A 144179-nucleotide genomic window follows, 5' to 3' on the forward strand; every position below is an offset into this window, starting at 1 on the left:
TTCAAGGTCCTTCTTGGCACAGATGTGCATGGTGAAAGTCCATCTTGAAGTCTACAATCTCTTTGTATTGTTCAAATAAAACTGGTGACAACATTGGCTTCTGGCTGATCACAGTGCACAAATCCATTTCAAACAAGACCTAGAAAATTTTGTTCTTTGTAACATGGGTTGAATCCTTAGAAGCCCACACCGAGGCATACCTCGCAATCTCACAGATGTTAGGTATCTCAAATTTTGGTCTTGCAACCTCACGCTATCCTTCTAATTAAGGGATATTAATGTTGCATGGATCCTCCTCGCCCTCTTTTGCGGTAATATTATAACATTCTATTGCATGCTGCAATTGCGCGTTCTAATCAGGATGTACCCAAGTTGTTGTCTCATTTATTGTCCAGAAAATTCCTGCTCTGATTTCCTTAAGGGCATCATCAATACACTGAAAACCATGTTTAAAGCTAAAGGTCAATATGAAGCTTTCCTTTAGAATGTACTAGTCATCGATGCCATGGCATAACTCCGTTTCAAGATACCAATTCATTGGTATCAAATCCAAAGTGTGGAAAAATATGTGTGCCCATTATGGTTGAGCTTCTTTGCCCCATGCCCTAGTCTAACAAGACAAATGTTCTCAGGGATCATCCTTACCATTATACTTCTCTGCGAGCCTTGTGTTTGCATGACCGAACTTGAGCCTCATCAATCGACGATACTCCTTCCAATCTCCTATATTGTCTTTATGCATGCCCCACCATCACGTAGGTGTAGACCTCAAAGCTATATCCAAGGCCTGGAATCACTGTTCTTCTGGTACATCCCTTTCAAACTCATCAAGAAATAAGTTGACATCACCTATCCCATCATAGTAAGGTAAATTATGTACCTCTGTTGAGATGCAATGAAGAGATTTTGTAAGTCTATTACAACACAAAGTAGAAACTTCGTGCAACCAGTTTTGCCAGTTCTCCAATTCCTCATCAGAGTCTGAGACACATGAACTATCCTTTTCCTAGCTTATCCTCCCATCTGTGGTGGGGTTGATCCAATCCTCGTCCCACACAGTTAACTTATAGATATGGTCAATATCTTCATCACCATATTCATCGTGGATAGGTTCTGTATACTGTGCTCCTTCAGAGGGGTCCAAAGGAACAACGACCCTAGTACCATTCTTCTCAAATACCATACTTCTTCTTTTCAGATTGATTATGTTATCCATATCAAAATCCCAATAGATTCCAAGTAAAGCTGGACACAGATTTCTGTCATCCACAATCTCAATGACTTCAAAATCTGCCACCACGTTTACTCCTTCAATGTCCACAACAATGCCATGCAATTGACCCATTGAGATGATTTTATGCTGATTCACCATGCACAGTTTAACTGGTGACCATTGTAGCTTTTTTTGCCCCATTCACTGTTGGAAATACTAAGAGGGGGGGTGAATCAGTATTCCTCAGCAATTATCACTTTTAAATCTTTTCAGAGCATTAGTTAATCTTAAATTATTATTAATGTTTATGCATTAATAACAGTAAATAAAAGAACACAGTAGGAATAATAATTTTAGGTTGAAGACCCCCTTCAGGTTAAAAACCACCAAATGCTTTTCTAATAAATTCTTTAATCTTCAGCCCCAATTGAAATGAAAGAAACAACTTCCTAGAATTCTAGAAAAGCATTCTTCTCCAACTTCCACTGGAAGGATGCCCTAATGCCTTGGTTTCTTCAGTAATCAACTGAATGGATGCCCCAACACCCTAGCAAGCCACAACTTGCCCTAACACCACCCTACCACCCTGAAGTGTTCATAGGCCCCAACCTGTAGGCGACTTCATACACCTACCTAGCACCTCCCTGCCACCCTATAAAGACAAAAATTAAATACAAAAGTGTGGACTCTCGTACCAGGGACAATGATCCACGATAAGATATGATTTACAATGATTTTGATCGAAAACCCAATCACACTATGATCTGCAACCCAACAATGGCATCATCCCAAGAGAGACTCCCATACCTCCCAATAATGCCTTTTTGACTCTAGGCAGATTGACTCTTTTACAATAATGACTCTTCCAATGATGACACTTTTACAACTTTACAATGATGACTCTTGGCCTTGACACGTCTTCACAATATATGGATGGCTGTCATGTCTTCAAAGGGTGTCTCGCTGCAATGCTTCCTTTGATTTGATACTTCTGCTCCTCAATTCTTGCTTGAAGTTGTACTTGTATCTTCTTCTACCTGCATGCAAAATTTTCCCAGTGAAACCAATCCCAAAACAAAACAAAATACCCTTCAACTTACCTTTGCCTACAAAAAAAATGTAAGTGCATAATAATGAATAAATACAAATTAAAAATTACAATGTGTACCTGAAGTGTGCTTGTCACTTTTGTTGTTGACTTGCTGCAGCAGTAGACAAAGACTCCCACTCTTGATATAGGCCTGGACTCTATGCAAGACTATATCCAAAAATGACCTAAAGATATATACAATAAAAACTGATGACAAACCCTAGACTTGTGATGGACAAAGTTCTAAGTACAACAACAGATACCTTTCTATCAATTATGACAAGACAAGTAAAATGAACTTACAACATCATATAGATTTAGAAAACTTGGTGTAGCATAAAATGTGTAGTATCAAGAATAGGACATCCAGAAAACTAATTGTGACATATAGAGACATAGAGATATAACTGAGACACTGTATATACTTACATTTTCTGACAAAAAAATATGTCAGAGATGATACTAAAAATTCAAATGTAAACATTAATCATACATACCTTTCTGTAGGAGACTTACCCTTGACTGTTGATGCGTGGTCCTTATTGCAGTGATCCTTGAATGCATGATTTTTCTTGTTTTCTAGGATCTCGATATTGAATCTATCATATCTATATAATTTCAGATCTCCAGGGTCTGAAATATCTTCTTGTGATAGCCCTATAAGTCCTCTTTGTAACCCCACAGGTCTGATGAAGATTGGATTCTTCAAGAAAGAGTTATGCCCAATCTCCCATGATGACCTGATTATAGACTGGTTCAGTAGAGCGAACTTGTACGAAGTTCCATGTGTGACTGTTTCGAACTTCGGCCCTGAAAATTCTACTCAACAAACTTCAGCCTATCCTATTTCTATGAATATTTACGAAATTTGAATCCAATGCTCAGAGAGAACATTATGATGATTTTCCCAACATCACCCATTTGACATGGAATTCGGGAGCCTACAAAAACCCTACCTTCCCCATATATTATATCCTAAAATATGGCAAACCAAGAATGAAATTCTGTCACACGGTTAATCAAGATTTAGTATCAAATGGGTTTTAATTTCAGCTTCTAAATCTTTGCATATAACAAGTTATAGCGAAAATTCCAAGATGACTTGTTTGAAGCCACAAAATCCCTACTAGAGGAGGATATGATGGTCATTATTTATATGAATGTATTGAGTTGAGAGGGTCCTCAACAAGTGAACGTTGGAGGGATTTTACGAGGAAAAAAAAAACATTATTAATTATTGACTATTCAATGATCAAAACCAATTATGAGTGCCATCCCACAACCCCATAGGGTTTTAGCCCACTAATTGGATTTACTAACTTCAAACATAAATATCTCTCAAATCATGAAGAATTAATTTGCATGTCATATATCGATGGAAACATCTCGACGATTAGAATCTATATAGAAGATCCTTGACTCAAAATAGAGTAAGTTTTCAAGTAAAAATGGACATGCAAGATCAGGGTAGCCCCTGGTGCTTCTTGGGTTGACATCAATGATAATCACTGATCAACATTCGATCCCAGGTCTGCTTCAGTAATACATTCGCATCCGATCCCAAGTAAATAATTACTTGATCCATTTTGAATTCATCGATATACATAGTTAATCGCATCTCTCGGCTAGTTCTTTTCTTATTTTGCATACTTTGTTTACTGCATGTTGTTCAGGCTATAGCTTCTCTTTACTAGCTCAGTTGTCAATAAGTTCTTATAATCCTTCCACTACTTTTTGATCCCTTAACAACTTCATACATGTCTGTAGAAAGGACTTCCGAATGGTCGGGTCAAGGTTCTCTGTCGCAATAACCACTTTAGGATTATTATTTCGTGGTACTAGTTGCATCTTTGTCTTCGATGTTGAAGCTCCAGGGTCCATGAAACTCTTCTTCGCTTCCATGAAGGCTTCTTTCTCCCTTTGCATATTAAACTTGATACTCTTTTCTCTAGCCTTCCTGACCCATGTATCTGCCATAGGTTGTTTTCCCTCTGTTTTATCTCCTCCAGTAGTTACGCCACTTCATGTCACTATGTTAACACTTGAATCATCTCCGTGTGGTTCAGTCCTCATCATTTTCAAATTCTGCGTAGGCTTTTGATTCTTCTTTTCCTGCATTTTAGCCATCAAAACAAGGAAATCCTCTATTACATGGTTGAACTATCTACAATACTTATCGGAACAGTTAGCGGGGTTCTGAAAATCCCACCCAAAATGACTAGCTTTGCCGCAATTATAACATATAATCTGACCCCGATCTCATCCAGCAACCCCCTCGTAGACTATGTCCTTGGCCCTAAAATACCTTGAAAGCTGCAGGTGAACCATGATCTTCTCGTCGGTGGCCTTTAGCTTTCATTCTATGCACCACAATTTTCTCTATCATCAAATCATAGATGTGACAATTTCTTTCGTCATGTCCTACTAACCAAAAAAAGTTACAAAATAACTGCTTTGGTGATTGCACATACTTCTGTAACAAATAACAGTGGTCACTCAGAAAATACTACATGAGACACTCGTTCTGGTACTTGGTCCAACAATGGGTTCCAGTTTTAGAGGATTAGGACCTCAACTAGCCAAATAATCAGGATAGATAGGACACTATTCCTTATAGTGACCTTCCACTTTACACTTTATGCACCAAACTTCTGAGCACATATCAGGTTGAACTTCTTTTCCCTTCTTCAAATCTTGTAGCTCCATATGTAAGCTTCCTAACTAGGTTTTTATCTGCTGAAATCCTATATGAGTATCTTGTATCGGTGATGCTTATAGCTTCATCGTAATTTCGAATGCCTCAACTTGTGATGCAACCTTTTGCTATGATAGCGGTAACCTGAGATGTGATAATAATGCAACTATATACCACTCTTTGTGCTGATCATCAAATATCTAAAAGTTGACTTGTCCAAACAAACATTTTAATCTCTAATCTAATTCCTAGGCAGTCTCGTTCACTTTCTTAATCTCTTTTATATCCGTAATGCACTATGACTGTGACTTTGGTTTCTTGAAATCTACGTTCCATGATTTCTTTCTCTCAGCTAGCGAAGCGGCTGGGTTTTTTGTACTGTACTTAACATATGATGAAAACACTCTATCCTATAGTGCCGTGACTATTGGGATGGGGTCCCTGGGGTCATTTTGGTCAAAGTTTTGGTAAATTTTGTAATATATTTTTGTAGTGAGTGTAAAGTCTTCGCGAAATGTGGGAGCAGAGCACAAAGCTAGTAAAAGTCAAAGGGGCTTTAGTCTCTTAGGTGGGTAGGTGATAGAAATTTTTGGAGACTCACCCATGGTCTGCAGACCATGGTATTGTAAAGTAAATTCTATATATAGATGAGTCATAGCGAGTCTTAAAAAGCATCTGATAGAGAAGAATCACTATAAGGGCAAGGTGCTAAGGCAGGAAAGATCTGTTTCCTGTAATTAGGTGAAAGGGGAAGGCTCCTACAACTGAGTGTGCGGAGATCTTTGTAAGTCCATAGGCTGAGTGCTCAGATCCCTGCAGCTGAGTGTGCAGGGAAAAGAAGTCTGTAATTGAATGACTATACTTAATAAACACTAATTTGAGCTGAATCTGGTGCATCTATGTCTTATTATTTACTTCTGCAAAGTTCATGTATCTTCACTGTATGTTATGATTTGTATGAATTAATCTTATTTACTACGTGAAACTAGTGTATCTGTAATATTTATGCATGATAAGTATAATTAGGAACCTTTGAAAAGATCTAGAAGCTGTTTAGATAGATATGTAGTAGTTATCTGTTCAGAAGGGTTAAAGGTGTGCGAAGGTAGATCTAAGCCATAAGGACTTCAAGGACACATCACACAAGCCTCTGGATGCAGAAACCTGGTTCTAGCATCCCTCCAATACTGCTACGGGTGAGACTGCAACCTGCACTACATGGGTTATTGCTGAAAGTGCCAGCAGTTAGGGTTTTTGTTAGTTGGCGTAGATATCTCTGAACCTGGGTTAGGCCCCATCAAGCCAACAGTGAAAAGCTAAGATTTCTTCATATCTTCATCATTTTTTGTTGCGCTTTCCATACAACTTCTGCGCAAACCAAAATTACTTGGGATCCTCTAATCCCTGAACCTTAAAAACAAGCATCTTTACTGTGTTAGCCATATTAAATGGGGGAAGTGGAGGTGGAGGTGGAGGTGGAGTGGTGATTGGGGAATCCAAGAAGTGCCTTGATTATTTGACTGCGATGCGCCTCTAGGTGTGCTAGGGTTTCTCCTTTCTTCTTCAATTTCTGATTCACCCAATAACAGACTGTAAATAGCTTCAACGGAATTATTGTAGTCTATTCTGAATCTCTCTTTGCTCCACGTAGATCCAATATTTCTTCCTTTAAACATCAATTTTATTTCATGCATAGTACGCCCTTCTCACATAACAACATCTTAATCCAGAGCTTTAATTAATTCAAATAATTACCTCGTGGACCTTTGAAAAATTGGTGCTCAGCTTCATTGTAGGATACTGACATGTCAATCCCAAATTTAGTAATAAAGCCTTTGAGAACACTATCAATCCAGTAATCAACAACTCTTATGATCTTATTTCTAGTCCCCTTGAGTTGTTTAGTCAACTCTGGGGTCCATGCAGTAGGCTTGTCACGCTTCCAACAAGTCTTGCTTCTAGCTAGTTTTGATAGCCACTTGTGCAACTCGTTAGCGAACGATGCAAAAAATATCTCATGCTATTATGTATAGATATAATTTTGCAACCACCTTTCTATTGACAGGCATGGATTTCAATTTGTTGTAAATTCACGCAACTTTAGATCAACCCAATCTTGAATCTCTTTTCTGGTCGAATGCCACATCACATATCCCTCAGATAGATGACAATGGAACCATTTGTTGGCTTGAGGGGCTCAAACCCAAGTTTAGAGTTAGTTGAGCTAACAAAAAAAACCCTTTATCATTGGCCCTTTCGACAACAATCTGCTCGAATAGACTGTAGTCTCACCCGAGGCCATATTGGTGGATGCTGGAAGCAGGTTTCCCATCCAAAGGGATTTGGAGTGTGGATCTTGACTTAGTCTAACTCATCTATGGATCTATACTGAACTACATGATCTTACTTATTCATACAAAAAGACTCCTTCACAGATCTAAAAATCTATCTATTGTGCATAAATCAATGGATCTTACTGTAATTAACTATAACAACATTCACATAATAATTCTGATCTTGCGTAGCACAAAAGTAAACAATAATTGCATAAAGTAAAGTAAAAAATGTAAGTACACATATTTTCCTTCAAAATCTTCTTTATTATCTTTATATCTTCACAATTAACATCCTTCTTACCCTGTGCACATAGCTGCAGGGGTCTGTGCACAAAGTTGTAGACTTACCAAGGTCTCCATGCACATAGCTGCAGGAGCCTTTCCCTTCGCCCTAACATAGAAAGGCATGACAATTACAGACCCAAAATCATATATCCATTGATTACATACCTTTGACTTACTAAGACAACCCTTTATATATATATTTTCCCTTACAGTACCATGGTCCACAAACCATGGGCGGAACTCAAAACATATAAATTAATCCTATCCTTTTAGAAAATAAGGAGCTTTGACCCACCCTAAAGCCCCATGACTACTAAAATTCTGCGCGAAGTGCATTCCGCTCCTCAAAATGTGGGTTGTTTATAAATTTTTTGACAAAAATTTGACCTTAGGGGAACCTACCCAACAACATACCTGCTGGCCCCCAGTGTTACTAGGAGGAAGCCCCATATCTAGATCACCTGTGAAGTCCACTCCATGATACAGGCACTCAAGAATCATCTGAGGGTTGGACGTGAACGAACCCTCCACCTGGTTGTTCCAATAATGACCTACAACGTTACCACCAACCTGTCGCATCAATGGTGCCCACCATCACTTCTGCGGGTCGCTCGTACGACATAGTGGCACTGCTATAAAAGGTCGGAGCATCACAACCTACGCATACATAATGATGCATAAAATATTGACATAGTAGAAGATCCTTGCCTCACTCTGTCGTACCTCTTTTAGCTGGGATACCATCCCTCGATATATAAAACTGGCCCAGTAAAAAAGTGGCTTGTCTGTAGTCTCTACAGAACAATAATCTATTGCCCCGAAACCCAGTGCGGAGATGCTGACCCTGCAAGCCACATAATCATCGCTAGCGCCACTTACTCAACAATATATCTAATCAAGGCAATGTAGATACACCCCTTATCATAAGGGTTAGGCTCACAATATCCCTTTGCCTCCACCCAAATGTGAATATCCACATGCCCAAGTGACAAGGGATGCGACAATGCCTCCCCACGAGGCACCAATCTAGCTACAAAATAGATATCTACCATAACAATAATCAATAGATCAGTCTATCTGGTGATGCACATCCCACCATCGAATCATGAAGTGCAGGAACATATCCTGCGAGCTCAAAATAGGGTTCTGAAGGAACTTCAATAACCTCCAACGTGAAAATGTCCTACTCACATCAACACTCGCTACCATAGTTGCATGTAGAGCCTCCTAATCCCTCTCTCACTACAACATAACCATCCTATCATCAAGGATGTTAAAATTAAAAAATATAGCCTCATAGGTTTCCAAAATCAATTGTAACTCAACCACTCATTTTTTTCCCCATAAATAGGCGTGTAAGGCGCACATTTGTTATTCAAGTAGATGCGTGGTGTGTGCATCTGTGATGCCAAAAACTGCAGCGATTCCATATCTGGGGCTAAACGTCTTATCTCTGAGTAGATGCATTGTCACGCACCTATCGTTGATAGAGGCAGACGAACATTGTGGCATTGGGAGGTCGAGCTGCATCGTCACCAAAACAATGACGATGTTGATTTTGGCCTTCCAAGTTCGAGGTAGTACCTTAAGTGCTTTCCCCATTTTAGGGACATCATGGGGTGGCACAATGGGAATCATTATTTTGCATTGATATCATCAGTCCTCCTGACATTCAAAACTGACATAAGCTCTCATGTCAAGGTGATATTGTGCTTCGTGACTGTTGTAACTCTCTCACTTAGTCGAAGACCCACGCATCACTTAGCACCTCATTCAACAATGCTTACATATTGATGCGTGGGAGGTACCCACAGTTGAATACCCATGCATTCATAAGCACCTCACTCCAACAGTGCTTCACTTTTCTTGATACATGGGGCACTTGACTTCATCCATGTGTTAGAAGCACCCTTGAGGGCGCTAATAGTTATCATCATCAACTATCAGCATGTCAGCTATCCAAATGCTGACTTGACAAGAATATTTCCTGTATGATTGTAATAACTTGTCACTAGCCATCATAACAAGCATGGGACATTATCTTTTATCCTCAGTTAAGGTTGTTTCTTTGCTCACCTTTGAAACAAGTTATTCTCTCTATACAAAAGTTTATTAGACTCTCATTCATAAAAGAAAAGATGATGTATTTAAGCTATACTCTTGCTCCTAACCTCACACATTAGGGGCCCACTTTTAACACCATAAAATCGTACACATATTTGTACAATCTGAAGGACGCTCAAAATCATGCAGCGGAATGAAAAAGTGAAGATTTTCTAGTTGAAGACATTATAAAGATCAAAACATTTAATTTCTCTTAAGGTCCAAAGTGTATGGAATTTAAAAATTGATGTCAGCGCGAATTTTTCTTTGATAGTTTTGCTACGTGCAATATTTTCTTTAAAAGTCGCGCGGTCAAAGGAATGGCAGACTCAACAATTTGGGACCACTTCCCACAGTTGGAAAACGATTCCTTGATAGGATGTTAATCTAGGAAAGCCGAATTTGAGTTTCCCTAAAGATGTGTAGTCCTTAATGGAATCATCTTGTCCTACTCATAAGTCATTATCATTCATGAACCAAGAGAGGGAAGATGGATTCAAAAAATTCTATATAAACAGGCCATGGGAGAACCAAAACATGAGACAATGTTATGCTGGCCAAATTTCTATCAGATAAAAGCTTCATTTAATTGTTGAAGCAGAAGAAGTAGAGAAATATTGTATTTGAATTTTTTTTCTTAGAAATCCATCACTTTAGTGTAGACAAGATTTACCATTGAGAGAGTCTTGATACTTCTTGGATATATGGGAGAAGATTGCAAAGGGAGTGAAGAAAAGAAACTCCTTGCTGAGGATTTTTGAGCGCTATTTCTCAAATAATTCTATTCAAGTGTTTAGTATTCTACTATTTGTATTCATTTTCTACCACCAACAGTCAATAGAGGGAGCCATTTTCCATAATTATGTTAACTTATTTTCTTCATAAAGCATTATTTATGTGTTCATCTCTTTGTTTTGTTTTATGTTTGTGTATGTATTGTCTCCACCATTTGAAATACTTTGTTTCTTCATGCTTGTCCATAGACAACAACCAAACTTCTTTTTTTCTTTTTGGGGAACAACCTACTGCTAAGAAGGTGTCTTTTGGTACACCATTGCTATAAAAACACTACAGCAAAGATGGAGGGCTCCTCGGGTTGAGGGATCTATAGAAAATAGGGTCGTAGATGTTTCTCCCCTATCTTTCACACATAGGGTGTGTGTGATCCTTATCTATTTTGACAAGTCAGGTATCTCCCCTTATCTTGGTCTATGCAGAGTATACCCCAATCGGCATCATACCCACAAGATGGGATTTTTGGGATTGCCCCTCCCTTTCTAGCCAACAGGTTGAGGAGGCTTGGTGGTGTGTGATCCTTACCTTTAGTAAGTTGGGTATCTCACCCAAGCTTGTATTATGATGCAGGTGTTTGACCACATTACTCTTGAGGGTCATTGTGTTGGGCGCAACCCAACTTGGCCAGAGTTTGGGCAAGAAATCCAAGTTTTGTGGAGCATGCAATAGATAAGATGCCACAGAGTACAAAGTGGATTGTGTAGTAGAGCATCAGAGCACAACAAAGACTACACAACATAAGGTATTCATGACAAAGCCCCTCCCTTTTTGTAAAAAGCATAAAATATTGTAAAATTTGATGGTTTTGGACCATATTCCCTTGTATTTTGGAAACCATGGTATCGAGTCCATGGTCATGTAGCGAAGTAATCCGTCATGTAATAGTATATATAGGTATGAATAGTAAATAAGGAAGACATCAAATCTATCGAATTGATCCAGTTCTATGTTTATGATGATATTTTGTGATCTGTACCCTGGAGAAAGGGTGAGGCTCCGCAGTTGAGTGCACAGAGGCCTGGGTTTGCAACATAGTGCATAGACCATCTGCAACTTAGTGTGCAGACAACCTACAATTGTGTGAGAAAGAAATAACTATTTATTGTACCAATTATTTATTATAAGCAATAGTTCTTGTGGATGTAGTCCCACTTTGGGATGAACCATGGTAAAATCTCTGTCTCATGTGTTGATTGCCTATTATCTGCAATCTATTTCAGTATTGCGAAGTTTATGGATGTTTATGTTATGTTGAAATGAAGAATGTAATTTTGCAAAGTAATATATAAGTGCGAAGTAGTTGATGTATGCGAAGTAAATTATAAGCTTTAAAGAATAAATAAAATACAAAAGGGCCACATCATAGCATCCCTTAGGCTATAGAAACCTAGTTCTACAACCACCCATAGTCACTTCGGGTGAGATTGCGACCTTCTTACAGGTTGTTTCTAAAAGGTCCAATGATTGAGGGTTTTTTTGGTGTGCAGTAAAGTTCAAACCTGGGTCAGACCAACCTAAGCCAACATATGGTTCCATTTTTGGGATCGAGATCTATTTGAGGAATGTTTATTTGGCATCCATTGAAGAAAGAAATTCAAGATTCGGTAGATCGGAAGGAATGAGAATTTGTAGAACAAGAAAACATAAGCCCTCATTTGTCAACTAGGGGGTGGTTGGGGAAGTATATTTTTAAAGATCAATATGAAATATTCTTTAGCTTGTTCCATGTGGATCTATACGAGTGGATATCAAGATTGACTGAGAGAAAATATTGTTTTAAAGGAGGCAAACCTAAGGAGTGGACTTCTGAATTAATACAACGACTCAAGAACACTGACAACAGGATCTCAAGAGCCATTGACTTATGGATTGACATCATCTTGGGAGGATTCATTTATAAGTTTGTGGTAGACTCGATTGTGTCCTATAACGAAGCATAACGAAATATTTTCAAAGGACCACATGGTAAGTTCTTGAAATCTCTAAAACTTTGGATTAATATAATTTTGTGTGAAAAGGGAATTTTATGACTGTAGTCATATTATTGGTTACTTATGTTTGGGAGAAGATATGAAGAAGAAAATAGAACAAAGTGAAGTGAAAAAAGATATATAATAGAAACTAGGAAGAGATATCGTAGAAAAGATCCAAATATTTTTTATAGAAATTGACTATAGCCCCTATTAAGTGAGTCTGAAAGTGAAGAAAATCACCCTAAGAACCTTGAAGGAACTTCGCAGTATTCACTGTTCCAGCTTGAAATTTCACCGAAGCCAGAGTCAAGTAGTAATCAGGGTAATTTTTGCTTGCCCCATCCCCCTACCCCCTACCCCCTATCCCCCTCCCATTATGAATCCCTATCCCCCGCCCCCTCCACCCCCCCTCCAAGAAGAACTATGGCCAATGATATTAAGCTACCTATCTTTAAAGGGACTGGATCAGAGGATCCATATTAATTCTAGCTTTTATGTGAAGAAGTATGGACATTGATGCAGGTCCATGATAAAACTATAAAGAAAGCGCATCTTGTCACAACATTTCTAGATAGAGCGCTAACATGGTACATGAAGTATTCGAGCAATCAGATCAGATTATTTGCAGACATCAAAACAACACTGGTAAAATAATTTAAGAAGCTGAAGTCCAAGTCACAGTGCATCACAGAGCTAAAAGAAATCAAACAAAATCCTACTAAGTTTGTGTGGGAATTTGACCAAAGATTAAAGATATTACTGGATTAGGTGAGCTTTGAAATAGCTCCGCATAAACATAAAGAATGGTTTATGGCTACGCTGCTTCCACATATAAGATTACCTTTGTCACAACGACAAATAAAAAACTCAAGCTCAAGCTTTATAATTTGCAACGAAATTAGAAGCTTCACCAATATGGGATACCAATGCAGGTACGCAGTAGATCTAGAGTCAGCTAGAAAATTTAACTTTGTAGATACAAGATATGAAGAAAAGTAAGGAAGTTTGCGAGGAAGTGTCATGTACAAAGTGAAAATCAGAAGGCCACTCTAAGGAACAATGTTCTCTCTTCAGAAATTACATGGCTAGTTGGTGGCCTGGGTGCAGGCGATGTGGACAAACGGCTGAAACCTGAAATAATTTCTTCTAATTCTGGTTGAAAACCTTCTTCTTCTCTCACTGGAGTATTAGTCATCTATTTCTACATTGACTGTTATAACAATAACCATTCTTCCCTCTTTAATCACCCCAACCCTTGTTATCGGGCAGAAATCATACTATAGGCATGTTTTTCTTCCTTTCGGACTATAATTCCAGAGGAATTATAAAAATACACTATCGTTGCTTTCAAATGAGGAAACTTCATTTTAAACACAAAATACATAGACAACAGGCTTTTTGTTCCAAAGGAACGTAACAACACTATCGACACTTTAAAACCACCATAGTGTTAATTCTCAGGAATTACATTATCGGCGCAAGATTCTAAAGAAATGTGTTACACCCAAATAACACTATCGGCGGTTACTATCAGCCTTCCAACGTTCCTTTCTCTGATGCGATAACACATAGTTTTATCAGAGATTGCAATCGTGACTCCAATGCTCCCAATGCTAGGCTACTTTTGCTCTGATCTAGCGATGTGATTAGCTTTGCGGACCCGACACCTTATACACCCTGCTCTATAGCGTTTCGGTTTCGAGGTATCGGGGTTTCGAACTTCGGTGGCTCAAAATTCCCTTCCACTCCACTTGTGGTTTTGCAATGTGATAATGGTTTAGACATGATACGGGTATGAACTAGATTTAATAAAATGATAGGTCCGGAACTTCGTTCAGCTAAGTAATTTCACGAATTTCCTGTGTAAAACAGAGTTTCCGCTTGCGGAACTCAACAAAGCTTACCAGGAAAACAGACATGCCGATATAAGGAAAAACACATTTGCAAGCTTATATCAAGTATTAATAGGGAAAAAATGCCGAATCACCATTAACAAGGTTCAAAAGAAAAGAATCGCCACCAAACACACATGCAAATACCAGTTAACAGAGAATTGTCCATTCAAATGCACAGAGAGAGTTCTTCGAAAGTCACAATGCATCCAGGATCAACTTCTTCAGAGCGTCCCGTTATTTCCTTTTAAAACATAATAGATAAATCTTACTTAGTTTTTATCTCTAACAAAAGCATGCCAATTATAGTAAAGCTATTAAAGCAATTATCCATAAGGCTTATTATCGCTTATCCATAAGCGATTATTACAACATGATTTTATTCTTAATTCTATCCTTATCTTAAACTAGAAAAGCATGGAAATTGATGGCTAAGGGACCCCACTCCTTTGCTTGTAGAATTTTTTGGATTTTTGGAATAAGTTTGAAGATTTTTCCTCCAAGTTGCATGCTCTTGCATCAAATTCCTGAGGACAAAAGTCTTCATGGGCTCCTGTCCATGAGCTCATCTACAGAACTGCCTAGTTTCTATAGCATGTGTTCTGTAACCCAAGTAGCTTCAGTGGTTGGCAGATCCTTCCATTTTACCAAATACTTGAAGTACTCTTGTCCCCTTGTTTTCTTAAACCCATTTTTGTCCAGAATTCTTTCTGGCTGTAAATTCTTTGCTGTGGGTAACTATTTTACCCAGTCAATCTCTTGTGTCTCTTGATCTTGTGCTGTATCATCTGTAGTTTCACCTTCATACTTGTATAGGTTTGTAACATTAAAAATTGGTGATATTCCAACATCAGGGGGTAACTCAATCTCATAGGCATTTGCAAAAAACTTTCTTAATACTCTACGTGGTCCAATTTTCTTGAACTTCAATTTGTTATACTCGCTTTTTAGAAACCTTTCCTTTCTGAGGTGTGCTAAAACCAGATCTCCAACTTCAAAGTTCACCTCTCTTCTTCTCATGTATGCTCTGGTTTTGTACTTGATGTTACTACCCTGCAACTACTGTTTCACTTGTTCATGTATTGCTTGCATATCTGAAGCAAAATCTTCACCTTCTACACTTCTCATCTCTTTTTTTCCCAATTTTCTCAATTCAGATATTCCTCTTGGATGTATTCCATAAACAATATGGAATGGACTCTGTCTTGTACTCCTATTAGGTGAGTCATTATATGCATATTTAGCTTGTGCCAACACTTGATCCCATTTCTTTGGATGTTCTGCAGTAAGACTCCTTAAAAGATTTCCCAAACTCCTGTTCACAACTTCAGTCTGTCCATTAGTTTGTGGATGATAGGCAGAGCTGAAACTTAGTTTAGTTCCTAGCTTCTTCCATAATGTCCTCCAGAAATGTCCAACAAATTTGGAATCCCTATCTGAGACAATACTCTTAGGCAACCCATGCAATCTTACAACCTCCTTAAAAAACAAATTAGCAATGTGAGAAGCATCACTAATTTTATAACATGGAATAAAGTGTGCCATTTTTGAAAATATATCCACTACAACAAAAATTGAATCATTACCTCTTTGAGTCTTTGGTAAGCCCAAAACAAAATCCATACTTACCATATCCCAAGGCCTATCTGGAATTGGTAATGGAACATATAAACTTGTGTTTTGGCTTCTCCCCTTTGCATATTGACAGATTTTACAAGTTCTCACATACTTTTCCACATCAGATCTCATTTTTGGCCACAAACAAAATTTGTTCAACTGTTCAAAAGTCTTCTCTATGCCAAAATGTCTTGAAAGTCCTCCACTATGTTTTTCTTTGATTAAATTCTCCCTCATTGAACAGTTTAGTATGCACAGTGTTAGTTCTAGTCTTTGCAGCCTGTCACCAGGGATCAACATGAGCTCTTACTATGTCTGGTTTTGTTAGATGTTTTAAACATGATTTTTAGCACAAAACGTGTCACAAGTGTGTCCATCAGAAGAAGCTCAATTTTTTTTTTCCAACGATATATCACACTCCCATAATCAGCTTCCGGATTAGAATATATGATTGAAATGAATGAGTGATTATTGGTTATGCATGTTTTGAGGTCAGTTGCTGCACACAATGACAAGTTTAGTACAAAATCAGTTTCTGAAATAATGGTAAGGAATTTTTCAAAAGTGAAAGAGTTTTTTGTTCATCATATACCAGATAACAAAAACCTCCTTCAGTCTATGCACAGGTTCTACTATGTGGGAGATATACAGTGATATTTGGAGCTTACATTAAAAAAAAGTAAATTTTTCATATTTTTTATTGTTTTAGTCATTTTAGCGCGGGGCCATTTTACAACATATGGAAAGTAATTTTGCAAAACCCAAGGAGGTTTTTGTTAACCATGGGCATATAAAAAAAGCCTCTTTCATTTTATTCACAGGTGTCACAACTTGGGATATGTGACTAGATCTTTACAACTCATTTTCACAGATTTAAATTTTTAATTATTTTTTGTTTTAGAGATGATGTTATGGAACAGATTGCGAGCAACTGGAAACGAATTTCCAAAATTTGAGAGAGTTTTTTCTCCAACATGAACTTATCTAAAAATAATTCTTTCAGTTTTGTAACAGGTGCTATGGTTTAGGAGATATGAGTTCATCTTCAACACATATTTTCAGAAATTCGGCCCAAGTTTAATGTAACTGATTCTATTTTGAAGAAAATGGTTGAGCTCAATTCCCTTAGTACAAGGATGAGAAAATGTATATATTTTATGAATTTCATAGTGTAGGGGTTGGATTTTGGCAGAAGGTTGGACTTTTGGGAAAGTCTAGAGCTTCATTGTATACTCATTTCAGCAGTTTGGCTAAGGAATAGACCAGTGGTTTGCAGCACTTTGTGGGATTCATGTGGCATTTTGCTTTGGTTTTGTGTTTTCTTCTTTAATTGTAATTCTACATGTGTTTTATGTATGCCATTATCTCTATTTATTTCATCTTAACTAAATCAAACAAGGATAAAGGTAGAATACATTGAAAGTGCAGTGCTCTACCTAGGGTTTTCTTAGTTATATATGTTTTCAGCTGATTGAAAAGGATCCTTGAGCTCTTCATGTCCTTTTCAACTCCTTATCTGTGTAAACCTTTCCATCTCACTCAATTTGAAGAACCAAATCACTTTCCTACCTTGCCCCATAGAGATCTCTGCAAAACTGAGCCTCATTCCCCAGGCCCAAATCCGCATTTCACATTTGAGCCAACAAAACATCATTAAATTCAATCAAACACCTCTGTACACATACCTAGCCTAAAATCAGTCATTGCATCAGTCATCTCAAGCTTTCATTGGCCATATTTTTTGAGATTGACAAGGAGAGAGCCCTCTCCCGACCTGGTAGGGCTAGCTACTATGTTAAGCATGGTTTGATGTTACCCTAGATCCTACCTTTCTCGACCTAAGGTAGATTTAGGCCCTAACATAGTGGCGACCATACTGGGGAAGAAAAGTTTATTTGTTCGTTAGTGTTCTTTGTTTTATAAACTACAAACAGAGCTTGAAGTTATGCCAGGAAGCCTTCGAACTGCACATTGCTTTGCGAGTGCATAAGTAGATAAACGCTTCTTCAGTCAATCTTCGGTCTAGTCTTATAAACTGAACATCTGACTTGAAAATTGCCCCAGTACATGTACCAATTAGATCTGATTGTTGATGGTGGACAGCAGTCAGACACATATGAAGGCTGAAACATTCACCTGGCGACTCCAACTCAATCCAGAGATTGTAGTGCTCACTGATTCATTCATGCACTAAAATAAAATGGTAGGGTATGTGGAAAACCCTATGTTTTGTGAAGTTTTAAAATAAGTTAGAGATTAGTTAGTGGATATTGAAATTGATGAAGTATTTTTCATTGCTGTGCTTCAATTTTTGAGATCTCCAAAGTTTCCTCCTAAAGCTAAAACTGGTTTCTTTGAGTTAGTTGTTGAAAAATTTGAGAAGGAGATTCAGTATTTAAATGATCAAATCCAATCATATGAATTCTGAGATCCCAAAAAGTTCTTGGAAACTTTCCCTCCTTCAAAACAAGAAACAATAGAGCTGCCCGTGGAAGTTTGCATTGACGATTTGCAGTTGAAGGTCAGTATTGAGGGGTTTGGGCAGAAAACAGAGTCTGGTTTTTTTGATCATATTGCAACATACATGGAAATCTCTCTTAGTTTGAATGATATATCAAATTGTCTTTTACATAACCAGACTCGTTATGTGCATGTATGGCTGTCAGCATTTACATTTGTGTCCTGGTTGAAGCACTTTCAAGCAGCATCCTTGTCACAGTTACTTGATTGGTTGATATGGCATTACAAAAATACTTGATCTATCAATTTTGCAGCAAAGTGGGTTAGATTTGTACATAAATACGCTGCTCAAGGCAACATTTCAGTTTTTGGTATTTGTTTATGTACAAGTTGCAGTATGTATATGTTTTTGGATTGGTATGAGTTGTTTTAGGTTTGTAGTTGTTTGAGCATCCATGCCCAATGGATGAGGCACTTGGTCTATTGTTTGACCATCCATGCCCAATGGATGAGGAAATTGGTCTATGGTGTTCTTGACATCTCCAAGGAGCTGCCATCCCCAATGGAGTCGATGTTAGTTCCAGTCTTCACAGCCTATCACCAGGGATCAACATGAGCTCTTACTATGTCTGGTTTTGTTAGATGTTTTGCACATGATGTTCAACACAAAACATGTCACAAGTGTGTCCATCAGAAGAATCTCAGAAAAATATTTCCAATGGTATATCACACTCCTATCACTGGCTTCCGGATTAAAAGATATGATCGAAATGAATGAGTGATTATTGGTTATGCATGTTTTGAGGTTAGTTGCTGCACATAATGACAAGTTTAGTACAAAATCAGTTTCTGAAATAATGGTAAGGAATTTTTCAAAAGTGAAAGAGGTTTTTGTTCATCACATACCAAATAACAAAATCCTCCTTCAGTCTATGCACAGGTGCTACTATGTGGGAGATATATAGTGATATTTGGAGCTTACGTTAAAACAAAGTAAATTTTTCATATTTTTTATTGTTTTAGTCATTTTAGTGCGAGGCCATTTTGTTGTGGGGAAAAATGCCTATGCAGGACGATCCTATCCACCTAAGGTGTGACAGTGCCTTAGCAACAAACAGAAACAGCTATTCTAGTATTCTTCCTTTATGAATTAAGAATAAAGAGAGATAGATGGACTAACCGGTGTCTTCCGTTTGTCCCTCGATCCAGTCTCTCTTCTCTTTGAGGGTTCCCAGCTACTTGCCTTCTCGCTCGCCCAGCTTCAAGAGGTTTTTGCAAGATCACAAGAAGAGAACACTACACAAGACATGGATTCATATTCATAACTAGTTCAGGATTAGAAATAAACTAAACATACTAATGCAATCATACATCAAAGATACATCAGTATATAGGAGAAACCAAGATAGATTTATTGATGAATAACAAGGTTCAGGAAGAGATACAACCCATAGGGCTCCAATCCAGCATCTCCTTCCCAGAAAATGAAATTCCTATCTTCACCTTCCCTCAAAGCATTAAGCACCCAATAATTCCAGTCTCAAACCAACAACAATTCTTTGCAATAACAAAATTCCAGCCTCCGGATCTCATGGAGGAGAGATCCATATATAGATGTTTGGAGAGAGGATGAGTCAGCTTGAGATCTGACTAGTGTCCTCTCCCTCTGTCAGTTCTTGATTCCACTTGGAGGTTCTTGCTTCCACTTGGAGATTGGGAACCTCTTACTTATCACTAGTCGAATTCACTGAGGCAAGTGTCATTGAGGAAGATTCTGGAAGCTTCCTGGGTCTTGACACCTCTTGGAATGAACTTGCCATTTGTCAACTCTCGCTCAGCGCATCCTGGTAGTGCTTCTACCTGCGTTGCAGTGCAGGTAGGCAGTGTTGACTTTGACATTCAGCGCAGACAGCTAGTGGAGCCACTGAATTGATCCTGAATTGACTTGTTTTTGAGCAGTTTCTGGTGGAGAACTTCTGTGAATTGTTGTGGTTTGTTAGCCTTGTTCTTCTAGGGGTAGGAACAACATGTTTAGGGACTTTGGATCCCTTAGATTATGGACATTTCATGCTCAATGCTGTAAGGCACAAAAATGTCTATAACAGTTGCCCCCTAAAGTATGAGGCCGTTTATCGGGTGAAATGCTTTATCAGGAGGATCCGAAGTTCATCCAATGCTGGGAGGAGACCTGTATTACAATACAATACAATACATTATTTTTCATACTGCTTTCATGATCTAGCTGAGGCGGGCATTCCCATGCTCAGCTTTATAAATTCATTTTTCTGTACATAGAACAGACAATCGTCTGATGGTAGACTGATAATTTTGATGAAATTATCATCCTTTGGGTAGGATGATTATCTGCTGCAATGATGTACATGTCCATGTCTTTATATTTTCTGAATATATATCGCAGCCCGGATGGATGAAACTAGATCTGGGGTCTTCAAACTCGTTCGATCTTCACTCTAAGTACAAGTCGATCCATGTGAGAAATGTTCTGAAGTCGAACATGGAAAGACATCGCTTGATTACCGGTCAATGAGGTAAACCGTTAACAAGCGTGAGAGGAATCACCGATAATGATAATGACCCTCAAGGTACTGTAGTACAATTCACGTGGTGTGAATAAAGGACTTGGCGTCGAACACCATGCAAAATCTTTCGGTCGAAGGTCATTGATGTATACCTGTCGCCGGAAGTGAGAAACTTGCCATTGAGGCATGCAAGCTTCAAAGTACTGAAGGGGGTGTTCCTAGATCAACTTCTTGGATAATGAGCTGATGTCGGCAAGAAGCGATCCGTCAAAGGAGGGCCTTAATGAATCCCACATCAATGACGCGGAACGGAGCTAATGATTTTGATGGAGGTGAAAACGATCTGTGACATATGATTCAGGGTGGCGGTCATGAAAGGATGAAGGATAATGTACGACAGTGGATGGGACACGGTTGACTTTTCTGAATGACTTCTCTTGAACATATGGCGACACTGATGCGATGGATCGGTAGCATTACCCCAAATATGGATGGTATGGCGAGACCATGGTGATGTGACCGGTGAATGAAACAACCCAACCCGATTGTGGTACAGAGGAAAAGTGTCATGTTCAAGAGCGACCTGCTACCATCAAAGTTTTCTTGAGTTTCTCCCAATTTTTCCCCAGTCATTGCTGACCAGTACCTCTTTATTTTTGTCAAGCTTGAGGAGGATAACATATGCTTGTTCTATAACTTGCCCTTCGGGCAAGCCCATCGCTATGTTTTAACGAGCCTAGCGATAGTGAAACTCGTTCTCGTCTAAAGACAAGTTTGTCGCTATTTAATGATTTTAACGAGTCTAACGACAAAGATAACTCAGTCCTTTTCATTTTTAGAGAGTCTGAAAAGGTACATAAAGTTAACTCCAAAAGTCCTTTTTCGTCATCTAATCCCTTAGGTCCGAAAAAGTATAAAACAATACAGAAGGGATGAGTTTTCGATAGTTTTAATGAGCCGAATAAAACAAGCGCTCGATCTTTTTGTGCAATAATCCCTCAGGTCCAAAAAGATTAAAATCTAGAGGAGGGATAGCGCTTCCTGTCCCTTTAACGAGCTGGAAGGCCAAGGACTCGACAATCTTTTCATATTTTACGAGTCAGATGAAAAGAGCTTAAAGAAGACTCGTCTTTTGAGGAACGAGTGATAAAACGGGTTAGCAGCTGATTCCAGGTACAGGTTGGAATTTTCCAATCACGGCAGTGTCACAAGGATGGCTAGTGAAATCACTCTTCGCAGCTGTTCCTCAAAATGGGTAAACAAACATATGGAGGTGAACGATCGGCCAATGGAAAAGTGGAGGTGACGGTGCAAACACGACCAAGGCTTTAATGGCTGATAATATTACATTCACTGTGGTTATTTACCGGGATAGTTCATTTTTTAACGAGCTTAAACGCGGGTGGAAACATTTGCTCGATTTTATGTTTATTTTTTAACGAGCATGAACTATACGATAAAACTGCTCGGATCTTGCGTTTATTTTTTAACGAGCATGAACTGTGTGCTAAAACTGCTCGATTACCCAGTCATATGATAAGAATGTCTCATTAAGATTCTATTTTTTATGGAGCTTCATCTTACAAAGCTTTGCTCCGGATCCTTTCGTTATGCAAGTTTGGAAACGACTAATCCTACGAGTTTAAAGGGTTAGACCTACAGGTTTAAAGGGAGGACCTAAAAATTTAAAAAAATAAATAGCCGCCCCTTTCTTGCACTCCAAAAGGTTTGCATGCCCCCAGGCATAAAGTACGATTTCAAGGTTACCCCTTCTTTAGTCTAATAAAACATTTGTTTTACTGGGAGAGGCCTACCTCTTTCAGGTTACCCAAAGATTGCTCCATTCGCGGCCACCAATAAAACACTTCCTCGGCGATGTCTATCGAAATAGACAAAGGTGAGAGACGATGCCCGCCAACTCACATAACTTTGACAAAAGAATCTTATTCTAGAACAACCCCTCTTCCACTCACGGACGGGGTACGGACTAGTCATATTCTCCTGCGGAAACCTACCCTATACCCAAAGTTTTCCTGCTGAAGCAGACCAGGACGCATGCCCCCTGGGTTCCAGTCATATTCTCCCAGATTACTCGCGCTCATCAGGAGGACAGACCGTGGGTTGAGACATTTCTTGCGTGAAGAGACCATTTAGGGATGGCATATGACTATTTGCGATGCGTGATCCGGGAAATGAAAGTTGGTCCACGAGCTTGACCACTCTTCCTTCATGCGGAAAACACATTACTCTAAAGAGTGATGAGACGATGGCTCCCATGCAATATATATAGTCTCGTCCAAGGAGTAGGTTATAATCCAAGGGTCCTTGAACGACCATCACGTTCATTTGAACGGTCTTCCCTTTCAATGTTATGGGCACATTGGGGAGGATCCCTAAAGGTCGACTGGTTCCTTTATCAAAGCCCGTCAGATTTCTCATTTCAGGCAAAAGCGCTGGCGAACCAAGCGCTTTCCAAGCAATAGAGGAAAGGATACTCACAGATTCCCCCTCATCAATGATGGTGCCAGCCATTACCATTCTGTATATTTGAACGATAATTCTGAATGGTATACTTGCTGGCAAACGGGGTCTGCCTAGTTGGTTCCAGTCGAACGAGACAACTAGGTTGCTTGGTGGTGGGACCGAATAGACAGCCGGGTATGACTCTGACGAAGTTCCTTCCTGCGATAAAGGAATGGGCAAATTGCCCCCTTGTTCGTCGGAGTCTGTGTTGATGAAGAGAATTTGGACGGTGTTGTCTTTATTCTCCTCTGTGATGGTATCATTCGAAGATAGAGCCTCTGAAGGCAAAACCGGGTCAACTGCCACCTCAACCTTTTGACTTTCGTCAGGTATGGATTCAGACGGTTCATCTTCAATGATAGGTGCTTCGGTTGACCACCTGAGCAGGCCAGCCGGGTTCTCAACTAAGAAGGGACAACGGTGGATGGCATGGTCGCCTTCACACAGTTTGCAGGGAAATCTAGCTTTCCCTCTCTGTCCTGTGACTTCACTTTCACTAGTTGACGGTGAGCTGTCAACATAGCTATCAGAGGTCGACACCACCGAATTGTGCAAACGGGGAGACCAGTCCCTTAGTATCCGAGGGATGCAGGGACAATCTCTGTGGAAGTGGTCTCCCTTGCATATGACACATGGCGATTTAGGCCTACTCAGTGCTGTGTGTGGATTTTTGTCAGACACCACTTGTTTGCCCCCAGTCACTTTTGGCTCCTTCGTCTTCTTCTCTTTCTTCTTCTTTTCCTTCTTCTCCTTAGGAACTTGGTTTTTTGTTTTACCAGTTCCGTCAAGCGAAGAGGAAGGAGGAGAGGAATAATTAGATGAAGTAGAAGGCTGGTGGGTAACTCTGGTCTGGTCTAACTGTTGATTCGACTGTTCGAGAATAGTGGTGTTTTGAACGACATTGGTCGAGAAGAGCCAGACCAGTAGGCCAATTGTCAGTCCTGGAAGCGACAATGTGGCCATGTGGGGCGCACCAACATCTCCCCAAGAGGAGAAGGGACTAGGATTTCCACCAAGGGGAATTCCTTGGTTGGTGTGCTCCATTTTCTCAACTTAAAGATCAACGTGGGAATAGGGGTGATTGTTCCATTTAAAATAAATTTTAACGACGCTTTAGACACAACTTGCTTTTTCAATTTTAAAGAGTCGAGAAAAAGCTAAAGATGACTCTAGTCTCCTTCGATGTTTTAACGAGCCCGAAGTGACAAATGCTTGGAAGGATTTTTTCCGTTATAGAGTCTGAAAAAGGCAAAAAGGAACTGCTCTGGAGTTCTAGGCTGAGGGTGTGCCAAACTTTTCGTAAAACCGCAGAATACTTTTTAGGGTACGGGGGGTCGATCTTCCTGAATGCTGTGTTCAGTGCATTGCGATCAGTAGGGTGGCCGACACGGCTTCCTAAGGATAAAGGTTTTATGCCTATTGGGGTCCCCCAATATATACGCGACGGTAAGTGGGAGCACAATCCGTACTGGCGCTATCGTCCCTCAGGAGGAATCACCCACCATCAACGAGATCGACAGTCACCAGGCTTTACGATGCCGGAACACGTCTCTAGCCTAGACCTCTATGTTGTGCGTTATGTTGCAAAGCGTTGTTAAGTTCATTCAATTTATTTTAGGATGATCTTTTTAGAAGTTTGCCTTTTGAGGTTCACCACGAGATGTATGGTACAATTCCTAAATGCAGTCTAAAGATGATAAGCAAGCTTTATATCTTTTCAACTTATGAAAATCCTAGCTACAAAGGGAAAATAAAGACACCATCTTTTCTCAAAGAGAAATCAGCACACTCTAATGCACTTTTCCTAAATCAAACATGCAAACTATCAAGATGCAAATGCACAATGCAGGTGTTTGTTTTCCGCTTTCTTAGTATTGATGCCTACAAAGAAAGCTTTTTGTACAACTTTGAATTTGCTTTTAAATGACAAATACGAACAAGTTTACTTTTTCGAAATCAGAGAGGGTAGAAGAGATTACAACACTTAACGATTTACGAAATGAATACTTGTTTCGACACTTAAAAGAGACAAACTCAAACCAAAAGCAAAATTAAATGTATAATCAACTGTAAACAGCCAATGAACTCTCTCCTAAGATCACAATCAACAGATCTGAATCAAGGGCTACAGGATGACTATTTCACTCTTGCAAAGGAAAACTGTAAATGACGCCACAAACACATAAAAACACTCACATTATTTTTGTACAAAAGGAGGCAGAATTTAAGCAGAGAAAAGGAGTTATCAGACTGGTACCTATGCTGGTTACAGGCTGCAAAAATCAGAGATCAAAACAAGGCAAAACAGAGCAGAGAACCCCAGCTGCACAAGGTTTAACTAGATCAGCGCAACCTCAACACAGGGATGTTGGGTCCCTATAATACTAGTGATTACCCCATTACTATTGTAGTTATACCCCTTATTTATACTGTTGTGCCCCTATTACCCCCATATTGTTACTATTGTGCCACATAGAAGCCCACTATTGTTATTGTTGTGCCCTACAATATTATTGTTATGTAGGCTTGGATTGTATTGGGACCACTTAGACTCCTATATATAGAAAGGAGGTATTTTCATTTGAATCATCCAAGAATTGTTCATTTATGTAATGTAAAGGAGGTTGCCCCCTCGAAGAGGCTGAATTTTAAGGCGTTGATCTTTCTTTTCTATCTTTTCTTGAGTTGGTTTCATAACATTTGGTATCAGAGCTTTGGATTCTAGGGTTTCGCTGCTCCAAACAGGTCATCGTGGAATTTTCGCTATAACTTTTTTTTTGTGACGTTTCAGAAGTCGCAAAAAAAACCCATTTGAGAAGAATTGGCGCTGAACCTTGCGTCCAAATTTCAGAGCTTTTCGCACGATATTTTCGGCGATATGATCTGAGGAAGTTGGCCTTTTTGCAGACTACTGAATTACATTCAAAACAGGTGACCTGGGGAAAATCTTCATAACTCTCTCTCTGAGGATCGGATTGAAATTTCGTAAAAAGGTACAGAAAGAGGATGGACTGTAGTTTCTTTTTTGTGTTTTTTAGATTCAAAGGTTGAAACAGTGACTCGTGGCACGTCGTACAAGTTCGCTCTACTGAACCAGTCTAAAAGAAAGTCACTGTGAGAGATTTCACATAACTATTCCTTGGAGAATCCAATTGGGCTCAGACTTGTGGCATTGGAAAGAGGACGCAGAAGGCTACTACAGGTTGCAACTTCAGAATTGGATGATCTGAAATTATAGAGATACATCAGATTCAATATCAGGCTTCTATAAAGTGAAAAAAGGTGTGTAGTTTTTTTTTAATTTTTGTGTAAGCTTGGTTTAACGGAATTCAAAGGGCATAGTAAAGCATTATTATCGGTAACTGATGCTCCGAGGAAAGAAAATGCAAACACCTAGTAAGGAACCTGAAAGCTCTAGCATGACTCATGAAGAAGAGGAAGAAATGCTACATGATATATCAAAATTACAAGAACAAGTGCAACATATGTCACGCTCACAAAAGCTAACAGAAGCTAAGATAAATGGTGTGGAATCTAAGATAAATGGCGTGGAATCTAAGATGAAGGGCATGGAAGCTAAGATGGATGATTTGAAGACAGATTTGAAGACAAACATGGCAGATTTGAAGACAGATTTGAAGACAGACATGGCAGATTTGAAGACAGATTTGACAAATTTTCTACAAGAAATACTTACTAATGGTGAAAAGGTAGTAAAGGAAACTCATGATGAGAACAAAAGAAATGTTAATCATGATTCCATAGACTCTAATGTTGGATCGAAGACTCACCATGTTCCAAAAATCGATATGAGGAAGTTTGATGGCAAGGATCCCGCCACATGGATATTACAGATGGAGCAATTCTTCGATCTCAATAATGTGCAAAACACACAAAAGGTACGTATGGCAACTTTATATTTGGAACCAAATCAGTTTGTATGGTATCAATGGCTTTGTTCTCGTAAACAATTTATCACTTGGGCAATTTTTACGGAAGAATTGATAGCACATTATGAGGATACAAAAAGCAACACTTTTTTTAGCCAATTGATAAGTCTCAAACAAAAGGGTTCAATAATGGAGCACATTGAGGAGTTCCAAAAATTGAACATAAGGGTAAAAGATATTCCAGAGGAGCATAGGATTGATGTGTTCATAGGGTCTTTAAAGGATAATATCCAACATGATGTGCGCCTTTGGGAACCTGATTCATTAGAGAAGGCATTCAGGTTAGCAAGAAAAATGGAAAGCAAAATTATGGCAAGTAGGAAGCATACCATTCACAACTATAAAGACGGAAGTGTTGCCCATAGTCCTCCACAACCTACAAGGTTGACACCACAACAATTGGAAGAAAAAAGAGCAAAAGGGCTTTGTTACAATTGTGATAGAAAATACACAAAAGGTCATAAGTGTGCTGAGAAGAAATTATTCTACATAGATTGTGAAGAGGAAGAAGAAAAGGAGCAAGAAAGGTCAAAAGAAGAGGATATATTCCAGGAACAAAGCCTAGATGAAGAACAAATAAATCCGACCATATCTTGTAATGCATTGGCGGGAATTACCACTCCTCAAACTATCAAGATAGAAGGACAAATCAAGAAGAAAAAGGTAATAGTGTTGATTGATTCAGGAAGCACCCACAATTTTATTCATTGTAGGGTAGCAAAAGAATTGAATTGCTTCCTATATCCAGCACCAGAGTGTCAAGTGATGATTGCAAATGGAGGAACAATAAATTGCTCTGGAAAGTGCCATAATATCAAGCTATCCATGGGAGAATATGTATTGACTAGCCCAATGCTTTCCATTCCAATGGGAGGTGCGGATGTTGTACTAGGAGTCCAATGGCTACAATCCTTGGGTACAATAGCATTTAATTTTCAAGAACTTTTCATCAAATTTTCTGCGGAAGGAAAGGAAGTTGAATTAAGGGGTATTGCAGGGAAACTAGGAAAGATAATCAGCTCTCATGGTATGACAAAGCTTCTAAAAAAGGAGCAAAGAGGTGTAATTGCACAATTATGCTCGCTAGATGTTTCCACATTGGAATCATCTATTTCTCCAGATCTCCAAAAAGTCTTGGACAATCATTCCAAGGTATTTGAGACTCCCAAGGGTCTCCCACCTATGCGTGATCATGATCATGCAATTCATCTGATTCCAGGAAGTGTTCCTCCAAACATCAGGCCGTACAGATATCCCTATGTCCAAAAAAGTGAAATTGAACGTATGGTTGCAGAAATGCTAGAGGCTGGTATAATTCAACCGAGTCAAAGTTCTTTCTCAGCTCCAGTAGTATTGGTGCACAAGAAGGATGGATCATGGCGCATGTGTCCAGATTATAGGGAGCTCAACAAGCTCACTATTAAAGATAAGTTCCCCATTCCTGTTATTGATGAATTACTAGATGAATTGCATGGATCAATTTACTTCACCAAGTTGGATCTTCGTTCGGGATATCATCAAATCAGAATGAAGATTGAAGACATTCCAAAAACGGCATTTAGAACTCATGAGGGTCATTATGAATTTTTGGTCATGCCTTTTGGCCTTACCAATGCACCTTCAACATTTCAAGGTTTGATGAATTCAATTTTCAAACCATTCCTTAGAAAATTTGTGTTAGTATTTTTTGATGATATACTAATCTACAGCAAGTCTTGGAAGGATCATGTTGAACATGTTGACAGGGTGCTACAACTATTGGAGGAGAAACAATTATATGCAAAAAGATCCAAATGTTTCTTTGGAGTCCAGGAGGTGGAATATTTGGGTCATATTGTATCTCATGAAGGAGTTAAGGTAGACCCTAGCAAAATTAAAGCCATTAAGGAATGGAAAATCCCCACATCCATAAAGCATCTGCGAGGATTTCTTGGGTTGACAGGGTATTATCGCAAGTTTGTTAAGAATTATGGGAGAATAGCAGCACCTCTAACAACATTATTGAAGAAAGATTCATTTTCATGGACTCCGGAAGCAACAAAGGCCTTTGAACATCTTAAAGAGGCAATGTGCCAAGCACCGGTCTTAGCTACACCGGACTTCACAAAAACCTTTATTGTGGAATGTGATGCTTCAGGAAATGGAATTGGTGCTGTTCTAATGCAAGATGAAAGACCCATTGCTTTTGAAAGTCGTCCAATCAAGGGAAAGTTTTTAAGCAAAGCTATTGATGAGAAGGAAATGTTGGCAATACTCCATGCACTTAAGAAATGGCGACCCTACCTAATGGGAAGACACTTCAAGGTAAAAACGGATCATGATAGCCTTAAATACTTTTTAGAACAAAGATTATCCTCTGAAGAGCAACAAAAGTGGGTCACAAAGATGTTGGGTTATGACTTTGAAATCATCTACAAAAAAGGGAAGCAAAATGTGGTGGCAGATGCACTCTCAAGAAAGGATGAGGATGTGGAAGCATGGTTGTGTGCCATTTCTATTATCCAACCAGATTGGATAAACGAAGCAAGGGAGGAATGGAAGAATGACGAAGAAGTGTGGGCACTTATTCGAAAGCTACAACAAGATTCCAGTACTTCTGATACATTTAGCTGGAAAAATGATTCGTTATGGTACAAAGATCGCTTATACCTCTGTAAGAATTCCCAGCTAAAACAAAAGATTCTTATGGAATTGCACACTTCTCCCTTAGGAGGGCACTCAGGATTTTTAAAAACTTACCACAGGGTTAAGAAGGAATTTTTTTGGGATGGCCTTAAATCAGATATTCAAAAGTTTGTGGCGGAATGTTTGGTTTGCCAGCAAAATAAAGTTGAAACAATTAAGACACCGGGTCTGTTACAACCTTTATTCATTCCAAGCCAACGTTGGGAGGAGGTTTCAATGGATTTTATCACAGGTTTACCCAAGTCTGAGGGAAAGAGTGTCATCATGGTGGTAGTTGACAGACTTACCAAGTATGAACACTTTTGTGCATTATCACATCCATTTAAAGCCAGTACAGTTTCTACTGCATTTATGGAAATAGTTCAAAAGCTACATGGAAACCCAAAGATTATTGTAAGTGACAGAGATCCCATTTTCACTGGAAATTTTTGGACAGAATTATTTTCTTCTCTTGGTACTCAGTTAGCTCATAGCTCATCTTATCATCCTCAATCTGATGGGCAAACTGAGATAGTAAACAAATGTTTGGAAGGATATCTTCGTTGCTTTGTATCTGATAAACAGACACAATGGGTCAAATGGTTGCCTCTGGCTGAATGGTGGTATAACACTTCCTTCCATACAACAACAAAAATGACCCCATTTATGGCACTTTATGGGTATCAACCACCATCCATCACATCATATTTAAGAGAAAATTCTAAGGTTCAGGCAGTGGAACATCACATCGAACATCAACAACAAGTCCTCCAACTCTTAAAGGATAACCTCGTGTTGGCACAAAATAGAATGAAACAACAGGCAGATCAACATCGCAGTGAAAGAAGTTTTGATGTAGGTGATTGGGTATTCCTACGGCTACAACCATATAAGCAAATGTCCCTAAAGCAAGCTAAGAAGGATAATAAATTGTCACCAAAGTATTATGGTCCGTACAAGGTGTTGCAAAAGATTGGTACTATGGCTTACAAATTGGAGCTTCCTGCAGCTTCTCGATTGCACCCAGTCTTCCATGTTTCATGTTTAAAGAAGGTTATAGGTGACAAGCTCCCAATTCAAACAAAATTGCCAGAACTTGATGAGGAAGGAAAAATTATATTGGAACCGGAAGCAGTCACAGAAACAAGAACTCGACAGCTACGAAATCGATCAATTTCAGAGTATCTTATCAAGTGGAAGAACTTATCCACTGAAGATTCCACATGGGAGGATGAGAATTTTATGCAGAAGTATCTAGAACTACTCAAGCGTTGAGGACAACACTTTTTTGAAGGAGAGGGGCATGTTGGGTCCCTATAATACTAGTGATTACCCCATTACTATTGTAGTTATACCCCTTATTTATACTGTTGTGCCCCTATTACCCCCATATTGTTACTATTGTGCCACATAGAAGCCCACTATTGTTATTGTTGTGCCCTACAATATTATTGTTATGTAGGCTTGGATTGTATTGGGACCACTTAGACTCCTATATATAGAAAGGAGGTATTTTCATTTGAATCATCCAAGAATTGTTCATTTATGTAATGTAAAGGAGGTTGCCCCCTTGAAGAGGCTGAATTTTAAGGCGTTGATCTTTCTTTTCTATCTTTTCTTGAGTTGGTTTCATAACAGGCTCCTTCGTCTTCTTCTCTTTCTTCTTCTTTTCCTTCTTCTCCTTAGGAACTTGGTTTTTTGTTTTACCAGTTCCGTCAAGCGAAGAGGAAGGAGGAGAGGAATAATTAGATGAAGTAGAAGGCTGGTGGGTAACTCTAGTCTGGTCTAACTGTTGATTCGACTGTTCGGGAATAGTGGTGTTTTGAACGACATTGGTCAAGAAGAGCCAGACCAGTAGGCCAATTGTCAGTCCTGGAAGCGACAATGTGGCCATGTGGGGCGCACCAACATCTCCCCAAGAGGAGAAAGGACTAGGATTTCCACCAAGGGGAATTCCTTGGTTGGTGTGCTACATTTTCTCAACTTAAAGATCAACGTGGGAATAGGGGTGATTGTTCCATTTAAAATAAATTTTAACGACGCTTTAGACACAACTTGCTTTTTCAATTTTAAAGAGTCGAGAAAAAGCTAAAGATGACTCTAGTCTCCTTCGATGTTTTAACGAGCCCGAAGTGACAAATGCTCGGATGGATTTTTTCCTTTATAGAGTCTGAAAAAGGCAAAAAGGAACTGCTCTGGAGTTCTAGGCTGAGGGTGTGCCAAACTTTTCGTAAAACCGCAGAATACTTTTTAGGGTACGGGCGGTCGATCTTCCTGAATGCTGTGTTCAGTGCATTGCGATCAGTAGGGCGGCCGACACGGCTTCCTAAGGATAAAGGTTTTATGCCTATAGGGGTCCCCCAATATATACACGACGGTAAGTAGGAGCACAATCCGTACTGGCGCTATCATCCCTCAGGAGGAATCACCCACCATCAACGAGATCGATAGTCACCAGGCTTTACGATGCCGGAACACGTCTCTAGCCTAGACCTCTATGTTGTGCGTTATGTTGCAAAGCGTTGTTAAGTTCATTCAATTTATTTTAGGATGATCTTTTTAGAAGTTTGCCTTTTGAGGTTCACCACGAGATGTATGGTACAATTCCTAAATGCAGTCTAAAGATGATAAGCAAGCTTTATATCTTTTCAACTTATGAAAATCCTAGCTACAAAGGGAAAATAAAGACACCATCTTTTCTCAAAGAGCAATCAGCACACTCTAATGCACTTTTCCTAAATCAAACATGCAAACTATCAAGATGCAAATGCACAATGCAGGTGTTTGTTTTCCACTTTCTTAGTATTGATGCCTACAAAGAAAGCTTTTTGTACAACTTTGAATTTGCTTTTAAATGACAAATACGAACAAGTTTACTTTTTCGAAATCAGAGAGGGTAGAAAAGATTACAACACTTAACGATTTACGAAATGAATACTTGTTTCGACACTTAAAAGAGACAAACTCAAACCAAAAGCAAAAGTAAATGTATAATCAACTGTAAACAGCCAATGAACTCTCTCCTAAGATCACAATCAACAGATCTGAATCAAGGGCTACAGGATGACTATTTCACTCTTGCAAAGGAAAACTGTAAATGACGCCACAAACACATAAAAACACTCACAATATTTTTGTACAAAAGGAGGCAGAATTTAAGCAGAGAAAAGGAGTTATCAGACTGGTACCTATGCTGGTTACAGGCTGCAAAAATAAGAGATCAAAACAAGGCAAAACAGAGCAGAGAACCCCAGCTGCACAAGGTTTAACTAGATCAGCGCAACCTCAACACAGGGGTTTTGACATTCAGCGCAGGTAGCCTTCATGGGACCTGCGTTGAAATGCAAAACCTCTTCACAGGGTCTGCGCTGAAGGAGAAACGAGAGTTTCTCACTGGGTTCTGGGTCACAGATTGCTGATTAATCTACAGTTTCAGGCCAAATCAAAGCAACAAGCAAGGTACAATCAAAGGGATTCTTTGAGGAAGGGCTAAGATCTATCACAAAGGATCATCAAATCATTTGTGAGTCCATTGTTCAGATCATAGACAAATCCAGTGATTGGATCAAAGCAGCAGCTGTCTACTTTGCATCTGAGAATAACAGAAGCAGTTCAATTGTTGTTGTTGAGTCTATGAAACAAACAATGATAGAGACACAAATAAAATGACTAAACAGATCTCCCCAGCGGAGTCGCCAATTTGTTGTGGGGAAAAATGCCTATGCAGGACGATCCTATCCACCTAAGGTGTGACAATGCCTTAGCAACAAACAGAAACAGCTATTCTAGTATACTTCCTTTATGAATTAAGAATAAAGAGAGATAGATGGACTAACCGGTGTCTTCCGTTTGTCCCTCGATCCGGTCTCTCTTCTCTTTGAGGGTTCCCAGCTACTTGCCTTCTCGCTCGCCCAGCTTCAAGAGGTTTCTGCAAGATCACAAGAAGAGAACACTACACAAGACATGGATTCATATTCATAACTAGTTCAGGATTAGAAATAAACTAAACATACTAATGCAATCATACATCAAAGATACATCAGTATATAGGAGAAACCAAGATAGATTTATTGATGAATAACAAGGTTCAGGAAGAGATACAACCTAGAGGGCTCCAATCCAGCATCTCCTTCCCAGCAAATGAAATTCCTATCTTCACCTTCCCTCAAAGCATTAAGCACCCAATAATTCCAGTCTCAAACCAACAACAATTCTTTGCAATAACAAAATTCCAGCCTCTGGATCTCATGGAGGAGAGATCCATATATAGATGTTTGGAGAGAGGATGAGTCAGCTTGAGATTTGACTAGTGTCCTCTCCCTCTGTCAGTTCTTGATTCCACTTGGAGGTTCTTACTTCCACTTGGAGATTGGGAACCTCTTACTCATCACTAGTCGAATTCACTGAGGCAAGTGTCATTGAGGAAGATTCTGGAAGCTTCCTGGGTCTTGACACCTCTTGGAATGAACTTGCCATTTGTCAACTCTCGCTCAGCGCACCCTGGTAGTGCTTCTACCTGCGTTGCAGTGCAGGTAGGCAGTGTTGGCTTTGACATTCAGCGCAGACAGCTAGTGGAGCCACTGAATTGATCCTGAATTGACTTGTTTTTGAGCAGTTTCTAGTGGAGAACTTCTGTGAATTGCTGTGGTTTGTTAGCCTTGTTCTTCTAGGGTTAGGAACAACATGTTTAGGGACTTTGGATCCCTTAGATTATGGACATCTCATGCTCAATGCTGTAAGGCACAAAATGTCTATAACACATTTTACAATAGATGGAAAGTAAATTTGCAAGACCCAAGGAGGTTTTTGTTAACCAAGAGCCATATAACAAAAATGTCTTTCAGTTTATTCATAGGTATCACGACTTGGGATATGTGACTAGATCTTTACAACTCATTTTCACAGATTTAAATTTTTAATTATTTTCTGTTTTAGAGATTATGTTGTGGAACAGATTGCGAGCAACTGGAAATGAATTTCCCAAATTTGAGAGAGGTTTTTGATCTGATAAAATAAGCTAGTCACTTCAAATTTCCTCACCATAAAACAAAGATGCAGTCATAATAATTGTTAAAAAAATTAAAAATAAGTTTATCAAACTGACGCAGCATGTGAAGAATTCAACCTACGCTGGTAGACTCGAGAAGGAGGCTAGGATCAGAATGTTTAACAATACGGTGTCACAATCGACATTTACTTTTGAACCTAGACTGCCATTTCAAAGTATTCGAATTGCACCAAGGCAGAGATAAATACCAATGTTATGCAATTATGCAACAATGATTCTATATGCGGAAAAAACTCAAAGAATCGTTAAAACTTAATGCCCAGAAATATAAATTACCTCCAGCCATTGGTGATGTTCTTGATGCAAACCACAGTCCACTTGTTTCTTTAATTCAGCACTCCAGCTTCAATCCAAGAAAAAAGAAAAGAATACAGAAAGTCTGAAGGCACTTTCAAGCTCTGCTCTCTCAACTTGATGGTGTAAAAACTGAAGGAATTGAGATACAAGCTTGGGGACCAAACAGATAGATTTATAGCCAAGCTTCCATCAAGCTTCTGATGGCTATGTGTCAGGTGTTCCACAGATCAAGGTAGAGAACTCCAGATGGAGTAATGGACCACTTCAGTAGCTCCCAACAATAAATTTATTAACTGCAGTTGATTTCCAGAAATTAAGGAAAGACTGTAGTTGGATTCCAGAATTGTAGGCAGCAGTTGTCAAAAAAATTAATGGAGCTTAACATTCTCCCACTTGGTCCATACTTCCAAACTTAATGTCTCAACTTAAAACCCATTGATAATCTGTATTAAGTAATAGATACATGAATCATGGCGATAAGTCCTCTAATGACGAGTATTATCTTCCATGTATTACTATGTATTTATTCTTATTATAATTTATGTGGCAACAATTTCTTAATGAATAAACCTTATGTTTATTCTTGGTCCTTCTTAAATGAATTTTCTCAAATCAACTTAAGGTGCACATAAATATGAGAAAAAACATCACAATAATTAAGAATTTCATTAAAATAACATTGTCCATACAATGAGAAACTACATAATGGAACCAAGTCCCATATTCATTACATGATCCTTGAATTTAAACGGTGGCATGCCCTTAGTCAAAGGATCAGCGATCATCAACTCAGTGCTGACGTGCTCAATGACCACTTTCTTTTCTTTAACACGTTCCCTTATAGCTAAATACTTAATGTCGATGTGTTTATTTCGACTCCCACTTTTGTTGTTTTTAGCCATAGAAACAACAACTGAATTATCACAATATATTCTCAATGGCTTAGAGATAGAATCCATAATTATAAGCCCAGAAATGAAACTCTTAAGCCATACACCATGTAAAGTAGCCTCAAAACAGGAGACGAACTCGGATTCCATAGTGGAAGTGGCAATCAAGGTCTGCTTGGCACTCCTCCATGATACAGCTCCACCGGCCATCATAAAAATGTAACATGATGTTGATTTACGTGAATCAACACATCTAGCAAAGTCAGAATCTGAGTAGCCAATTACTTCCAAGTTTTCCGTCCGTCTATACATAAGCATGTAGTCTTTGGTTCCTTGAAGGTACCTCATCACTTTCTTTGCAACTCTCTAGTGGTCTAAACCTGGATAACTCTGATATCATCCCAACATTCCCACAACAAATGCAATGTCAGGTCTTGTGCAGACTTGAGCATACATTAGGCTTCCGATAGCAGAAGCATATGGAATGTTTTGCATTTGTTCCCTTTCAAGGTCGTTCTTCGGGCATTGGTTCAAATTGAACCTATCACCCTTCACAATGGGAGCCACACTTGGTGAACAATCCTTCATCCGAAATCTCTCTAAAATTTTATTAATATAGGTTTCCTATGACAGACCCAAGATGCCTCGAAATCTGTCTCTATGGATCTTAATGCCAATGACATAAGATGCCTCACCCATATCCTTCATATCAAAATTTTTAGAGAGGAATTGTTTCACCTCATGTAGCAAACCCTTATCATTGGTTTGCAAGCTCAAGAAGTCATTATATGGTTTAAAACAAGCATCCCGCCAATGGTATTTGAAATTCCATAATGTAATTTCTTCTTTTGGTTTTGTAGAAAACATTATGGATCAATGTATATACCTGAAAGTTAGTGGGAGTAAAATTTTTTACCCTCTTTCAGTTTTGTAACAGGTGCTATTTTTTAGCAGATACGAGTTCATCTTCAACACCTATTTTCAGAAATTCGGCCCAAGTTTAATGTAACTGATTCTATTTTGAAGAAAATGGTTGAGCTCAATTCCCTTAGTACAAGGATGAGAAAATGTATATATTTTATGAATTTCATAGTTTAGGGGTTGGATTTTGGAAGAAGGTTGGAAGTTTGGGAAAGCTTGGAGCTTCATTGTATACTCATTTCAGCAGTTTGGCTAAGGAATAGACCAGTGGTTTGCAGCACTTTGTGGGATTCATGTGGCATTTTGATTTGGTATTGTGTTTTCTTCTGTAATTTTAAGTCTACATGTGTTTTATGTATGCCATTATCTCTACTTATTTCATCTTAACTAAATCAGACAAGGATAAAGGTAGAATACATTGAAAGTGCAGTGCTATACCTAGGTTTTGCTTAGTTATATATGTTTTCAGCTGATTGAAAAGGATCCCTCAGCTCTTCATGCCATTTTCAACTCCTCATCTGTCTAAACCTTTCCATCTCACTCAATTTGAAGTACCAAATCACTTTCCTACCTTGCCCCATAGAGATCTCTGCAAAACTGAGCCTCATTCCCCAGGCCCAAATCTGCCTTTCACATTTGAGGCAACAAAACATCATTAAATTCAGTCAACACCTCTATAAACATACCTAGCCTAAAATCAGTCATTGCATTAGTCATCTCAAGATTTCATTGGCCATCTTTTTGAGATTGACAAGGAGAGAGCCCTCTCCCAACCTGGTAGGGCTAGCTACCAGGTTAAGCGTGGTTTGATGTTACCCTAGATCCTACCTTTCTCAGCCTGAGGTAGATTTAGGCCCTAACACATAGCTGATTTCTTTTAAACAACAATCCATCTTGTAAGAAATAATCCAACCGTTTACTCCTATCTAACAAAACAAGATTCTTACAAGTTTCAAATGCCTCTTTAAAATCTGAATCTGTCTCATATAATTCTTTAAGAAAATCAAATCCTAACACTTGAATTTGACTCTTTTGCAGTAATGTATTTCTCCTACTTAAGGCATCTGAAACTTTATTTGATTGGCCATTTATATGTTTCAAAAAAAAATGGAAACCTTGAAGATACTCTACCCATTTATCATGTTTCTGGCTAAGCTTTGGCTGTTGCATAACATACTGTAGTGCATGGTTATCTGAATAAAGGATAAATTCCTTTGACATTAGATAATGCCTCCATTTCTTTAATGACTGCACAATTGCGTAGAACTCCTTATCATAAGAAGAATAATTTTTCTTTGAATCATTCAACTTTTCACTAAAATAAGCTATAGGTCTATCTTCCTGACTTAATACACCTCCACTAGCTTCTCTGCTGGCATCACACTTCACTTGGAAAGGTTTACTAAAATAAGTAGAACTAAAATAGGATTTTCAGTGATTTTCTTCTTTAATAGTTGAAAATTATTTTCTGCTTCAGCAGTCCATATAAATGGTTGTTTGTCCTTCTTTATGGTCTCAATAATAGGTGCATTGATCTTACTAAAATTCTTGATGAATTTTCTATAAAAGCTAGCAAGACCATGAAAAATTCTTACCTCAAAAACACTCTTGGGTGAAGGCCACTCCATGATTGCCTTGATCTTCTCTGGATCCATCTTTAGCCCTTCAGTAGAAATAACAAAACCCAATTATACTAGCTCTTCTTTCATGACTGAACACTTCTTCAAATTCAGCAATAATTTCTCTTGATGTAGCCTTTGTAAGACATAATTCAAATTGTCTTATGTGCTCCTCTTTAGATCTACTGTAAACTAATATATCGTCCAGATATACTATTACAAATTTACCGATAAAATCTTTAAGAACTTCATTCATGAGTCTCATAAACGTGCTTGGTGCATTTGACAACCCAAAAGGCATTACTCTCCACTCATGCAATCCCTCATTTGCCTTAAAGGCAGTTTTCCACTCATCCCCTTCTCTTATCCTTATCTGATGATATGCACTTTTAAGATCTAGTTTTGAAAAATGCTTTGCTCCACTCAAGCAATCCATTAAAGCTTGAATTCTAGGTAATAGAAATCTGTACTTGATTGTGATTTTATTGATGGCTCTTGAATCTGTACACATTCTCTAGCCTCCATCTTTCTTTGGACTTAGCACTGTTGGTACTGCACAAGGACTCAAACTTTCTCTGATCATCCCTTTGTCACGAAATTCTTGCACCTGCTTCCTAACCTCTTCATTTTATGTAGGAGTCATTCTATAAGCTTCTGTTTTAGGTACAATTGCTCCAGGAATCAAATCTATATGATGGATAATTCTTCTAATGGGTGGTAACTCATTAGGAAAATCATCAACAATAATATCACAATAGTTCTCCAACATTTTCTGAATTTCAATGGGTAAGTCAGAAACTGTAGTAGAAGTAATTATTACCTTGGGCTTGCAAATTACAACAAAATTTACCTCATTCTCTTCAATCTGCTTCAAATATTCCTTTCCTCCTAGTAACTGAGTTTTTGGATCAGTCTTCTTTCCTAATGCATCTTCCTCTTGCAGAGGCAACAACGTATGATTGACACCATCCTTTCTAGAATTGTAGGTGTTTCTTTTCCCATCATGCATAGCTCCTCTGTCATATTGCCAAGGTCTTCCAAGCAATATGTGACACACATCCATTGGCATCACATCACATACAATTTTATCTTTATACTTGCCCAACTGAAACTCCACTTTACACTGTTCATTCACTAACAGTTGATGTCCCTTTTGTAACCATGACACCTTGTAAGGTGTTGGATGTTTCATCGTCCTTAGCTTCAATTTCTCCACCAATACTGTAGAGACCAAATTATCAGTGCTACCACTATCAATGATCATCTGACAGCATTTCCCTTGAACCTTACACACTGTTCTGAACAAGGTCTTTCTTTGTGATGGTTCAGCTATCTCCTTTGCTGGTTTGAGCAAGACTTTATTAACTACCGAAGATTCTCCTCTCTTTGGTATATTTTCTTCTTCTGCCGCTACTACTACTAGTGCTTCTCCCTCAATTGGAGAAAAAATTGCATTCCTCTGGCTTGTTCCTGCATTCTCTAGGCACTTAAAAGCTCTGTATCCTAGCTTGTTACATCTGTAACATCTTATTTCTCTTCCTCTTCCTCTGCCTCCTCTTCCTCTAGAAAAACTCCCTCTACCTCTTGCATCACCTCCTGTGGGTGCATGCTGGGTTGAGCTACTGCTAGCTCCATCTTTAGGTGCTGTAGATCTTCCTCTACCACCTTGACTTCCCCTTCCTCGTGTTATCACTCAAGTTGTCCTTAAAGCTCCTTAAAGGATACGGCCGAGGTAACCACAAACCAATCTTTGGACTGCAGGTCCTAGCCTACCTGCAATCAGAGAGGGCTCTCTCTTTATAATTTAGCTTTGTTTTGGGTTGATTTTAGGCTAGTTATGATTTTCTTGGGTTTTGTTTTGATTTTGGTGGGATGGAGGATTCTTTCAAATAGAGTTGGGATGCATAGTGTGAGAAATTCAAACCATTGGGCATGGAGTCGTGGATGAGGCTTGCTGTTGCGTTTTCTTTGTCACAAGAGAAATACAGAGCAAGATAGCTACACATAAAACAATATCAAGCTGGAATAAGGATGGAATGAAGGTCAGTGAATGAAAGGCAACTAAGTAGCTCTCATTATGCTAACAGAGGGAAGGTGACTGAACATTTATATAGGAGCAGTCAAGGATTCCTAAACAACATTCATATATGAAGGAACTAGCGTAAATATGAGCAAATCAGTATTCATATTCAGGACTAATTCAGAGGAAAACATAGATAAATCACAGAAATTGAGAACAGAATACAACTAAGTGAGCTCTGAACTATTCTTTCTTTCTGCTATTTAGATAGTGAAACAATGATGGCATAAAACATATAAACTGTAAACAGAGATAAGAAACACTTATTGGGCTATGTAGAAGCGTTAGGATTCCATAGTCACTCTTCAGTCATTAAAACACAACAGTCAGTTCATCTCCCAAACATTCCAGCGATCTTTGATTATAGAGACTCTCAAAAAATACAATGCAAGTCAAGAGGAAGTTATCGACCAACCAACCCTTTTTTCATAACAGAGGGTGGTTTAAATAGAAAAAATATCTACAAACAACAGATCTGGGATAGATCTCCTCAAATAAATGCCTTTAACCTAATTTGTACAGAAGTAAATGGCAGAAATATCTATCTAACAGTTGCGCTGGGGAAACTGGCATCTCAAAATATCTATTACAGCAGATCTTAGGCAGATCTGAGGAAAATGAGTGCTTTAATCTATTTTATCTTGAAGTAAATGCTTAAAACATTTATCTAAGTGCTGCGCTGGGGCAGCTGCCTCAAAAATGGATCAACATCTGTCCTTATGGCTCTGTGCTGGATCTTTTAGCCATAAGTGTGCTTTAAATTCATTCATCTACGCCTGCAAGTGGTTCTGCTGCCTTAAGTGGCCAAAACTGTGAGTTGGTGAGCCTTTATGGCTCAGAGCTGCTTTATTGACTTTGCTGGGAGGCTCTTTAATGATTTCCTACTTCGGGTTAAAAGTTTCCATTGAACACCTTCACTGATACACTTTGCCGCATCTTGATACACTTTGGCACTAAATCTGGGCCTTTTCTCACCGCTGATACTCTTTAAACTGTCCCATCACCCCCTTTCTGCCTATTCAAGGCGAAATAACTGCCGCAAATGCTTCCGTGGCCTTTGGAATGCTATCGGCGCTCTGGCCGATCAAAACTAGCTTTAAACTTTGAAAAATGGTGCAAACAGGAGGAAAAAGTGTTGCCGACTGTGCCGAGGCCGATACTGGCCCCCTGGAGCAAAAACAGGGCTTGGAGCGATCTCAAAATTGTTAAGGAAACCATCATTTCCTTTATACCTGGGCGGGCATGGGCGCCGCACAGAAAACATTTAAATGGCCCTTTTATTACAAACAGGCGGAATGCCATAAAAACATGAATTTTCATTGAAAAAACGGCCCAATAGCGACACTGTTCATTGAATTAAATCGTGGTCGTTGGATCCGGTGCGAGCCGATCCAATGGCCCAGATCTTATCGCAATATCGGCGTCGGGCGGACAGGGGGGTGGCACATAAACAATCACCGAAACTACGCGAACCCGATATGCTATAGGCCCTTCCTTTTATTTGGAATCGCGTCCGGCCCATCGGCGATGTCATATCGGCGGATTTACAAAAATTTGGTTTGCGGACCTGAAATGCTTATATACCATGCTTTAATGTTATTTCGGCTCCGCCATATCGGAGCAGTCCCACTCAGCTGCACAAAGGGCCTTTCGGACCTGAAATCCCTATATGACGAGCTATATAATATTTCGGCTCCGCCAGTAGGACATGGGGAAAGCCGCGAACAAATCATGACCGTTGATCTGGGAGGGCGATCTGACGGCCGGCGCTAAATCGCATCGGGGCGGACCATTGGTCCCAACACATAAAACTTCCGATGGAGCGATATAGCTTGCAGACGCAAAATGCCTTTGTGCCCATTTTTAATGGAGATCGGGTCCGAACCATTAGAACCCATCATATCGGCGGATTTACATTTGAAACAGGTCCAGCAGACCCGAAATCCCTTTCAAAACTGCCCTTTATAAATTATCGGCTTCGGAATATCGGAGACCTCCATTTTCGCTGTGCCCGGGGACCTTGCAGACCCGATAGCTTTTATAAGACCTGCCTTTATAATATTTCGGCTCCGCCATATCGGAGCCAAACATAAGGGGTGATCACCGATCAAACATGGGCCATTGATTTGGTGAAGGCGATGGACGGCAAAGATTACGTCGGCATTTCGCTATCGGCGGGGTCATGGGGCTGCCACATAGAAACGCCGAAACCCATCGGACCCGAAATATATTTATTCCGTGCTTTATTACTTTTCGGCTCCACTGGTCGGAGCCATATGGGAGCGATGCGATTACATATGGGCCGTTGATCTGGGGCCCAAAAATGGATGGCTGTGATTATTTCGGGACTTCGGCAATCGGCGGGGTGGAGGGCACATCCTTTACACATTGCGATTGCCGAAACACCGAGGGCCGTTTGATTTGGGCGGAAAGATGGACGGCTTAGATTTGGTCGGCACTTTCGCTTTCGGAGCAATTATTTGCACAAAAATGCAAGGCAAATGAATTCGGAGGGGTATTCTTTATGCTTTTGAATGGTTTATAAGCCATCGGAAGGGGTCTGATGGCCCAAAAAGGAGGAATTCATGCCTTGGAAGGATTCCAAAGGCACTTGGGAGGATTTCAATGGACTTGAGACATATTTTTAGGCCTTTAAAAGGGTTTGTGCCTTGGGAAAGGTAGAAACAAGGCCAAAAGATGGTTTTTTATACATATGAAGGGAATTTATGCTTTGTGAAGGAATCAAAAAGCATTAGAGGGGTTTATGGAGTGATGAAGGGCTTTATGCATTGGAAGGAGTCCGAAATGCATATGGAAGATGGTTAGAGGGGGGCAGTGTGGGTTCTTGCTGAGTTTCTGATAAACCTAGCAATTCCCGAGGATGCATATGGTTATCTTTCAACCAGAGGGAGGGGATAAGTATATAGGGGAGTTATATACATAGTTTAGTAGGGGAAAGGGAAATATATAGGGAGCTACATAGTAAAGTTAATAGTTAATATGACAATGATGAGAAAAAGCGCTAAGTATGATGTCTTAGGCTATCAATGGGGGAAAATGACTCATAGAAGAAGTGTGTACATTTCTTGAGTGAAGCAGATCTTCATCAAGGCAAATGATATGGAGAATGATGAAACTAAGAGGTATCAAGCAGATCTTGACCTCTTTTAGGGGAAGTTAGTGAGTGAATTGGGAAAAGAGGAAGAATGGGAAGTTAGACATGCCTCACTTGAAGTCCTCCAACTGAAAAACTGCCTCAAACCAAAAATGAATTGCTGATCAAAATTGGAACACAGCAGTGGCACTGAGACTAGCACACTCTCATGGACACTTCTTTAGCCATCTGTAGAAAATATGGAGCATTGCAGCATGCATAGTACGACATATTTGGCATGTAAAAATGTCGATCATGAAAGATGATTAACCTGCTGCAGCAGGAGGCTAACAGTGGCTCCACTTGGGGATGGCTTTTCCTTGTGAAAAGCCAAGAACAGCAGGTCAGACTGCCTTGTATTCAATTGTTGTTGTGCTCTGCAAAATTCCCTTGGCTGGCTGCCTTATTGATCCTACCAACCTACCTACCCTAACCAGCACTTACTTTGCTGTTAGGTGAAGTGAAATAGCCAATGCAGCCACTTAAGCAATAAAAACATGAGTGGGCTTTGCTGCTTGTGCTTGCTGGTGAGACCAACTGAGATCTTGCAATCTGATGTGGCTTTGTTAATCTTTGAGAAGATCAGGAAGCTACTGATCTCCTTCGCTGAACCTAAAGACTGTACAAAAGGGTCCTGCAACATATATACAATAGTGCTGAGCTGAAATAAACAACTGTACAAAGGTTTAGGATCGCTATCATGCCTTGGAATGTGGAAACCATCAACATTTTGATACTGAGCCTTGCAGCCTGCTAATGGAGAAGAGCACTGACTTATTTCATCACTCAGCCTGCCATCTAATGGATTGCAAAAAACTTGGAGCGATACTTGCAACTCATTACAAATAGGCTTAGATGGCACTTGACAGATTTGCACTTGCTCCTCCTCCTTTTCTTTAAATAATTCAGATGATTCAAAACAAAGCAGCAGAGAATCATCTGGGACTTCTTGATCACATGCTGCTGCTTCCGAGTCTTCTTCTTCAATCTGACATTCAATGGCACTCTGGGGCTGCAAATCTAGAGGTAATGCATCAGGAGCAAGGATTTGACTCTCCTCTAGATGGCCAATATCAACACTTGATGATACTTGGTTACAAACTGCATGATAATTATCCTTGATAAACTGAAAAGATTCAAAACAAAAAGGTAAAGTTCCTTCGCTGAAATCAAAATTCTCTACTTTTTCCACCTCCTCTTCATAGCTGAAACAGGCAAGCTGACCACTGGGTTCAGGCTACTGATCCTGAACTGTGCTTTCTGCCAAAATAGGTTCAGACTCCTCTGCAAGGCTGATTTGGACATTGGGCGCATAATCTTCATCATATTGGTGATATTTGGGCAGAAAACTGAAAGAAGGAGAGCAATTATCCTCATACAATAGATTGGGAGATTCATCCATATATTGCTCAGAAACTGAAGTTTCATCTTTACAAGTAGTTTTTCTCTCAGCTCTTGCTCTGTTTCGCTTGGAAATCAGATTTGCCTCCACACTAGCAGCTATATTCTACATGTCTGCTAAGCTTTGAGGGGCTCTTTCCCTTAGTTGATATGCCATGTCGGTATCAAAACTATCTGGGAATTTATACATAGCAAGATCAGGTGGAGGTCTGAGGTTCTGTGGGATTGCATTATAAATATTATTAAATCTTGCACAATAGTCGAAGACAGCCTCTTGAGGGCCTCTTTTGATATTATCATATTTTGATAATATGTGCAGGGGATCCTTCTTTTTCTCCCATCTGTTAAGGAATGTTTGGTAAAGAGCCTCTAGATCAGCTATGGAATTTGCAGGAAGAGCTCTAAACCAGGGCCTAACATCACCTCTGAGACTTTGGACAAAAATCTTCATTCTTATAGCATCATCATCTATTTCATAAATCTCAAAATAGTCCTGCATTTTTTTGGTATGTTGCAGGGCTATGTAAGAACCAGTTCCCTCAAAATAAGTGATTTTAGTTTGGTAATCCTAAGGCATAGCTCCAGGATTAGCAGGTAATTGTAAAGGTGTATAACGATTCGCCATATTTGCCCGGAAAAATGGAACAGCAGGAAGAAACAGAACAGCTGGAACAACGGGGATGGAAGAGGAAATAATATAAGGAGTTGGAATATAGCTTTGCTGAACTGTTTCAGAGGAAACTTAAAGATTTTCCCTTTCAGGTTCGTTCCTCCAGTGGAGTCTTGATTGAAAATGATGTGGAGTCGCCAGGTGGATGACTTAACTTTGAAGTGCCTGATCTCTGTCCACCATCAAAGATCAGAACTAAACATGAAAAAGTTCTGAAGAAAAGGAGCACTTTCTCCAGAAAACGAGATCGGTCCCTAGTGGAGTCGCCATTATGTTATCACTCAGGTTGTTCCCTTTGACTCCTAAGGGAATACGGCCGAGGTAACCACAAACCAATCTTTGGACTGCAGGTCCTAGCCTACCTGCAGTCATAGAGGGCTCTCTCTTTAGGATTTAGCTTTGTTTAAGGGATGATTTTAGGCTAGATATGATGCACATGGGTTTTGTTTGAATTTTGGTGGGATGGTTGATCTATTCAAGCAGAGTTGGCATGCAAAGTGTAAGAAGTTCAAACCATTGGGCATGGAGTCTATGAATGTGAATTGAAGGGTGTGTTTTCCTTGGTAGAAGAGGGGAATATGGAGCAGGATAGCTACACATGGCACAATGATTAATGCTGGAACAAGGATGAAATGGAGGTCAGGGGATGAGAGGCAATTAAGGATCTCTCATCCAGCCAAAGAGGGAAAGTGGATGAAGACTATATAGGAGCAATGAAGGATTCCTAAACAGCATTCAGAAATGAGAAATAGCTTAAACATGATCAATTAAGTATGCATATTTATCACTAATTCAGAGGAAAACATAGAAAAGTTACAAGAATTGAGCACAGAGGGCATGAAAGCTAGCTCTGAACTATTCCTTCTTCCTGCAACTTAGATTATGATATACAGATGATACAGATACATATAAACTGATAAACAAAGGGAGGAAAGACTTATTGAACCATGAGCAAGCACATGAATTCCACATCAAAGCTCTTCAGCCATTGAAAGCACAACCAGCCAGTTCAGATGCAAATATTCCAACAATATTTGATTACAGAAGTTCTTAAGCTTATAGCACAAGTCTGGAATGAGAAATACAACCAACCACTGTACAAAACTGTCCTGCATCTGTTTCAAAGTGGACGGGCATCTTTCTCTCAAACGAAATTCCATTTCTGGATCAAAAGCTCTTGGATATTGCAATAGAGCCAGATCAGGGGGAGGCCTAATATTAAATGGCATAGAGAGATAGACTTGATTGAATCGATCAGAAAATTGCTGAACCGACTCATTTGGAAGCCTTTTTAACTCATCATAGTCTTGAATGAGTGAGAGGAAACTAACTTTGATCATCCATCTATCAAGGAAGAGCTTGGAACACTGCTGAAGATTTGAGATGCTGGCCTCAGGCACTGCTTTAAACCAAGTCCTAACTTCGCCTTGCAAAGAAAGGGAAAATAGTCTAAGACTGACATCTTCATCTTCTACTTCAAATATATTAAGATAATCTTCAAAAGCCTGGATATGTTTCTGGGCAGTAATATCATTTTCTCCATCAAATCTAGGGAGAGACTCAGAATGATTTGCTGGCAAAGGATTCAGCACAGGAGGAAAAATGAGAGGCTTATATCTATCAGGAACTTTACGAGACACAGGAGTATATACAGGAACTGTAAGACTGGGCTCTATTTTTGGTTCCTCCTTGGCTGTATGATGATCTTCAACATCATTTGAAGACTGCTGCTCTAATGTGCAAGGAGGCTTTTCAACAACATTTTCCAAAGGAAAATCATAAAAATCTAATATAGAATCGTCTTTAAAATACAATATACACAACAAAACTTTATGGAGAAAAAACATGACCTCTTGGATAGTAATCCAGGTCAAAAGCCTGATCTGCTCATATATCTCTTTTGGGTTCATTTCTCTAGTGGAGTCTTTATTATGAGTGGAGTCGCCAAGTGGATGAATTAACCTTGAAGTGCCTGATCTCTATCCACCATCACAGATCAGCACTAAACATGAGAAGCTCTGAAGAAAAGGGACAGTTTCTCCAGAAAATAAGGCAAACTGATCAAAATTGGGGGTATACAGTAATAAACAAATGGTTTCAGGTCCCCAGTGGAGTCGCCATTATGTTATCACTCAGGTTGTCCTTAAAGCTCCTTAAAGGATACGACCGAGGTAACCACAAACCAATCTTTGGACTACAGGTCCTAGCCTACCTGCAATCAAAGAGGGCTCTCTCTTTATAATTTAGCTTTGTTTTGGGTTGATTTTAGGCTAGTTATGATTTTCTTGGGTTTTGTTTTGATTTTGGTGGGATGGAGGATTCCTTCAAACAGAGTTGGGATGCATAGTGTGAGAAATTCAAACCATTGGGCATGGAGTCGTGGATTAGGCTTGCTGTTGCATTTTCTTGGTCACAAGAGAAATACAGAGCAGGATGGCTACACATAAAACAATATCAAGCTAGAATAAGGATGGAACGAAGGTCAGTGAATGAAAGGCAACTAAGTAGCTCTCATTATGCTAACAGAGGTAAGGTGAATGAACATTTATATAGGAGCAGTCAAGGATTCCTAAACAACATTCATATATGAAGGAACTAGCGTAAATATGAGCAAATCAGTATTCATATTCAGGACTAATTCAGAGGAAAACATAGATAAATCACAGAAATTGAGAACAAAATACAACTAAGTGAGCTCTGAACTATTCTTTCTTTTAGCTATTTAGATAGTGAAACAATGATGGCATAAAACATATAAACTGTAAACAGAGATAAGAAACACTTATTGGGCTATGTAGAAGCGTTAGGATTCCATAGTCACACTTCAGTCATTAAAACACAACAGTCAGTTCATCTCCCAAACATTCCAGCGATCTTTGATTATAGAGACTCTCAGAAAATACAATGCAAGTCTAGAGGAAGTTATCGACCAACCAACCCTTTTTTCATAACAGAGGGTGGTTTAAATAGAAAAAATATCTACAAACAACAGATCTGGGATAGATCTCCTCAAATAAATGCCTTTAACCTAATTTGTGTTGTTGGGAAAAGTATCTATTCAGAATGCCCCTATCCCACTCTAAGGTGTGATAGTGCCTTAGCAACAAACAAGGAAAACTAATTGAGTATTCTTCTTTATGAAATGTAAATGAGGAGGAAGGATGTAACTAACCTGTGTCTTTCGCTAGTTTGTTGATCCAATCGCTCCTCTCTTCAGTGGCTCCCAACTCCTTGCTCCTTCACCGGCCCAGCTTCACCGAATTCCTGCAAGATCACAAGAGAGAGAAACTACACGAAGATATAGATATACATTCATAAAAAGCTCAAGATCAGATTAAGCTAAACATGCAAATATAGCAAAACATCATTGATACACAGCATGTAGGAGAAACTCAAATAGTTTATTGATAGAATAAGAAAGTCCAAGAGGAGATACAACCAAGTGAGTTCCGATCCAGCATCTACCTCCCAGCAAAGGAATCCCTTCCTCTCCTCCAACAAAGCATAAATCAACCAATGTACTAATCTCAATCTCAAACCAACAACAATTCTCTGCAAAGTACAAAATTCCAGCCTCTGGATCTCTGGGATGAGGGATCCATATATAGATGTAAGAAAAGAGGATGAGTCAGCTTATGTTTTGACTTGTGGCTTCTCTTGTCAGTTCTTGCTTCCACTTGGAGACTGAGAGCCTCTTAATCATCACTTGGTCGAATTCAGTGAGGCAAGTGTCATTGGAGAAGATTCTGGAAGCTTCCATGGTCTCTCCACCTCGTTGAATGACTCTGCCACTTGTCATTTCCCGCTCAGCGCACCTGGGTAGTGTATCCAAGTGCGTTGCAACGCACCTAGCCAGTGCATTTGGGTGCTTTGCAACGCAGGTAGCTAGTGGAGCTTCTGAATTGATCCTGATTTGACTAGTTCTGAGTGGTTTTTGGTGGAGAACTTCTGGGAGAAGCTATCATTGGTTGACCTTGTTCCTTTAGGAGCTGTAACAACATCTTTAGGGACTTTGGATCCCTTGGATTATGGACATTTCATGCTTATAGCTGTAAGGCACAAAAATGTCTATAATAGTTTCCCCCTAAAGTATGAGGCCGTTTTATCGGGTGAAATGCTTTATTAGGAGGATCCGAAGTTCATTCAATGCTGGGAGGAGACCTGTAATAAGATACAATACAATACATTATTTTTCATACTGTTTTCATGATCTAGCTGAGGCGAGCATTCCCATGCTCAGCTTTATAAATTCATTTTTATGTACATAGGACAGACAATCGTCTGATGGTAGACTGATGATTCTGATGAAATCATCATCCTTTTGGTAGGATGATTATCTGTTCTGCGGTGCTGTACATGTCAATGTCTTTATTTTTCCTGAATATATATCGCAGCCCGGATGGATGAAACTAGATCCGGGGTCTTCAATCTCGTCCGATCTTCACTCTAAGTACAAGTCGATCCATGTGAGAAATGTTTTGAAGTCGAACATGGAAAGACATCGCTTGATTACCAGTCAATGATGTAAACTGTTAACAAGCGCGAGAGGAATCACCGATAATGATAATGACCCTCAAGGTACTGCAACACAATTCACATGGTGTGAATAAAGGACTTGGCGTCGAACACCACGCAAAATCTTTCGGTCGAAGGTCATTGATGTATACCTGTAGCCGGAAGTGAGAAACTTGCCATTGAGGCATGCAAGCTTCAAAGTACTGAAGGGGGTGTTCCTAGATCAACTTCTTGGATAATGAGCTAATGTCGACAAGAAGCGATCCGTCAAAGGAGGGCCTTGATGTATCCCACATCAGTGACACGGAATGGAGCAAATGATTTTTATGGAGGTGAAAATGATCTGATGATATATGGTTCAGGGTGGCGGTCATGAAAGAATGAAGGATAATGTATGGTAGTGGATGGGACACGGTTGACTTCTTTGGATGACTTCTCTTGAACATATCGGCGACACTTATGTGATGGATTGGTAGCATTTACCCCAAAGGTGGATGGTATGGCGAGACCATGGTGATGTGACCGGTGAATGAAACAACCCAACCCGACTCAGGCATGGAGTGGAAGTGTCATGTTCAAGAGCGACTTGCTACCAATAAAGGTTCTTTGAGTTTCTTCCCAATTTTTCCCCAGTCATTGCTGACCAGTACCTCTTTATTTTTGTCAAGCTTGAGGAGGATAACATATGCTTGTTCTATAATTTTCCCTTCGGGCAAACCCATCGCTATGTTTTAACGAGCCTAGCGATAGTGAAACTCGTTCTCGTCTAAAGACAAGTTTGTCGCTATTAATGTTTTTTAACGAGTCTAATGACAAAGATAACTCGGTCCTTTTCATTTTTAGAGAGTCTGAAAAGGTACGTAAAGTTAACTCCAAAAGTCCTTTTTCGTCATCTAATCCCTTAAGTTCGAAAAAGTATAAAACAATACAGAAGGGATGAATTTTCGATAGTTTTAACGAGCCGAACAAAACAAGCACTCGATCTTTTTGTGCAATAATCCCTCAAGTCCAAAAAGATTAAAATCTAGAGGAGGGATAGCACTTCTGGTCAATTTAACGAGCTGGAAGGCCAAAACTCGGCAATCTTCTCATATTTTACGAGTCAGATGAAAAGAGCTAAAAGAAGACTCGTCTTTTGAGGAACGAGTGATAAAATGGGTAGCAGCTGATTCCAGGTAAGGGTTGGAACTTTCCAAGCACGGCAGTGTCACAAGGATGGCTAGTGAAATCACTCTTCGCAGCTGTTCCTCAAAATGGGTAAACAATCAAATGGAGGTGAATGATCGGCCAATGGAAAAGTGGAGGTGACGGTGTAAACACGACCAAGGCTTTAATGGCTGATAATGTTACATTCACGGTGGTTATTTACCGGAGGGTAGTTCATTTTTTAACGAGCTTAAACGCGGGTTGAAACACTTGCTCGATCTTATGTTTATTTTTTAACGAGCATGAACTATGCGCTAAAACTGCTCGATTATCCAGTCATATGATAAGAATGTCTCATGTAAGATGCCATTTTTTATGGAGCTTGCGCCTTACAAAGCTATGCCCCGCATCCTTTCGTTATGCAAGTTTGGAAACGACTAATCCTACGAGTTTAAAGGGTTAGACCTATGGGTTTAAAGGGAGGACCTAAAAATTTAAAAAATAAATAGCCGCCCCTTGCTTGCTCTCCAAAAGGTTTGCATGCCTCCAGGTATAAAGTAGAGTTTCAAGGTTACCCCTCAATTTGCAGGAAAAACATTTGTTTAACCAGGAGAGGCCTACCTCTTTCAGGTTACCAAAGATTGTTTTATTAATCTTTCAGACAAAACACTTCTTCGGCGATGTCTACCGAGATAGACAAAGGTGAGTGACAACGAGCACCAAACACATAACTTTGACAAAAGAATCTTATTCTAGAATAACCCCTCTTCCAAGACGGACGGGGTACAAACTAGTCATATTCTCCCGCGGAAACCTACCCTATACTCGAAGTTTTCCTGCCGAAGCAGACCAGGACGCATGCCCCCTGGGTTCCAGTCATATCCCTCTGAATTACTTGTGCTCATCGGGAGGACGGACCGTGGGTTGAGACATTTCTTGCGTGAAGAGACCATTTAGCGATGGTATATGACTATTTGCGATGCGTGATCCGGGAAATGAAAGATGGTCCACGAGCTTGACCACTCTTCCTTCGTGCGGAAAACACATTACTCTAAAGAGTGAGGAGACAATGGCTCCCATGCAATATATATAGTCTCGTCCAAGGAGTAGGTTATAATCCAAGGGTCCTTGAACGACCATCACGTTTATCTAAATGGTATTCCCTTTCAATGTTATGGGCACATTGGGGAGGATCCCTAAAGGTCGACTGGTTCCTTTATCAAAGCCTGTCAGATTTCTCATTTCAGGAAAAAGTGCTGGCGAACCAAGCGCTTTCCAAGTAGTAGAGGAAAGGATACTCACAGATGCCCCCTCATCAATGATGGTGCCAGCCATGACCATTCTGTATATTTGGATGATAATTCTGAATGGTATGCTTGCTGGCAAACGGGGTCTGCCTAGTTGGTTCCAGTTGAAGGAGACAACTAGGTTGCTTGGTGGTGGGACCGAGTAGACGGCCGGGTATCGCTCTGACGAACTTCCTTCCTGCGATAAAGGAATGGGGGAATTGCCCCCATGCTCGTCGGAGTCTGTGTTGATGAAGAGAATTTGGATGGTGTCATCCTTGTTCTCTTCAGTGACTGTATCATTCGAAGATAAAACCTCTGAAGGCAAGACCGGGTCAACTGCCGCCTCGACCTTTTGACTTTCGTCGGGTATGGATTCAGCTGGTTCATCTTCAATGACTGGCGCTTCAGCTGACCACTTGAGCGGGCCAGCTGGATTTTCAACTAACGAAGGACTCGGCAAGAGTTTTTTATATCCAGGAGGAAGTCGTAACGGTGAAACCGGACGATCATCCAAAACTCTTTTCGCTTCGTCTAAGAAGGGACAACGGTGGATGGCGTGGTTGCCTTCGCACAGTCTACAGGGAGATCTAGCTCTCCCTTTTTGTCCAGGGACTTCACTTTCGCTAGTTGACGGTGTGCATTCAACATGGCTATCAGAGGTTGATGCCACCAGATTGTGCAAACGGGGAGACCAGTCCCTTAGTATCCGAGGGATGCAGGGACAATCTCTGTGAAAGTGGTCTCCCTTGCATATGACACATGGCGATTTAGGCCTGGTTAGTGCAGTGTGTGGATTTTCATTAGACGACACTCGTTTGCCCCCAGTTGCTTTTGGCTCCTTCTTCTTGTTCTCTTTCTTCTTCTTTTCCTTCTTCTCCTTAGGAACTTGGTTTTTAGTTTTACCAGCCCCATCAAGTGAAGAGGAAGGAGGAGAGGAAGAATTAGAGGAAGTAGAAGGCTGGTGGGTAACTCTGGACTGGTCTAACTGCTGATTCGACTATTCAGGAATAGCGGTGTTCTGAACGACATTGGTTGAGAAGAGCCAGACCGGAAAGCCAATTGTCAGTCCTGGAAGCGACAATGTGGCCATATGGGGCGCACCAACATCTCCCCAAGAGGAGAAGGGACTAGGATTTCCACCAAGGGGAATTCCTTGGTTGGTAGGCTCCATTTTCTCAACCTAAAGATCAATGCAGGGGAAAGGGTATGAATATTCCGTTTAAAATAAATTTTAACGACGCTTGGACACAACTTGCTTTTTCAATTTTAAAGAGTCGAGAAAAAGCAAAAGATGACTCTAGTCTCCTTCGATGTTTTAACGAGCCCAAAGTGACAAATGCTCGGATGGACTTTTTCCGTTATAGAGTCTGAAAAAGGCCAAAAGGAACTGCTCTGGAGTTCTAGGTAGAGGGTGTGCCAAACCAATCGCAAAACCGTAGAATACTTTTTAAGGTACGGGCGGTCAATCTTCCCGAATGCTGTGTTCAGTGCATTGCGATCAGTAGGGCGGCCGACACGGCTTCTTATGGATAAAGGTTTTATGCCTATAGGGGTCTCCCAATATATACTCGACGGTACGTGGGAGCACAATCCGTACTGGCGCTTATCGTCTCTCAGGAGGAATCACCCAACCATCAGTGAGATCGACAGTCACCAGGTTTTACGACGCCGGAACATGTCTCTAGCCTAGACCTCTATGTTGTGCGTTAAGTTACAAAGCATTGTTAAGTTCATTCAATTTATTTTAGGTTGATCTTTCTTAGAAGTTTGCCTTTTTGGATCACCACGAGATGTATATACAATTCCTAAATGCAGTCTAAAGATGATAAGCAAGCATTTATCTCTTTTCAACAATGAAAATCCTAGCTACAAGGGGAAAAGAAAGACACAATATTTTCTCAAAGAGCAAAGAGCACACTGTAAATGCACTTTTCCTAAATCAAAGCATGCAAACTATCAATATGCAAATGCACAAATGCATGTATTTGTTTTCACTTTCTTAATATTGATGCCTAAAAAGAAAGTTGTTGTACAAAATTTGAATTCGATTTCAAGTGAAAACACAAACAAGTTTCTTTTTGAACTCAAAAAGATGATTACGACACTTTATGATTTTGAAGTAAACACTTGTTTCGACACTAGAAATTCATAAATTCAAACCAAAAGACAAAAGTAAAAGCGCAATCAACTGTCAACAGCAATAAACTTACTCCTAAGATCAAAACGACACTTGCAACAGGTCTAGATCTAAGGGCGACAGTATGACTAGTTTACTTTTGTAATGGGAAACTGCAAATGATGTAACAAATACAAAAAGAAAAAATACAGTTTCTTTATACAAATGAGGCGGAATTGAGGCAAAGAAAAGGGGTTTCAGATAGGTACACACACTGATAACAGGCTGCAAAAAAACAGAGATAAAACTGAGCAAAAGGAAGCAGGGAACCACAGCTGCACAAGGCAAAGGCTAATCAGCGCACCCCCAGCACAGAGAAACTGAACTTCAGCGCAGGTAGCCCTATCAGGACCTGCTTTGAAATGCAGAACCTCTTCACAGAGCCTGCGCTGAAGCAGAAACCAGAATTGTCTCTGGGTTCTCGGTCACGGTTTGCAGTTTAATCTACAGTTTTTGGCTGGATAAAAGCTATCAATTAGGTACAATTAGGAGGATGATTTAAAGGAGGACTAAGATCTATCACAAAGGGCTGTTAGAGCACTTGTGGATCAGCTGTTCAGATCATAAAAACAGGCCTAGTGAATGGACTAGAGTAGCAGATCTCTACTTTGCATTTGTAAATGGCAAATGCAGTTCGATTCGGCACTCCTGAGTTTATGAGAAGAACAACAATAGAAACACAAATAAAATAACTAGATACGATTCCCCAGCGGAGTCGCCAATTTGTTGTTGGGAAAAGTATCTATTCAAAACACTCCTATCCCACTCTAAGGTGTGATAGTGCCTTAGCAACAAACAAGGAAAACTAATTGAGTATTCTTCTTTATGAAATGTAAATGAGGAGGAAGGATGTAACTAACCTGTGTCTTCCGCTAGTTTTTTGATCCAATCGCTCCTCTCTTCAGTGGCTCCCAGATCCTTTCTCCTTCACCGGCCCAGCTTCACCGAATTCCTACAAGATCACAAGAGAGAGAAACTACACGAAGATATAGATATACATTCATAAAAAGCTCAAGATCAGATTAAGCTAAACATGCAAATATAGCAAAACATCATTGATACACAGCATGTAGGAGAAACTCAAATAGTTTATTGATAGAATAAGAAAGTCCAAGAGGAGATACAACCAAGTGAGTTCCGATCCAACATCTACCTCCCAGCAAAGGAATCCCTTCCTCTCCTCCAACAAAGCATAAATCACCCAATGTACTAATCTCAATCTCAAACCAACAACAATTCTCTGCAAAGTACAAAATTCCAGCCTCTGGATCTCTGGGATGAGGGATCCATGTATAGATGTAAGCAGAGAGGATGAGTCAGCTTATGTTTTGACTTGTGGCTTCTCTCTGTCAGTTCTTACTTCCACTTGGAGACTGAGAGCCTCTTACTCATCACTTGGTCGAATTCAGTGAGGCAAGTGTCATTGGAGAAGATTCTGGAAGCTTCCATGGTCTCTCCACCTCGTTGAATGACTCTGCCACTTGTCATTTCCCGCTCAGCGCACCTGGGTAGTGTATCCAAGTGCGTTGCAACGCACCTAGCCAGTGCATTTGGGTGCTTTGCAACGCAGGCAGCTAGTGGAGCTTCTGAATTGATCCTGATTTGACTAGTTCTGAGTGGTTTTTGGTGGAGAACTTCTGGGAGAAGCTGTCATTGGTTGACCTTGTTCCTTTAGGAGCTGTAACAACATATTTAGGGACTTTGGATCCCTTGGATTATGGACATTTCATGGTTATAGCTGTAAGGCACAAAAATGTCTATAACAATTTGTACAGAAGTAAATGGCAGAAATATCTATCTAACAGCTGCGCTGGGGCAACTGGCATCTCAAAATATCTATTACAGCAGATCTTAGGCAGATCTGAGGAAAATGAGTGCTTTAATCTATTTTATCTTGAAGTAAATGCTTAAAACATTTATCTAAGTGCTGCGCTGGGGCAACTGCCTCAAAAATGGATCAACATCTGTTCTTATGGCTCTGTGCTGGCTCTTTTAGCCATAAGTGTGCTTTAAATTCATTCATCTGCGCCTGCAAGTGGTTCTGCTGCCTTAAGTGGCCAAAACTGTGAGTTGGTGAGCCTTTATGGCTCAGAGCTGCTTTATTGACTTTGCTGGGAGGCTCTTTAATGATTTCCTGCTTCGGGTTCAAAGTTTCCATTGAACACCTTCACTGATACACTTTGCTGCATCCTGATACACTTTGGCACTGAATCTGGGCCTTTTCTCACCGCTGATACTCTTTAAACTTTCCCATCGCCCCCTTTCTACCTATTCAAGGCGAAATAACTGCCGCAAAAGCTTCCGTGGCCTTTGGAATGCTATCGGCACTCTGGCCGATCAAAACTAGCTTTAAACTTTGAAAAATGGTGCAAAGAGGAGGAAAAAGTGTTGCTGACTATGCCGAGGCCGATACTGGCCCCCTGGAGCAAAAACAGGGCTTGGAGCAATCTCAAAATTGTTAAGGAAACCATCATTTCCTTTATACCTGGGCAGGCACGGGCGCCGCACAGAAAACATTTAAATGGCCCTTTTATTACAAATAGGCGGAATGCCATAAAAACATGAATTTTCATTGAAAAAACGGCCCAATAGCGACGGTGTTCATTGAATTAAATCGTGGCCGTTGGATCCGGCGCAGGCCGATCCAACGGCCCAGATCTTATTGCAATATCGGCGTCGGGCGGACCAGGGGGTGGCACATAAACAATCCCTGAAACTGCGTGGACCCGATATGCTATAGGCCCTTCCTTTTATTTGGAATCGCGTCCGGCCCGTCGGCGACGTCATATCGGCGGATTTACAAAAATTTGGTTTGCGGACCCGAAATGCTTATATACCATGCTTTAATGTTATTTCGGCTCCGCCATATCGGAGCATTCCCGCTCAGCTGCACAAAGGGCCTTTCGGACCTGAAATCCCTATATGACAAGCTATATAATATTTCGGCTCCGCCAGTAGGACATGGGGGAAAGCCGCGAACAAATCATGACCGTTGATCTGGGAGGGCGATCCAACGGCTGGCGCTAAATCGCATCGGGGCGGACCATTGGTCCCAACACATAAAACTTCCGATGGAGCGATATAGCTTGCGGACCCAAAATGCCTTTGTGCCCATTTTTAATGGAGATCGGGTCCGAACCATCGGAACCCATCATATCGGCGGATTTACATTTGAAACGGGTCCAACGGACCCGAAATCCCTTTCAAAACTGCCCTTTATAAATTATCAGCTCCGGAATATCGGAGACCTCCCTTTTCGCTGTGCCTGGGGACCTTACGGACCCGATAGCTTTTATAAGACCCGCCTTTATAATATTTCGGCTCCGCCATATCGGAGCCAAACATAAGGGGTGATCGCCGATCAAACATGGTCCGTTGATTTGGTGAAGGCGATGGACAGCAGAGATTACGTCGGCATTTTGCTATCGGCGGGGTCATGGGGCTGCCACATAGAAATGCCGAAACCCATCGGACCAGAAATATATTTATGCCGCGCTTTATTACTTTTCGGCTCCGCTGGTTGGAGCCATATGGGAGCGATGTGATTACATATGGGCCGTTGATCTGGGGCCCAAAAATGGATGGCTGTGATTATTTCGGGACTTCGGCAATCGGCGGGGTGGAGGGCACAGCCTTTACACATTGCGGTTGCTGAAATGCCGAGGGCCGTTTGATTTGGGCGGAAAGATGGACGGCTTAGATTTGGTCGGCACTTTTGCTTTCGGAGCCATTATTTGCACAAAAATGCAAGGCAAATGAATTCAGAGGGGTATTCTTTATGCTTTTGAATGGTTTATAAGCCATCGGAAGGGGTCTGATGGCCCAAAAAGGAGGAATTCATGCCTTGGAAGGATTCCAAAGGCACTTGGGAGGATTTCAATGGACTTGAGATGGATTTTTAGGCCTTTAAAAGGTTTTGTGCCTTGGGAAAGGTAGAAATAAGGCCAAAAGATGGTTTTTTATACATATGAAGGGAATTTATGCTTTGTGAAGGAATCAAAAAGCATTAGAGGGGTTTTATGGAGTGATGAAGGGCTTTATGCATCAGAAGGAGTCCGAAATGCATATGGAAGATGGTTAGAGGGGGGCAGTGTGGGTTCTTGCTGAGTTTCTGATAAACTTAGCAATTCCCGAGGATGTATATGGTTATCTTTCAACCAGAGGGAGGGGATAAGTATATAGGGGAGTTATATACATAGTTTAGTAGGGGAAAGGGAAATAGATAGGGAGCTACATAGTAAAGTTAATAGTTAATATGACAATGATGAGAAAAAGCGCTAAGTATGATGTCTTAGGCTATCAATGGGGGAAAATGACTCATAGAAGAAGTGTGTACATTTCTTGAGTGAAGCAGACCTTCATCAAGGCAAATGATATGGAGAATGATGAAACTAAGAGGTATCAAGCAGATCTTGACCTCTTTGAGGGGAAGTTAGTGAGTGATTTGGGAAAAGAGGAAGAAGGGGAAGTTAGTGAGTGATTTGGGAAAAGAGGAAGAAGGGGAAGTTAGACATGCCTCGCTTGAAGTCCTCCAACTGAAAAACTGCCTCAAACCAAAAATGAATTGCTGATCAAAATTGGAACACAGCAGTGGCACTGAGACTAGCACACTCTCATGGAAACTTCTTTAGCCATCTGTAGCAAATATGGAGCATTGCAACATGCATAGTACGACTTATTTGGCATGTAAAAATGTCGATCATGAAAGATGATTAACCTGTTGCAGCAGGAGGCTAAGACCTCGGAAAGTACTTCTCCCTCTAGCAGACTGCTTCCTCACGAGTTTTTCTTCAGCTTTCAGTGCCACCTGATAAGCTTCTTCTACCATTTTAGGAGACAATATACTTATCTCATATTGAATGTCCATCCTAAGAACATTCACATATCTAGCCACCTTCTCATCTATATCCTGAGTTCTCCAGCTCTTATGCTTACCTTATAGAATTCCTCTGTGTATTCTTTCACTGTCATAAATCTCTGTCTAAGATTTTGCATCTGTCTAGACAAAGTTTGTTGATAATTACTTGGTAAAAACTTACCTCTTAGCTTTGCTACCATCCTGCTCCAATTCTTGATAGGTTGCTTGCTAAGTCGCTTTCTTTCTGCCTGCACACCATCCCACCAAAGCCCTGCATGGCCTTTTAACTTGGTGATAGCAAAATTTACTTTCTTCTCATCTTCTGTTTCTTCATAGTTGAAGAATTTCTCCATGCCATTAATCCAGTCTATCAATTCTTCTGGATTCAGTCCTCCTTCATATATTGAAACCTCGGTCTTTGGCCTAGCTGTGGATCTCAACACTGATTGGAAGAATCTCATCTCAGGAGTAACTGCTACAACTTCCTCCTCTACAGCTTCAACCTCAGGCTCACTAACATCTCCATCATCTATATTTCTTCCTATTGTTAATGCATCCAATCTAGCCGCCATCTATTGCACAACTTCCATTACTTCAACATTTGCAATAGGTTGTCCTCTTCCACCACATCCTCATCCTCTTCCAACTTTGAAAGCCATATTAACTTTCCTTCTCCTACTTTTGAGATTTAATTCAGTGTCAACTGGTTTCAAAGATACCAATAATGGTGGCCTAGGTGTAGGCGATATGGACAAACGGCTGAAACTTGAAATAATTTCTTCTAATTCTGGCTAAAACCCTTCGTCTTCTCTTGTTGGAGTATCAGTCATATATTTCTAGACTGACTATTATAAAAATAACTATTCTTCCTTCTTTAATCACCCCAACCCTTGTTATCAGGCACAAATCATGCTATAGGCCTGTTTTCTTCCTTTTGGACAATAATTCTAGAGGAATTATAAAATTACACTATCGTTGCTTTCAAATGAGGAAACTGCATTTTAAATGCAAAATAAATAGACAACAAGATTTTTGTTCCAAAGGAACATAACAACACTATCGGTGCTTTAAAACGACCATAGTGTTAATTTTGAGGAATTAGACTATCGACGCAAGATTCTAAAGAAATGCGTTACACCAAATAACACTATCAACAGTTACTATCGACCTTCCAACGTTCCTTTCTCTGATGCAATAACACATAGTGTTATCGGAGATCACAATCGCGACTCCAATGCTCCCAATGCTAGGCTCCTCCTGCTCCGATCTAGTGATGCGATCAGCTTCGCGGACCCGAAACTTTATACACCATGCTCTATAGTGTTTCGGTTCAGAGCTATCAGGGTTTCGGACTTCGATGGCTCGAAAGGTCCCTTCCAATCCACTTGTGGTTTTGCGATGCGAAATGGTTTGGACTTGATACGGGTATGAACCAGATTTAATAAAATATCAGGTCCGGAACTTCGTTCAGCTAAGTAATTTCATGAATTTCCTATGTAAAACAGAGTTTCCGCTTGCGGAACTCAGCAACGCTTACAAGGAAAACAGACGTGCCGATATAAGGAAAACACATTAGCAAGCTTAAATCAAGTATAAATAGGGAAACAATGCCGAATCACCATTAACAAGGTTCAGAAGAAAAGAATCGCCACCAAACACACATGCAAATACTGGTTAATAGAGAGCTGTCCATTCAAATGCACAGAGAGAGTTCTTTGAAAGTCACAATGCATCCAGGATCGACTTCTTCAGAGCATCCCGTTCTTTCCTTTTAAAACATAACAGATAAAGATTACTCAGTCTTTATCTCTTACAAATGCATGCCAATTACAATAAAGCGATTAAAGCAATTATCCATAAGGCTAATTATCGCTTATCCATAAGCGATTATTACAACATGATTTTATTCTTAATTCTATCCTTATCTTAAACTAGAAAAGCATGGAAATTGATGGCTAAAGGAACCCCACTCCTTTGCCTGTAGATTTTTTTGGATTTTTGGAATAAGTTTGAAGATTTTTCCTCTAAGTCACATGCTCCTACATGACTAGTGGAGAACCTAATCCTTTGAATCTCAGATCTAACTTATGGTGTGAGATATGTAAAAATAGAGGTGAACATCACACAAAAGATTGCTACCTATTGCAGAAGTATGTTCAGACTCCAAGAAACTTATATTTCAAATTCTGGAATTCAGTAGGGCATGATGAGAACAACTATCGAGCTCCTGAATTAATGATGTGGAAAAGTACTGATGCCTATAGAATGCAAGTGGAAGAACATGGAAAATACAATAGATGAGGTGGTTATCAAGGCCAAGGTTGAGGTACTGGTTGAAGTGGGAGAGTTGGTCGAGGTTGTGGATAGATTATTTGTTCCAACTGCATCCAGGAATGTCACTTTGCAAGAGATTGCCAGAATCCTACTACAACATGTAAGTATTGCAAATCATTTGATCATGTAAATGAGGAGTGTTCGGTACTTATGGAAAAAATACAAGAAAATAAAAATCAACAACTGGCATAGAACATTCATATGATGACTGTGGAACCAAGGACCGATGAACCTCACGTTAATATTGTAACAAGGAGTGGAGCTGCGACTAGAAATGATAAAGAACATGGAAAAAAGGAGGCTGAAGAAACATGGGTTAGAAAGACTACTGAAAAATACCTTGTGTTTTGTATTCAAAAGCAAAAATAAATCTTTATTGAAGCAAAGCGAAGCTTTATGGATGTAGGAGCTTTGACATCTAGTGCGCAACAAAATCAGAAGAATAGTTGTAGTGTATCATCTTCAACACAAAGCCAAGCTCTGACAATATAGGAACAAGATGCAACATATAAGGTAGATACTTTAAATATTTTCTTCAAACTTGTATGAAATTGTTGTGAGATCAAAGAGTTATCGAAGGACTTTAGGAATTGATAAATTATTGCACATATAAATAAGTACCACGGAGTGAGATGCATGAAGTTGACAATTTACATAGAAAAATGATAGTTGGAAAGGAAATGAGGCTTAGTTAAAAAATAGGAGAATTTGACATGGACCAAGTTATTTTGTATCTGGGATCTGAAGCTAATTTCCTGACAAAGCAAACATGGGAGTTATTGGGCAAACCAAAGTTACAGTGTTCACCTATTTAGCTAAGAATGGTGAATCAACAAAAGATTCTTCCTCTAGGAAGATTATTAGGAATTACAATGGACATTGAAGGGGTGTGCACTGCTACTAATTTTTGTTGGCATTATGCTTCAGGTTTGGCACTATGGCACAAGTGTTGTACTTGATGGCAACTCACTCAAGTGGCAAATCTCTGTTCAGGCTCTCAACATGATAGAAAATAAGGGGTTCGTAGGTACACTGTTCAAAAGGTGCGGGCCCGTAGGAACACCATTCACAAAGTGCGGTCATGTCCGCAGGTTATCCGAACAGAAGGTGCGGACCCCCAATACATGCACTTTCACGCAGAGAAAAGCGCACGCATGTGGGAAATCCTATGGTGGTCCATGGTATTTAGTCCGACGTATATGATCATATGGTTTTGGTCCATGGTATAGCATCTAAATTATTGAACCCCGGTTTTGGGTCCCTTGTATTGGTTTTCTATGGTTTTGATCCATGGTTTGAGTAAGGGCTTGCCTACAAAAAGGAAAGGAGATCATTTGGCTAGTCACTTGTGAAATTTGAATATCTTAAGATCTAAAATGTTGGGTGATCAGTTTGAAAATCTAGATCTAAATCAAGGTAAAATCTATAAATTGTAAGGCGGATCTATTGATAGGTCGTGATCTCTCTGGCGCATGATTAGATCTGTGGATCTGACTGTTTATGGCACATTGGAGGACTGTTAATTTGGCTCTATTCGGAGGTCTGCAGGCAATCCACAGTGCAGGTGCGGGGGTACGCAGTGCAGCAGAAGGCGCAGGTGCGGGGGTACGCAGCGCAGCAGAAGGCGCAGGTGCGGGGGTCCGCAGCGCAGCAGAAGGTGCAGGTGCAGAGGTACGCAGAGCAGCAGAAGGTGCAGGTGCGGGGTCCGCAGCGCAGCAGAAGGTGCAGGAGCGGAGGTACGCAGCGCAGCAGAAGGCGCAGGTGCGGGGGTCCACAGCACAGCAGAAGGCGCAGGTGCAGAGCTGCGCAGTCCAGACACAGAAGAACTGCGGATATTCGCAGGTTTCTATTGATGAAGTTGCGGAATTTTCTTAAAATATTTGTTGGCTACCTTTTATCTATTGCTGCTGAGTTCAGGGTTTATATTACTGGTATTTCTTTTCTGGTTACTGCATTCTGAGAAGTTATTGGTTGAATCATTGGGTGATTGTAAAAGGAGATTGGTTGATTCACATGTACTTGATGATTATTTGATGTTCATGGATCTAGTTTGAAAATTTATGAAACGTGGCCCTTGGAAGAAAAGAAGTAGGTCAGCACCTATGTACTAGTAGATCAACTAGTACAAGAGCTAAGGGGGTTGTAGCTCCCTTCCAGGAGAGACTGGAAAACTAGAGAGGGTTGTAGCTCTCAGCAGGTTGCAGCCTGCGTACTGGTAAAGGACTACACTAGTACAAAACCACTGTAAAAGAAGTTTCTAATTGAAAGAAGATAGAGACATATTGCAGCAGGTGGTTTTCACCCACATTGGGTTTCCACCTTATATTTGGTGTTCTTTGGTGTGACTATCTGTTTCTCTTGTTCTTGCTCATTATTATATGATACTGACATACAAATTAATGATCAATATCTGAAGAATAAATTAAAGTATAAATCTGGAAGATATATTGAAAAGAATTTGATAATACTGATTCATGCCCCCCTCTTAGTATTATTTCCAACAATTGGTATCAGAGCAGGTCCTTCTGAAGAAGCTTGATTGCTTGAAGGAAGATCCATCATCATGAGCAACTACGAGAGAGAAGCATCTATCAGGCCACCAATTTTTGATGGGACAAACTTCGTATATTGGAAGGTAAGAGTTACTGCCTATCTTCAATCTCTTGGTACAGAAGTCTGGGACATCATAGATACAGGGTACACTTTTCCATCAGCAACTCCTACTGATCCGACTGAGAAGAAGAAATATGAAACAAATGCAAAGGCTGTCAATACTCTATTAGGATGTCTATCTCAATCAGAATTCGTGAAGGTTATGCAGTATAAATCCGCAAAAGAAATATGGGACAAGATTGTTCTGAGCTATGAAGGAGATGAACAGGTAAAACGAGCAAAACTTCAGCCCTCAGAATTCAATATGAAAATCTCAGAATGCACAATGATGAAAGTGTGGCTAACTATTTCCTTCGTGTAGATGAGATTGTTAATTGTATGAAAAATTTGGGTGAAGAAATAAAAGAGGCTGTTGTGGTTGAAAAGGTTCTAAGATCTTTGTCCCCTAGGTTTGAATCTAAAGTTTTTACAATAGAAGAGAAAGAGAATCTACGAAACCTTACCATGTCACAGCTGCATGGAATTCTGACTGCTTATGAAATGAGGAAAGGAGGACCATCAGATAAGAGAGAAGCTGCCTTCAAGGCTTTAGGCAAAGGAGATTACTATGAGTCAGGATACGTGTCAGAAGAAGAAGAAGAATCAAATTTTGTCAAAAACCTTCAACGGGGTGCTAGAAGATTCCGAGGTAAGTTACCTTTCAAATGCTTTTCTTGTGGAAGAGTCGGTCACTATGCTGCCAAATGTCCTCATAAGGATAAGATTGACAAGGGGAAGGAACCCGTTAGATGGAACAAGAAACAAAATGCAAATAAGAAAAGCTATTACACTCATGAAGATAGTGATGGACTTTCAAATAGTGATGAAGATGAATGAGGTAATAATTATAAACTTTTAATGGCTTTTGAAGATGATGATTACATGGATGCTATAGATGAAGAAGGTCTTTATGAAGAGATTTCTAAACTCAAAATTTGTTTAGAAGAGAAAAATGTGATTATTGATTCTCTGCAATGTCAACTGGCTGAAAGGGAAAAACATCATGAAAAATTGGAATGTGAAATTGTTGGTCTTAGAAAAGAGACTGAGAAAACAAAAGCTCTTAATCTTAAATTTGTTAAAGGATTTGAAACTATGGATGAGATTATCAATGTGCAACATTCTCCACTAATCAATACAATTCTGGGATATAATGGAGAAGCATCTCAAGCATCCACCTCCAAAAGCTATCTTGATGCAGCAAGAAGGAGCGAGCAAAGGCCTAATGGAAATCATCAGGGATAGTTTAGCTCAAGAATGAACAAAGACTATCAAGAAAATCAGGGGCAATCTACCTTAAGGACAAACAGAAGCCACAACCAGCCACAGGTAAAAGCTTCCCAATTTGCCTCAAGAATGGATGTCAATAGAAGCTACAATCGGCTGGTTGATAGATTTGATAATCGCAGGAGTTTCTTCAATGGCCAATGTTTCTCTTTCCATAACTTTGGTCACAAAGCAGCTCAATGTGTTGCCTATAAGACAATCATGACTAGAGGAGCTCAAAAACAAAGAAGTATGACTGAAATCACGAAAAGGACCTACAACAACTTTTCTACCCTTGAAAGTGAAATTTAATGTTCTATTTGTAATAACTTCGGTCATGAAGATTCTGAATGCAGGAGCAGGTTTCGGAAGACAACTCAGAAGGAACAAACCTCAAATGCCAGAACATGGAGAATGAAGGAACCACAATTAGAAAGATGTGGGATAGATTTATATGCAGAAGGACAGGAAAATAAATGGTACATCGACAGTGGATGTTCGAAGCATATGACAGGTGGTAAAGAAAAACTTCAATCATATAGTTCTTTAGAAAAGGGAAAGAAAGTTTCTTTTGGAAATGATACCCCTGCAGTCATAAAAGGAAAAGGCACTGTTCAGTTGAAAGAAAAAGTCAAAGGTGGAAATGTTTTGTATGTTGATGGCTTGAAGCATAATCTACTGAGTGTCAGTTAGATGTGTGAACAAGGAACTAAGGTAATATTTCGATCAAATGGATGTAGTGTTCGTGATCTTGATACAGGAAAAACAGTGATCAAAGGCATAAGAACTCCAAATAATTTATACATATTTGAAGAAGGACAACAACAATGCTATTTGAGCAAAAATGATGAACATTGGTTATGGCACCAGAGGTTGGGGCATCTAAGCTTTTCACAGATAAGGAAAGCATGCAAGTACTAGGCAGTTCGTGGTCTTCCAGACATCAGAATTCCAGACAACACAATATGCAAATCATGTCAGTTTGGTAAGCAAACCAGAACTAACTTCCCTGAGAAGGAAGGATCAGCTAGCAGGCCACTTGAACTTGTCCATACTGATGTATGTGGCCCATCTAGGAAAAGGTCAACTCGAGGAGAAGAATATTTCATATTATTCATTGATGAATTTTCCAAGATGTGTTGGATAGGACTTATGAAGCACAAAGATGAAGCCTTTGAAAAGTTCAAATCATTCAAAGCCTTGGTGGAGAACGAATCAGATCACAAAATCAAATGCCTCAGGTCTGATAGAGGTGGGGAGTTTACCTCGAATGATTTTTTTGACTTCTATGAAGAACATGGAATAAGAAGGGAATTCTCTACAGCTAGGACTCCTCAGCAAAATGGAGTAGTGGAAAGGATGAACGAAACGGTTCAGCAAATGGATCGTGCTATGCTTGATGAGTCTGGAACTCCCACAACCTTCTGGGGTGAAGCTGCATTTGCTGCAGTTGTTATTCTCAACAAAACAAATGTTCGGGTGAACAACACTCAAACTTCTCATGAGCTATGATGAAGGCATTATCCTTGGTTATTCTCCCCACAGCAAAGCATACAAGTGTTACAACAAAAGACTTCGAAGAATTGTTGATAGCATTGATGTAGTGGTTGATGAAGAAGGAAACATTCCTAGGCAAGTAAATTATGAAAATATTGAAGAGGATGAAGTCCATCCTTCAAATCAGACTGATGATGAAAAAGAACCTCAAGAGGCACCAAAGGAACAGATAAGGATAAAAGAGAAGACTCCAACCAGGTACGTTCAGAAGAATCATCCAGAATCTCAAATTTTGGGGCAGAAAGAGGCAGGTATACAAACAAGAAGAACAATTGCAGAAGCCTCAAGCTATTTGGCATTGCTCTCCTCCACTGAACCACAAAATGTAAAAGAGGCATGCAAAGATGAATGTTGGGTCAAGGCAATGGATGAAGAACTTGAGCAGATCGAAAAGAATAACACTTGGGAGTTGGTTCCTAGACCAAAAGATAAGAATGTTATAGGGACAAAATGGATCTTTAAAAACAAGTTGAATGAAAATGGGGAAGTGATTAGAAACAAGGCCAGACTTGTTTGTAAAGGGTATGCTCAACAAGAAGGAATAGACTTTGAAGAAACTTTTGCTCCCGTTGCTAGACTTGAGGCCATCCGAATGTTCCTTGCTCTCTCAAGCTTTCAAAAGTTCAAAGTATTTCAAATGGACGTGAAATTAGCCTTTCTGAATGGAGACTTACAAGAAGAAGTGTACATTGAGCAACCAGATGGTTTCATTCTTGGGAATGATCCAAATCTTGTATGCAGACTAAAAAAGGCTCTCTATGGTCTTAAACAGGCTCCAAGGGCTTGGTACTACCGTTTGGACAAATATCTTCATCAACAAGGTTTTTCAAAAGGATCAGCAGATAGCAATCTTTATATAAAAATTGAAAATGACAAATTGCTAATACTTGTTGTGTATGTAGATGATATTATCTTTGGCAGCAATGAAGAAGCTATGAGTCAAAGCTTTGCCTTGGTGATGCAGAAAGAATTCGAAATTTCTTTGCTTGGAGAACTGACATATTTTCTTGGATTGCAAATCCAACAAAATGAAGGCGATATCTTTTTGTCTCAAACCAAGTACCTCAAGAAGATTTTGAAGAAGTATGGCATGGAAGATTCAAAACCAGTATGTACACCTATGGTTACAGGATGCAGCCTCAGTGCAAATGATGAATTTGCAGTAGTGCATCAACCAACCTATAGATCCATGATTGGAAGTCTGCTTTATTTGATAGGTACCCGACCAGATATCATGCACGCAGTGGGAATAGTTGGAAGATTTCAGGCAAATCCAAAGGAAACTCATCTTCAGGCAGTTAAGAGAATCTTCAAGTACCTTCAAGGAACTCAAAAGTATGGCTTATGGTATCCTAGAGATATAGATCTCACACTTCATGCTTATACAGATGCAGATTGGGCCGGAAGCGTGGATGACAGGAAAAGCACTAGTGGGGGTGCATTCTTCATGGGCTCCAAATTAGTATCTTGGTTCAGCAAGAAATAGAGTTCAATTGCTTTATCTACAGCTGAAGCAGAGTATGTGGCTGCTGCATCCTGTTGCACACAACTTCTTTGGATGATGCAAACCTTGCAGGACTTTCAAATCACTTGTACTCCACCTATCTCCATCCTATGTGATAATACAAGTGCTATCAGCATTTCAAAGAACCCAGTGATGCATTCAAAGACCAAGAATATACCTATCAAATATCATTTTCTTCGGGAACAAGTGATTGAACAAACAGTCAAGTTGGAGTATGTTCCTTCTAAGGAACAAGTTTCTGATATACTCACCAAACCACTGCCCAGGGAGACCTTTGAATACCTCAGGAAAAAGCTGGGGGTACTTAATGCATCGTCTTGTTGTTGAATCTTATCTGTTTCAGAAATTGTTGGTTGTACGCAAGTTTCATATGGGGTATACGTGTACATTCGCTGGTTTATGGATTGGTCAAAGACCATCTGGCACAGGTTCAGGGGGAGCATTTATTCTTCTAATAATACATTGTTGGCATTATTATAGAAGATCTTGGAGGAGAAAGTTCAGAAGGATGCTGATCTGAATATTGCTGCTAATGTTTTGTCTCTATGTCTTATATCTCTTTTGTCAAGGTCATTTATGGTGTATGGTGGATTATGGTTCTTCTTGAAGAAATTTTCTTTTACAGATCTAGCCTACAGTTAGGGGGAGCATGATCAGCATAGCAGAGTAAAGTTTTCAGCATGTTCTCAGGGGGAGCATATCCCTTTGCCCTTGATGACAAAGGGGGAGAATGACTTTGAGGATTTTGGGGTTGCCATCAAGTCCAAAGGGGGAGATTGTTGGCATTATGATTCAGGTTTGGCGCTATGGCACAGGTGTTGTACTTGATGGCAACTCACTATTCAGGCTCTCAACATGATAGAAAATAAGGGGTTCGCAGGTACACCATTCAAAAGGTGCGGGCCCGCAGGCACGCCATTCACAAAGGGCGGTCATGTCTGCAGGTTATCCGAACAGAAGGTGCGTACCCCCAGTACATGCACTTTCATGCAGAGAAAAGTGCATGCACGTGGGAAATCCTATGGTGGTCCATGGTATTTAGTCCGACGTATATGATCATATGGTTTTGGTCCATGGTATAGCATCTAAATTATTGAACCTCGGTTTTGGGTCCCTTGTATTGGTTTTCTATGGTTTGAGTAAGGGCTTGCCTATAAAAAGGAAAGGAGATCATTTGGCTAGTCACTTGTGAAATTTGAATATCTTAAGATCTGAAATGTTGGGTGATCGGTTTGAAAACCTAGATCTAAATCAAGGTAAAATCTATAAATTGTAAGGCGGATCTATTGATAGGTCATGATCTCTCTGGCGCATGATTAGATCTGTGGATCTGAGTGTCTGTGGCACATTGGAGGAGTATTAATTTGGCTCTATTCGGAGGTCCGCAGGCGATCCACAGCGCAAGTGCGGGGGTACACAGTGCAGCAGAAGGCGTAGGTGCGGGGGTACGCAGCGCAGCAGAAGGCGCAGGTGCAGGGGTCTGTAGCGCAGCAGAAGGTGCAGGTGTGGAGGTACGCAGAGCAGCAGAAGGCGCAGATGCGGGGTCCGCAGTGCAGCAGAAGGTGCAGGAGCGGAGGTATGCAACGTAGCAGAAGGCGCAGGTGTGGGGGTCCGCAGCGCAGTAGAAGGAGCAGGTGTGGAGCTGCGCAGTCCAGACACAGAGGAACTATGGATATTCGCAGGTTTCTATTGATGAAGTTGTAGACTTTTCTTAAAATATTTGTTGGCTGCCTTTTATCTATTGCTGCTGAGTTCTAGGTTTAGATTACTGGTATTGCTTTTCTGGTTACTGCATTATGAGAAGTTATTGGTTGAACCATTGGGTGATTGTAAACGGAGATTGGTTGATTCACATGTACTTGATGATTATTTGATGTTCATGGATCCAGTTTGAAAATTTATGAAACGTGGTCCTTGGAAGAAAAGAAGTAGGTCAGCACCTATGTACTAGTAGATCAGCTAGTACAAGAGCTAAGGGGGTTGTAGCTCCCTTCTAGGAGAGACTGGAAAACGAGAGAGGGTTGTAGCTCTCATCATGTTGTAGCCTGCATACTGGTAAAGGACTGCACCAATACAAAATCATTGTAAAAGAAGTTTCTAATTGAAAGAAGATAGATACATATTGCAGCAGGTAGTTTTCACCCACATTGGATTTCCACCTTATATCTGGTGTTCTTTGGTGTGACTATCTGTTTTTCTTGTTCTTGCTCATTATTATATGATACTGACATACAAACTAATGATCAATATCTGAAGAATAAATTAAAGTATAAATCTAGAAGATATATCGAAAAGAATTTGATAATACTGATTCACCCCCCCTCTCAGTATTATTTCCAACAATTTTGAAGTGATAGAAATTGTGGATGACAGTAACCCCTATCCTGGATTACTTGGAATGGATTGGGAATTTTACAACACGGCTATAATCAACTTAAAGAAGAGGTAAATTATATTTGAAGGCAACAATACGAGAGTGATCATTTCCTTGGATCCATCAGAAGGAGCAAGGTATATTGAACCAGTTAAAGAGGAATATAACACAACTGATATACATAACATCTATCAGATGAAAAAAAAAAGAAAAATACTATGTTAACCCTACTGAAGGCAAGTTGAGTTGGGAGAATTACAGTTCACGTGCTTTAGATTCAGAAGAAGAATTGGAAAATTAGCATAACAGATTACATGAAGTGTCTACAAGGAGATGTGCAAGACTCACTAAATCAGTTTGGTGTATGACAACTGAGGTATGTGAATTACCTTTCTATGATGGGTTGGGTGATAAAAATACTTTTCTTAAGAATATGACGTACAGGTACCAGAGTGTCAAATATTGTTAGCCCTGGATATAGCCCTAAGAGCTACTCGTGTTAGATGGTGGGGTACACATAAGAGGAATATAGGAACTTGGAAAGAATGTCTAAGGTTGATATGGATAAGGTTTGGTTAGGAAAAAATAGAGTTGGCATATAGGTATGATGGTCAAACCAATCCTAGGGAGCACATCTAGCTCTGCATGACAACATGGAGGAAGATTCCATGAGAAGAATGGGTGCATGGGTTAATGCATACATTAGAGACAATTCTTCAAAACTAGTACTTGGAAATAGAACTTCGACATGGTAATGAAAACTGGGAAGAGATGGTTAATGGGTTTATATTGACATTTAGCATTGAATATGATTTTCCATGTATAGATTCATCCCTTCAGATAGTTAAAAATAAGATTTTTGAGAATGAAATGCCACTCACTTGGCAACCTGATTGGGCTCCCTAGCTACAGAATGTACTAGAATGCTACAACATCAATGCAGAAGAATATGAAGACCCTCACAATATTGATGTAGAAGAATATGAAGGCTACCACGAATTTAATGGACCTGAGTTAAAAATTCCTGATATAAAAAAACCATTGAAGACAAAGAAGGTGAATATAGGATCAGAAGATGAGGTGAAGTTTGCAACTATAGGAGATTATTGGGATGAAGAAATAGTCATCAAAGTGACCAATCTTCTACATGAATACCAGGATTTATTTCTCACTAATTTTTCAGATATGGAGCGCATAGTAGAAGATTTATGAGTTATGAATATTCCTCTAAAGCCTGATGTGATGCCAGTTAAGCAAAGGCCTTATAGACTGAATCCAAAGTACAAAGAAAAAGTGAAGACAGAACTTGAAAAAATGATAGCAACTAGAATCATTGAACCTGTGGAAGAATCAAAGTGGGTAAGTCCTATGGTGGTACAGGAAAATAAAACACAAGGAGAAATCAAGATTTCTATTGATTTAAGGAAGTCAAATGATGCATGTTGATGCCAGCCTAAGCCGACAATACCCACATTATACAAATAAAATTGCATGTCACTGGTCCCAGGCCTTAATCACCTGATCCATGGTGAAAACCTTCACACATAAAGGCTTAAGTATTCTTAATTAAATCTCATGCAGAAACATTTTATTTGACTATCCATAGTCTTAAACTTTAATAAAGCTTTCCAGCGGAATCTTATACACCTCGTAAACTTTAGTTAATCTTTATGCCCCACGCATATTGACCAAACCTCATACCATGGTCAATTGCCTTTGGTTATACTTGACTTAACCCAAAATACATTAATCCACTTGATTTCTATTATAACCCTCGTATAATAGAAATACACATAAAACACACGTAAGCTTTACCTTTCTGCCTTTCCACGACCTTGACACATTTTCCAAGGCTCACATTTTTGCGTTCATCCTCCACCGTTGATCTTACCATTCAATTTGACAGTGGTTGGCTCCCCCGATCAACAAAACAAATTGGTGATCCTCCACTGTTGATCAAAACCCATTTGATCCAACAGTTAACAACGATATTAGATGGGAATCTTGCGCAATGTTTACCCACCCAATAAAGTGGTTTTCTCTCTCCACTTGAGTGCTATGTGTTGGTTGATTAATGGAATCGCTTAGAATTCCAAAAGACTGCTTATCACTTTTTCTTCACCTGATAAACAACTTATCTGATAAAACCGCTTTTCTTCTTTGACTAACACATGAGCTTATTGGCGCGCAATGACCGTAGATCTTTGTCCATCAGACGGTTGCGATGGCTCCTCAGGATTCCGCTTTCGCTAACACTTAAGTTAATCTCTGTCGTTCATTTCGTTTACTTTATGCTGCATGACTTAATCTTGATCGCACATCACCTTCAACCTCGTTTTTTGATCTCCTAGATCCAACAACCCCTATACATCGTCACCTCATTTCTTCATCCTTCGTCTACTTTGTTTTTATGCCATTTATCAGTGTTTCTATGGTTTTGGGTTTCTTTAGGATTTCAATATATAGTTACCCTGCAACACAACTCCCTCTTGATTTAATTCCACATGCTCTTAACACAATCACTCCTGAATCTCGACTGTGATCCTTCAAATGGATTCAAGCGATCCAATATGATCTTTCATATCACTTCTTCTCTGTGTTCTGCTTGAACTCCACCTAAAACCTCTGTTACACAGAATTTACTCTAGTTCACACACAGATTATAACTAAATTACTCCATACACACACATAAACTCAGAATCGAGTTGTTTGTATTAATAAACATGTATTCACGTAGGAACTCTCTGCTTGGCATGATCTTTAGTATTAGTGGCCTCTGTTTTCCTAACTACCCATAGGCTTACAATCAAACCTCTAACTCACAACCTCTAACTAGCTAACCAACTAGCTATCTAACTTGAATAAATCTTTTCTATGCCTTTTAGGCTTACATTTATACAAAAGGATTCTATAACCAATTCCTGGTTTAGATCCATAAACTTCTCAACAAAATCCTAAAATCTCATCTTTATCCCTAAGGATCCTCTTTAATCGACAAATCATGAAACCTATTTCTAATCCAATATTTACAACTGATTATGAAATCTTTCAACTATCCTAAATCTCTCATGTTCTCCAACATTCGAGAACATTTACAAATATGCCTCACAATACTTAATTAATTCCTATTCTCATTAAAATCACTCAAAAGCCTAAGTAATTACATTAATTTTAACACTTAGGAAACCAACTTCCTTAAAACACAAGACCCCCTATGTCTACTAAAATAAAATGATAGTTCTGAGCTGAATGCTCCTGCATCAGACTCCCAAGGTAGAAAAAATTCATGATCTCCTGATCATGTGTCTTCATATGTTGATAGAAAACCTCCAGTGTCCCAAACTTTAGTTTGTAGTTGTCTGAAAGCTTTGCACCTTTGTTGCTGCTGTATGTCTGCTATCTTTTGTTTCATCTTCCTCATCTTGTCAATCAGGTTCAAGTTCTAATTGATCATCCTTCCTACTATTATTTCCCTCATCCTGGACTGTTTCATCATCAACTGCCATAATTCTTCAATCTCCATCTCCAGCACATCCTTGGGCTGGTCCATACTCTGCCACTTACTGTTACCTCTTTCTCTTTGTTTCAGGTTGTTGTTGTTGTTCACTAACTCTTCAAACTGTTGTTCTTCTCTTTGAAGTTGTCGAATTCTTACTACTGCCCTTTCATCCTTACCCTCTTTCATGATTATCTCTTTCTGCATTGAATCCTGACTTTCTAGCATTCTTTCCAGCAATTGAACATCTTTGTTCCATGGATTAAATTATTCCACAAAATCCTCTTCTACCGTCTTTACTTGGCTGCTCATCTATGCCAAATTTTCTCCAGCATCTGCAACTAAACCTGCACTCACAAAACAATGATTAAAATAAAAAACATAAGGCCTCAATGCCTTTTCTTCCTTTGGAAACACTTCAGTATGTTGCTCTGATTTCTCCTCTTCTATCAGCACATCAGTATGCTGATTCAACCTCTTTAAAGAATTCTCTAAAGTACTCTCAAGACTATCAGTTAGTCTCCCCTCCACATCATCTACTCTAATGATGTCTTTCTTCTCTTGTCCACTGTAGTGAACTCCTTCCTTTGCAATCACATTGTCATACTCTGAATTTCCTAACAAATACTCTAGCAACTCAAGTTCCCTGTGACACTTCATAAGTACTTCACCATTACTTATGACTCTTGCATTTATACTTAAATTATCAATTTGAAAATTACAAAGTTCAACAGTCTCAACCATTGCTTCGCACATCAGTTCTTCAGAATGAATTTCATCTCCTTTCACAATAAATTTTTTCTGTGTTGTCACAACTTCAAACATCAATGTATTACTAAATTCTTTCTGCTGCAATAATTGACTGCTTTTCTCATTTGAAAGACATTCTCCATCATTCTTTACTTCAGAGTTTTTATCTTCTAAAAGGTACTCTTCCATACTTTTGACAGCTTTAAAAGATTTCTCATCCTCTGCAAAACTTGTAATCACATCAAAATTATTAGATTCAACAATATAAGGTTTTACATCCTCCTGCTGGTCTTCATTTGTCCAATAGTTCAAAAAATCATCAATAATTCCTTCTTCTTCACCTAGAACTTCACCCTGCTTTGCTTCACAAATGGAAACTTCCATTTCCAACTTAGCTTCTATGAGTTTTTCCATTAGCCACTTCACTTGCTTCTGTTGTAGCCTTCTCTGTAACTTAGACCACTTCACTGGCTTTTTATTTAATACCCAACGTAGTCTTTGGTTTTCCTCAAGTATCATCCTTAATACATTGAGTTGTTCTTTCATATCAGCAATCTCTTTGTCAATTTCCTCTTGACTCATTCTCTTGCCATTTACCTTGGCATTCTCTTTCTTCACTTGGTGGATTTTCTCTGAACCTCTGCTATGACAATCAGTAATCATCTTTTTCTTCATCTCTATGAGTTCCTCACTCACTCACTATGAGTTGCACAAGTCTCTGCAACAACAAGTCCTCCCTACTGCATGATACCTCACTAAGCTTCTCTCCTCTGAGCTCAGTCTTTTGGCATCTATCTTGTTCTCTCCTCTAAAACCATATGAGCACTCTAGTCTCTAGACTTCAACTCATATGCACTTTTGAGAACACAACTGTCCTCTGGTATTTCAAACACAATTGAAATACTAGGTTCCGCCACTCTCTCTTAGAAACCTTTACTGGCTTCCCTCATCATTGCTCTTCATGCTGTGATCTTCTTTCTGAGATGCTTCATTAATTACTGTTACTTGCATATCAATGATAATTAAACCAAAGATCATATCCAGCTTTTAAAATCTTACTATTTAGCTTCATTCTAAGAACACTCTTGTCCTTTTTGTCCAACCTTCAGTTGGATTCTTCAGGTTCACTTCCACCTATTTATCTAGTCTTTCATTCACTTTGTTCTTTAGAACATATACAACTTTATTTGTCTGTCTGCTTCTGTCAATCTTTTCTCTGTCTTTAAGCTGCAAAACTCAAATTAGCTTTAAATAAAACAATACCTGCATGATTTCAGAAGAAGTCTCCATCCACTCTTCACATTTGAGTAAATCTCCATTTTCCTCAAGAAAACAAATATCACAGTGTTTTCTTTATGCTTCTGTAATCTCTTCTTAAGAGCATCACTTACTTTCATCTTATGTCATACCTTCTACTTGTCAGATTCAAATAACCCGATCTTATTTTTCCTTCATATACATCTTTAAAACATAACACAAAATATCCTTATTTTGTTATGATATTAATTGTTTCAAACACAATTCTACTCTGATACCAAATGATGCCAGCCTAAGTCGACAATACTCACATTATGCAAATAAAATTGCATGTCACTGGTCCCAGGCCTTAATCACCTAATCCATGGTGAAAACCTTCACAAATAAAGGCTTAAGGCTTCTTAATTAAAACTCATGTGGAAACATTTTATTTGACTATCCATAGTCTTAAACTTTAATAAATATTTCTAGTAGAATCTTATACACCCTTGTAAACTTTAGTTAATCTTTATGCCCCATGCATATTGACCAAACCTCATACCATGGTCAATTGCCTTTGGTTACACTTGACTTAACCCAAAATACATTAATCCACTTGATTTCTATTATAATCCTCGTATAATAGAAATACACATAAAACACTCCTAAGCTTTACCTTTCTGCCTTTCCGCGGCCTTGACACATTTTTTGAGGCTTACCTTTTCACGTTCATCCTCCACTGTTGATCTTACCATTCAATCCGACGGTTGTTGGCTCCCCCGATCAACAAAACAAAACAGTGATCTTCCACTGTTGATCAAAACCCATTTGATCCAACAATTAACAGCGAAATCGGATGGGAATCTTGCGTAATGTTTATGCGCCCAATAAAGTGGTTTTATATCTCCACCTGAGTGATACGTGTCGGTTGATTAATGGAATCGCTTAGAATTCCAAAAGACTGCTTACCACTTTTTCTTCACCTGATAAACAACTTCTTTGATAAAACCGCTTTTCTTCTTTGAATACACACGAGCTTATTGGTGCGCAATGACCGTAGATGTTCATTCATCAGATGGTTGTGATGGATCCTCCAGATTCCTCTTACACTAACACTTAAGTTTAATCTTCGCTGTTCATTTCTTTTACTTTATGCTGCATGACTTAATCTTGATTTCCCATCACCTTCAACCTCGTTTTTTGATCTCCTAGATCCAACAACCCCTGTACATTGTCACCTCATTTCTTTGTCCTTCCTTTACTTCATTTTTATGCCATTTCTCAGTGTTTCTGTGGTTTCAGGTTGCTTCAGGGTTTCAATATTTAGTTACCCTGCAATACAACTCCCTCTTGATTTAACTATGCATGCTCTTAGCACAGTCACTCCTGAATCTCGACTGTGATCCTTCGAATGGATTCAAGAAATCCAATACGATCCTTCATATCACTTCTTCTCTGTTTTCTACTTGAACTCCACCTACAACCCCTGTTACATAGAATTTACTCTAATTCACACACAAATTATAACTAAATTACTCTGTACACACACATAAACTCAAAATCGAGTTGTTTGTATTAATAAATAGGTATTGACATAGGAAATCTCTCCTTGGCATGATCTTCAGTATCAGCGGCCTCTGTTTTCCTAACTTCCCATAGGCTTACAATCAAACCTCTAACTCACAACCTCTAACTAGCTAACCAGCTAACTAGCTAACCGGCTAACTATTTAACTTGACTAACTCATTTCTATGCCTTTTAGGCCTACATTTATACAAAAGGATTCTATAACCAATTCTTAGTTTAGATCCATAAACTTCTCAACAAAATCCTAAAATAGCATTTTTATCCCTAAGGATCATCTTTAATCCACAAATCACGAAACCTACTTCTAATCCAAGATTTACAACTGATTCTCAAATCTTTCAACTATCCTAAATCTCTCATGTTCTCCAACATTCGAGAAAATTTACAAATATGCCTCACAATACTTAATTAATTCCTATTCTCATTAAAATCACTCAAAATCCTAAGTAATTACATTAATTTTAACACTTAAGAAACCAACTTCCTTAAAGCACAAGACCCGCTATGTCTACTAAAATACAATGACAGTTCTGAGTTGAATGCTCCTGCATCACATGTCTACATGACCCATTCCCTACTCCTTTCACTGATGAATTATTGGAAAATGTAGGAGGCTAGGAAACCTATTCATTTATATATGGATTTTTAGGATACCATCAGATCAGAATTGCACTAGAATATCAACATAAGACCACCTTCACTATAGAATGGGGTTCGTATCATTATACAATGATGCCTTTTGGATTGAAGAATACCCCTACCATATTTTCTAGAGTGGTGGTTGCAAATTTCATGGAATATATTCACAAATTTTTAGAAGTATACTTCGATTATTGGACAATATTTGGGTTATTGAAGAAACATGTTGCAAGATTAAGACTGATGTTCGACACATGCAGGAAGTATCAATTTAATTTTGAATATCAAAAAGTCCATATTCTATGTACCTTTTCATATATTACTAGGATATATTGTTTGCAAGCAAGGATTGATGGTGGATCCTGCGAAGATTTCTATTATGTTGAATTTACCTCCACCAAAGACAGTTAGACAGCTTCTCACCACATTAGGACATACAAGATATTACTGAAAATTTATCAAAGGATATGCACATATCACTGTGCCTATGGAAAAAGTGCTGAAGAAAGATGTAACATTCCTATGCAATGAAGAATGTCAAAAGATCCTCGACACACTAAAAGAAAATATGGTAAATGCCCCTATAATAGTATTTCCAAATTAGAATAAGGAATTTCATGTTCATGTGGATGCCTCGTGCATAGATTTGGGGAGTGGTATTGGCGCAACTTGGTGTAGGAGAAATGGATCACCCTATAGCTTTTGCAAGCAAGAATATTGTCTAAAGAAGAGAAGAATTATACAACTACAAAAAAGGAAGGACTAGCTATGGTATATGCTTTACAGAAGTTTAGACAATATTTGTTGGGATCACATTTCAAGATGTTCAAAGATCACTCTGGACTAAAGTATTTGGTCAATAAGCCTATTTTAGGAGTAAATAATTATAGATGGCTATTATTGTTTCAAGAGTATGACTTTGAATTCATTGTTAAGCCTGGAAGACTAAATCTTTGACTTGATCATTTATCAAGGTTGGAAACAGGAGAAGAACCAATGAATATAGAGGATAATATTCTTAATGCGTATCTGTTTGCAATTAGGATTTCAGATGATCACTCCATTGATATTATTCAATTATTAACCACAGGGATGCCCCCTTCAGGATACACTACGTAACAGAAGAAAGAATTGGTGGTCAAGGCAACATATTTTTCACTAATAGTAGGACATTTGTATAAGCTGGGACTAGATGAAATACGGCACATGTATGTTCCTGAGCAAGAAAGATAGATAATTTTAACAGAAGCTTGTAGTGGTGTAGCTGGTGGACATTATGCAGGGAAAGCCACTGCACAAAAAAATTGAAGAGCAGGATTATGGTGGCCTACACTACACAAAGATGCAAAGGAGTATTGTTGGGCTTGTGATATCTTTCAAAGAATAGGAAAACATTCAAGAAGAGATGAAATGCCACTAGTTCCATAAGTAACATTACAGGCTTTTGATAAATGGGCCATTGATTTTTTTGGACCTATCAATCCACCAAGGAAAAGGAGGTGCAAGGTATATAATCACTGTCACTGATTATTGGAAAAGATGGGTCGAAGCACAACCAGTGAAATATTGCAACACAGAAATTGTTGCGAAGTTCATATTTGAATACATACTGTCCATATTTGGGTGTCCAAAGATATTGATGAGTGATTAAGGCTCACATTTATTGAATAAGACCATTGAAGAATTAACCAAGGAATTTCAAGTTTACCACCAAAAGTGTACTCATTATCAGCCTTAGGCAAATGGAACAATGGAATCATTCAATAAAGTTTTTGAGAATGCACTGACCAAGGTATGTAATGTAAATAGGGATGACTAGGATCTTAGGATTCAAATAGTATTATGGGCTTATCAGACTACATGCAAAACGTTGACAGGTCAGACACCCTTTAGGTTGGTTTATGGGTAAGAAGGTATGATGCCTATGGAATACATTGTCCCTAACCTAAGAATTCCACCTTCTACAAATGTGGCAGACCCCCACATAATGGAAGAAAGGATGTTGCAGTTACTTGCTCTGGAAGAAGACATGTTTATAGCAGGATTTCATCAACAAGTGCAGAAAGCAAGAGAAAAGGCTTGGCATGATAGGAACATTAAGAAAAAGAAGTTCCAGATATGATACCTTCTTCTCCTCTATGACAGTAAGTTTGTGGAATTCCTGGGGAAATTCAAAACAAATTGGTTAGGCCCATATGTTATTAAGTATATTACTGATGGAGGCACATTACATTTAGCGAATTTAAATGGAGAATTAATTCAAGGAAAAGTAAATGGTAGTAGGTTGAAGTTGCACAGGGACAACCTTGCTCCTACAACTTCACCCTAAAGAAGAAAGAAGGAAAGCCTTAGTGTCACATGTAGTTGAAAGTGGGCATTGGACTATAAAAGACACCATAGAAAGAGCTTCGACGAAGAAAGTACTTCGCTATAGTCAGGAATATGCTGAAGTTCGCAAGAAGCCATGACATAAGACAAAGGTGTGCTACAGTAGGGAATGTGTCGAAGTTCATCGGAAAAATAGAAATATGACTGTTAAAAGGGAAAAGATAGGCATCAAGTTGCATTTAAGATGACATTTGGCATAATTTAATGATAGATAAGCAATTAATGATGAAATCTGAACAAAACTAGGACAAAATCAAATCTAATGATGAGGTCCGAAGGTTGGAATTGTTATAAATAGTTGACTACCGCTTAGATTAAGAACTTTTCCAAATCAAGAGCTCAAGCGATTAATAGTGTGAAGAAGTTGCAGGAGAGTCCACTGTATATGTCGTCTAAGGGATCTTGGGAGGAGATTGTACGTATTTTTCGTGAGAAGGGAATGTTTGAGGTTATGGAGTCTGCACCAGTAGTTGAAACACCTGTAGTAGATACACCCATAGTAGCAACACCATTTCCACAAAAGCTGCGGACATCACCAAGGTAGAAGCAACCCAAGGAAGTAAGAACCAAGAAAAAGTAGGACAAGAAGCCTGCCAAACCTGTGAAGCCTCAGAAGAAACCTAAGCAGGTCGACATTGAAGAAGAAGTGGAGGAAATTCAGGTGGAGGAAGGTGGCGTAGTGTTCATCTCACCTCTACACTCATATATTCCGCCAAGGAAGCCAAACACTAAACTGGTAAAAGATTCCAAGGATACAAAGAATGAGACATTCAAACCATTATTGCCAGAAGATGTGACGTTTGAAGGAGAGATTTTAGGAAAAATTCTGCAGCTGAAATTCACAAAAAATGATTTTAATGACCGGAAAAAGCACTCGTAGTTCACACCAAACCGATACTTGCAGCAAGTTCACTACCTAGACAATGGAATGACGAGATTGGAGCCACAACAATGGGAAAATGGGTTGGTGTAGTGAGGACTGTTCAACATCTTGAATGTGCCACACTTCGGAAGAAGTTTGTCAAACATAATGTATGTTCACCAATTATTGGTATTAATACATGATGGGCACCTATGGATGGGGAATAAGATCCCCATAAACCAAATGTTGATATGGAGGATCATTAGATTACCTTACCAAGGGAGGAACCCCACAGAGGAGTTCATGGGAAAGGATCAGGACCATGTTGTGGCGTAGAATATGAAGAAGAAGTATGGGCTGGTTAAAGGCTGTCAGGGCTAAGACATAAACTCCATCAACAATCGAGCAGTCCGCTTTGCTGCACATATTTTTGCCGACAAAATTATGAGGAAATCCTGTGCAAATGGAGTTCCTGCATTGGTGGTGTCTTTAGCCACGCAGTGTGTAAATGTAGTCCAATATAACTCGGTTATGTATTTATGAAAGGAATTCTTGGACGACTGCCACCAAGTCCAGGAAAAAGGTACATCTTTCCATTATGCCTAGTTAATATTGATCATTGTTTTGTGTTGGCATGGAAGGAGTCAGAGGATACACAATTTCCTCTGATAGAAGAAGATGTATGTGAGGCAGAGAGGTATGCTTCACTGTGGCATACCACTAAAAGATCACAAGCATAGGAGAATAGAATATTCTTCATATTATATCAAATGGATCTGCACATGTTGGTAAACCAACATCCGCACCTTTTGCTAAGTTTTCATGAACATTGCAACGTTTTGGTGAGGTTCAAGGTGGATTTTCATAGATTGTACATACAAGTGAGTAAATATGTGAAGAAGGAATGGAATGCATTGCCAGATATGGTCAAAGAGGATGATATGGTAGAACTAGTATAGACATTTCCCCGAAATTGGATGACTCTTATCGAGGAGGTAGGAGACAACGCAACAGAAGAAGAAGAGATGGAAACTTCGCACCATGGCGAAGGCAGTGGAAAGGAAAAGGAGGAGGAAGAGAGAGGAAGATGAAGAAGAAAATCATGAAGAAGAGCACCATGATGAAGAAAGTCACGAGGAAGAACCTAAAGTAGGTGAGGATATGATGAAGCAGACATAGAAGGCAGAAAAAGAGAAACCGACCATAGAGAAAAGGAAGAGCCAAGGAAAAGCTTCCATCAAGGCTAGAAAGAAGCACAAGGCGAATAAATCAAAAGAGATCACGCCAATGGTTCTAAATGAAGGTGACCTGGATCAAATTGGAGACAAGGTTCAAGAGATAACAATGAAATCTTGGAATAGGGTGGAAGATTGCTATGGTGAGCTTATCATAGGTGTGCGACAGAGTATCGCAGAGCTAAAGATCTTAGCGCAAGCATCCAGACCAACAGTGTAGATAGGCCAATCACTTCACCCACAAAGGCTAATAGAGACAACATTTAGGATGATGATCATGCAGATATTGACCAGAGTTGTGGACTTCGACTCCGCCGAAGTAAAGCAGCGGATAAAAGTTTTGGATCATGTCAATTTGAACATGGAAGCACTTGCCATTCTGATATTGCATGACTTACACGAGGGCATCGAAAATGAGGTCAAGGAGCTAGAGTAGTGCACATCACAATTGAACATTCATATAGAGTAAGAGCACGTTGTTCTAACTAAACAATTGGATGAGGCCATCAAGGACAAAGAGAAGGAAAAACTACAACAAAAGAGGTTGAAAGAAGTGGTCGAATCCACTTGTAGGGAAGTGAAAATCCATGGAAGATAAGGTTGCGAAGCTTAGCCTTGTAGTCAAGGAAACCAAGAAGAAAATTGTAGATGTGCAGTTTGAGTATGAGGTAAAGATCAGTGAGATGCAGTTAAAATTGCAGCCAACTACCCCACCAGAAATAAGCAGTCAGAGGGAGGCTAACCTAAAGTCATTCATGGTTAGCATCTCTGCAGCATTGGTAGACTACAAAAAAATACTGGATGAAAGTTTGCAAATTTGAACTTTGCTGTAGGAAGATCCAAATATTTAGAAATTACAGGAGGAAATGCAGCAGAGGTAACAAAAGTTAGAGAAGAGTCGAGCAACTATGAAGACATTTCCTATATCGCAGAAGCTCACAAAGATAAATGAATCGAAGGTGCTGCAAAAGAGGATCAAAGAGTTGAAGAGGGAAGAGAAAAAATTGATAGAAAGAACTCAACCTTGGTAGCATGAGGCCCTTCAGCTCTCACAGACAGTAGATGAGAAGCTTCAGGAGCTTTGACAGAAGGAGGAAACATTGCTATAGAAGGCTATAGATAAGGTAACAGAAGAATTGTTGGAGGAAGCACACAATGAGGATAAACAGATGATAAAAGTGCTCCAACAATACAACAAGGCCTAGAATAACATTGCAGAAAAAATTAGAGGCAAAGAAACTAAGTGACTCAGGATGAGTCACATGTGAGTGTTGGTGGCCTATTGGATGTAGCCCAACTTGACCAGATTTGGGTATATTTTTGGAAAGAAATCTGAGTGTTTTGTAGCACACAGTAAAAAATATTCCATGGAGTATGAAGTGGACCACACAGTAGAGAAATGGAGCACAACGAAGACCGCACAACAAATTCACTGCGCAGCATAGGGGCTTCGTGGCGAAGCCCCTCCATTTTTGTAAAAAGCATAAAATATTGTAAAAGTTGATGGTTTTGGATCAAGTCCCTTGTATTTTTAAAACCATGGTATTGGGTCCATGGTAATGTAGCAATGTAATCCCTCATGTAATAATATATATAGGGATTAAGAATAAAGAAGGAAGGCATCAAATGTATCGAATTGATCCAGATCTATGTTTATCTTGATATTTTTTTGATTTGTACTATGGAGAAAGGAAGAGGCTCTGCAACTGAGTGCATGGAGGCCTAGGTCTATAGCTTAGTTCACAAAATGTCTGCAACTTAGTGCGTAAATAACCTGCAATTGTGTGTGTAGGAAAGAACTGTTTGTTGTACCGATTCTCTATTTTAAGCAAAATTTCTTGTGGACCTAGTCCCACATTACGATGAACGAAGGTAAAATAGGTGTCTCATGTGTTGATTCTCTTATTATATTCACTTTATTTTAGTACTGTGAAGTTTATGGATGTTTATGTTATGTTTAAATGAAGAATGTAATTCTGTGAAGTAATATATAAGTGTGAAGTAGTTGATGTATGCGAAGCAATTTACAAGCATTAAGGCATAAAGAAAATACAAAAGGGGCACATCACAACATCCCTTAGGCTGCAAAAAGTTGGTTTTGCAACCACCCATAGTCACTTCGGGTGAGGCTGTGACTTGCTTATAGGTTGTTGCTAAAAGGGTCAGTGATTGAGGGTTTTTTTTGGTGTACAGTAAAGTCTGAACCTGGGTCAACCCAGCTTAAGCCAACGCATCGTTGGGAAGATCAAGGGGAAATAAGATGGGTTGATATGTGCTCCCCTATATCACCTATTTCTCGATATGGAGTTGAAGATTTTTTGATCCCCCATGATATTTCTTGTTGAGTTGTGCTCCCCGATGTGGTTTTTGGGTTAAGATAAGCTCCCCTAATCAGTTCTGGGTTGAGAGTAATCTCCCTGATGTGGTTTTAGGTTGATATGTGCTCCTTGATATTGTTTCAGATCGAGATGTACTATCTGACATGATAGAGTGTGGTAGCTTAGGCTCCCTTCCAACGTTAAATTCTTCTTATTTCAGATTCAAGAATGTTCAACATATGAGTAGGGACAATAAAGAGATAAGCAGGAATAAGCAGAGATGAATTGAGATGAGTAGTGATGACATTTGATGTCATGATTCTTGAGACATGATATGATTTGATGAAAAGATTCTTGCGATGATTACATAATGCATTTGGAATTTCTCCCTCACTGAGAGGGAGCTTTAATTTATAAGCTTAGTGACAAATTTGAACCATGGAATGAGATTCCTCTTTTCAAGAAGACCAATTTTTATTATTGAAGCACTCAATTTGGACAAGGGAAAGTGTATTTTTAAATTAAAGCCCACATGTGGACATTTGATCAGGTCGGCCCAAAATCAAATTGGACACCCTTGGAAGTCTATAAATATAAGTGAAATCAACCTCATTTGGACATCATCATGAGACATTCTTCAATTCTCTTCTTTGGTTATGGCTTTCATAGGTCTGAGGCACTTCGACGAAATTGACTCGCACAATTCCAAATTGCAGGGTCCGTAGCTTGCACACATGTCTCAGGTTTTTGCTTTCCAAAATAGGCATGACACAAACATATTTTAGCTATAACCATATGCATGTAAGCCTATGTGTGTGTTAGAAGGGTTTCAACTCCACGATCAACACTCTTTGCATGTGGTTAGGACCTAGGGTTTGGTTTTTATAGTTGACCGCAGACAGTAACATTTGATCGGAGGCTTCTGAATTAGGGTTTTGATTACTAGAATTGTTGGGTTCATCTCATGATATTGTTTAGTTAATTTTTCTAGATAGTTTTATGGATGAATATATGGATCATTGTACTCTATTTTGTTGCATCATTCAATGACAATCTAATAAGAAGAAAAATTTGGAAGGGTTTTCCCCATATTGGGCTTTTCCTTGGTATTCAACCAATCTTGGTGTCTCTATGTGTGAATGCTTTTCTTCTATTTTTCATGTATTTTCCCCTACATTGATGATGATGTTGTTCTTTCTATATAATTGCATATGTTGCTGAATAATCTCATAAATATGAATAATGATGTGATTCTATGAGGTGAATATAATATGAAAATGATGAAATGCAATTATTAAAGAAAATAACAATATAGGCCTATGAAAAATTAACACATGGTGGACAACCCAAGTAGAACAAGGCCCTTAGAACTAATAAACCTTTTTCTTATTGCATAGTTTTTGGCCATTATCCTCATGAATGTCCTCTTTTAACTCAGATGCACCAGGCATGGGAAGCTCAAGCTCCTGCCTCTAGAGGGCCTCAACCTATGGCTCCACCTCCTCCTCCCTCTTTAAGGCAACTGATAGTACTGACTAATCCATTCCCTCATCAAGGATATGTGGATGACCAACCCACCTAGAGTTTCGTAGCCCCCCAATCTTCACAATATTGTAAAAATAATTACCATATCCTCATGATGGATTATGAAGAAATCAACCTCCAGACTCAGTGGCACCAATATGACAAACCTCTTGATAATTCAATGACTGATTCCTCACCCAAAGTTTTCATTGATCCCCTGCCATCACCAAATAGTACATTACATATCCCTCCACCTAAGGTAGAGGTTCACCCCAGGATCACCAAAGGTCCATTACATTGAAATGTTGCTTCGTCTTTGGGCACTGTGGATTCATTTGATGATTATATGATTGTTTTTGATGTTGATGAAGTGGAGCATCCGACCTCACTTCATCCATTTCCTTTCAAATACCACTCTCCATAAGAAATGACATTGTTTAGAGGTGTATAATAGATGAAGGTACCTCCACCTGTGTGATGGCTACTAGTGTCTGGAAGCAAATTGGCTCCCCTGACCTATCACCATCCACTATCACTCTTCGTGCTTGGGACGGTCACCCCTCATAGCCCCTTGGCTTATATCGCAACTGCCCTATCACTATTGCTGGAAAGACGATATTGATTTATATTGATATCATTAATGCCCCTTTAGATTATAACATCTTGTTGGGTCATATTTACACATAGTCCATGTCATCTATCACATCATATGTATTTCGCAAGGATGTTCTTCCCTCATAATGGAAAGATCATCACTATCAATTAGTTGACTTACTATGACCCCTAGTTGCAAACTTCCCCTCAGTGCACTATCTCATTGATCACTGGTAATAAGACCACCCCTACCCTAACCAATGTTTCCATTGGGGATTATAAAGATTCCATGTTTATTAGGGCTTATTATGGGCCACCACCTACCCCTTTAGAGCCTAACTCTTCAAGTGTTTGCATTCTTCAAGCATCATGGGCCACTAGCAAGTGACCTGGTACAAATTCCTAGCAACCAACTCCTCTTCAAACCCTTGATCCAGAATCAACTCATCCTTCACATACAATTCCTCTGGGTCAATTCCCTTCCAATGGTATCTCTCCCTGTCCTTTCCAGCCAGGAACCATTCCTCCAAGTCTCAACCAACCAGGAGCAGTTCCCTCAGGTCACTACCCCTCTAGTCATATACCCTTCTTATTCTTGTCACTTGAAATATTTTCTACCCCTATCATGGCTATGTTGATTCTACCTTACATCACTTTGGGAATCTTGGTATGGTACATTGATCCTCCTACAAACACTCCCCCCAACCAACTCAAACCTTATACAACTTTGAATTTGGTTCAACCCATTGTTCCTTGCCCTTCCTTTTCCCCAGTTCCATAACAACCTCAACAGGAAGCGACTCCTATTGTGAAAGCATCTGGTGAGGGGGAAAAGACATAGACAAGGCACCCCAAGCAACTCCCACCCCTCCTAAACCACCAAAGCATTTCCTCCACATGCTTTGTGTGATTTTTTTGGGCATTCCACCAATAATTGTCCTGAGCTCCCTCATAATAAGAAAGTGATATTTGTTACCTCTGCCGACCCTAAAATTCCCAAGGTCCATGTTACCTTTCCTAAGTCTGCCAAGAAGAACAAAAATGTACGAACAAATCACCCTTATGGTTTGTGTGATAAGTATGGAAATTATTCCCATCACTGTCCCCATCTTGAAGATTTTTGTGATACATTTTAGGTGCTTCGTGACTTAGATATTACTCGTAGTGATTCTAATTCTCCTTTACTTGCAGGTCTAGGCCTCAATGCTTCGTCAGGATAGGAGGTTTCTCAACCCACCATCGTGATTCCCCCTCCTGATGTTGAGACGAGGGATACTTCAACCACTATTATTTACCTATCATGATTGATGAGATTGATCTATTCAGACCCTTTAGGAGTTTTGTATTGTGCTTCTTTCGAACCTTCTTCAAAGGATAGTTCAGTCTCAACATTGGTAGATGCCGCATCTACTAGTAATCTTTCCAACCCTTTTGACGATGTGCATGTGAACCATGTATCCCATGACGATGATTGGTTCCATCACACCTTAATTCAAAACCAACAATTCAAACCACACCCATGTTACAACCATTACATTTCTACCCAATGTTTAGGTAAGGAGGCATCCAATTTTCAAGGTCCAGAAGAGGTATTTATTCCCAACCCTCATGTCCCATCTAATAGTGTCAACTCTAGTTCCACTATTGTTTCCCACCTCTAATAACTTCTAGAGTCCCATATCAGTCACCCAGGGGATGATCCTCTTAATCATCCTTCCATATTACATCAACAATATAGTCACTTAGACATTATTTTTGGTCAACCATAGTGTCATCTAAGTGAGAATCATTTCATTATATCTGAAGCCACTCTTGGGTATAGTGACACCATGTAAGCGAACCTAGATATGCATTCCATTTGAATTATATGTGCAGTTCCAAACGAGATTGGGCATCCACGATTTCCTTTCTCTAACTATATTTTTCCATTCCTATCACAAGAGGACATCCATAAAAAAAAAACAAATGATTACACCACAATGTGCATAACCATTTTATGTAGCATGTATTATAAGTGTTGGGAGTCCACTACTCTAAATAAATCTAGCATGCCCATCACATGTTACATGCAAAAATGGGGGCACCTATGCCCCTATGCCTAATCACTATCCTTTGATGGATCCCATGCCAATGGGTCCATTCCCCCAGCTCATAAGTCTTAGACTGCCTCACCGACCATAGATATGCACCTCATGATAACTCTCTAGTTAGGGGGAAGACTAGTACATGCATCTATATAATGGTCTTCTACCTCATGCCACTGTCACTCTATCACCCCAGTCAGTAGCAAGTTGAACCTACAACAGAGATCCTCTAGTAATGAATCACTATCTAGTCTCTACTATGGTGTTGATCCCCTCTTATCTATAGCTCCAAATGTTGCAGATCATCCGGTATATCCTGCCAGCCTCACCAGTGCTATATCTGCATGTCATAAGTTTGAAAATCAACACCACATACATATATTTTCTAAATTATACATGACATCAAAATATAGACTTACAATTTGGTCAAATGCTCATCCTGGTGGAAGCGATAGATCAGGATCCCCCTGGAAGTTCATTTCGCCATATGGATAGTCATCTATGTATAGTGGCATCTGATCCCAATGAGAGAATAACCAAGGTTTAAACACCCATCTGACTCCCTGCCTCCATCCTATTGTTGGAGCTTCCCCCAATGACACATCCTTGGTGTTGACTTGATGGGGCTTGACCCAGGTTCGAAGTTATTTAGCCAAAAAAATCCCTATACTACTAGCCCTTTTGGCAACAGCCTAAAAAGTGCGGACTGAGGTCTCACTTGAAGCAGTATGGGGGGATGCTGGAACCAAGTTTTCGCACCCTTGAGGTGTCTGAGGGTTTGATTTAGTCCAACTGTAAATACCTTTGCGCAAGTCACTTCATGCACTATCTGACCTTCGAGGCCTTCGTGATTTGTTAGAATCGCCTTTGCACAACCCTAACCAGGGGATGAGGTGCTTTTGCACTACTAAAGCAACGATCTGCGCTATTTCCCCAAGTTACACCACAGATCTTACTTATGATTTTATAACAATTAGTTATCTTTGCGTAAACAAATACTTTATCTTATATTCGCTTTAGCAACACATTCCTATAAGTTCACACATCATATAAACAACAGAAATGGAAATTATACCCAAAACATTCAATGTAAAAAATAGTAAAAGATACATAGAAATGATGTAAAACTTCTCTTTATTACTTCTCCAAAGATTACAGACTCAACCCGCCCTGCGCACTTAGCTGCAGGGTTCCGTGCACTCTGCTACGGACTACTAGGCCTCTGCGCACTCAGCTACAGAGCCTTCTCCTAGTCTATGACCCAAAGACATGACTCGATGCTTCAACTAAGACTCAATTCTTCATCATTAGATCTTCGGTTAGCTTCTAATTCTCTTCTTTACAACTCATAGCCTCTCTCTATTTATACAATCCCATGGTCTGCGGACCATGGGTAGATCTCCAAAGCCAACATTACATTACAAAAAAGAGGGCAAACAGCCCTATGACTCATTTACAATCATCGTGCTCCACACCCATTAAATGCGGAGTCTTTACATAAGATATGGTTAGAATATGGGCTTTAAGCCCCAAAATGTGCCTTGGGGGATTCCACACCCAACAAGCCCCCAACACAAACATCGTAACTCGCCCTCGAGTCACTCTGTCGTTGCAGAGATCTTCGTGCGGAGACCTCCTAACTCTGCCCGAACTGCTGCAAGCTTGTCAATGCACTGAGCAGCTGCTTGTTGTACCTCCTACACGCATTGTTTAGAGACCGTTGTATATAAACTACTTCCTTGTATCTGCTCCTGCGTTCCCTGCATTTGCGCGAGCTTGGCTTCGATCGAGGCTGTAATGATGAATGCCTCATCGATCCAAGGCTAGATACACACCTTCAAAACCACTTCTCTATGTCACACTGCGTCTACCTACTCCTTAAGCGCTTTGGCCAGTTGTATCCACGCGAGCCTCTGTGTAAGGGCCACCATCTACGTGGTCCCTTTTATATCATCATATCTTTGCTGCAGCTCATGCGCCTCTGTTTCTAAGCACTATATGTTCGGGTACCTCTGCAGAGTGGTGAGGACCTCAAATGACTCTTCCAACATTTTGGTGTAGTCCTTCACTGCACTGCTAATCTCCTCCATCTCCGATGTAATAGCGTTGACACACTGTTCCCTTACCTCTGGAGGAGTTGAAGGCTACTCCTTCAACCGCAGCTCTACTATTTGAAGGTTCAGTGTTATGAAACTAGCTCACAAAAAGATAGAAAATATAGTTGAACACCTTAGAATTCAGCCTCTTCGAGGGGGCAACCTCCTTTACATTACACAAATGAAAAATTCTTGGATGATTCAAATGACAAAACCTCCTTTCTATATATAGGAGTCTAAGGAGTCATAATATAACCCAGCAATCCTAACAATAATAATATAAAGCCACAAAAATAACAATAGAGGGATTCTATGGGGCACAGTAATAACAATATGGGGACAATAGGGGCACAACAATATTAATAAGGGATACAACTACAATAGTAATGGGGTAATCACTAGTATTATAGGGACCTAACATGCCCCTCTCCTTCAAAAAAGTGTTGTCCTCAACGCTTGAGTAGTTCTAGATGCTTCTGTATAAAATTCTCATCCTCCCATGTGGAATCTTCAGCGGATAAGTTCTTCCACTTGATGAGATACTCCGAAATTGATCGATTTCATAGTTGTCAAGTTCTTGTTTTTGTTACTGCTGCCAGTTCCAATATAATTTTTCCTTCCTCGTCAAGTTCTGGCAATATTGTTTGAACTAGGAGCTTGTTTCCTATAACCTTCTTTAAACATGAAACATGGAAAACTGGGTGCACTCGAGAAGCTGTAGGAAGCTCCAATTTGTATGCCATAGTACCAATCTTTTGCAACACCTTGTATGGACCATAATACTTTGGGGATAATTTATTATACTTCTTAGCTTGCTTGAGGGACATTTTTTTATATGGTTGTAGCCGTAGGAATACCCAATCACCTACATCAAAACATCTTTCACTGCGATGTTGATCTGCCTATTGTTTCATTCTATTTTGTGCCAACATGAGGTTATATTTTAAGAGTTGGAGGACTTGTTGTTGATGTTCAATGTGATGTTCCACTGCTTGAACCTTGGAATTTTTTTCTTAAATATGATGTGATGGATGGTGGCTGATATCCATAAAGTGCCATAAATGGGGTCATTTTTGTTGTTGTATGGAAGGAAGTGTTATACCACCATTCAGCGAGAGGCAACCATTTGACCCATTATGTCTGTTTATCAGACACAAAGGAATGAATATATCCTTTCAAACATTTGTTTACTATCTCAGTTTTCCCATCAGATTGAGGATGATAAGATGAGTTATGAGCTAACTAAGTACCAAGACAAGAAAATAATTATGTCCAAAAATTTCCAGTGAAAATGGGATCTCTGTCACTTTGGATTTCCATGTAGCTTTTGAATTGTTTCCATAAATGCAGTAGAAACTCTACTGGCTTTAAATGGATGTGATAATGCACAAAAGTGTGCATACTTGGTAAGTCTGTCAACTACCACCATGATGACACACTTTCCCTCAGACTTGGGTAAACCTGTGATAAAATCCATCGAAACCTCCTCCCAACGTTGGCTTGGAATGGATAAAGGTTGTAATAGTCCCGGGGTCTTAATTGTTTCAACTTTATTTTGTTGGCAAACCAAACATTCCGCCACAAACTTTTGAATATCCGATTTAAGGCCATCCCAAAAAAATTCCTTCTTAACCCTGTGGTAAGTTTTTAAAAATCCCGAGTGCCCTTCTAAGGGAGAAGTGTGCAATTCCATAAGAATATTTTGTTTGAGTTGGGAATTCTTACAGAGGTATAAGCGATCTTTGTACCATAACGAATCATTTTGCCAGCTAAATGTATCAGATGTACTGGAATCTTGTTATAACTTTCGAATAAGTGCCCACACTTCTTCATCATTATTCCATTCCTCCCTTGCTTCATTTATCCAATCTGGTTGGATAATAGAAATAGCGCACAACAATGCTTCCACATCCTCATCCTTTCTTGAGAGTGCATCTTCCACCACATTTTGCTTCCCTTTTTTGTAGATGATTTCAAAGTCATATCCCAACATCTTTGTGACCCACTTTTGTTGCTCTTAAGAGGATAATCTTTGTTCTAAAAATTATTTAAGGCTATCATGATCCGTTTTTACCTTGAAGTGTCTTCCTATTAGGTACGGTCGCCATTTCTTAAGTGCATGTAGTATTTCCAACTTTCCTTCTCATAAATAGATTTGTGTAAAAAATTTTCCTTGATTGGACGACTTTCAAAAGCAATGGGTATTTCATCTTGCATTAAAATAGCACCAATTCCATTTCCTGAAGCATCACATTCCACAATAAAGGTTTTTGTGAAGTCCGGTGTAGCTAAGATCGGTGCTTGGCACATTGCCTCTTTAAGATGTTTGAAGGCCTTTGTTGCTTCTGGAGTCCATGAAAATGCATCTTTCTTCAATAATGTTGTTAGAGGTGCTGCTATTCTCCCATAATTCTTAACAAACTTGTGATAATACCCTGTCAGCCCGAGAAATCCTTGCAGATGCTTTATGGATGTGGGGATTTTCAATTCCTTAATGGGTTTAATTTTGCTAGGGTCTACCTTAACTCCTTCATGAGATACAATATGACCCAGATATTCCACCTCTTGTACTCCAAAGAAACATTTGGATCTTTTTGCATATAATTTTTTCTCCTCCAATAGTTGTAGCACCACGTCAACATGTTCAACATGATCCTTCGAAGACTTGCTGTAGATTAGTATATCATCAAAAAATACTAACACAAATTTTCTAAGGAAGGGTTTGAAAATGGAATTCATCAAACCTTGAAATGTAGATGGTGCATTGGTAAGGCCAAAAGGCATGACCAAAAATTCATAATGACCCTCATGAGTTCTAAATGTTGTTTTCGGAATGTCTTCAGTCTTCATTCTGATTTGATGATATCCTGAACGAAGATCCAACTTGGTGAAGTAAATTGATCCATGCAATTCATCTAGTAATTCATCAATGATAAGAATGGGAAACTTATCTTTAATAGTGAGATTGTTGAGCTCCCTGTAATCTGGACACATGCGCCACGATCCATCCTTCTTATGCACCAATACTATTGGAGCAGAGAAAGAACTTTGACTAGGTTGAATTATACCAGCCTCTAACATTTCTGCAACCATATGTTCAATTTCACTCTTTTGGGCATAGGGATATCTGTACGTCCTGATGTTTGGAGGAACACTTCCTGGAATCAGATGAATAGCATGATCATGATCACGAATAGGTGGGAGACCTTTGTGAATCTCAAATACCTTGGAATGATTGTCCAAGACTTTTTGGAGATCTGGAGAAATATATGATTCTGATGTGGAAACATCTAGCGAACATAATTGTGCAATTACACCTCTTTGTTCCTTTTTTAGAAGCTTTGTCATACCATTAGAGCTGATTATCTTTCCCGGTTTCCCTGCAATACCCTTTAATTCAACTTCCTTTCCTTCCGCATAAAATTTTATAAAAAGTTCTTGAAAATTAAAAGCTATTGTACCCAAGGATTGTAGTTGTTGGACTCCTAGTACAACATCAACACCTCCCATTGCAATGGAAAGCATTGGGATAGTCAATACATATTCTCCCATGGATAGCTTGATATTATGGCACTTTCCAGAGAAATTTATCATTCCTCCATTTGCAATCATCACTTGACACTCTGGTGCTGGATATAGGAAGCAATTCAATTCTTTTGTTATCTTACAATGAATAAAATTGTGGGTACTGAATCAATCAACACTATTACCTTTTTCTTCTTGATTTTTCCTTCTATCTTGATGGTTTGAGGAGTGGTAATTCCAGCCAATGCATTACAAGATATGGTCGGATTCATTTCTTCTTTATCTAGGCTTTGTTCCTGGACTATATCCTCTTCTTTTGACCTTTCTTTCTCCTTTTCTTCTTCCTCTTCACAATCTATGTAGAATAATTTCTTCTCAACACACTTATGACCTTTAGTGTATTTGCTATCACAACTGTAACAAAGCCCTTTTGCTCTTTTTTCTTCCATTTTTTGTGGTGTCAACTTTATAGGTTGTGGAAGACTAGGGGCAACAACACTTCCATCTTTATAGTTGTGAGTGGTATTCTTCCTGGTTGCTATAATTTTGCTTTCCATTTTTCTTGCTAACCTGAATGCCTTCTCTAATAAATCAGGTTCCAAAAGGCGAACATCATGTTGGATATTATCCTTTAAAGTTCCTATGAACATATCAATCCTATGCTCCTCTGGAACATTTTTTACCCTTATGTTCAATTTTTGGAACTCCTCAATGTGCTCCATTATTGAACCCTTTTGTTTGAGACTTATCAATTGGCTAAAAAAAATGTTGCTTTTTGTATCCTCATAATGTGCTGTCAATTCTTCTGTAAAAATTGCCCAAGTGATAATTTGTTTATGAGAGCAAAGCCATTGATACCATACAAACTGATTTGGTTCCAAATATAAAGTTTCAATACGTACCTTATGTGTGTTTTGCACATTATTGAGATCGAAAAATTGCTCCATCTGTAATATCCATGTTGCGGGATCCTTGCCATCAAACTTCCTCATATCAATTTTTGGAATATGGTGGGTCTTCGATCCAACATTAGAGTCTATGAAATCATTATTAACATTTCTTTTGTTCTCATCATGAGTTTCCTTTACTACCCTTTCACCATTAGTAAGCATTTCTTGTAGAAACTTTGTCAAATCTGTCTTCAAATCTTCCACGCCTCTCTTTGAATCTATCTTCAAATCGTCCATCTTAGCTTCCACGTCATTCATCTTAGCTTCTATGCCTTTCTTTAAACAATCCATCTTAGCTTCTATGCCTTTCTTTAAACCATCCATCTTAGCTTCTACATCTTTCTTTAAACCATCCATCTTAGATTCTGTTCCTTTTTGTGCAAGTGACACTTGTTGCACTTGGTCTCGTAATTTTGATATATCATGTTTCATTTCTTCCTATTCTTCATGAGTCATGCTAGAGCTTTCAGGTTGCTTACTAGGTGTTTTCATTTTCTTTCCTTGTGGCATCAATTACCGATAATAATGCCTTACTATGCCCTTGGAATTCCTTCAAACTAATTTTTCAAACCAAGATTATGTAAAAATTTAAAAAAATTACACACCTTTTTTCAATTTTTAGGAGCTTGATATTGAATTTGATGTATCTCTATAATTTCAGATCATCCAGTTCTAAAATTACGACCTGCGGTAGCCCTCTATGTCCTCTTTCCAATGCCCCCAGTCTGATCCAAATTGGATACTCCACAGAAGAGTTATGCCAAATCTCCCACAGTGACCTGATTATAGACTTGTTCAGTAGAGTGAAATTGTACGAAGTGCCACGAGTCACTGTTTCGACCTTTGGCTCTGAAAAATATATACAAGAAACTACTGTCCATACTCTTTCTGTACCTTCTTACGAAATTTCAATCTGATGCATAGAAAGAAATTTATGATGATTTTCCCCAGGTCATCTGTTTGGAATGTAATTCAGGAGTTTGAAAAAAGACCAAATTCCTCAGATCATATCTCTGCAAAAATAGTGCGAAGAGCTCTGAGATTTAGACCCAAGGTTCAGTGTGATTTCGTCTCAAATGGTTTTTTTTTTAGCTTCTAAAAGATCACCGAAAAAAAGTTATAGCTAAAATGCCACGATGACCTATTTGAAATAGCGAAACCCTAGAATCCAAAGCTCTGATACCAAATGTTATGAAACCAACTCACAAAAACATATAAAAGATAGTTGAACGCCTTAGAATTTAGCCTCTTCGAGGGGGCAACCTCCTTTACATTACACAAATGAATAATTCTTGGATGATTCAAATGAAAAAACCTCCTTTCTATATATAGGAGTCTAAGGAGTCACAATATAACCCAGCCGACCTAACAATAATAATATAAAGCCACAAAAATAGCAATAAAGGGATTCTATGGGGGAATATTAATAACAATATGGGGACAATAGGGGCACAACAATATTAATAAGGGATACAAATACAATAGTAATGGGGTAATCACTAGTATTATAGGGACCTAAAATTCAGATCTAGCTGAACCTTAGCCGTTTCTTCTCGCGCCTCATGCATCCTCGATGCTAACCACTGGATGCGCACCTCTGCTGGTGCCTCTGCTGGGATGGCCAACTTAGGGACCATCTAGCAGGCCTCTTCAACCACCTACACCATTTGCCAGTTCTACGCCGCCACTTCATCGCGCTACAGGCTTAGTTGTTCCATATTAATTTTTTGCTCACTCAACACTTGTAGTGCACGGTCCTCCCTAGCCTGTAGTTCTACAGTCAGTCCATCTTGCCGGACATAGAGCATCTGTCGAGGGAGCGCAACCATGTTGGTCCCTACTCCCTTCAACGCATTGGCCGTAGCCCTGTCTGCCTCATTCTCTGTAACTAGTTCCCCCTCTAGTAGCACTATGGTGTTGGTCATGTGGGTGCGAAACGTTTCCTCAGCCGCGACCGTTCCTACTGCGAGGCTGGTCAAGAGAGTACCAGCCTGAGGAGTGCACACCTGGAACTCTTGTATCTATGCCCTGAGGGCCCCTAACAAAATCTAATTCTTCTCCACAAGCTACTTGATGGCCTCCATTGTGATGTCATGCACCATCTCCCCTATATCATGGAGATCTCCTTCTGTGAGGGTGATCAGGTCGAAAGAAGTCTTAGAAGCTTTTGACTTCTTTCGCGGCCCCACCTGCTCTCTTAGGCACTGGTGCTTCAATTGTGTGGATGTTGTTTCTGGGTTTGCGCCACCTTCCTTTGTCTCAGACTCTTCCTTGAGTGAGGGTGACTTATTGCCCTCACACTCCTTCTCTGCTACCTGTTGCTACTCAGCTGCTGTTGCCTCTTTTCTTCTCTTCTCTACCAAGTGTGCCATCCATAGTTTTGTCTCCTCCTTCTTCTGCTATGCAGCAGAATTTTTCGTTTCCATTGCGAAGATGGCTGGAGCACGCCACTCTAGTAGCCTTAACTCCAGCAAGGCGAATATGACATCATCCATGGCCAGGTACGAGATCTAATTCCACTTCTTCATGGGGTACTTGCATGCCCTGACATACACATGGTGGAAGTCCACCTTGAACTCTGCAATGCTTTGTAGGTTATGGTAGACGGGGGGTAATAAATGTGGCTTGCGATTTGTTGGGTGTGGAGCTTGATTAAATTTGTATTCAAAGGTTGCAGCCAGATGTATACCCCAGGAAGACTGTACACCCCTCCACGCGAGGGGGTGCGGGGGGGACTTGTCCCCCACGCGGGGGTTCGGGGGGGTAAATCCCCCCCGACTGTGGGGTCCACGGGCAGCGCCCCCGAAGCTAAAATAGATGTAAAATTGCCTTGTAAAAGTCTAGTAATTTCTAGTCAATCTGGGCCATTCATTAGGCGGTTGATCTGACAGTAGAAGTTATGTTTAATTTATGGTTATTTGCCCTAGAAGGAAATCCCTCACTATATATGAGGGAATTGTATTGTGTCTATGTAGATCTGTATTCTGAGTGAGGAAGAGAGAGGAGATTGAGAGTGAAGTGGGTGTTACAGTGGATCTATTGTAGGTTGTATCTCTTCAATTTGCTGGATAATATAAAAGGAAGGACTGGTTGTTTCTCTGTGGACGTAGCCCAAACTAGGTGAACCACGTATATTTGTGTCTCTCTTGTTTTATGTGTTTTCTGTGTTTATATTTCTATAATATTTTATGTGTTCCATTGCTCTGTAATATATAATTTTCTAACAGCTAGTATCAGAGCCGAAGGTCTATTTGGCTAATAAACTCGCAGGAGATAAGGGTTCCTGGTTCGAGTGGGATCAATGGAGGAAGATGGTAGGATTAGGGTCGAAAAATTCAACGGCCAAAACTACCAGCTGTGGAAGATGCAGATGGAAGATTATCTGTATTAGAGTGATTTGTACCTACCATTGAGCGGAAAGACAAAGAAGCCAATGAGTATGACAGACACAGAATGGGATATTCTAGACAGAAAGGAACTTGGAACAATACGGCTGTGCCTAGCGGCATCGGTAGCATTTAATGTTTCAAACGAAACGACAACACAGGGTTTAATGTCGGCATTGGCCAAACTATATGAAAAATCCTCGCCCTCAAATAAGGTATTTCTTATGAAGCATTTAATTAATATGAAGATGTCAGAAGGTGGATCTGTTGTAGATCATTTAAATGATCTTAATACAGTTACAAGTCAATTAAGTTCTGTAGGTGTAAATTTTGATGATGAAGTTAGGGCTCTGTTATTTCTGTGCTCATTGCTAGAAAGGTGGAATGGTTTAGTTATGGCCATTAGTAACTCTGTCTCTGGATCTATGACTTTAAAGTTTGATGATGTTGTTGGTGCAATCCTTAGCGAGGAAATGTGACAGAAAAGCTCAAGTGAGACATCAGGTAATGCTTTGACTGCATAGACTAGGGGAAGAAAAATGGAAAGAGGAAAGAGCCCAGGATATCGCAGTAAGTCAAGAAAAGGTATATCCAAGTCTAGATCGGGGATAGTGTGTTGGAAATGAGGGAAGAAAGGACACCTGAAGAATGATTGCAAGTCTCGGAAGGGAAAAGAAGGAGATGCACAGAAAGAAACTAATCATGAAGCGAATTTAACAGGTGATGTGTTGCAAGATGCTTTGATTCTTTCATTAGAAAATATTATTGATGCCTGGGTGGTAGATTTAGGGGCCTCATTCCATGCCACACGTGATAAGAAACATTTTCATGATTATGTTCATGGAGATTTTGGACAAGTTCGATTGGGTGATGATAAACCCTGTAAAATTGTTGGAATGGGTACAGTTTTCATAAAACAGCAAAATGGAAATCAGTGGCTATTGAAGAAGGTAAGGCATGTTCCAAATCTGAAGAAAATCTAATTTTAATAGGGTAGTTGGGAGGTGAAGGTTGTGTAACTACTTTCATAGATAAAACCTCGAAGGTCACTAAAGGATGCCTAGTAATAGCGAAAGGGGAAAAGGTTGGTACATTGTATTTATGCAATGGTATTTCTAATTCTGTTAATGCTTTAACCTCTAAGGAGAAGATATGACATTGTGGCATCATAGGCTCAGGCATATGAGTGAGAAGGGGATGTAGATTCTTCACTCAAGAAATTTGTTGCCGGGTTTGAAGCATGTTGATTTAAAATTCTGTGAGAATTTTGTTTATGGAAAACAGAAGAGAGTTAGATTCCTTAGAGTTGGGAAAGAAAAGAAGAGCGAAAAATTAGAGATTGTGCATACAGATGTATGGGTGCCTGCTCAGGTATCATCTCTTGCTGGCTCTCATTATTATGTTACTTTTATTGATGATGCAACCAGAAAAACCTGGATTTATTGTATTCGAAATAAATTTGATGTATTTGATACTTTCAAGAAATGGAAAGCTTTGGTTGAAAATGAGACAGGGAAAAGGTTGAAGTGTCTTAGATCAGATAATGGAGGTGAATATTTCAATAAAGAGTTTGATAGGTATTGTTCAGAGAATGGAATTTTAAGAGAGAAGACAGTTCTAGGAACACCACAAGAAAATGGTGTGTCAAAAAGGATGAGTAGGACAATCATGGAGCGTGCAAGGTGCATGAGATTGCATGCAAGATTGCCTTTACAATTTTGGGCAGATGCTGTAGATACTGCTGTTTATCTAACAAACAGAGGGCCTTCAAGTTCCTTGGATGGTGGTATTCCAGAGGAGACATGGATAGGTAAAAAGGTAAACTACTCATTTTTAAAGACTTTTGGTTGTAAAGCTTTTGTCCACATTAACAAAGAAAATAGAACAAAGCTTGAGGCAAAATCAAAGAAATGTACCTTTATTGGATATGATGTTAATGATTTTGGTTATCGCTTATATGATTATGAAAATCACAAAATAATTAGGAGCAGAGATGTAATATTCAATGAAAAGGTCTTATACAAGAATTAGTTGCAGGAAAAGAAACAAGAAAAAGAAATCAAAGAATACACAGTTCTTGACGATATCACAGGAAAAGTGATGGTGCCTAAAAATCATAATGATCAACAGCCAGAAAAACAACCACAACAACAACAAGCACTTCAAACACCTGAAAGTGGTGTTAGAAAATCTACCAGGATAAGTAGACCCCCTGAACGATACTCTCCTTCATTATATTACGTATTGTTGACTGATTCTATTGAACCAGAATGTTATGAAGAAGCAGTGTAGGTAGAAACCCGGAAGAAGTGGGTGTTACACAGTAATTTGTCACTGTCTACCTGTTAGTCTTCCTACTGTGTCATGAGTCCAAGTTAATCATGCTCATGCTCTCTAATGTTGCCAAATGACCCACTTTGCCAAAGTTTTTGCTATCAGCACGACTGTTGTCAAGATAAACGCGCTGACGGGCGCTTCATAACAGACGGAATGCGCTGCCAGCGCGGAAGCACACGGGTTTCCCACGCTGGTCGAATTTCATGTGACAGCGCGTCTGTTATTCGTATCTGATCGCGCTGACATGACCTTCTTTGTTATTCAGTTGCGATGTCAGCGCTCCAGTGCAGTTATGGACCCGCGTTGATCCAGTTTGGGCGAGTTTGTTCTAACAGCCGGCCTTCCAGATGACTCGAGACCTGGTTGTTGGCCTTGTAAATGTCACCCTCCCTTCTCTGACATGTCTGTTTTGTCATTTGAGCCACCTTCCTTGGAGATAAGCTCATCCTCCCATCATTCATGGAGACTCATTCTCTTATTTAAGCCTCTACCATTGCCATGAGCAGCTAGTTTTGGAATTGATAGTGCTTGGAGTGTTGCTGCTAGTGTGTGAATTTGATAGGTAGTTGGTGTGACAAGTGTGGGATTGCTAGAGAGATTAAGGAAGGTTGTGAAGTGTTTCTTTCTTGTGTAAACTTGTGTGAGAGAGAGTTTTTGTCTTGGGAGATCTACCTCCAAGGGTGAATGCTTGAGAGACTTGCTGGCTGGACCCTCTTGAGAAGGATTCGACGTCAGAACTTTGGTTGTACTCTTCTCTGTTATTTATTAATAATAGATGACTATCATTATGGTTCCACTCTCATTGTTTCATGTTTGATGTTGAGTTATATCTTTTCTGACTGATATATAATTGCATCTACTAGATTTTACGCTTGTTTTCGTGTTGTTCTTTGCATGTGCAGGTGTCTAATCACGAGATCGTGTGGATCGTGACCGGCCAAAGCAAAGGAACGAAGGCGAAATCTGTTCGATGAACACTAGCGTTGGAATCCAAGTAGGTTCTCACCATCTACTTTTTATTTTCAATTAGGAACTTGCGTGGTAGCATTGTGTGATTGTTGCTAGACCCGGTCTGGGCTAGTAGGGATCGTCTCTGTCCGCAGAGAGGATTTACCTCCACAAAAATTTGGCGACTCCGCTGGGGAGATGTACATGTACATGTCTTAACGATGAATGCTATGGTATGCAGATGTAGGACTGGCGAGACCCCTTGGTTTGGCCCCAGAGGCGCGGAGGGATGCACAGGGCATCGGAGCTCTAGCCCTGGCTCCTCCGGGAGTCGATACGATGGAGACTGTGATACAGAACCTCGAGGGCTTACTGGCAGGGATTCCAGATTACCAGGGGATAGAGGAGGTCCCCATAGCATCTCAGATCCATACAGTGGGGGTAGAACCCAGGATGCACCGCCTTTTGAGGCGGGTGGCACGGGCGACTACAGATTATAGAGAGCATAACCCACCACAGTAGACATCTAGGATTTTATTTCCTACTGATGGTTTTTTGAGAGACATGTGTCTCAGATGTACCGAGAACACAGGGCTTATCTAGACATATACACTTATTTTTTGAGCGCCTTGGTGCGCCATACGATATATATATACACATATTCCTATGGTTTATTATTGTGCTTTTATGTGCTTGCTTGTATGATGTTTTGATTATAACTTACGCAAATGTCTATCTAATACATGTTTAGCCAATGCATCAGATAATGTGTTTAATCGTCGTGGAATATGCTGATATGTGCTGGTCCACCGTGAAATCTTCCCTTGATGAGGGAAGCGAATGACACGGAAAAGGGAGGAAGCCACGGCTTGCATGGCGTATGTCCAGCTACGTCCGAGGGGGAGGTTGTAGGTAAGATTAGCGTCGACAACTTTGACCTCCACTTCTACCGTCTTCCCTTCCAAGGAGATGGGCCTTTCGTGGAGCATACCTCCAAATCATTCGAGAGTGTGGGAGCTGGGTTCTTTAAGGATCCCACCCTAATGGGTGTCTTTCCACTCCCACCTCCGAATCTCGCCCCTATTAACATGATTTCCATGCGTTCTGATCTGTGGGTCCTTCCTCCCGCTAATCAGATAGAATCCTAGGGTGATATGATGCCGTTGAGTCCTGCCGAGCTCAACTACGTCGAAATCGTTGCTGCATCGGCTCCCCCTTCCGAGCCTGCTCTTCTGAGCGGTGTTCCCGACTCATATGTTCACTTCCCTTGGCTTGGAGATGATGCTACTTCGGATCCATTAAAGGAAATATTTCCTTCCGATGAAGCCATCATAGAGACCATGTCTCTTGAGGAGCCCCCTTGGTCAGATCATCACCACCGCTCCTCGTTTCTCCCTGCCCATCAGGAAATGGTCGCATGTCTCGAACGGTTTGCTTCGTGTATCCCATCCTCGCCCCTTCAAACACCTATTCAAATCTACCAAGTATCTTCTGAGGGCAATATGGGAAACATTACACAAACCCAACCCATCGACATCTCTGTGAAACTAGGGATTGTCGAGCACATTTACATTGGAGTCACTTGCACTCCAGAGGAAGTTCAACTTTACACTGACCTATTTCGCGAATTTCATGATGTCTTTGCTTGGTCCTACGAAGAGATGCCTGAAATCGACCCTAGTATAGTGGTGCACGAGATACCTACGTATCTAGGTGCTAAGCCTGTTCGTCAGTGCCTACGCCCTGTGCACCCCCGAAAGGCCGTAGCCATCAAAGCAGAAGTCGAAACGCTTCTCAAGGCTGGTTTCATTTACCCCATTCCACTGACAGATTGGGTTTCTAATATAGTCCCTATGAACAAAAAGCAGGGCACTATTCGAGTCTGTGTTGATTACCGTGATATCAATCGCGCCTGTCCTAAGGATAACTTCCCTACATCCTTCATCGATCAGCTCATTGATGAGTGTGCAGGAAGCGAAATTTACTCGTTTATGGACGGTTTTTCTGGATATAACCAGATCAATATCGCGCCCGCTGATCAACATAAGACGGCTTTTATCTATCCTTGGGGCACTTTTGCCTATAAGAAGCTCCCTTTCGGTTTAAAGAATGCCGGTGCTACCTTCCAACGTGCGATGTCCTATGCCTTTCATGACATTTGTCACATTGTACAGCCGTACCTGGATGATCTTCCAGCTCATTCAGTCAAGCGTCAGGACCATCCTTCCCATCTTCGCGAATCTTTCTCCGCTGTCAACACTACCGTATTCGGCTCAATCCTCATAAATGTGTCTTCTGCGTTGAATCAGGCCAACTACTCGGGTTTATCGTCTCCCGAGAAGGCATCTGCCTGGACCCCCTCAAAGTCGAGGCCATTCTGAATCTTCCTCCCCCTGCTTCTTTGCAGCAGTTGCAGAGCTTGCAGGGCAAAGAAAATTTCCTTAGATGATTCATTCCGAATTATGCCAAGGTGGCTAAGGGTTTTACACGATTACTGAAGCGAGACACACCCTTTCATTGGGATGCTACCACCTAGGAGTCTTTCGAGCGTCTCAAGGGTCTCCTTGTTTCCGCTCCATTATTGAGACCTCCGAACTACCATCGTGATTATACTCTCTATCTGGCCGCCGCCGTTACCACCATCGGCATGGTTCTAGTGTAGGATGATGATGACGGCAATGAGCACGTTATCTATTACCTCAGCCGCAACCTCCTGGATACGGAAACTCGCTACGCTTACGTTGAGAAGTTGGCATTGGCCGTTGTTTGTGCCGTCCAACGCTTCCGGCATTATATCTTGTTGCGCACCACGACCGCGATTTCTAACTGCAACCCGATGATGTACATTTTGTCGCGTCAGTTGCTGGGGGGGAAATACTCAAAGTGGATCGTAATCCTCCAAGAGTTTGACTTGGAATTTACTGCTACCAAGTCTAAGAAGTCTCTGGTCTTTGCTGAATTGCTTTGTTCTTTGCCATCTCCTTCTGCACCCTCTCTTTCAGAGGATGATATCCCGGACGAAACTCTTTTTCTGATCAGCACCCTCGATCCCTGGTACAGGGATATTATTGTTTATTTACAGACGTCCTCTTTCCGCCCTGCTGTATCCAAAGATGCTCGGTGACAGATCCGCCATCAATCTCAACCCTATCGGATCATAGGGGACACGCTGTACCATCTCGGCGTTGACTCCGTTCTCCGCCGATGTCTTACCCTCGAGGAGGCTGAGAAAGTCTTGAATGACTGCCACTCTGGCGCCTGTGGTGGCCACATGTCCGGATATGCCACAGCTCAAAAAATCCTTCGCGCTGGTTATTTCTGGCCCTCCATTTTTAAGGATTGCATTCTTGTTGTCCGCTCATGTCATGCATGCCAGATATACCAGCGGAAGATGCATGCGCCTCCAGCCCCGCTGCACCCTGTAGTGACCGTAGGCCCTTTTGCAAAATGGGGCATTGATTATACAACCTGTAAGCCTCGCTCGGCCGGGGGGGCATGGGTTTATTATCGTTGCCGTCGATTACTTTACAAAATGGGCCGAGGCAATGCCCACATTAACTGAAGATGGTCATACAGCGACGCAGTTTTTGTTCAATCATGTTATTACGCGGTTCGGAGTTCCACAGGCCATCGTCACGGATCACGGAAAGCATTTCCGTAATCACATGATGACTGAACTGACAACCCAACTAGGCTTACGGCATGATAGTTCGACCCCATACTATCCTTAGTCTAACGGACAAGTTGAAGCCGTTAACAAGATTTTGGTTACGATGCTTCAACGTACTGTTGACATGCATAAGTCTAATTGGCATATGATGTTGTTTCCCGCCTTGTGGGCCTACCGAACCTCTGTGAAGGATGCCACCGATTTCACTCCATTTCAACTAGTTTATGGACTGGAGGCTACCCTTCCTATAGAATGTGAAATTCCTTCGTTGAAAATAGCCGTCGAGTTGCTTCCCAACACCACTCTAGTAGAGGAACGACTTCTTTATCTAGAACGGTTGGACGAGACCCGTCGCCTAGCCTCTCGAGCCATCGAAGCTCAAAAGAAGAGAGTCAAAACTCACTTCGACAACACCATTCATCCTCGTTCCTTTGTTGAGGGAGACCTTGTCTTGCTATACGACCAAGCCAATGACAAGCTGGGGGCAGGCAAACTCGAGCCCATGTGGCTAGGCCCTTACATTGTAAAGAGAGTATTGCAAAAAGGGGCGTACGAGCTAGTTGACTACGAAGGTAATCCTCTTGATAAGCCCTGCAATGGGTTGTACTTGAAAAAGTACTATGCATGATTCATGCACTTCGATTTATACATGCGTCTGTCTTAGAAATTGTGTGTGTGTGTGTATGTTTGCATGTTTTTTGGCTTGGTGTGAAAAGCGTGATTGCTCCTTATTGTGTTTTTGCTTCTTGTGCAGATGTCGGGTGCACCCTATATTGGTTTCGCTGATGGTGCCTGCCGCAGCACTCGCAATTTGTCCTCTGCGGCGTGGGTGATCTACGATCCTCACGGTGAGTTGATAGATCTTCAAGGTGTGTGTTTAAGTTGTACTACGAACAATGTCGCTGAATATAGTGCTATTATTGAATTATTAGCCGAGGCGATTAATCTCAATATTCGTACATTGGTTGTTAACCTAGACTCTCAACTTGTCGTCCATCAGCTCAATGGGCGATATTCCGTCAGAGACCGTCACATTTTAAGGTTGTACTTACGTGTTAAATTGTTAGAAAGGAATTTTGATTTTATCACATATCAGCATATTCCACGACGATTAAACACATTATCTGATGCATTGGCTAATCATGTATTAGATAGACATTTGCGTAATTTATAATCAAAACATCATACAAGCAAGCACATAAAAGCACAATAATAAACCATAGGAATATGTGTATATATATATCGTATGGCGCACCAAGGCGCTCAAAAAATAAGTGTATATGTCTAGATAAGGCCTGTGTTCTCGGTACATCTGAGACACATGTCTCTCAAAAAACCATCAGTAGGAAATAAAATCCTAGATGTCTACTATGGTGGGTTATGCTCTCTATAATCTGTAGCCGCCCGTGCCACCCGCCTCAAAAGGCGGTGCATCCTGGGTTCTACCCCCACTATATGGATCTGAGATGCTATGGGGACCTCCTCTATCCCCTGGTAATCTGGAATCCCTGCCAGTAAGCCCTCGAGGTTCTGTATCACAGTCTCCATCGTATCGACTCCCGGAGGAGCCAGGGCTAGAGCTGCGATGCCCTGTGCATCCCTCCGCGCCTCTGGGGCCAAACCAAGGGGTCTCGCCGGTCCTACATCTGCATACCATAGCATTCATTGTTAAGACATGTACATGAAAAATAAAAAACATTAACAAAAATAAAAAATCAAAAGAGATCAAGTGGCTTACCACCATCGTCCCACTGCTCTCCAGCAGGCAGCGGCATGTCTGGGTCTCCACGGAAGTCTATGCCAGCATATGGCCAGTCCTCCACAAAAATAGTCTGCCGATCTAGCCACTCTCGGAAGTATACTCCCCATGCCACTAGTCGGCCGCCACCTCCTCGTGGCATGACATGGCCCCATCGACTGGCCCTCGTCTCTCGGGGACCTCTGGGTGGATCCACGACCATGTCCTGTAGCTGTAATGCCGGTACCCGCTCCAGCATGAGTGGGACTAAAATCGACCCATAGCCAAACTGCTTCGACTCACCACGTCGGCAGTTGGTCAGCTGTCTCTTCATACTGGTTGTTACTGCTGCTGCCCAGTTGAATATAGTGGGATTTAAACATTCGAGAGCCAATAGAAGATGGGTCTTCGAAGCCTTGTGATTGGCCAAGGAACCCACTGCCCGAGTCACCATGAAGAGTATGGTTCGAAGGACGATGTCCTCCACCGTGGGAATAACTACTTTCCCACTCCGCATCTTGCGTGCCTATGGGCACACCCAGGCCATCATCATATCCAGAGTTTCACCACTAGGTCGCTGCCCCTCCAGAATGGGCATCTCAGCTCAACGTGATAACCCGGTCAAAAAATAGATATCTGTATAGTCGAACTCAATGTCTCGGCCTCGAATCACAAATTTCCCATCAGTGGGATTCCAGGCTCTGATCAGGAACTCGAGAAGGTCAGGCTGTGCTCGCAGGCGCGGAGTTAGGAAGAATTTGAGCAACCCGCACGCCCGCATTGCATTACGACACCCAACATCGGCAAATGCCGCTATATCCTCATTATCATGAGCTCGCTCCTGCCAAACGAATGCCATTTTACCCTGCATGATCAAAAAAATTCATTAGGACCCTGTCCATAAAATTTTATACGTTCAATTTGTTAAAAAACTTGTTTCACGGTGTCAGCGCGACTATTTTTAAAACAATCGAGCTGATAATGGCGCCCTTTGATATTTTTCCTGGGTCAGCGCGGAAGTACATCACTCTTCCGCACTGATCTGGGGGTGGTCTGTGTAAATATTTTTCGATCAACGCGGACCCGATAAGGAAATCCGCGCTGACCGAGAGCGAATTGAAGTTCAAAAAATTCGCCCAAACTAGCACTTCCCACCGTTAGAATGCGGCTAAAATACTTCAAAATGGAGCACAGAGGAGGGTGAACCTACCTGGAACAGACTTCGGGATGGTTGATGTGTGCATGGAATGGAATTTGGTTCGTCAACCTCGCAGCTCCACCACGTCCTCCACAGCTCCAAATGGTAACAATGGTAAAAACTTTTTTACCCCCTATTTATGGTAAAATTTCATAATTAAGTATTATTTTTCATAAATGTGGGTTTTTTGTGATGTTTTTTACCATGTGCTTGGTGCCAATATAGTTTTACTATGTTTTTATGCGTGTGGTCCGTATTATCTCGAACAGGTTTACGCGTGCGGTGTTTCTTGTACAGATTCTCATGCCGGTGGAATTAAGACGGTTCTATACACACTTGGTCTCAGAACGTCATCTTTAAGCTCTTTTTCGACATGAAATAAGAAAAGATGGCCGAGCCCCCCTCTCGGCTCGTTAAAAAGAATGAGAGGCGGTCGCCTTTAAAGCTCTTTTTTCGACCGTTTAAACTAAAAAAGATTGTCGAGTTTTTGTCGTTTCGAACTCGTTGTTGGCTCCAAAACGACGTACTTCTGACCGCTTTTCTACTTTTTCGGGTCAAAGTCACTACTTACGAAAAGTACTCCTCGATCATACTGGTCGGGCGGTTCTCTCAAGCATTGTTTTATACTTTTTCGGGCTCGAGAGACACAACTTTACGAAAAAGGACCCCCCTAGAGTTTTCTTTTCTGCCGTCTTTTCAGACTCTCTAAACATGAAAAGATGCTGAGTTCTTCCTTTGTCAGACTCGCTAAAAATTAATGACATCGGAATCCGTCGAAATGACGCCTTCCAAGCACATGCTATCCCTGTCAAGCTTGTCATCAAAAAAATAATCGGGGTACTCGCCAGAAATGGTGGGGAAAATGGATCCATAATTATTGTCGTGTCGGCAGTATGTCACTCTTGAACATGGCACTTGTCTGCATTCGTGTCTGGGTGGGGACATCTCATCTTGTTTTTACACTAGCCTCCGTGGGTTTGGGTTATCCTGTTTGACCTCTCATCTACTCCTTGCCTCGTCACCATGACCTTTGATCCGTTGATGTCAAATACTGCCAAGTCCACTGTCGTGCTGCCGATATGTTCAAGAGAAGTTGACCTCTGCAGAATTACAACCTCCCTCTGATACCTCACATATTTCTAATTCACCACAACATTCTTCCTCTGTCTCGTGTCAATGATGTGGGAAACACTATGGCCCACCTTTGATCAAGGTCACTTCCTGTCGACTTCAGCTCATTATCCAAGAAGCTGATCTAGAGACTCCCTTCGGTGCCTTAGAGCCTGCATGCCTCAATGGCAGGTTCTTCGTGTTCGACGCGAGGTTTTCATCATTGGCCTCCGATCGAGTGATTCTGCGGGTGTTCGACGCCAGCTCATTGATTCGCACACCGTGGATTGTACCTATAGTACCTTGAGGACCATTGTCATTATTGGTGGTACCTCTCGCGTCTGTTAACAGTTTTCATCATTGACTGGTAATCAGACGATGTTCTTACATGTTCGACTTCAACTCATGTATTCACATGCTTGAACTTGTACTTTTGATCGGGTCGAGATGGAGCGCAAGACCCTGGATTTTTTCTATTGCAATCCAGGTTGTGATTTTGTGGTTTCTTATAATCATTACATGACTCATTGATGGATGGCTGCGTCCATACCTGAGTCTTCATGGATGGCTACGACCATACCTTTATTATCATCCTGGTCTCTTTAGCTGGGTGGCTGCGTCCATACCACAGACCTCCTTCGTATGTCTTTTGGATGGCTGCGCCCATGCCTGGACTACATGTAATCGATTGCCAGAACTATCAGATGTAAATATGTGCAGGTTCTTCCTGGTGGTGTTCCAGTTCCGCCAGTTTCGTAAAGAATTTCACCCCTCCCACTCTCTCGGGCTTCATGCTTTAGGGGGCATATGTTACACAGTAATTTGTCACTGTCTCCCTGTGAGTCTTCCTACTGTGTCATGAGTCCAAGTTAATCATGCTCATGCTCTCTAATGTTGCCAAATGACCCACTTTGCCAAAGTTTTTGCTATCAGCGTGACTGTTGTCAAGATAAACGCGCTGAAGGGTGCTTCATAACAGATGGAATGCGCTGCCAGCGCGGAAGCACACGGGTTTCCCGCGCTGGTCGAATTTCATGTGACAGCGCGTCTGTTATTCGTATCTGATCGCGCTGACATGACCTTCTTTGTTATTCAGTTGCGATGTCAGCGCTCCAGTGTAGTTATGGACCCGCGCTGATCCAGTTTGCGCGAGTTTGTTCTAACAGCCGGCCTTCCAGATGACTCGAGACCTAGTTGTTGGCCTTGTAAATGTCGCCCTCCCTTCTCTGACATGTCTGTTTCGTCATTTGAGCCACCTTCCTTGGAGATAAGCTCATCCTCCCATCATTCATGGAGACTCGTTCTCTTATTTAAGCCTCTACCATTGCCATGAGCAGCTAGTTTTGGAATTGATAGTGCTTGGAGTGTTGCTGCTAGTGTGTGAATTTGATAGGTAGTTGGTGTGACAAGTGTGGGATTGCTAGAGAGATTAAGGAAGGTTATGAAGTGTTTCTTTCTTGTGTAAACTTGTGTGAGATAGAGTTTTTGTCTTGGGAGATCTACCTCCAAGGGTGAATGCTTGAGAGACTTGCTGGCTGGACCCTCTTGAGAAGGATTCGATGTCAGAACTTTGGTTGTACTCTTCTCTGTTATTTATTAATAATAGATGACTATCATTATGGTTCCACTCTCATTGTTTCATGTTTGATGTTGAGTTATATCTTTTCTGACTGATATATAATTGCATCTACTAGATTTTACGCTTGTTTTCGTGTTGTTCTTTGCATGTGCAGGTATCTAATCACGGAGATCGTGTGGATCGTGACCGGCCAAAGCAAAGGAACGAAGGCGACATCTCTTCGACGAACACTAGCATTGGAATCCAAGTAGGTTCTCACCATCTACTTTTTATTTGCAATTAGGAACTTGCGTGGTAGCATTGTGTGATTGTTGCTAGACCCGGTCTGGGCTAGTAGGGATTGTCTCTGTCCGTAGAGAGGATTTACCTCCACAATAGTGGGAGCATGCAATGAAAGAAGAGATGGACTCCTTAGCACATAACTAGACTTGGGACTTAGTCAAGTTTCCTGCAGGTAAAACAACATTGCAGAATAAATGGGTTTACAAGCTTAAGGAAGAAGATGGAGGAAAATAGAGGTACAAAGCTAGACTTGTGGTGAAGGGTTTTGCACAGAGGAAAGGTATTGATTTTGATGAAATATTTTCTCTTTTTGTTAAAATGACTTCAATTAGAACTATTTTAAGTCTAGTAGTAGTTGAATATTTTCATCTTGAGCAGTTAGATGTAAAGATAGCCTTTCTCCATGGGGATTTGGAGGAAGAGATATATATGCAGCAGCCATAAGGATATAAGGTAAAAGGGAAGGAGAAACTAGTGTGCAGGTTGAAGAAGATCTTGTATGGCTTAAAAAAGGCTCCAAGGTAGTGGTATCTAAAATTTGACAGGTTTATGTCTGAACAAGGTTATACTAGATGTCACTCTGATCATTGTGTTTATCTCAAAAGGCAAAATGATGGCTGCTATATTATATTGTTATTGTATGTAGATGATATGCTTGTTGCAGGTTCTAACATGCAAGAAATAAATGTGCTAAAAAGGAAATTGGCAAACTCATTTGCAATGAAGGATTTGGTTGCTACAAAACAAATCCTTGGTATGAGAATAACTAGAGATAGGAAGAATCGCAAATTAACATTGTCTCAAAGTGAGTACATAGAAAAGGTGTTGAAAAGGTTTAATATGCAGAATACAAGACCAGTTAGTATACCTTTTGCTAGGCATTTCAAATAATGTAAGGAGGCGTGTCCCAAGGCTCAGGAAGAAATGGCTCATATGTCTAAAGTTCATATGCATCAGCAGTTCGACGCTTAATGTATGTAATGGTTTGCACAAGACCTAATATTGCACTTGCAGTGGGAGTTGTAAGTAGGTACATGAATAATCTAGGAAAAGAACATTGGATGGTGGTGAAATGGATTCTCAGGTATTTGAGAGGTACCACAAATCAAGCATTATGCTTTGGTGGTTCAAACATTGCTCTACAGGGATATGTTGATGTAGATATGGCAGGTGATAGAGATAACATGAGGAGCACAATAGGGTATGTGTTTACTGTAGGTGGAAAAACTGTCAGTTGGGTTTCAAAAATCCAAAGTGTTGTTGCACTTTCAACAACAGAGGTATAGTATGTTGCTACTATAGAGGCTAGTAAAGAAATGATTTGGTTACAAAGGTTTCTGGATGAATTGGGTAAGAAGCAGGAGTTGGGCAGGTTATACAGTGACAACCAGAGTGCCACACATCTTGCAAAGAACTTTGCATTTCATTCCAAGACTAAACATATATAGCTCAAGTACCATTTCATACAGCCAGCATTGGAAGATGGACAATTGAAGCTGGAAAAGATACACACTAGCCAGAATCCTGCAGATATGTTAACAAAAGTTGTAACCAGGGAGAAACTGAGAATCTTCTTAGTTTCAATTGGTCTTCAAGTATGATGAAGAAGATGAGAAACAACCAGGTCCAAAGTGGAGTCATTGTCTAGCAAATGAAGCAGTGGTGGAGTTGCTATAATCAGTCTCCAAGTGGGAGATTGTTGGGTGTGGAGCCTGATTATCTTCTGTATTCAAAGGTTTTAGCAGGATGTGTATCCCAGAAAGACTGTACACCCCTCCATGGGGGGGGGGGGGGGTGTGGGGGGGACTTTTCCCCCCGCGGGGGTCTGTGGGGGTAAATCCCCTCGGCTGGGGGGTTCGGGGGAAGCGCCCTCGAATCTAAAAATAGATGTAAAATTGCCTTGTAAAAGTCTAGTAATTTCTAGTAAATCTGGGCTGTTTATTAGGTGGATTATCTGATGGTAGAATTTATGTTTAATTTAGGGTTTTTTGCGCTAGAAGGCAACCTCTCACTATATATGAGGGAATTGTATTGCGTCTATGTAGATCTGGATTCGGAGTGAGGAAGAGAGAGGAGATTGAGAGCGAAGAGGGTGTTACATTGGATCTGTTGTAGGTTGTATCACTTCAGTTTGCTGGATAATATAAAAGGAAGGACTGGTTGTTTCTCTGTGGACGTAGCCCAAACTGGGTGAACCACGTATATCTATGTCTCTCTTGTTTTATGCGTTTTCTATATTTATATTTCTGCAATATTTTATGTGTTCCATTGCTTTGTAATATATAATTTTCTAACATGATTAATCCCCATTCTGATGTTCATCTCCATGAACACCAAGAATATCTTACTATCTCAGATCCTTCATGCGTCTTTAGTGGCCCACAGTGAAGCGTACTTCACTGCCTATAGAAGGTCCCGCGCAATTGTGGTGAACTGGCTGTCCTTAGGCAACTCCTAAGCTACCAGCACTATGGATAGCAGAAGCCATGCATAGTTGAAGGTCTTCCCCTGTTCCTGTGCCTTGCAGAAATTCTCCAGGAACTCCTTGCATAAGTACTCTGACTAGTTAAACTGGATGCCCTTTGCACACTATGAGACAAGTGCTATCACCGACGTGGGCACCTCATCTCCATGGCACTTCTGCATAACCTTGCCAGCCAATATCTAGGTCACAACTTTGACTTCCTTGTTGTTGATAATGGAGATCACATACCCTCTCTTCTTCTTCTCCAGCTTGAGTTTTGCCTTCATGGCCTCTGCGATGGATAAGTCAGTGCTCTTACCCTCTGAAATATTCATTGGGTCCTCCCCCTTGCAAGGGAGTTGGGTAATTCTATGAATCAGGTGGTCCACGATGGGGATGGGCTCCTCCAACCATAAACACCCATCATGCACCAGGTAGAGTAGCTTCCTGATGAAAAATATAGTTATTAGGGAACGATGGTAATGCAACACCTAGAACAGGTTCAACAACCCTGCTTTCTCTACCCTGTGCAACCACTTGTGCGGCTCCAACTCTACAACTCCCGCCGTAGTGTTTTTCTTCAGCTTCATGAGTTGCATGGTTTCCAAGTGTGGGAAATTTTCGTGGTCCATGAGATCCCAGTATTCACATTTTAGAATCGGCACCCGTCCCAAGTGCACTCCTTCAAAAATGATATCGCCAAGTAGCAGTGGATTCTGTAGAGAGCTCTTACTCTCATCTAGGTACTTGGGCACCTTTGCCTTTCCTTTCCATAGAGGAACATACATAGACAGTCTAGTCAGAGGGTCTGCACCCTCAGTTGCTTCCTCCATTTCTTCGTCCCCCTCCTCTTCCATTAGGATTTCCTCAAGGTCTTCCTCCTCCTCATCGGTTTCCACATTAACCGCTTTCCGTTTTTCTTCCATGGTCAGTTTAGTTCTCAGTGGGTTTCGAGGGGACATGTGCATTGGAATCATAGGCTACTTATCCTTCTTGGGCCTCGGCATGCACGGTGATTTAGGGATTTTCGTGACTATTCTGGTGCTTTCAGGGGCATCTCCTACTATTATGGCATGCGTAGCTTCTTCAGCGGTCATTTCGCCAATATCCATGGCTTCCTCTTGTGTGGTCATACTGTTACTCCACAAATCTCTCAATGGCTCAGGTAAGTGCTCAAACAACGCCTTCGACTTCAACAAATCAAACAAATCTGGGTTCATAAATCTCTAGGCGCGCAGCAAATCAATTCTCATATGGCCAAGTGTTGTTTGTTGGGTAACTCTTTTCATTTTATAGTGCCTTTTGAATTCAAATTTGACCATTCCCCCCACATCCGGTTCATTAATGCTCCCTTGGCGACAGATTTTCCCAAATCTAGCCCATAAAGCATGCCTTCAATCCCTACCACCCACTCCATTTGATCACAAACCAAGCATCACATCGTGAATAGTGACTATAACGGTCACTTTCCAGCCAACTTGTGCAGCAACGCAGCCACCCTCGCGTTGTCGCGGACCTTATGCCACTTCGCTCCTGCGCACATTCCCATCATCTTGCAGCTCTCGGGCGGGGTAGTTTATAGTCCCGCACATCCTTTCGACTACCTAGAGCGCAAAGACTGTGCTTCCCACGGCTAGTCAAGTGGTTGAGCCACCTGTATGCGGCTCCAATCGACCATCAATCACTTTTCCTGGGACAAGTTTGCCTTTTAACATTATTATCTACATCGCGCACTTCACCCTCTGCATCATGCCACCATCAGTGATCCTTCTAGTAATATACGGTCTAATCCAAGGCATCAAGATGATCAACTCTTGGCGGTAGTCCCAAAATTTGTCAACGTAATCATGCGTATCTTGTTGTATCACCACAGTTTTCTTATCAAGAAATTCCTTCTTTATTCCTTCCTCAAGCTTCTTGAATTCTTGTTTCGTCATGGCGCTTTTTGCCCTCAACCGAAATCTTTCCTTCATGAGTTCTTGGAGCCTAAAATCACCCTATTTGATCTCTTCATCAGGTCCCACATGTTCGTCTTTGTCCAGCTATGAGATCCCTTCTTTCAAGGCTCCGCGAACCATCATATCCATGGGCGCTGCTATGCGCAGACTAGGCATAATAGATTCCATCGGCAGTACAATGTTTACTCCATAGGCTACCCTAGAAGGCATCTATCTTGTCAAGTTTCTTACACGTTGTCGTATAAGCCCATAAAATTGTGGGTACGTGAAAGTCCCAATCACTTCGTTGCGCATTACATACCTTGTTCAGTGCTTCACACACTTCCTTAAATGCTTCTACGTGGGTAACCTTCTGCGCACTCGTTCTTTCCACACTCTGTCGTTCCAACTAGAGGGACCATTCGTGCAATTGTACCCTCAAAACATGCTTATTAATCGTGTTCCCCAACGCGAAGTTCATGTGCATTCACGTAGGATGTTTACCATATGCCTGTAACCACTTGGACAACTTCACGCACGGACCATCCCATCCATTGTATTTATCTATTAGTCGCATATTAGGCTTCCCAAAATGCATACACATCATTCTCCTACATTTGCGCCAGTCCTCAAAGCTTCCTTGGTGCGTACCCATCCACCTCGCGGGCGTAGTGTGCAGTACCCACTTCAAAGCCTGGAAATGTTGCTTTTCTGGCACCTCCCTTTCAAATATTTCCAAGAAAGCCTCTACCTCACTTAACCCATCATAAGTAGGCAGATCCCTCACTTCTGTCAATATGCAATGCAATGATCTTGTCATCATATTACAGTTCAACGTGGTTACCTCGTGTAATCCGTTTTTCCATCGCTCTATCTCTTCATCCGAATCTGAAGTATAGGAGCTTTCGTTCTCCCATGAGATCCACCCGTCTGCAGTAGGATTTACCCAATCTTGCTCTCATGTGGTTATCCTATAGATGCAGTCCAAATCATCATCACTTTCATAATCGTACACCGCCTCGGTGTAGCGCGATCCTTTAGTAGGGTCCAAGGGTATAACTACGCGTAGAGACTTCTTCAAAAAAATCATCTTGCACTTCTTTAGATTAATCACCCCATTCATGTCAGTGGCCCAATCAATTCCTGTTGGCTTAGTGGGGCCTGACCTAGGTTCAGAAGTGATTTAGCCAAGAAAATCTAGGTACTACTGGCCCTTTCGACAACAGTCCGTGGAGCGCAGACTGTGGTCTCACCCGAAGTAGTATGGGAGGGTGCTAGAACTAGGTTTCTGCACCCTCGGGATGTCTGATAGGATGTGATTGGTACGTGGGCCAACCTTCACACTACTGTGCTACAAGCATCAGCGGGCACCCCACACCCTGCGATACGGTCTTCGCGGAGTTCTAGCCATCGTGTGACCTGTGTTATTTACCCAAGTCTTCCTTAATTAGGCTCTTTTGGCTAATTACTTAGATTATTTTCATATATAAGCATTCATACAAGTATTTATCAATTGTGCACAGTAAATAAAGTGAGTAAAAAGTAATGCATAGCATCAAAATACAAATTCACAAACAGATGCATAGAGTAATCTTCTCTTTATTAATTTTCAATCCCAAGTACAGACCTGACACTGCCCTGCGCACTCAGCTGTAGGGGTTCACACACTCAGCTGCAGACTCTACTAGGCCTTTGCACACTCAGCTACAGAGCCTCTTCCTACTACTATGACCCAGTACACTTCAGATTCAACTCTAACCTCGAACCATGCCTTCGATATTCTATATTTTCTTCCTCCTTCTTTACACTTAGAGCCTCGCTCTATTTATACAATCCCATGGTCCGCGGACCATGGGTAGGCCGACACAAATTTACATTAAATTACAATATTTTAGGGCAAACAACCCTATGACTCATCCTAGACTTCGCGCTCCGCACTCGCAATTTGCAGAGTCTTACAATATAATTGACCAAAAATTGGGCCTTCACCCCCAAACCATGCTGCGAGGGATCCCACACCTAACAGGCCCCCAATACAATCATCGTGACTTGTCTCGAGTTACTCTGCTAGTGCGACAATCTTGGCACAGAGCCCCTCCAACTGTGCTTGTGCTACGCAAAGTTCTACAGCGCACTGTTCTGCCATCTGCTATATCTGCGCTACTCTTTTGGCCGAATGCTTGTTGTCAAGGGCAAATCCCTGCCTTAAGGCATGCATCACCTTCATCTGGGCGAGATTTCCTTTGATATTAATAGTGATGAGGAAGGCCTCATCAATACAAGGCTAGACGTGCGCTTTAAGTATTGCCTCTTTCTATCGCGCAACATCCACCTGATCCTTCAACGCCTTCGCTTGTTGTAGCTTCGCCAGCCGTTGGGTCAGGACAACTGTCTACGTCGTTCCGTGCACACTGTCATACTGCACTTGAAGCTCCCGCACCTCAGTTTCCAGGAATTGTATGGTGGGGTCCTCCTGTAAGGAAGTGAGGACCGCGAAGGATTCTTCCAACATAGTAGTACAGTTTTGCACTACCTATCCTATTTCCTCCAGCCCTTTTTGGATAGCGCCAACACAATGTTCCCTAACTTCCGGGGGCATGGATGACTACGCCTTTAATCCCAGTTTGACAATTTTAAGGTTGAGGTCCAGCTATATCCTCATTGCTTCCTCCTTGGCCTTGCAGAATCCACTAGCCAATTTGTGAATTCACACTCCAACTGGGAGCTCTGTCGCAATTTCTAGCTCTGGAATGCAGCGACATGCTTCCTCTACCATTTGCTCCAGCTATTGATTCTGCGCCAGCACTTCATCGCATTGTAGACTAAGCTTCTCGATGTTGATTCTCTATTCGCTGAGCATTTGTATTGCACGTCTTTCCCTAGTGCGGAGTTTTGCTATCATTCCGTCCTATAGATGGTATAATGTATCCCGCGGAAGGGCAACCAAGTTTAGGCCAAATCCCTTGATCCAGCCCACCGTGGATCTGTCCTCCATGCTTTCCACTGTTAGTGCTCCTTTCGACAGAATGATGGTGCTAGCCATTTTGGCCTGCAGCAACTGCTCGATTGCTGATGTACCTATGGCACCATAGGTGGTTACCTCTCCCTCCTGTGGGGGCTGCACCTGAAGTTCATGCAGCTGGGCTGTGAGGGTCCCCAACATATTCTACTGCTTTGTCACTTCCTGGAGCGATTCCCTAGTGACCTCATGAACTGTGTCACCGATGTTGTAGAGGTCACCCTCTGTTAGTGTAATAGGTTCACTGTCTAGTTTGGGAGCCTTGGACTTTTTCCGTGGGCCTTCTTGTTCCGTATCGCGCGGCCATTTCAGTTGTGTAGATGTCGTGCTTAGGTCCACGCCTTCCACTTTGTGCTCTGTTCCCTGTCTCGTGGTCAAGTCTAGGCCTCCTTCCTCCCACATCATGGTGGCCCCTATTGGCTGTGCTGTTGATGCTTTTTCGATAGCCATGGCCTGCTCTACAGCGGCCTTCACTGCCTTGTGGACAACTCTTACCTCTGCAGCCAACTGCTCGTTGTGCTTCTGCTGAGCAAACAGCTTGGTGGCATCCTTCTGTTTTTGTACTGCTGTCTTACTGTGCTTCGCCAAATCTGGGGTGCACCACTCGGGAGGCCATGAGTCAAGCATGACGAAAATGGCATCATCAAGTGTGATGAAAGGAAGTTTGGTCCAGTTCTGTGCCGGATCCTTACGCACCTTAATATACACATTGTGCATATCCGCCTTGAAGTCTGCAAAGCTTCGTAGACTTCCATACACTGTGGGGGATAGGTGCGACCTTCTATTAATCCACATCTGAATGCTCGCCTCCATGAGCACCCAAAAGATATTGGTCTCGCGGATCTGTATGGCATCCTTCGTAGCCCAGAATGACAGCTATTTTGTAGCCTCTAACAAGTCCTGTTCAAGAGGAGGGAACTGACTGTCCTCAAGCAGTTCCTGTGTCACCGGTAACATGGACAAGAGCAATCACGTGTGGTGGAAGATGTTTCAATGCTCCTGAAATTCCTTGCAGTTGGTGAGGAATTCTTCATAGAGGAACGTGGCCTAGTTGAATTGGACCCCCTCTGTGCATTGTTTTGCCAGCGCAACGACTGGTGCAGGTACCTTGTCTCCATGGCATTTTCTCATCACCTTCCCGGCCAGCAGTTGGGTGGTTTCACACACCCGTTTGTCTTGAATGCTATTGATTACGTAGCCTCTCTTCTTCTTTTCCAATTTATACTTCTTTTTCATGGCCTCTGCGAGCGCCAAATCTCCGCTTTTGCTAGCTATCTCTGCAGGGTCCCTTCCCTTACAGGGAAGTAGGGAAATCTTATGAATAAGCTCCACCGTGATTGGAATAGGCTCCTCCAGCCATAAGCACCCATCGTGCACCAGGAAAAGCAGCTTCCTAATGTCAAGGATCATGATTGATGCATGGTGAAAAAGTGGAATCCATAGGAGGTGGAGTAACCCAGCCTTCTCCACACCACGCAACCATTTCTATGGCTCTAGCGCTGTAACTGACCCCTCTTTGCTCTGTTTCATGAGGTTTTCCATCTGTAAATGGGGAAATTTTTGCTATCTGTGAGGTCCCAGTCTTCAAATTTCATTGTGGGCACGCGGCCCAGAACTGAACCCTCAAATATAATTCCATCTGGGAGGAGCGGGGTTTGAAGCGCGCTTTTAGCGGCATCCAAATCCTTAGGTACTTTAACTTTCCATTTTCATGGGGAAACGTACTTAGGTAGTTTTGGTGTAGCACTCACCGGCTGGATGTCTTCTTCCATTTCTTCATCCACCTCTATCTCATCTATGAGGGCCTGTAGGTCCTCCTCCTCATAATCTGTCTCAAGGTTGATAGCCTTGCGCTCTTCCTCCATGGAAAGTTTACCAAACCTTGGATTTCGTGGGGACATGTGGACTGGTGCCACTGTTTGCTTGCCCTTCTTGGGCCTCAACGTTTGAGATGATTTCTGGATTTCCAACACATCCCCCACTAGCACTGTAGGGCTGTTCACGACTTCCTCGGTGGTACTTTCGACAAAACCCACACCTCTCCTGGTAGTTGTCATCTTGTTCGAGCTGTCTATAGTTGTTCGTGACTTTGGGGGCTCAAACACCACTTGGCACTCAACACTCTGTTCTCTTTGTAACAACTCAAATCTCAAACAAACAAGTGTTATCTCGTGGCCAGACTTGGTAGTTTTATAGAATCTTTTGAATTTGAATTTGACCATTCCCCCCATATCTAAGTCATTAATGCCTTCTTGGTGGCAGATCGTCCGAAATCTAGCTCTTAATTCATGTCTTAATGGCCTGCCACCTACTCCTCTTTGTCTTAAATTGGACAACTTGTCATGAATAGTGACACCAATGGTAACTTTCTAGCCTACCCACGCGGCAGCGCAACCCCCTCTGCACGGGCGCGACCCTTGTGTCATGCCGATCCTGCACGTAACCTCTTTATCACGTAGCTCCCCCACAGACTCTTTTATAGTCTCGCGCTCTCTTTCAATTGCTTGGAGCATTGAGACTGTGCTCCCTACGGCTAGTCAGGTGGTCACACCACCTGTGTGAGACTTCAATTCAGCTTCCAGCCTAGTCCGTGGGCACTCCTCATTTACCCTCGTGACAGCCAGTGCCGCACATTCTTCCTTATGTGGAGTGCTCCACTGGTTACTTTGTTTGATAAGGTGCAGTTGCAGCCATGGTAGCAGAGTCACAAATTCTCGGTGACAATCTTCTAATGCAGTAGTATCACTATCCGTATGTTGTCTTGTCACTCTTAGTTTAACGACGAGACATGCTTGCACGATTTCGTTTTCTAGTTTTTTTGATCTCTGTGTCCATTAACACGCTTTTCTTCCTCAGTCGTACCTGATCTTCTTCGAGTTTGCGAAGTTTAAGGTTCCCTCGCTGAATGGATTCCTAAATCCGCATATGTTTTCCCTCACGTAGCTGCATGATTTCTTCGTCCTGGTCCTTGCATATTGTCCCAATTGTCGGAGCTATTGCGTGAGGATTCCTCTCTTCCAAAATTATGGTCTCGAATCTACTCCTTAGCTTTGGAATCGTCTCCGCACTCAGGGTTTTTCACATGGTCCTATAAGCCCATCGAACCGCTAGCACGCACAAATCCCAATCAGTCCTTCTCGCTAGTGAACCCTGTTCAGGACTCCACACACCTTATTGAATGCTTCCACATGGAACGTTTGTGGTGCATGTCGCCTTTCCTGCTGCTGCATGCTGTTCTGATTTTCGATCCTGAGTTTGGGTTGTGCTTGTGTGGGCTGCATAGCACATGTCTGTATCCATCGAGACAGGTGGGTGTGCAAGTTGCTCCATCCTTTTTGACCGAATCTTATTTGAAACTGGGGGCTTCCAAACCATAGGCGCATCATCCTTCTGCCTCCATGCCAATCCTAAAAATTTCCTTGATGTGTACCTCACCATCGTGCGGGTGTTGCATGCAGTGCCCATTTCAACGCATCGAACTGTTGCTGTTCCGGTACTGTGATTTCAAATTTGCTCAAGAATTCATCCATTGCCATTAATCCATCATATGTCGACAGCTTTCTTGCCTCTGTTGTCATGCAATGCAGTAATCTAACCATCATGTTGCAATTCAACGTCGTCACTTTGTGCAATTGATTCTACCATCGCTCTACTTCTTCGTTTGAATCCAAAGTGCAGGAGCTTTCACGCTCCCACGAGATCCTCCCATCTGCAGTCGGATTCACCCAATCCTGGTCTCGCATAGTTATCTTGTAAATACAATCAAGATCATCGTCGCTATCATTGTCATGCACTGGTTCAGTGTAGCGTGCTCCTTCGGCTGGGTCTGGTGGGACTACTACACGTAGTGACTTTTTCTCGAAGATCATTTTGTGCTTCTTCAGGTTGATGACTCTGTTCATATCGGTGGCCCAGTCTATTCCTAACAGCACGGGATAGGGATTTCTATCATCGACAATCTATATTACTTTAAAATATTCCTGTGCGCTTGTGCCTTCAATATCCATTGTTACCCCTTGCAACCTCCTCATGGGAAAAATCTTCTGTTGGTTCGCCATTCGTGATTGAATAGGGAACCATCATAACAAGGGCATGCCCATGCGTTCCCATGTTTTCTTTGGTAATACATTCGCATCCGAACCCATATCTAGGATTACCTGATTCATTTTGTACTCACCAATCTACGCAGTCAACCTCATTTCCCTTCCAGTGCGCAATGCATGGTTCCCCAATTTCCGAACTACGTGTGGTTCTCCTGACCCTGTGCACCTAGTGATCAGCTCCTGTAGTCCTTTAACTACCTTGTTGTCGCGCAACAGTTTCATGCATGTCTCCAGAAGGGTAGCAAACATTGAAGGATCCATCCCTGGCTTTGGTTGATCCTTACTACCTGAAGTGGAGGCCTCCATGAAGCTCTTCTTAGCTTCCATGAATGTCTCCTTTGCGCGTTCTAAGTCAAACTCGGGTTCCTTTGCAGGAACCTTGCGAACCACATACTTTCCTCTGGCTACTTCCTCGTATCCTCTCCCATGGCTGTACTGCTTCTAAGTGTCATGTTTACATTTAGGTCCTCTTCGCGTAGCTTAGACCTCATCCTTTGTATATTCTGAGTCGGGGGAGGCTGGAATACCCCTTTTTCGTGCATCCTTGTGATCAACATAGGACAGTCTATTGTTTCATGATCAAACTGAGCATAATACGAACAAGATATCCTCGTCGGGTTGGTACAATCGCGGGCATAGTGCCCTTGTCCTTTGCAATTGTAACAGATTAATTGTCCACGGCCCCTTCCTGGTCCCATTCCACCTCGTCCTTGACCTCGCCCCTGAAATCTAGTGTGTGCCATCCATGCATCTAGGTCGAGGGCTCATGTTTCGATCTGCATCCTATAGGTAGGGGTCTGATCCATCATTAGCTCGTAACTGTGGCAAGTGCGCTCATCGTGGCCTACCGACCTGTAGAAATTATAGAAAAATTGGTGGGGTGTCTGTGTATACTTCTACAACAAATGGAAATTATCCATCATGTGTTTCCCTCCTATCTAATAGATCACACACCATAAAGAGGGTGCCGCACTCGGCCCTGCCTATGCCTCCGGTCTCAATGGCATTAGCCCTCCTCCTGCCAAGTAGTTTGCGAACACTGGACAATGATCCTTGTCATGGCCCTGGCCTTTTTTTGCACCATACGTCCTCGCATTTGGGTGGTCATTAGAGTGCTTGATATGCCATGTTAATGCGCGATCCTGTGGCGCGCTCACCAATTTAGCCTTCTTAAGGAATAAAGAAAATACAAAAGGGACATATCATAACATCCCTCAGGCTACAGAAACTTGGTTTTGTAACCACCCATATTCACTTCGGGTGAGGCTGTGACCTACTTATAGGTTGTTTCCGAAAGGGTCAGTGATTGAGGGTTTTGTTGGTGTGTAGTAAAGTCTAAACCTGGGTCAGCCCAACCTAAGCCAACGCATCGTTGGGAATATCAATGGGAAATAGGATGGGTTGAGATGTGCTCCCCTATATCACCTATTTCTCGATATGGAGTTGAAGATTTTTTTCTCCCCCATGATATTTCTTGTTGAGTTGTGCTCCCCGATGTGGTTTTTGGGTTGAGATAAGCTCCCCTATGCCATTTTTGGTTGAGAGTAATCTCCCCGATGTGGTTTTAGGTTGATATGTGCTCCCTGATACTGTTTCAGATCGAGATGTACCATTCGACATGATAGAGTGTGGTAGCTTAGGCTCCCTTCCAATGTTAAATTCTTCTTATTTTAGATTCGAGAATGTTTAGCATATGAGCAGGGACAATCAAGAGATAAGCAAGAATAAGCAGAGATGAACTGAGATGAGTAGTGATGACATTTGATGTCGTGATACTTGAGACATGATATGATTTGATGAAAATATTCTTGCGATGATTACATAATGCATTTGGAATCTCTCCCTAACTGAGAGGGAGCTTTAATTTGGAAGCTTAGTGACAAATTTGAACCACGGGATGAGATTCCTCTTTTCAAGAAGACCAATTTTGATTATTGAAGCACTCAATTTGGACAAGGGAAAGTGTATTTTTAAATTAAAGCCCACATGTGGACATTTGATCAGGTCGGCCCAAAATCAAATTGGACACCCTTGGAAGTTTATAAATATAAGTGAAATCAACCTCATTTGGACATCATCATGAGACATTCTTCAATTCTCTTCTTTGGTTATGGCTTGCATAGGTCTGAGGCACTTCGGTGAAATTGACTCGCACAATTCCAAATTGTAGGGTTCGAAGCTCGCACACATGTCTAGGGTTTTTGCTTTCCAAAAGTAGGCATGACACAAACATATTTTAGCTATAACCATAGGCATGCAAGCCTATGTGCGTGTTTGAAGGGTTTCAACTGCACGCTCGACACTCTTTGCATGTGGTTGGGACCTAGGGTTTGGTTTTTGTAGTTGACCGCAGACAGTAACATTTGATTGGAGGCTTCTGAATTAGGGTTTTGATTACTAGAATTGTTGGGTTCATCTCATGATATTGTTTAGTTAATTTTGCTACATAGTTGTATGGATGAATATATGGATCATTGTACTCTCTTTTGTTGCATTATTCAATGACAATCTTATAAGAAGAAAAATTTGGAAGGGTTTTCCCCATAGTGGGTTTTTCCTTGGTATTCAACCAATCTTGGTGTCTCTATGTGTGAATGCTTTTCTTCTATTTTTCATGTATTTTCCCCTACATTGATGATGATGTTGTTCTTTCTATATAATTGCATATGTTTATGAATAATATTATAAATATGAATAATGATGTGATTCTATGAGGTGAATATAATATGAAAATGATGAAATGCAATTATCAAAGAAAATAACAATATAGGCCTAAGAAAAATTAACACATGGTGGTGTTGAGGGCCCAGAAATCGGGTCAACAACAAGGGGGATACCCACCCGGTCCGGAACCTAGTTGGCGGCTCCTTTCCCGTTTGGTGTAGCGGGTCCGACTGGGGATAATGGGACCAACTTCCCAATCTAAAGGATGTGTGTGTGTGTGTAGATTTTGATGATGCTAATTTAGAGGTAATTTTTAAGCTAATTTAATTCTAAACTCTAAACTGACTCTATACTACTGTAATCTAACAAAAACAGCACATCTTATCTATACTAACCCGGGGTAGAATTCTTTCATTATGCGATCTAAAAAGATTTCATACAATATGTTAGGGTCCCACCCTAACCCCCTTATTTATGTCATGGGATCACGTCATAGTCAAGAGTCAATAAAGCCCATATTAATATTTGTAAGTGGTTAACCCGCAATTAATTATGGGACCACAGTTAGTTGCAAATGGGCGGTAGTATTAGTTAGATGGTAAATGGGCGGTAGTATTAGATAGATGGTATTAATAAAACCCACGATATTGGCTCGTGGTATTGCATGTATGAGTCATATATAAAGGATAGAGACTCCTTGCGAGGAGGATTGTGTCTTGTTTTGTAATCGAGCTCTGCTCTATTGGAGGTTGCCCCCTCGAAGAGGCCTGTGAAAATTTCTCTCTGAATAATAAAATCATTGCTATTCTGTGCTCTGGGTATAATTTTTCGCATATTCTGTGTTCTCGGTATCTTTTCTTCGCAAATTCTATGTTTGGGTATCGCTTTGCAGGTTAAGAGCATAACAAGTGGTATCAGAGCACTTTCCAGGGCTCGGTGGGATCTCCAAATTTTAGCAAAATTTTTTAGGCTAGAGACGTGTTCCGGCGTCTTTAAACCACGGGATCTGTCGTTAAGCGCATAAACCTGTGGATTTGGGGAGGCATGCACGCAAGAAATACAAGAGGTGGTCACGTCTGTTGGACTCCCTTGTAACCCCTGTGGGTACCCCTTCGAGTAGTAGCGCATTAGACAGAACCGCGCACGGACTGTCTTCCACGTACCCTTTGGGTATATAGGAAGCCCCCTAGCTCCCTTGAAACCTCGCCATAGATCAACCTTCGGCCATCTTGTGGCTACAGTACACCGAGAACAACACTCGGAGAGATTACTCGCCCGTACGTTAGGGTAGTCGGGTTGTACGGCTAAGGGTACGGTCGATCCTCCTTAGTTAGAGCCCTGAAACATTGGGTCGAGTACTACTGTCAGACCCTTATGTAAATTGTGATCTGTAGCACCTGACACTCCCCAAGACCATAGTTCCCTTTCTATCTGGGGATCACACATCATCTATTCCAGATTAGCAGTAGCAGTTGTCCACCATTCAGATCTCTCAGATCCACCAAATCGGATATTTCAGATCAGCAGCAGTAGTTGTTCCACCATTCAGATCTCTCAGATTCACCAGATCGGAGTAGTTGGGAAGGGTTCCAAGAAAGCCTCTACCTCACTTAACCCATCATAAGTAGGCAGATCCCTCACTTCTGTCAATATGCAATGCAATGATCTTGTCATCATATTACAGTTCAACGTGGTTACCTCGTGTAATCCGTTTTTCCATCGCTCTATCTCTTCATCCGAATCTGAAGTATAGGAGCTTTCGTTCTCCCATGAGATCCACCCGTCTGCAGTAGGATTTACCCAATCTTGCTCTCATGTGGTTATCCTATAGATGCAGTCCAAATCATCATCACTTTCATAATCGTACACCGCCTCGGTGTAGCGCGATCCTTCAGTAGGGTCCAAGGGTATAACTACGCGTAGAGACTTCTTCAAAAAAATCATCTTGCACTTCTTTAGATTAATCACCCCATTCATGTCAGTGGCCCAATCAATTCCTGTTGGCTTAGTGGGGCCTGACCTAGGTTCAGAAGTGATTTAGCCAAGAAAATCTAGGTACTACTGGCCCTTTCGACAACAGTCCGTGGAGCGCAGACTGTGGTCTCACCCGAAGTAGTATGGGAGGGTGCTAGAACTAGGTTTCTGCACCCTCGGGATGTCTGATAGGATGTGATTGGTACGTGGGCCAACCTTCACACTACTGTGCTACACGCATCAGCGGGCACCCCACACCCTGCGATACGGTCTTCGCGGAGTTCTAGCCATCGTGTGACCTGTGTTATTTACCCAAGTCTTCCTTAATTAGGCTCTTTTGGCTAATTACTTAGATTATTTTCATATATAAGCATTCATACAAGTATTTATCAATTGTGCACAGTAAATAAAGTGAGTAAAAAGTAATGCATAGCATCAAAATACAAATTCACAAACAGATGCATAGAGTAATCTTCTCTTTATTAACTTTTAATCCCAAGTACAGACCTGACACTGCCCTGCGCACTCAGCTGTAGGGGTTCACACACTCAGCTACAGACTCTACTAGGCCTTTGCACACTCAGCTACAGAGCCTCTTCCTACTACTATGACCCAGTACACTTCAGATTCAACTCTAACCTCGAACCATGCCTTCGATATTCTATATTTTCTTCCTCCTTCTTTACACTTAGAGCCTCGCTCTATTTATACAATCCCATGGTCCGCGGACCATGGGTAGGCCGACACAAATTTACATTAAATTACAATATTTTAGGGCAAACAACCCTATGACTCATCCTAGACTTCGCGCTCCGCACTCGCAATTTGCAGAGTCTTACAATATAATTGACCAAAAATTGGGCCTTCACCCCCAAACCATGCTGCGAGGGATCCCACACCTAACAGGCCCCCAATACAATCATCGTGACTTGTCTCGAGTTACTCTGCTAGTGCGACAATCTTGGCACAGAGCCCCTCCAACTGTGCTTGTGCTACGCAAAGTTCTACAGCGCACTGTTCTGCCATCTGCTATATCTGCGCTACTCTTTTGGCCGAATGCTTGTTGTCAAGGGCAAATCCCTGCCTTAAGGCATGCATCACCTTCATCTGGGTGAGATTTCCTTTGATATTAAAAGTGATGAGGAAGGCCTCATCAATACAAGGCTAGACGTGCGCTTTAAGTATTGCCTCTTTCTATCGCGCAACATCCACCTGATCCTTCAACGCCTTCGCTTGTTGTAGCTTCGCCAGCCGTTGGGTCAGGACAACTGTCTACGTCGTTCCGTGCACACTGTCATACTGCACTTGAAGCTCCCGCACCTCAGTTTCCAGGAATTGTATGGTGGGGTCCTCCTGTAAGGAAGTGAGGACCGCGAAGGATTCTTCCAACATAGTAGTACAGTTTTGCACTACCTATCCTATTTCCTCCAGCCCTTTTTGGATAGCGCCAACACACTGTTCCCTAACTTCCGGGGGCATGGATGACTACACCTTTAATCGCAGTTTGACAATTTGAAGGTTGAGGTCCAGCTATATCCTCATTGCTTCCTCCTTTGCCTTGCAGAATCCACTAGCCAATTTGTGAATTCACACTCCAACTGGGAGCTCTGTCGCAATTTCTAGCTCTGGAATGCAGCGACATGCTTCCTCTACCATTTGCTCCAGCTATTGATTCTGCGCCAGCACTTCATCGCATTGTAGACTAAGTTTCTTGATGTTGATTCTCTATTCGCTGAGCATTTGTATTGCACGTCTTTCCCTAGTGCGGAGTTTTGCTATCATTCCGTCCTATAGATGGTATAATGTATCCCGCGGAAGGGCAACCAAGTTTAGGCCAAATCCCTTGATCCAGCCCACCGTGGATCTGTCCTCCATGCTTTCCACTGTTAGTGCTCCTTTCGACAGAATGATGGTGCTAGCCATTTTGGCCTGCAGCAACTGCTCGATTGCTGATGTACCTATGGCACCATAGGTGGTTACCTCTCCCTCCTGTGGGGGCTGCACCTGAAGTTCATGCAGCTGGGCTGTGAGGGTCCCCAACATATTCTACTGCTTTGTCACTTCCTGGAGCGATTCCCTAGTGACCTCATGAACTGTGTCACCGATGTTGTAGAGGTCACCCTCTGTTAGTGTAATAGGTTCACTGTCTAGTTTGGGAGCCTTGGACTTTTTCCGTGGGCCTTCTTGCTCCGTATCGCGCGGCCATTTCAGTTGTGTAGATGTCGTGCTTAGGTCCACGCCTTCCACTTTGTGCTCTGTTCCCTGTCTCGTGGTCAAGTCTAGGCCTCCTTCCTCCCACATCATGGTGGCCCCTATTGGCTGTGCTGTTGATGCTTTTTTGATAGCCATGGCCTGCTCTACAGCGGCCTTCACTGCCTTGTGGACAACTCTTACCTCTGCAGCCAACTGCTTGTTGTGCTTCTGCTGAGCAAACAGCTTGGTGGCATCCTTCTGTTTTTGTACTGCTATCTTACTGTGCTTCGCCAAATCTGGGGTGCACCACTCGGGAGGCCATGAGTCAAGCATGACGAAAATGGCATCATCAAGTGTGATGAAAGGAAGTTTGGTCCAGTTCTGTGCCGGATCCTTACGCACCTTAATATACACATTGTGCATATCCGCCTTGAAGTCTGCAAAGCTTCGTAGACTTCCATACACTGTGGGGGATAGGTGCGACCTTCTATTAATCCACATCTGAATGCTCGCCTCCATGAGCACCCAAAAGATATTGGTCTCGCGGATCTGTATGGCATCCTTCGTAGCCCAGAACGACAGCTATTTTGTAGCCTCTAACAAGTCCTGTTCAAGAGGAGGGAACTGACTGTCCTCAAGCAGTTCCTGTGTCACCGGTAACATGGACAAGAGCAATCACGTGTGGTGGAAGATGTTTCAATGCTCCTGAAATTCCTTGCAGTTGGTGAGGAATTCTTCATAGAGGAACGTGGCCTAGTTGAATTGGACCCCCTCTGTGCATTGTTTTGCCAGCGCAACGACTGGTGCAGGTACCTTGTCTCCATGGCATTTTCTCATCACCTTCCCGGCCAGCAGTTGGGTGGTTTCACACACCCCTTTGTCTTGAATGCTACTGATTACGTAGCCTCTCTTCTTCTTTTCCAATTTATACTTCTTCTTCATGGCCTCTGCGAGCGCCAAATCTCCGCTTTTGCTAGCTATCTCTGCAGGGTCCCTTCCCTTACAGGGAAGCTGGGAAATCCTATGAATAAGCTCCACCGTGATGGGAATAGGCTCCTCCAGCCATAAGCACCCATCGTGCACCAGGAAAAGCAGCTTCCTAATGACAAAGATCATGATTGGTGCATGGTGAAAATGTGGAATCCATAGGAGGTGGAGTAACCCAGCCTTCTCCACACCGCGCAACCATTTCTGTGGCTCTAGCGCTGTAACTGACCCCTCCTTGCTCTGTTTCATGAGGTTTTCCATCTGTAAATGGGGAAATTTTTGCTGTCTGTGAGGTCCCAGTCTTCAAATTTCATTGTGGGCACGCGGCCCAGAACTGAACCCTCAAATAGAATTCCATCTGGGAGGAGCGGGGTTTGAAGCGCGCTTTTAGCGGCATCCAAATCCTTAGGTACTTTAGCTTTCCATTTTCATGGGGAAACGTACTTAGGTAGTTTTGGTGTAGCACTCACCGGCTGGATGTCTTCTTCCATTTCTTCATCCACCTCTATCTCATCTATGAGGGCCTGTAGGTCCTCCTCCTCATAATCTGTCTCAAGGTTGATAGCCTTGCGCTCTTCCTCCATGGAAAGTTTACCAAACCTTGGATTTCGTGGGGACATGTGGACTGGTGCCACTGTTTGCTTGCCCTTCTTGGGCCTCAACGTTTGAGATGATTTCTGGATTTCCAACACATCCCCCACTAGCACTGTAGGGCTGTTCACGACTTCCTCGGTGGTACTTTCGACAAAACCCACACCTCTCCTGGTAGTTGTCATCTTGTTCGAGCTGTCTATAGTTGTTCGTGACTTTGGGGGCTCAAACACCACTTGGCACTCAACACTCTGTTCTCTTTGTAACAACTCAAATCTCAAACAAACAAGTGTTATCTCGTGGCCAGACTTGGTAGTTTTATATGATCTTTTGAATTTGAATTTGGCCATTCCCCCCATATCTAAGTCATTAATGCCTTCTTGGTGGCAGATCGTCCGAAATCTAGCTCTTAATTCATGTCTTAATGGCCTGCCACCTACTCCTCTTTGTCTTAAATTGGACAACTTGTCATGAATAGTGACACCAATGGTAACTTTCTAGCCTACCCACGCGGCAGCGCAACCCCCTCTGCACGGGCGCGACCCTTGTGTCATGCCGATCCTGCACGTAACCTCTTTATCACGTAGCTCCCCCACAGACTCTTTTATAGTCTCGCGCTCTCTTTCAATTGCTTGGAGCATTGAGACTGTGCTCCCTACGGCTAGTCAGGTGGTCACACCACCTGTGTGAGACTTCAATTCAGCTTCCAGCCTAGTCCGTGGGCACTCCTCATTTACCCTCGTGACAGCCAGTGCCGCACATTCTTCCTTATGTGGAGTGCTCCACTGGTTACTTTGTTTGATAAGGTGCAGTTGCAGCCATGGTAGCAGAGTCACAAATTCTCGGTGACAATCTTCTAATGCAGTAGTATCACTATCCGTATGTTGTCTTGTCACTCTTAGTTTAACGACGAGACATGCTTGCACGATTTCGTTTTCTAGTTTTTTTGATCTCTGTGTCCATTAACACGCTTTTCTTCCTCAGTCGTACCTGATCTTCTTCGAGTTTGCGAAGTTTAAGGTTCCCTCGCTGAATGGATTCCTAAATCCGCATATGTTTTCCCTCACGTAGCTGCATGATTTCTTCGTCCTGGTCCTTGCATATTGTCCCAATTGTCGGAGCTATTGCGTGAGGATTCCTCTCTTCCAAAATTATGGTCTCGAATCTACTCCTTAGCTTTGGAATCGTCTCCGCACTCAGGGTTTTTCACATGGTCCTATAAGCCCATCGAACCGCTAGCACGCACAAATCCCAATCAGTCCTTCTCGCTAGTGAACCCTGTTCAGGACTCCACACACCTTATTGAATGCTTCCACATGGAACGTTTGTGGTGCATGTCGCCTTTCCTGCTGCTGCATGCTGTTCTGATTTTCGATCCTGAGTTTGGGTTGTGCTTGTGTGGGCTGCATAGCACATGTCTGTATCCATCGAGACAGGTGGGTGTGCAAGTTGCTCCATCCTTTTTGACCGAATCTTATTTGAAACTGGGGGCTTCCAAACCATAGGCGCATCATCCTTCTGCCTCCATGCCAATCCTAAAAATTTCCTTGATGTGTACCTCACCATCGTGCGGGTGTTGCATGCAGTGCCCATTTCAACGCATCGAACTGTTGCTGTTCCGGTACTGTGATTTCAAATTTTCTCAAGAATTCATCCATTGCCATTAATCCATCATATGTCGACAGCTTTCTTGCCTCTGTTGTCATGCAATGCAGTGATCTAACCATCATGTTGCAATTCAACGTCGTCACTTTGTGCAATTGATTCTACCATCGCTCTACTTCTTCGTTTGAATCCAAAGTGCAGGAGCTTTCACGCTCCCACGAGATCCTCCCATCTGCAGTCGGATTCACCCAATCCTGGTCTCGCATAGTTATCTTGTAAATACAATCAAGATCATCGTCGCTATCATTGTCATGCACTGGTTCAGTGTAGCGTGCTCCTTCGGCTGGGTCTAGTGGGACTACTACACGTAGTGACTTTTTCTCGAAGATCATTTTGTGCTTCTTCAGGTTGATGACTCTGTTCATATCGGTGGCCCAGTCTATTCCTAACAGCACGGGATAGGGATTTCTATCATCGACAATCTCTATTACTTCAAAATCTTCCTGTGCGCTTGTGCCTTCAATATCCATTGTTACCCCTTGCAACCTCCTCATGGGAAAAATCTTCTGTTGGTTCGCCATTCGTGATTGAATAGGGAACCATCATAACAAGGGCATGCCCATGCGTTCCCATGTTTTCTTTGGTAATACATTCGCATCCGAACCCATATCTAGGATTACCTGATTCATTTTGTACTCACCAATCTACGCAGTCAACCTCATTTCCCTTCCAGTGCGCAATGCATGCTTCCCCAATTTCCGAACTACGTGTGGTTCTCCTGACCCTGTGCACCTAGTGATCAGCTCCTGTAGTCCTTTAACTACCTTGTTGTCACGCAACAGTTTCATGCATGTCTCCAGAAGGGTAGCAAACATTGAAGGATCCATCCCTGGCTTTGGTTGATCCTTACTACCTGAAGTGGAGGCCTCCATGAAGCTCTTCTTAGCTTCCATGAATGTCTCCTTTGCGCGTTCTAAGTCAAACTCGGGTTCCTTTGCAGGAACCTTGCGAACCCACATACTTTCCTCTGGCTACTTCCTCGTATCCTCTCCCATGGCTGTACTGCTTCTAAGTGTCATGTTTACATTTAGGTCCTCTTCGCGTAGCTTAGACCTCATCCTTTGTATATTCTGAGTCGGGGGAGGCTGGAATACCCCTTTTTCGTGCATCCTTGTGATCAACATAGGACAGTCTATTGTTTCATGATCAAACTGAGCATAATACGAACAAGATATCCTCGTCGGGTTGGTACAATCGCGGGCATAGTGCCCTTGTCCTTTGCAATTGTAACAGATTAATTGTCCACGGCCCCTTCCTGGTCCCATTCCACCTCGTCCTTGACCTCACCCCTGAAATCTAGTGTGTGCCATCCATGCATCTAGGTCGAGGGCTCATGTTTCGATCTGCATCCTATAGGTAGGGGTCTGATCCATCATTAGCTCGTAACTGTGGCAAGTGCGCTCATCGTGGCCTACCGACCTGTAGAAATTATAGAACAATTGGTGGGGTGTCTGTGTATACTTCTACAACAAATGGAAATTATCCATCATGTGTTTCCCTCCTATCTAATAGATCACACACCATAAAGCGGGTGCCGCACTCGGCCCTGCCTATGCCTCCGGTCTCAATGGCATTAGCCCTCCTCCTGCCAAGTAGTTTGCGAACACTGGACAATGATCCTTGTCATGGCCCTGGCCTTTTTTTGCACCATACGTCCTCGCATTTGGGTGGTCATTAGAGTGCTTGATATGCCATGTTAATGCGCGATCCTGTGGCGCGCTCACCAATTTAGCCTTCTTAAGGAATAAAGAAAATACAAAAGGGACATATCATAACATCCCTCAGGCTACAGAAACTTGGTTTTGTAACCACCCATATTCACTTCGGGTGAGGCTGTGACCTACTTATAGGTTGTTTCCGAAAGGGTCAGTGATTGAGGGTTTTGTTGGTGTGTAGTAAAGTCTAAACCTGGGTCAGCCCAACCTAAGCCAACGCATCGTTGGGAATATCAATGGGAAATAGGATGGGTTGAGATGTGCTCCCCTATATCACCTATTTCTCGATATGGAGTTGAAGATTTTTTTCTCCCCCATGATATTTCTTGTTGAGTTGTGCTCCCCGATGTGGTTTTTGGGTTGAGATAAGCTCCCCTATGCCATTTTTGGTTGAGAGTAATCTCCCCGATGTGGTTTTAGGTTGATATGTGCTCCCTGATACTGTTTCAGATCGAGATGTACCATTCGACATGATAGAGTGTGGTAGCTTAGGCTCCCTTCCAATGTTAAATTCTTCTTATTTTAGATTCGAGAATGTTTAGCATATGAGCAGGGACAATCAAGAGATAAGCAAGAATAAGCAGAGATGAACTGAGATGAGTAGTGATGACATTTGATGTCGTGATACTTGAGACATGATATGATTTGATGAAAATATTCTTGCGATGATTACATAATGCATTTGGAATCTCTCCCTAACTGAGAGGGAGCTTTAATTTGGAAGCTTAGTGACAAATTTGAACCACGGGATGAGATTCCTCTTTTCAAGAAGACCAATTTTGATTATTGAAGCACTCAATTTGGACAAGGGAAAGTGTATTTTTAAATTAAAGCCCACATGTGGACATTTGATCAGGTCGGCCCAAAATCAAATTGGACACCCTTGGAAGTTTATAAATATAAGTGAAATCAACCTCATTTGGACATCATCATGAGACATTCTTCAATTCTCTTCTTTGGTTATGGCTTGCATAGGTCTGAGGCACTTCGGTGAAATTGACTCGCACAATTCCAAATTGTAGGGTTCGAAGCTCGCACACATGTCTAGGGTTTTTGCTTTCCAAAAGTAGGCATGACACAAACATATTTTAGCTATAACCATAGGCATGCAAGCCTATGTGCGTGTTTGAAGGGTTTCAACTGCACGCTCGACACTCTTTGCATGTGGTTGGGACCTAGGGTTTGGTTTTTGTAGTTGACCGCAGACAGTAACATTTGATTGGAGGCTTCTGAATTAGGGTTTTGATTACTAGAATTGTTGGGTTCATCTCATGATATTGTTTAGTTAATTTTGCTACATAGTTGTATGGATGAATATATGGATCATTGTACTCTCTTTTGTTGCATTATTCAATGACAATCTTATAAGAAGAAAAATTTGGAAGGGTTTTCCCCATAGTGGGTTTTTCCTTGGTATTCAACCAATCTTGGTGTCTCTATGTGTGAATGCTTTTCTTCTATTTTTCATGTATTTTCCCCTACATTGATGATGATGTTGTTCTTTCTATATAATTGCATATGTTTATGAATAATATTATAAATATGAATAATGATGTGATTCTATGAGGTGAATATAATATGAAAATGATGAAATGCAATTATCAAAGAAAATAACAAAATAGGCCTAAGAAAAATTAACACATGGTGGTGTTGAGGGCCCAGAAATCGGGTCAACAACAAGGGGGATACCCACCCGGTCCGGAACCTAGTTGGCGGCTCCTTTCCCGTTTGGTGTAGCGGGTCCGACTGGGGATAATGGGACCAACTTCCCAATCTAAAGGATGTGTGTGTGTGTGTAGATTTTGATGATGCTAATTTAGAGGTAATTTTTAAGCTAATTTAATTCTAAACTCTAAACTGACTCTATACTACTGTAATCTAACAAAAACAACACATCTAATCTATACTAACCCGGGGTAGAATTCTTTCATTATGCGATCTAAAAAGATTTCATACAATATGTTAGGGTCCCACCCTAACCCCCTTATTTATGTCATGGGATCACGTCATAGTCAAGAGTCAATAAAGCCCATATTAATATTTGTAAGTGGTTAACCCGCAATTAATTATGGGACCACAGTTAGTTGCAAATGGGCGGTAGTATTAGTTAGATGGTAAATGGGCGGTAGTATTAGATAGATGGTATTAATAAAACCCACGATATTGGCTCGTGGTATTGCATGTATGAGTCATATATAAAGGATAGAGACTCCCTGCGAGGAGCATTGTGTCTTGTTTTGTAATCGAGCTCTGCTCTATTGGAGGTTGCCCCCTCGAAGAGGCCTGTGAAAATTTCTCTCTGAATAATAAAATCATTGCTATTCTGTGCTCTGGGTATAATTTTTCGCATATTCTGTGTTCTCGGTATCTTTTCTTCGCAAATTCTATGTTTGGGTATCGCTTTGCAGGTTAAGAGCATAACAAGTGGTATCAGAGCACTTTCCAGGGCTCGGTGGGATCTCCAAATTTTAGCAAAATTTTTTAGGCTAGAGACGTGTTCCGGCGTCTTTAAACCACGGGATCTGTCGTTAAGCGCATAAACCTGTGGATTTGGGGAGGCATGCACGCAAGAAATACAAGAGGTGGTCACGTCTGTTGGACTCCCTTGTAACCCCTGTGGGTACCCCTTCGAGTAGTAGCGCATTAGACAGAACCGCGCACGGACTGTCTTCCACGTACCCTCTGGGTATATAGGAAGCCCCCTAGCTCCCTTGAAACCTCGCCATAGATCAACCTTCGGCCATCTTGTGGCTACAGTACACCGAGAACAGCACTCGGAGAGATTACTCGCCCGTACGTTAGGGTAGTCGGGTTGTATGGCTAAGGGTACGGTCGATCCTCCTTAGTTAGAGCCCTGAAACATTGGGTCGAGTACTACTGTCAGACCCTTATGTAAATTGCGATCTGTAGCACCTGACACTCCCCAAGACCATAGTTCCCTTTCTATCTGGGGATCACACATCATCTATTCCAGATTAGCAGCAGCAGTTGTCCACCATTCAGATCTCTCAGATCCACCAAATCGGATATTTCAGATCAGCAGCAGCAATTGTTCCACCATTCAGATCTCTCAGATTCACCAGATCGGAGTAGTTGGGAAGGGTTCCTGTACTTGGATATAATTTTCGCAGGACTTTTGGCGGCATTGACATTTTGAGGATTTGGTGACTGCAGTATTGATCAGGAAGGAGTAAAACTCCGTTAGGAGTTTTCTAAAAAAAAAAAAAAAAAAAAAAAGTCTGAGATCTCCCGGGACGCTTATTGGTGACCTAGCCCATCAGTATCAGGACGACGAGCTGAGCAAGGTGGTACCATTCAATTTCTTAGTAAAAATTTTTAGGCGGTCCCAAATTTTCATCAGGTTGGTGTATGGTAGAAACTCGCGCTCAAGCGATGGCCAATGAACGGATCGACAAAATTGAAAACCATATGGAGACCCTCCAAACGGCTATGTCCAAGATCGAACATGAGCTTCAAGGAATGAGTAGCTTCTTACAACTTCAGCTTAAAGGAATGAGTAACCAGATACAACAGGCATTCCCAGAAGGCAAGGAGCCAGCCCATGAGGAGGGGTATAATGGCCATAACTACCATGAGGGTGAGTCTAGCCGCTCTCCTCACATTTGGCACTCCCGTCCACCACCCAGTCAGCGTCCTCCCAAGTTGGATATGCAGAAATTTGATGGTTCTCACACGTCAACATGGCTAGCACAAATGGAGCAGTATTTCCAATTGAATCATATCACAGATGAGGGAACTAAGCTTATGGTGGGCACCATGTACTTGGACAATGAAAGATGGCAATGGAAGGAATGGCATCAACGCTGCAATGGACATTTTCAGAATTGGGCCCAATTTGCCAAAACGCTCCGCAGTCGCTTTGAACAGGAAGACTCTTTTTTGGGGCGTCTCACTAAGCTTCGACAGACGGGTACAGTGGAGGAATATATGACTTCTTTTGAAGCTTTAGCCTTCCGCTCTAAGGGTCTCACAGATGAGTTCTACATGGAATGCTTTATCAGCGGTCTTAAAGAAGCCATCAAAGCTCAGGTTCTACTCCACCACCCCCCCACATGGACCGAGGCTTGCCAGGTAGCCCGTAAGGTGGAACGTGCATTAACAGCCCAATCCAGCCGCCCCAACTTCCCCGCTAAAGGTCGTCCCTCACAGGCTCACAATATGACGCAGACACTTAAGATTCAAAAGGTGTCACCGGCAGAAATGGCCGAAAGAAGGAAGCAAGGACTATGTTACTACTGTGATGAAAAATATTCCCCGGGTCATAAATGCAAAGAGTACAAGTTTTTTCAAATAGATGCCACTGACTACAGCTCCACCGAGGAAGATCCACCACTTGAGGAACCAGAGGCGACCGAAGAAGATAACCAACAGGAGATGGTCTCTAATGAACCAATGATTTCGCTACATGCATTGGCAGGAATTTCTTCCCCTCAAACTCTCAAAATCAGGGGTTTTCTTAAACATCGCCCAGTAGTAGTCTTGATTGATAGTGGAAGTACCCATAATTTCATCCACCAAAAGATCGCTGAAGCAGCACATTGTTTTGTCCGGGCAGTTTCTAACTTCCAAGTCCAGATTGTAGATGGGGGCACAATGAAATGTGAAGGTCGCTGTGAAAATGTCAAAATTCAAATGGGGGATTATCATTTGAAAACCCACATGTTTGCAATACACATGGGGGGTTGCGACATTGTCCTCGGTGCGGAATGGCTCCGCACTCTTGGGCCAATCAAAATGGATTTCCAGGAGTTATATATGAGTTTTAAGCAGAACGACTTCACACACACCCTCCGTGGACTACAGGTGGGAGCCCCCTCTATCATAAGCTCGCATAGGATGGAAAAATTGTTAAAAAAGGGCCATCATGGAGTGGTAGCTCAATTTAATGCCATCCAGGTAGTAGACACCGTGTCTTCACCAATTCATCCTGAGATGCAACAGATTTTGAATAAACATCGGATGGTCTTTGACAAACCTCATGAACTTCCACCCTCGCGAGGGGAACATGATCATAGCATCACATTGGTTCCAGGGGCCCAACCCCCAAATGTGAGGCCATACAGACATCCGTTCACCCAAAAGAATGAAATAGAAAAAATCATCAAGGAATTGTTGGAAGCAGGTGTCATTCGTCCTAGCATTAGTCCTTATTCATCTCCAGTCGTCATGGTCCTCAAGAAAGATGGGGAGTGGCGGATGTGTCCAGACTTCAGGGCCCTCAATAAGTTAACAGTCAAAGATAAATTTCCCATCCCTGTGGTTGACGATTTGCTGGACGAACTCAATGGGGCTCAATTCTTCACTAAATTGGATCTTCGCTCAGGCTACAACCAAATTCGCATGAAGGAAGTCGACATTCCCAAGACAGCTTTCAGAACTCATGAAGGCCATTATGAGTTCTTGGTCATGCCATTTGGTCTTTGTAATGCCCCCTCTACTTTTCAGAGCCTTATGAATCACCTCCTCAAACCATATCTCAGAAAATTTGTCCTGGTCTTCTTCGATGACATACTCATCTATAGTGGCACTTGGGCAGCACATCTTCAACATGTAGATATCCTCTTGCAACTGCTCCGCACGCATAAACTATTTGTCAAAATGTCTAAGTGTGCATTTGGCATGGAAGAAGTTGAGTATTTAGGCCACATTGTGGGGCGTGAAGGTGTCAAGGTGGATCCCAAAAAGATCCAGGCAATGCAAGAATGGCCTCAACCTAAGACCTTGAAAAGCTTGAGAGGATTTTTGGGTCTCACAGGCTATTATCGTAAATTTGTCCGCAACTATGGCCGCATATCGAAGCCCCTGACGCAACTTCTAAAGAAAAATTCCTTCTTTTGGAACGAAGAAGCACAACAGGCATTTACCGCTCTCAAAACCGCCATGTGTTCCACTCCGGTCTTAGCACTACCGGACTTCACCAAAACATTTGTCATTGAATCTGATGCTTCGGGAACAGGTATTGGAGCAGTCTTAATGCAGGAAGGGCGACCATTGGCCTTCACCAGCCAACAACTAAGTGGGAAGAACTTGGGCCAATCTACCTATGAGAAGGAAATGATGGCCATCTTACATGCAGTTGAGACCTGGCGACCCTACTTGTTGGGGCGACGTTTCCAAATCCGCACAGATCATCACAGTCTTAAATATTTTTTGGAGCAACGCCTATCGTCCCCCCAACAAAATAAATGGTTAGCCAAAATGCTGGGATATGATTATGAGATCATTTACAAGAAAGGGAAAGACAACAGGGTAGCAGATGCATTGTCGCGCCAATTTGAGGAGGAAAGTACTCTGCTCGCAATATCCCTCCCCATTCCAGACTGGATTGAAGAGGCTCGCAGGGAATGGTTTTCACATCCCGGGCTCTCCCAACTCATTTCTCAATTACAGGCAGATCCTAATTCCAGCAAGGGCTACTCGTGGCAGAATGATATTCTTCGCTACAAGGACAGAGTCGTCATATCACCAACATCCACCCTCAAAAGTCGCATTTTGGCAGAATTTCATTCATCTCCCATTGCAAGACATTCGGGCTTTCAGAAGACATACACTCGCACCAGAAGATCATTTTTTTGGACAGGCATGAAACAGGACATCCTTACTTTTGTAGCAGAATGTGACGTCTGTCAACGCCACAAAGGGGAAACCGTCAACACACCAGGCACATTACAACCATTGCCTGTTCCGGCGTCAATTTGGATGGAGGTCTCCATGGATTTCATTACAGGTCTTCCAAAGTTCGGGAACAAATCAGTCATCATGGTGGTTGTGGACCGACTGTCGAAGTATGCTCATTTCTGCGCCCTACCCCAACCATTCACACCCACTTTGGTTGCTCAAACTTTCATGGATCAAATCTTCAAATTGCATGGCATGCCCACTTCTATTGTGTCCGACCGCGACCCAATCTTCACCAGTAATTTTTGGCAGGAGCTCTTCAGAATACAAGGCACTCAACTCAAACTCAATACTTCATATCATCCGCAAACAGATGGTCAAACCGAAGCCGTCAACAAATGTCTAGAAACCTACCTTAGGTGTTTCACTTCAGAAAAACAACACCTTTGGGTACAGTGGTTACCTCTGGCGGAATGGTGGTATAACACCAACTATCATGCCACCACCAAAATGACTCCCTATGAAGCAGTCTATGGACAACTTCCGCCGACCCCTACTTCTTATCTCACGGGGTGCTCCAAAGTACAAGCCGTGGACCAACTCCTACAACACCGTGCAACCATGCTTGCCCACCTGCGCGAGAATCTTCATCAAGCTCAGAACCGTATGAAGCAACAGGCTGACCAACATCGATCAGAGCGCCAATTTCAAGAAGGGGATCAGGTCTTTTTGAAGCTGCAACCATATAAGCAAACATCACTCAAAGAC

This window comes from Pinus tabuliformis, chromosome Q (assembly GCF_031772625.1).
Source record: "Pinus tabuliformis cultivar Carrire ecotype Pingquan chromosome Q, CPIR1, whole genome shotgun sequence".
Lineage (NCBI taxonomy): Eukaryota > Viridiplantae > Streptophyta > Pinopsida > Pinales > Pinaceae > Pinus > Pinus tabuliformis.